Source organism: Dipodomys spectabilis, unplaced genomic scaffold (assembly GCF_019054845.1).
Source record: "Dipodomys spectabilis isolate Male_0828 unplaced genomic scaffold, ASM1905484v1 ptg000009l, whole genome shotgun sequence".
Lineage (NCBI taxonomy): Eukaryota > Metazoa > Chordata > Mammalia > Rodentia > Heteromyidae > Dipodomys > Dipodomys spectabilis.
In genome coordinates this window covers 21751584-21895762 of record NW_024870686.1, presented here as the reverse complement: position 1 = coordinate 21895762, position 144179 = coordinate 21751584, and positions in this window count along the sequence as shown.

The following is a 144179-nucleotide window of genomic DNA, read 5'->3' as shown; positions in this document are numbered from 1 at the left end:
ATCCTACACTCTCTTTATGACATTCCTTAATTGTTAGAGAATGAATTTGATTTTAAGTACTCCAGTTCTAAATTATTATACACAATTTTATCTTGTAGAAGATTGCTAGTCTTGCATTCAGCTTTTAAATGGAGATGTATAAAATCAAAATCCTCATGTAAATGAAATAGCACAGCCAATATTGTTTGCCTTTTAATTTCCAAATGTACAAATTATATTCCCTTCTTGCCACAGAAAATATTAATTAAGTCAATTACCAACAGATATTTGGCTCTATGCTGAGTCGAGACTTACTAATAGTAACTTACTTATTGCCCTTGTGAATACAGCTTTCTAATGCACCTCCAGGGAGTAAATTCAACTTCGTGATAATTTGGATTATTAGATATTTAAAAATAAAACCTCAGCTAGAATTGCACTTTTAATGCAAACAACATTCTATTATGCTGTCAGCTCCCTAAGGAGAGGTCCTCTTTCTTTACCCAAAGTACCTTTTTTTTTTTCATTTACACAACTGATGTTCACAAAAAGAATTTTAGACTAACTTTAATAACATTAATATCACAAAAGTAAATGCATACATACATATTTATATTTGAGTAGAAATATTTATATATACATATGTAATTATAGACATCTAAAATTGAGATGAGAGGCGTATAATTTGAGAATAAAAAAGACAAGCTCCATGATGTTTTTGAATAAAGTATATTTCACAATTTCCATTCACCTATAGTGTAACTTTAGTTTAGAATGACTTCTTCAGCAAGGCAGGCACATGAAGGTATTTATCAGTGAGATAAGGGTCTATTTAAATTGGAGGTTGAGTTGAATTTTAATATTTTCACATTGTAACCATTCAGTTAAGTGTCAGGTCAAGTGATAGAGAAAATGTAGTATCAAAGGAAATGTATCTATTCTCTTTTACTATTCTTACAATCATTTTATGCAAGCATACAGATAAAGCATTTTTCCTATAAGGAAAAAATTAGCATTTTCCTACTTTTAATTTATATGAAAAAATATATCAAATAGCATACTCTGGCTTATGTGCCTGATACTCACTTAAAAATCCTTCATTGGAAGGATTTTTTTTTAATGTTTGAACCTTTTACTAACAAAAACATAATATCTCACTTATGCTTACACACGGCTTGTTAAGGGCTTTATGTCCTTTGGTTTTTCTATAAGATAATATAAAAGAAGTACATAAATCAAACTATTATTTTTTATTAAAACTGACTATGATTTTATTTTCTTTCTTTAATTTAATTATATTGTCAAGGTGATGTACAGAGGAGTTACGGTTACATATGTAAGGTAATGAGTACATTTCTTGTGGAACATTATTAGCCCTCCCTCATTGATTTCCCACTTTCCCTTCCCCCCAATACCTTCCCCAAGATGGAAATTTCATTTCCAACATATTGTCATGAGTATCGCTGTTGCATTGGTTCACCCTTGGTCCTTCGTGCTACCATTCTTTTATTTTCTACAGTATTAAATTTGATACACAAAGATGATAATGATGCTAAAGGAGGAGGAGGAGGAAGAGGAGGAAGAAGAGGAAAAAGGGGAAGGTAAAGGGAGAGGGGGAGGAAGGGGGAGGAAGAAGAAGGCTTCAATAAGCACACTCTCAATACCTAAGGGAGAAGGAAAACTGATCTGTGTAAATCAAAGTGAATAAATCAGGAATTAGAATAATTTATAGCCATTCATTTAAGTAAGCTGCACTTTGTATTTGAGTCGGTTTTAAAAAATAAAAAATTTAAATAGGGAAACAGGTGGGCCCATTGCAACAATGAGATGTACAAGATGCTATGTCCAAAAACAAACTTTACAATTTAGGCAGCTGGCAGGGGAGGGGTGGGGAGGCAAGTGAAGTTGTGGAGATGGGAGGGGATGGTAAGGGAAAAACAAAGGAGGAGGCAACAATGCTTGAGAAGAAATGTACCCATTACCTTGCTCATGTAACTGTAACCCCTCTGTACAGTATTTTCACAACAAAAATATTCATTTAATAAGTATTTAATAAATTATTTAATAAAGTATTTAATAAATTTTCAGTGAATCTTCACATGCATTCTTCAAGGAAAAGAGAGAGTTTGGAATTGCCATTGCCATTGAAGGGCAATGAAACTCAGAACTCTTGAGATTAGGGCTGTTCAAGGTTGTACAGATGGTGTGTTACAAATTACTTAGGTCTTGTGCTTCCAAAAGATAGTATTCTTTTTATTAACCACAGCTGCCAGTTCCTCATCTACATCTGGGAGGATAATTGGAAGTAATTGGGTTTTACACACACACACACACACACACACACACACACACACATTGAGCTCTGATTCTTCATGTCCTTCCATTAAAGCCAAACAGCAAAATACATCTCTCCTTACCTGGGAATATTTTCTTTGAATAATTTTTAATAGACAATATATGTAAATGTGATGATAGTAAGGATTGTTTGTTAAGATGTATTCTTGACAGAGACAGGAGTTTGGCAGGTAGACCTAAGTCTTGATGAGATTGTCTTACTGAATTACAAGAGCAATTAGTTGACACACACACACATATATCTATATATCTATATCTATATATGTCTCTCTCTATATATATATTATATTGACCAGTACTGTACCTATGGCCAGTGTAATTTTTAATTGGATAATGATAGTTGAGAATGTGATAGAAAGCTGTACATTATAATTGTTCATAAGTGAGGCAAATAATTATAATAGACAAGAGCCACATAGAGGGACTATAGACCTCTTGTCCAAGTGATTTTGTTGACCAGACTTCATTCAATGAGATAGTTTAAAATAGTTCAAGTAAATGCTCAGATTTTTATTATCTTCACTGTGGTAGGACAAATAAAACATTTCTTACCCAAGAATGTTTGGAGATAAAAGTTCAGTAGTGGAATTACAGACCGTATTTTATGATCACTGAGAAAATAGACATTAAAAGATAAAGAAATCTGTTAACTCCCAATAAACAGACAAATTAAGCTTTAGTTTTAACAGTGGCTAGGGGATAGCAGTGCTTCAGTCTTCCTTTATTTTGTTTTCTGTTTTTTTGGTAAGAAGCCCAGATGGTTTTTCAAATATGATAAATGTTAAGAAGAGAGATTTCTTTTTTAAAATTGGTTCTTTAAAAAAGTAGATGGTATGTTATACTAGGTGAATTACTTTTTAAAAGCCTGTTCTCAGCATAAATCTGGGTGTCTTTCTGACCTTTTATAGTTTATATTTTATAAGAATACACATGTCATTCTTCAGGTGTCTTGTTCCAAGTCATATTGAATTAGTATTGTATGTGCTCTGTATATGTAAGAACTTGAGTAAGTGTAGAGTTGAGAAATGGGTTTCAAACTATAGCATGTACCAAAGTTACTTGATAGGGTATTTGCTACAAACTACCAGCTGGGTTGTGTACTGAGAATTTACATTTCTACCAAGTTCTTATATTGTGTTAAAGATGTTGGCCTGAGCTTCCTTCACTGAGAATCACTGATTAGAGTAAAAAGAGTTAACATGGTCCCTAGAAACAAATGGATAGAAATGTCTACATTCAGACTTCATTCTTCCAGTTAATATTCACTGCATGTCCTTTAGCTACCTTGTGCTTTGGGTTTTCTCATCTGTACACTGGGTTTCATTTTTCTTCATGGGTCTATTCTACAGAGAAAGCACTTAGCAGAAGTTAGCTATTTTAACCGTTTTATAAATCACCTACAAACATTTCTTCGATTATAATAAGACAGCTAACATAGATCTACTGTGTTTGTGTTCAGTACTCCATATTTCCCACACACAAAGTTCACAGGAGACGGGCTATGCCAAGTAGTGTGTTTATTATTACCATACATTTCAAGGAAAATTTTGACTAATAATCATGCCTTCATAATTCTGTTACAGAAGCGGTAGGTAGAAACATTCCTAGAGATCATATTCCACAATAGTGACACACTAATTGTATTTACATATGTAAACCACAATCACAGAGAACACAGATGCCCTATTTGTGTATTGCAAATGGCATTTACTTTAACATAAGGAACATTATGCCATAGTGTGCTGTAAAGTCCTTCTTTTGACTGTGCTGAGAAAACAGGTGACTTTTATACAATAACATTTTACTCATCCATTAAAAATAAAGATATTATGTTATTTGCAGAAAAATGGATGAATTGTGGTGGGGAATCATGTGTGTGTAGAATAAGCCAAACTCAGAGAGAAAATGGCACATGTCTTCTCTCATATGTGGAAGTGAGATCTAAAAGACAAATATTCACAGTACCATATAGGTCTCAATGAAACCAAAGGTGTAGCTACTCTGAACCACTAATGAATACAGGGGAATGGAAGCATGTTTGGGGAGGGGAGAAAAGTGGGTAGAGGAAATACAAGAGTGGCAGGATGAAGGATGAACAAATGTATGTTGTAGTCAATGTACATTATTTAAAAACTAAGCAGTGAGAGAAAGGGTGAACAAACACAGCAATGATACTCTCTGGACACTATGTTGAAAATGAACAATAGAAGTGGGGGGGTGGCGTTGGGAGGGAAAAACAGAGGAAATGAGGGAAGAGGTGACAAGATTCAAAATGGTGAGACAAAGGTTTACGTAACCAATGCAACATCAATGTTCACAAGACAGTATGTTGGAAATAATCTCTATGTACAACAGAGTGGGAGAGTTGGGGGAGGGAGGAAAATGAAGGAGGGAATAACAAGTTCAGCAAGAAATGTACTCACTACCTTACTCATGTAACTGTAACCCCTCTGTACATCATCTTTATAATAACAATAAAAACGGAACTATGTAACTGGAAGGTAGGATGGGAGCAGGAAAATAGAGGAGAACAATTATACTCGTAACCTGACTTATGGAATTGTAGTATTTTTGTACAATAACTTAATAATAATCATCATAATGAAGAAAAATGAGAACTTTTAATACAAAATGTGGAGAACAATGTCATATCTTATACAAGAGACCTGGTTAGGCAATCTTTTAGACATATTCCTGTATTCTAAGCAATGACTCATCAGTCCTAGAAACTTGCCTTTACCTTTGACCATTAGAGCTCATGTTTCCAAATGACAGACTATATTTGACGTTGAGGCAATTAGGATGAAATTAGAGATGACACAAAATTTGTTGATTTCATTCAGTAAATTCTGCCTACTTAGACCCACAATGAGTAGACTCTTGATTATGTCAGTCCTGCTGCTTAAATACCAGTCTGGGACAATTGTACCGAGCTGTGACAAATTGGACTGTCCATAATTTTCAATCATGCCTGATTCCACTATTGTTGTTGTGAACATGGATTGCATTATCTTAGTGCAACCACCTGGCTTGCCACAAAGCAAAGCTGCTGTTACAGCAAAGACAACAAGAAGGCCGGCTGGTGTATAGGCGTTTGAAAGAGACACTAAGTAAGGAAGCAAAGGGTGATGATTATGGAGGTGACAATCGTTGGGGTATAGTCCTTCACCAAGCATTGCCATTAAAAGTAAATTTTCCTTCTGGGAAACATCTATCTATGAATATTCGGTGCATAATTCCTTCTACATATTTCATACTTTTACCTAGGCATGCTCTCATGCATTTCTATTTTCCTCCAAATGAAATCTTATTTGTTAAATGGCAAAAAGTTTAGGTAATATGCAATATGGAGAGATACAAAGGAATAAAGCAAAGCAAGGCTGAAGATTGAAAAGGATCTTTAGCAAATAAACCGTTGTATGAAAAAAGGGTTGAAGTAAAGTATACCAGGTTAATGGCAGGTCTCCCACTAATACTTGTTTGAACAAAAGCAAATTTACATAAACCTTGGATTCTCATTCATGTAATGGTGGATAATTATATAATAATGCACTGAATTTATTGTTTGTTCATGAACCATGGGAAAAGATATCGATGGATTTAGAAAATGAAATCTCCCTTTTTATTGCTGGACTTTTAGTATCAAATAGAACATGACTTGGCAGATTATGAGAATAATCCAGCTGGGTGGCACAAGCTCATCTGTAATCCTATCTACTCAGGAGGCTGAGATCGGAGGATCTCAGTTCGAAGCCAGTCTGGTCGGAAAGGTCCAGGACACTCTTATCTCCAACTAATCACAGAAAAATCCAGAAGTGGCACTGTGACTCATGTGGTAAAGTGCTCACTTTGAGCAAAAAGGAGCTCAGGGACAGCAACCAGGCCCAGAGTTCAAGCCCAGAACTGGAAAAAAGAAGAAAAAAGGAAAAAAATGTAATCTAGTGTACATTCTACAAAATTAAAAAAAAAAAAAAAGGGTAAGAGGAGTGTGTAAGGAAGGGATGGGTGAAAATATTGAAAAAAGTGACATTGATCATGAGATATTGTATTCATAAACTGCTTTGTTAAAAGGCAACTCCTTTGTGCACTACTTAAAAGATAAAAAAAAGAATAAGGCTACATAATTTCCAGTTATTCAAGCCTTCCTTAAAACTTAACACAATGTACTGCACATACTAGAAACACATGTCTTTTAAAAGAATATTCAGTAAGCAAAGAACACTTGGAATGACTTACATCCAGGTATTATTTGGGAAGGAGAATGTGAAATTCAAAAAAAAAAAAAGAAAACAACTACTCTATTTCCATTTCAACACTATGCCTTTTGCAGAGACTTCATGTCAGCAAATGAGTTGGGCATACTAGGGACACAATTATAAATCTGACTATGTGGTAGATACAGATAGAAAGATCACCATCAAATATAATGAAAACAGGGTTTATGTTGTGGGGGAAGAATACATTTTTCTAATTTGGGGAGGCGAAGGGAAATAACAAATGCTGAAACAAGGATACAGGTTGACCCATTGTAACATTGAGATGTACAAGACACTATGTTGAAAATGAACTTTACCATTTCGGGGTGGGGGTTATGAGGGTGGGGGGTGGAGGGAGGTGTTGGGGAGGTGGGGAGGTGGAGAGGGAAGGGATGGTAGGGGAAAAACAAAGGAGAGGGTAACAATGCTCCAGAGGAAATGTACTCATTACCTTACTCATGTAACTGTAACTCCTCTGTACTGTATCTTTTATTTTATTTTTTATATTTTGGCGGTCATGGGGCTTGAACTCTGGGCCTGGCTGCTGTCCCTCAGCTCTTCAGCTCAAGGCTAGTGCTCTACCACTTGAGCCACTGCACCACTTTTGGTTTTCTGAGTGGTTTATTGGAGATAAGCATCTCATGGACTTTCCTGCCTGAGTTGGCTTTGAATTGTGATCTTCAGATCACAGCCTCCCGAGTAGCTAGGATTACAGGTGTGAGCCCAGTGCCCGACGTTCTGTACAGTATCTTAACAATAACACATATATATATTAAATTTTTTTAAAAAGAATATAGTGAGAAGACAGCTATCTTTACACCAGAAAAAGGAGCCTTATTTAAAAGCAAATCTACTGGAACCTAGATCATAGGACCTCCTACTCTCTAGAAGTAAAAGAAAAAGAAAAAAGAAAAAGAAAGAAAGATCATCATCCAAGGCTATCTGTAGCCCAAAGCATAAGAACCTATTTGAAAAATAACACAAAGCAAAAAGTGATTTTAGGCGTGGTTTAAATAGTAGAATGTTCGCCTAACAAGCATGAGTCCCTGAGATCAAACTCTAGCATCAAAAGGAGGGTGGGAGGGACAAAAGGAAGAAATGAAAAAAACTGAAATTTGTGGCTTTGGTTAAGGAAAGTTGTCTTGAGAGAATAATTTCCTCACAGTGTGCTATTAATGGATTTCTAAGCCTGAAAAGATGAGACCCAACACTTCTATAAATTCACCAGCATGCTATATTTTACTCTGGGACCTTTTGGAAGAAAACCTGTGTGTTTCTGAAACTCTTTAGAAGAAAATACCCGTGGGCACCAACTACGCTGCATATCGGAACGTTGAAACATCTTCATCTCCCCTGTTGTGCAGTTCTGAGAATTGAGGCCATGCCAGGCGAAGCAACTGCATCTTCACAGATGTCTTTACCAACTTAAATATAATGAAATATGGAATTCTATATTCAAAATAGGTATTCTCTGTGTGTTTCATTTAGGAGACCACACAATATTGGATAATGTGAGAGTGGTTATAAAAATGGCTTTTAAAATAGATTTGTTACATAGCAACTCTATGACAGTAAGGAAAAGAGTATGCTATATTTGTGTACTGAATCATGGGCAGGCACAATGCATTCATGTGACCACTGAATTAGTACTGTATATATGATCATTTAATCAACAAAACTACCTTCTGAAGTAAGTTATTTCAGTCTCTCCTTCAGAACACTGGATCATAGAGATCTTAAACAAAGGAGGAGGTAACAGTTACCTTACGCATGTAACTGTAACCCTTCTGTATAGTATCTTCACAATAAAAATATATACAAAAATATATCGCAGAAGTTCAGTAAGTTCAAATAACTCATTCACAGTTCCTAGATTTTTCCCAGAAGGGAGATGCTGTGCTGTAAATATTCTAGAACATTGTCACATTAGATGATATTTTCCCCCTAAATATCTGCCACATCCCTCTTTCATACCAAGAGGATATTTGCATTATTGACACTACAAATGCCCAGCTTAAAAACAGATAAACAAACCTCCAAATTTGTGATATTTCATTAAGTGCAAAGTTTTTCCAAAGATGTAATTAATTCAGATCGGGCCATAACAAAATTTGCTTGGCTGGAATTCAAAATGGTTCAGTAGAAGAGAGATGTGTAGTTTCTTGTAGAATTATATTCATGTTCTATATTGCTTTACATTGTTTTCCTTTTGTCTGCAATCCATGGATTACAAGGCTAGAGCTTGGGCAGATACTCTTTTTTTTTTTAACAATTTTTTTATTAGCTGGGCTTTGGTGGTTCATACCTGTAATCCTAGCTACTCAGGAGACTGAGATCTGAGGATTGAGGTTCAAAGCCAGTTCAGACAAGAAAGTCCATGAGATGCTTATCTCCAGTTAGCCACCAAAAAAGCAAAAGTGGAGCTGTGACCTTGAGCACAAAGAAGCTCAGAGACATCACATAGACCCAGAGTTTGCCCCAGGACTGGCAAAACAAACAAATAAACAAACAAATCAATGAAAAAGCAAATATTTATTATCCATAAGTAGCTATACCAAGAGGTTTCAATTCAACATGTCAGGTTGTGAATATAATGCATCTCAATCAATGTTACCCCCAAATCTACCAATGTATATTGACTATTTTTTTTATTGTGAAACTATTGTACAGAGGGTTTACAATTAATGGGCAAGATAATGAGTACATTTCTTATCAAGCATTGTAGCCTCCTCCATTGTTTCCCTTCCCATCCCATCCTTCCCCTGCCCCTCCCAACCCCCCTCCCCCCCCCCACCAAAGTTGTAAAGTTCATTTTCAACATAACGACTTGCACATCTCATTGTTGCAATGGGTCCACCTGACTATTATGACTACATTTACCCATCCTTCCTTTCTCTATTTGTTTGTTCCCTCCTCTGGACCTCATGTTACCACTGTAAGACATATTACAGCTTTTTGGTATTGACTTTGCTAAACTGTGAGTTACTTGTTCAAAGACACTCCACCATTGGAACCCTTCCCTACATATACCATCCTTCAACTAACATGTTTTTCTATATGTGCATATAAATGTCAAAATGTTTATGTATATATTTATAATTTAGAGAAAACTTCCACATATGAAAGAAAACATGCATCCTTTGTCTTTCTGAGCCTGACTTGGTTCAGTTAACATAATTTTTTGGGTCTATCCCTTTCTCTGTTAGTTTGAATCTCAAAGCAATCTCAAAGTGACTGGATGAAACGCAAACTGTGATGTCAAGACTGAGCCTTGAGGAAATCAGTACCAGTTTTTAATACAGTAATACTTTGTGAGTTTTATTCAGTTTTTTTTTAAATTTTCCATTATAAATAGTCAAGATACAACACTAACAGTTACTAAGAAGAGGGAGAGGAAGAGCAGATTTCAACCACATTTCCTTTAAAAAGTGAAACCAAGGTGCATCATGGTCATTGATCATCAACTCAACTCATCTTCCTCTTCCTTCATGAATTTTCCTCTTTTTATGAACTTGTGAATTTGGTCACATTTCAGTAGAGTTTCATGAAGGCAAAAGTCACCTGCTATGTAAAGTAACCATATAGCAAGCCTGGACTGGAAAACTTGTGAAAATTAAAGGAAGTGCTCTTATTAATAAGTATGCTTCTATAAAGTCTGTAAAGACACCTAAATGGCCTTGGATAAATCTGGATTAAGTTTACCAAAGTACAATTGATGACTGGAGAAAAAAACATGGAAAGACACTATAGTAGATATGTAGCTTTGGGCTGGGCAAATAGAAGCTGGTTGTTTTTCAGTACCTCTAATTTTCATTCCATAGCGTAGTACAATTATAGGTATCATACTTGAATAAAGATTAAATGCTAAGCTCACTATGGTTATTCTATTTCAATGATAATTTGATTAAGATATATGAATGATATTATTTCAAAGGGAACTGATGTAAAAACATGTACTAAAAGAAAATTTGGACTCTGCCAATCCTTTGCTGAACAATGCTTGCGGGGCAGATAGGAATGATATGCCTGCTAGCTATCATTTCTTTCCCCAAACAAACCATATGAGGTCTAGGTACTATTTAAATAGATGCAATTCTAGCTGAGGTTCAGATGTTTCACTACTGCAGAATTCTTTATTTCAGATTTTTATGGTTAAATATGGATTTTTCCCCCTCAATGGTATACAATATTGTGCATTCAAGCTGCACAGTGAAAAATAACTCTGGTTTTCTCTAAAATCTTCTAGATTAGTACCAAACAAAGACCACTAAAACAGAAAATTGGGGTAAATAGACATGAAGAAGATTCCTAGGATATAGTAAGAATCTGGTTACGCATTTCTTTACCAATGGCTTACTAAAGAGTGACAACTCAGGGGGAATGGGAGAAAAGAATGGCTGCTTGATAAAAAGTAAACTAAAGCAAAAGAAAAACAAATGCAAAACCCAAACACAGCCAATTATCAAAGGAAGGAGAGCAAGGAATGTGAGAGCAAGGAATGTGAATGGAATGAGAAACAAACAAGAATAAAACGTTTTCTCTCTCGTAGGAGCAAGGCCACAGTGAAGAAAGTCATTAATTTTTAAGATAGCATAACTGAGGATTTAAACCTTTTTTGAGTAGTTCTTGTCAAAACATGAAAAGTAGAAATAAACCTTCAACCTGATTTCCCATTTTTTTATTTTTAGCTTTTGAATCATTAAACTATACAATTTAAAATTAATAAGAAATAACACAATGTCAAAATACACTTATATAAAATGTTTTTCAAAATCATTTAGATGAGGAAACTAGAGTGAATTTATTCCTAATAATCATAGAAGTTTTTGTTCTTTATGTTACAGCAAATAAAACTCTCTATCAATTCCAAATATTCATTTCAATTTTTTTCTTCTTCAATATATTTGTTGCACAGAAAATATACTAGCTTATATATGTAATGGAACACATTTAAACATAAGCATAAACTATAACAGTACCCAGGACAGAAATATTGTGTATTCCTATGTGATCTTCATTTCGTTGTTCTCCATGAGACAATTACTACCCTAGTAGTGAAGTTTCTGAAAACATGTCATTGCATATGTATTAGTTTCATGAACAATATTAGTTTCATGCAAACTGATTCATAGTATGTGCTTTTGTAGGTTAGATATGTTTGCCTATATTCCATATGAGAAAGTGATGCACTTTCTATCTATAGTTGCAGAGAAGTCATTTCTCTACAGGAAATCTTGTCACATTTGTATAAATGATATTAATGTTACATTGAACGATTTTGTTCTTGATTTTGCCTGTTTTATCTTTTATAATGAACAACTTTAAAGTACATATCATTGTTCATATTCTCTATTTCAGGTATAAAACTGGACTTTCTATTTCTTGGGGGACAGATCTAGCTTTGGAAATTTATTGCAGTAAAGTATTTGAATATTCAACTTGAAATATTATTCCATGTTTTTTACAATATCATTGTATAAATTTATACAGTTGCTAATGGATTTATGAGTTTCACTTGGCCTATATCATTCTCACACATTTTCCGAGTTTTAAACTTTGTAATTGAATAAGCATCCATGTATAAATCAGCATCAATTTAATTTCCATTATTTGATTTATAATACAGTTGAGAAGATTTTATCTGTCTTCTTTGTGACTCTTAAATCATGGTATATGTCCTTTACATGTTTGCATGAGGTTGGTTTCTTATGTTTTCATACAGAATGGTTTGCTAGTCACATGTGAAGCAAATGGCTCTCAAGCATGTAAATTACCTTGAGAGAGGGGTAAGTGGAGCTGTATCAGGGCTTTCATGTTGAGCAGAGTGTAGTAGGGGTAAGGAGGTCATTGTGCAAGCTCAGAGTGTTGTATGTAAAGTTTCAGTTCCATGACACCAATGGAGTGATCACTTGATTAACTTTGGGCCATTTGTGGGGTGGAAGGAGAAAGGAGAGCGATGCAGCTGAACACTGTTCCCAGCAAAGATCAAAATTAAATTAGATCAATAAGAGGCTAGGAGGACAGGCAAAGATCTATAGATTTCATCAGGTGATATGTACTGGTGAGAGGGAATTGGCCTAACAGAGATGAGGAGAGTGAGTGTGATTGAAATAGACGGTTTGTGATTATGAAAATACAACAGAAAAGCATCAAATCGTTTAGGGATAGAGAGTGCAAGTGAAAAGAGTGCTAGAGAGGTTGATTTTCACACTATTTTTTAACATGTGGAAACATAGCAGATCTCCCTCTGTATAAATAATAAAGTTAAACCCTTTATTATATGTTGTGAAGTAGGATTCTAATTTCATGTTTTCCACATGGCTAACCAAATGTCTCAGTGCCATTCACTGAGTAAACATTTCTTTTCATGGGGTCTCTGGAACCATCTCTATGTAATGCCAAAAACAATCCATGAGCTTTTTGTTTGTTTTTGTTTTTTCGGTTGTGGGGCTGAACTCTGGGCCTGGGCGCTGTCCCTCAGCTCTTCAGATCAAGGCTCTACCACTTGAGCCACAGCGCCACTTCTGGCTTTTTTCTGCTTATGTGGTGCTGAGGAATCGAACCCAGGGCCTCATGCATGTGAGGCAAGCACTCTACCATTGAGCCACCTTCCCAGCCCCATATATGAGTTTTTATTGTATGTTTTTCTCAGTGGTAATTCTCTAAATACTAGGAAAAGTAGAACGTTTTTGGTACTGGAAAGTCATTAACTCTTTAAAGGAAGATTTGTTTGTTTGTTTGTTTTTTGTTGTTGGATGTAGAGCCTGAACTCTGGGCCTGCGTGCTGTCCCTGAGCTCTTCAGCTCAAGGCTAGTGCTCGACCACTTGAGCCACAGTGCCACTTCCATCTTTTTTTCTTCTTATGTGGTGCTGACAAATAGAACCCAGGGTCTCATGCATGCAAGGCAATCACTCTACCGCTGAGCCATCTTCCCAGCCCTCATTAACTCTTAGAAACATTTTTCTTTCTGTTGATGCCTTACAAAAGAGAAGTTGTATCTTCTGCTCAGATTGAAGAGTGCTACAGATGGGGAGAAAATCAAGTCCATTTTGTGGATAATGTCTTTTGTGAGAATTAAGTGGTGTGTGGCTTAGCTATCATAGGTTGTGGCTGGTTGTGGCTGTATCTCTTTTGAGCCTTCTGTGTTTCATACCAGCTCTGGTTCCATCTCTAAGTACAACCTGTTGATGATTTGAACAAATTTGTTCACTTATGTGTTTATGGCGTTTTTTTCTTTAGAGGATTTTCTCTCTTTTTCTTCACAAATAGATAAATAATTAGATATAGATCAACTAGATAAAAATTAAAGATTTGTGTAATCTAGTTCTTTTGTACTGTAGAGTGTCTTTGAGTATCTGGAACTCTATATTTCCAGAGGCATCTATCCTTGTCCGTGAAGGATTTTTGTACCAGGAAGACAAAAGTTTAATCTATTGTGTGCTGTTAGGAGCAATTTTAGATAGTTGACTAAAATTGCCTTTTTTGAGGAATGACATAAAGAGCAGGTATATATTATTCTATTTAGCTTATTCTTTTTTTTTTATCTAGACAAAAGCTTTCTAAAATATCCACTACTTTCCTTACTATCATTATGGTTTAAGTTGTTTCTTAGTCCAGGGGTCATCAAACTATATTCTGTGGGAAAAATCTAGCCTGTTCAATGGAAAATATTTTATTGTAACAGGGATGCGACATTTATTTTATATGATCTATATGCTCCTACTAAAGATTTAAGTCATTTAAATAGAAATCTTTTGACCACACAGAGGCTAATACATTTATTATTTCACCCATTAGAGAAATTTCCTTACCAGAAGCTAACAGTTCTATAAGACTCCAAGTCCATTTGCATTTGTTAACCTCTACTTGCCTAAGATTTACTACATCTTTGTAACAGTGAGCATGTTTTTAGTTACAAGTGACAAAGGTTCAATTGCCTGCATTTTCAGATGAGAAACTGGCCAATGTTCAATGTAACAACACCCTCAGAGTCAGAGGTTCTATTCTTCCACCATCCTTAGAGTGCTGGCTTTTTCTCTCAGGTTTATCTGGTCATGGCAGTAAAATCATTATTAGATTACCCTGAAAACGCAACAGGAGATCTTTCCCTGGTGTTAACCTTTACGTTTAGCACAAAGAAAAAAATTGAACCCATCCCTGAGCACACAGAATAGAGTTATGTTCATTCCTAGATGAGCCATTGACTGGGAGAGATAAAAAAAAAATGTCATGATCAATGTAGAATATAGAAATTTGCTTCAGCAATGGTGTGATATGAACGTTGCCAGTCTTTCAGTGATTGGTAGTGTGAAATCTCCCTCCTTCCCAGGTTTATAGATGATGTAGCTTTTGCTTCAGAATGCTGATTAGGTGAGTTCTTTTCTGCATTATCTTACCTTAGAACTAATGGCAGTAATAAGTAATAAATAATAAGGCCAGATGAAATCCTAAGCATGCAAATATACATTTAAAGCTCATGGTAGTACCTGGTTTATGTTATATCTGCATTCTTCCTTGGTCCAGGCAAGCCATATAGACAAGTTGCCTATTTGGGGGGATAAAAGGAGCCCTCTAGTCCATGAGGTAAACATGATCAAGTTTCGTAATAATGGGCAGGGTTGAGAATTCTATTATAGAGAATGGCAAAGAATTGGAAACCATAAACCAACCTTCACAATTAGCTCAGATGATTCAATCATTCCAAGTGGAAGGTCAAATTCCCCGAAGGGTTATCACTACTTCATATAAGCACAAAACTGGTACTTCTTATCAAGAAAGAAATAGAGAGGATGCCACTTTATTTTTACAGCTATAACTTTCCACCTGCTATTGCAATATTTCTGGCAAAGTGAGAACACTCACGGGAATAGCTTTAGTATGTTCCCAAATATAAATGACCTTACAATAGGAAAATAGATACAAAATAGTCAAAATATATTGACACTATATAACTCATTCTGATAACAAAACTCTCTTAACATATTAGGCTACTATTTTGCTCATAAACCTAAGAATTCTGTCATGTTGGTCTCATTCCTCAGCTTTTGTCATGTGGAGTTAAAAAATTTAATATTTTATTTTAACATAATCAAAGAAACTTCTCTTGCCTCTTAGTTTTGTTAGATTTCCTGTGAAAAGGATACGGTCTTTCTTTGTTGTTGTTGTTTTTTATGTACTATATATATTTTTGTTTGTTTCCTTTGTATGTTCTTTCCGGTATGGTATATCCCCTGTTGTCACTGTACTTAATTTTGATACTCTGCATGTTGTATATACCTTTATCTAATTTGGGGAAAAGAAGGGGAATAACAAAATGCTGAAACAGAGACACAGGATGACCCATTGATACTCGCAAGACGCTAGGTTGGAAATTAACTTTACAATTTTGGGAGTGGAGAAGGAATGAGAGAGGTGGGGGTGGGGAAGGATAGTGGGAATGACAAAGGAGGGGGTAACAATACTCAAAGGAAATGTGCTCATTACCTTACTCACGTAACTGCAAGCCCTCATACAGCAATAAAATAAAATTTTAAAAAGGATAAGATGTCTTATATTTTAACATACAATTACTGAATGCACTGAATTCTTCGATCATTATATAAACTGTACACTTTTATCAGTCATCCAGAATTGGATATCTTATTATCAGTTATTCTTATTGATAATTGTTTTCCTCATTTTCTTAAGTCAGAGGAAATTATTCTACATGAGATCTTGTATGACAGAGACTAGGAAACACCTCAATTGAGTATTTCCTTAGAACTAAGTTGATTTCCAATGGCTTTTCTGTATGCCAACAATGAGAAAAGTGTGGCTGAAATTAGGAAAGCAACTCCATTTGTAATAGCCCCACAAAAAATAAAATACCTAGGAATTAACTTAACTAAAGAAGTGAAGGACCTCTATGATGAAAACTTTAAAATCTTGAAAAAGGAAATCAACACAGAACTTAAAAAATGGCAAAACCTCCCATGCTCCTGGATTGGAAAGATTAACATCGTGAAAATGGCAATACTTCCCAAGGCTATCTACAAATTCAACGCAATACCTATCAAAATTCCACCCTCATTCTTCAAGGAAATAGAAGAGGCAATCCAAAAATTCATATGGAACAATAAAAGACCCCGAATAGCAAAAACGCTCCTGAATGGAAAGAACACTGCTGGAGGAATATCAATACCAAACTTCAAACTCTACTATAAAGCCATAGTAATCAAAACAGCTTGGTATTGGCATAAGAACAGACCTCAGGACCAATGGAATAGAATTGAAAACCCAGAAATGAACCCACAGACCTATAGCCATCTAATCTTCGATAAGGGAGCTAAAAAATTAGAATGGAAGAAAGACAACCTCTTCAGTAAATGGTGCTGGCAAAATTGGTTAACTACATGTAGAAAACTTAAGCTAGATCCTTATATATCACCCTGCACCAGAATCAACTCCAAATGGATCAAAGACCTTGAACTCAAAGCAGACACTCTGAAAACATTACAGGATGGAATAGGAGAAACCCTGGGTCTCCTTGGCTCAGGCCGAAATTTTCTGAATAGAGACCCGGAAACACAAGAAATCAAAGAAAGGTTGGACAAATGGGATTGCATAAAGTTGCAGAGCTTCTGCAGGGCAAATGACATAGCTAGCAAGATCAACAGAAAGACCACGGATTGGGAGAAGATCTTTACTAGCCATACAATGGACAAGGGTCTCATATCTAAAATATACTTGGAACTCAAAAAATTAAACCCCCCAACAACAAATCCTCAAAGAAACAACTGCCCAATAAATAAGTGGGCGAAAGACTTAAAGAGAAACTTCTCTGAAGAAGAAAGAAGGATGGCCAATAGACACATGAAGAAATGTTCAACATCCCTAGCCATAAAAGAAATGCAAATCAAAACAACATTGAGATATCACCTCACTCCAGTTAGAACGGCAAAAATCAAGAACTCTAACAACAGATGCTGGAGGGGATGTGGACAGAAAGGAACCTTACTTCATTGTTGGTGGGAATGTAAACTTGTTCAACCACTTTGGAAAGCAGTATGGAGGTTCCTCAAAAGACTCCACATAGAGTTCCCCTATGACCCAGCAATCCCACTTTTGGGCATTTACCCTAATGTTTACAAACAAGACCACACTAAAGCTACCAGCACAACTATGTTTATTGCAGCATTATTTACCATAGCTAAGATATGGAACCAACCCAGATGCCCCTCAGTAGATGAATGGATCAAGAAAATGTGGTATATATACACAATGGAATTCTATGCCTCCATCAGAAAGAATGACATTGCCCCATTTGTTAGGAAATGGAAAAACTTGGAAAAAATTATATTAAGTGAAGTAAGCCAGGCCCAAAGAAACGTAGGTCCCATGGTTTCCCTTATTTGTAATATCTAGTATATGTATGAGTCAAGCGGAAAAGGTCAGATAATGTGATGTCAGGAAAATGAACCCTTAGATGTGTATTTTAATGTTTTTTTCTTTCATGCATGTGTTTCTAACACATTTATAAGATTATCTATTTGTTGCTTTGTATGTCCCTCCCACACAGTATAACCCTTGCTTTCACTATATTTGATGTCAGTATAACTTGTAGAGGAGATGGGGAAAAACCAGTTGTTTAAGGATACAGGTGGACCTGTTGCAACAATGAGAAGTACAAGTTGTCATGTCCAAAACGAACTTTACAACGTTGGTGGGGGGGGGTCTGGGGGGGGGGTAGAAGGAGAAGGATTGGGATTAGGGGGGGAGGGGGGAGGCTGGGAAGGGATGTGAAGGGTAAACAAAGGAGGAGGCTGCAATGCTTGGTAAGAAATGTACACATTATCCTGCCCATGTAACTGTAACTCCTCTGTACAGTATGTTCACAAATTAAATTAAATTAAATTAAAAAAAAAAAGAACTAAGTTGATTTCATGCCTTAAATTTGTTTAATAAATTTTAAAGTGTCATTCAAATTCTTTTTTAAAAAGTAATTCATCTCTTCAATGAGATAGATATGGCAGGTATTTCAACTGCATCTTGCTGTGGAGAATATTGTGTGGTCATGTTTTTCTGATTATGTGTAGGCAATTGCCTCATGCCCAGTTTGGATGATGCACAGAGTGAGGTGCAAGCAAGATGTGAGGCAGGAAGCACAGGGCAGCTCAAAAGGAAGATGATCTTATGGAGCCTGCTGTAAGCCCAAGGGAACAATGACAAAGCTACAAATAGCCTTACAGGGCCATTTACAGAATTATTACCAGAGAAAGACAGATGGACAAAATGTCCAATAGCCAAGAAGAAATCTGTACAATTATGAGTGTGAGGAAATTGCAGGACAAAGTCCTCTAGGAAAAATAAAATAAATAATAAACTCTCTCTCTGTAGGGACTGAAGCCAGGCAACAGCTAACAACTGGAAACCATGGTGTTGAATGCTAAGTCCTGACACACTTGCTTAGTAGGATGATGCGGCCACAGAAGGTCAAACGAAAGAGAACTCTCAAACTGAGGTAATAGGAATTTAGAGCTCATGCTTTTGGTCACCATGACAATTTCAAAGTTTGGGAAACAGAGTATTTTTTCTATACTTATTAGCATATTATTTTCCAGCTTTGGTTAGATCACCCCAATGTTCAAATATCAACTAAAGAATATGCAGTGATGTACCTTGAAGGTGCAAAGTAATTTTATAAAACTATTTAAAAGCAGACTTATTAAAATGATTATTTTGGATTTATGTATCAGGTTGTTCACAATAACTTAAGAATACCTGTTTTCCTATAAATCCTTTGGCGGTTATAATGTAATTACAGATACAACAATGGCCAGAAAAGATGGGCTCAGAAATCATGATTGAAAATGTCCCAAGAATATAAAGGAAAACTGACAACTATAAAGCAAGTTGCAGGAGAAGGATTTAAAGTTTATCTTTTCCTCACTTCTAAGTCACCGGAATTACATTGTGGATTACCTACCTCAGAGTTTTCCAACGATTTATGGTGGGTATTTAATTTCTAAGCCTGTCATAGGGAAGTACCACAAGTGGGGAGACTTGTACAAAACTGTCTCACAGTTCTAGAGGCTGGAATTCCAAAATCTACTAAATCAGCAAAGGAAGCTCCATATGGGGTGGGGGGAGGTCTTTGAAGGAGAAACTCTTCTATTCTTCCCTAATCGCTTCTAAAACTTTGCTAGTAATCTTTCTTTAATGTTCTTCTGCCTGTGGCTGGGCCACTCCTTCATCTCTGTCTTCATCTTCACATCATATTAGAAACTGAATTTATCTCTGTAGGAAACACAATTCAAACCATAATGAGTGTAAGAGGCCAGGGAAGTCAAGTATGATTTATTGCATGTCTCTTATTAATCACCTTAGCTACCCATGTCTTACTGGTGAGAAAATTGAGGTCAAAAGAGCGAAATTACTTGCCCAAGAAGGGTCATTTGAATGGTAGTAGGTGGGTCTTGGTGACAAGCAAGTTTCTTGATCTCCAGTGAGATGCGGTGAAGCTTTCTTGTAAATGCCACTAAACATTATTTACCCTTTAGATTTGTGATACAAATTTATTCACATAATCCCTGTCAGGTGATCAAGAAATCTCAGAAGCCCCTGTCCACAAATTAACCGTGAACACAAAACAATCTCATGCTTCAAAATCAGAGTTCAATATGAATTTTAATTTCTAAATGTTTTTTTTAATTTCTTTGGTTTCTTATAAGATTGGTGTAAGAAAATGTCTTATATTTTGGAAGCTCAGAAAATGCCTATTCAGTTAGTAAAAACTCACCCCCCCCAAAAATGGATTTTTACTTTCAGTAATGTAGAAATTAATGTAGAAATACAGAAATGTAGGATATAGAAATGAAATGTAGAAAAGAAATATGGAAAGGTCATGTATGTTTAATGACATGGTTCCAGTCACTTCTCAGCTGCTTGAACTTTCTTTGGAAAAATTATGACAAGCATACTCATGTGATTTTGTAGTGATGTTGTGTAGGCATATTAACATCATTTACAATCCCATGGAAGAGTGTTTAAAATATTTTAAATTCGAAATAAATATCTTTCAATTTGTATTATACATGGCAGACTATTTTAATTTCCATTGCTCTTTAAATAAGATTTACCTTTATTTCAAATGGTTTAACACGATGAAAAACAATACTTCACTGGAAAATATAAAAAGTAACTATAGTCACTCAGATACGGGGGCATTGCATCTGGAATTTTATTAAAATTCAACATGTTTGGCAGTTAGAGGCTGCCTTTGAGCGTTGGCCCCATCCTGGTGTAATAGCTCTCATTTGACTTATTCCTCAGCAGGAACTTTCCTACTTAGGAAGCCTGGGGTTAAAAAAAAATCTAGAGCTTCTTGAAAGTGGTTTCCTGAGCTAGGATTCCTTCCAAGTCCTAGCATGTCAATTTTGCAAAGATTGCTATATCACAGCTTATGTTTTTATCATTTCAACAACAGTGATAGTTAAAACAGTGTTCTGAGCAAGGTTTGCTCTTTTCAACATTTTCCTCTTTCCAAATTACCTCTTCCAATTAACAAAAAAGAGTTGAAAACTCCATTCCCTGAAGCCACCTGTGCCCACCCTTTCTTTGGAATAAATTTCTTTCACACAATCAGTAGTGCTTGTGAGCTCCTGAGCTCTTTTTGAATGGAAATTAGGTAAAATGAATTGAGATTTGTTTTTTAGATCTGTTTTAGATCTGGGAGCGGAGATGTTGTATGAATGTGAAATTCTATGATTATATTTCAATCTTCATCTCATATCTTTTTATAACACAACCTCTGACACTTTTAAATTCAGAATATTGACATAATTTTGCGGTTGAAGTATATGCTGTAGGCAATGAATTTTGGAAGTATACCCCTTAGGTAACACTTTGAAATTGATTAGAGTTTAAATTTAAATACAAGTATTGGCAAGATGGCAATTATCATTTGAGCTGAGACAAGGAGGCTAATTTGATCACAGCATTGATACAAAAATTCTGTAAACAAATTTTAAAAGCTAGTATAAATATATAGGTCACATTCTTTAATTTATTTTTACAGCCTTTATAATTTGAACTACTCTGACTTTTCAGTTATATCTTCCACTCTAGAACTGCGTTTTCTAGAGGATATATATTTTGTACCGTAGACTTAACACTGAATATCCATATAGACAATGGCCAGATGACATGTAAAACTAGAATTCTAAGCCACATCCTCTAAAACAATTAGCCTGGAAGCCAACTCAAGTTTCTGTAGTAGCCGATCCAATATCTGACTCTGTATTTAAGTTCCTAATTTTAATTTAGGAACAATCAGGGATACTGTATTTGCATATTGCAAACTGGGAAATGGATATAATAAGGTTGAATACCTTCTTTCTGATGATTTCTACCTTAAAATTTATACTGTGATATACTACATTTATTTTGGGTCTAATAAATGTATGATTTGTGTGTGTTTGTGTGCTGTGTGTGTGTGTGTGTGTGTGTATACTAGTCCTGGGATTTGAACTCAGGCACTAGGCGCCATCTCTGTGTTTTATTCTCAAGACCAGCAGTCTAATACTTCAGCCCCAGCACCACTTATAGCTTTTTGTGGTTAATTTGAGGTAAGAATCTTACAGATTTTCCTGTCCTGGATGTCTCTGAACTGTCATCCTCAGATCTCAACCTCCTGAGTGGATACAATTGCCAGTACGAGTCACAGGGCACCTAGGGTTTGTACGTATTTTAATATGTGTATCTCCTTGGTTAGAGAGATTTTCTTAAGTTCAATTGATGTAGCTTTTATCTTCCTATATCTAGATGCTTATCAGCTCTTTTTTTCTGCCATCTTGACTTCTGCTGGAATTTCAAGTTTACAATCATCCTAATCTTTTGATATAGTATTCTGGCAAAGCATATGTTAAGTGTGTATCAGAATGGTTAGACCACAATGGAGAAAATTGAGGAATCTTGAATATAGAATAGAGCTTTGAACAGTGTGCTATGTAATTCTTAGAATCAAACATTTGTTGAAACCCATGAACTAGAAAAGCATATGTCTACCTAATGATGCTCTCTACTTTCAAAATTATTCAAGCAAACTCATCTTGCTGACCTAGCTGGATAAGTCTAACTCTGTCATATCTGTTATTAACACTTTGCCATTATATCACACACACACACACACACACACACACACACAGAATGGTATACAACTGTAGTATTTGTGTCATGACAGATTTTAGACTACTTAATTCTATTACCTTTAAATTCTTATGTCATTTCTTTTAAACTGTTACACAGCATGGGATATTGTTCTGCAAAACATACGGGGATCACTAAAAATGCCGAGGTACGACGAAGCCAATGTTAAAATTAGAAAGTCATAAGTCACATACTTTTGAAAGTGAGCATACTTTCTTTGTAAAACATTTTGAAATTGATTTGCTTATATGATTATATGATTTTAAATTTTAAAATAAACACAGTAGTATGAGAATATACAAAGCTAGGTCTACTTATGTTCATGGAATTTAAGGAACAATACTGCATTGAGCCATTAGATCTGAGAGAGTGTGGCACTAGATTTATGTGCAGCATGTGATGTTACTATAGGTATTTAATCCTCGGCTTCACATTGACAAGGTGTTTTTGTGGTTGCACATTTTAAAAGTAACTCTAGCTTTATTTTCTCCATGTAAGAGAAAAATAGAAATTACAGTAATTATAATATAAAATTATATTAACATTTTGATTATTGTTATCACATCTAAGATCACAATGAAATCAATATTCTATTAATAGCGCAAAAAACTTCGACTCAGTCTTTGCATAGGAATATTTTCAGTTGAAATTAGATTCTGACTTGGTTCTTTTGTTTCCAGGATTGATTTTTATTCATTCTGTGCCATCATTTTTACTGAATCTCTAATAATTTCAAATTAGAATTTCTAATATATTTATCATAGCCATGATATCTTTTAGGTAAATCTTTTGTCTAAGACATGTGGTAAAACAGGTGATAGTCATAATACCTAATCACTAGTAATGGAAAATTTAATTTTTATATTCCACATTTTTCAAGGGTCTTTTTATTATCTTTATTTTATTTTATTATGTTTGTCAGTCCTGGGGACTGAATGTAGGGCCTGTGCAATCTCCTTAAACACTTCTGCTCAAAGCTAGAGCTCTACCACTTTGAGCCAAAGTGACACTTCTGCTTTACTCATGGTTAATTGGAGATAAGAGTCGTAGGGACTTTTTTTGCCCTGGCTGGCTTAGAATGATGATCCTCAGATATCAGCCTTCTAAGTAGCTAAGATTACAGGTGTGAACCACTGACGCCTGGTTATGATGTTTTAAGGTTATATTTACTAGCTGGACCTGCGAGCCTATGTTCATAGCCCCAGTTATTCAATCTATAAATGCAAGACCCAAATGGGCCACATAGCAAGAGCTCTGTCTCAAAAGCAAACAGACAAAAATCCCACAAACAAACAAATGAACAAATTCCAATAAGGGCTAGGGACATAACTGCATGTCTCCATGTTTGTCAAGCATGTGCAATGATTTCCTTCCTACAGCTAGCACACCAAAATATACAAAATAAACCATAAACCTAAGCTAAACAAATTTTGATCTTTTATGTATGAACAACATTCATAAGTTATCAGTGCTCAAAATTCAAATATTTGTATTATTGACTCTAAATTCACCAGACAATATACATTTTACAGTTAAAAAGAAAGCAAAGACTGTGCATTTCCAAAAGAAGTAAATTACATTATGAGACTTTGGTATACCAGTAAAAGACTTTTTTGAGTAAAGAAGAATTCACTTTTATTAAGGACATGTTCATACTTTATTGATAAAGGAACAGAAATTTAGTTTTGTGAAAATTATATTTTTTAATCTCTTTTATTGTCAAGGTAATGTACATACGGTTTTTAGTTACACAACTAAGGCAATGAATATATTACCATGAGTAAGGTAATGAGTACATTATCATGAGTACATGGCAACAGAAATTTAGTTTTATGAAAATTAGATTTTAAAGAATTGAGCATTGAGTTATGATTATACAGAGGACACAAAAGCCATGGAAAGTATTTTGGACAAACTATCAACTAAATTATTTTCTAGTAGCTTAGTGGTATGCAATTGGATTAGGGTAAGTAGATAACTAATATATTCTCAATACATAGGAGTTTAAAAATGGATAATGCTATAATTATTAAAGCCACTCAAGCTAATCAGAACTTCAAAAAGTGAAAGACCCACTACCTGTGTACTTGAATAGTTTCCCTCCTATATTCTCTGCTCTCCTTCCTTACAAAGATTTGTTTTTCTTGGTCCTGGGCCTTGAACTGGGCCTGGGCACTGTCCCTGAGCTATTTTGCTCATGGCCATAGCTCTACTACTTGAGCTAGACCTTCAGTTTGGACTTTTGTTATGTACATAGGAGTCTCACAGACTTTCTTTCCTGGGCTGGCTTTGAATTGAGAATCTGAGATCTCAGCATCCTGAGTAGCTAAGATTGCAAACATGAACCACTGGCACCTTACTCAAAAATTTAATTCTTACTGTTTTGAAAACAGTGAAATCCCTATGCTTCTGGTGTTGGCCTCCATGACGGAAAAGGTTCCATTTTGAATCTTCCAGAGAAAAATGCACATTGAGGAGGAAGCATAAAAGAGAGACGAATTTGGAATATCCTTAATGCTTAAGAAAATTGTATTTTGTCTTGAATCTTTGTGCTGAGCTTTTCTCGATTGAAGGGATATACGTGTTTAATTATATGTTTCCAACAACCCATTCTCTTTTGAAGATGGTTCTTAATATCTATCTATGTACAAGGCCTATTTTCTGAAGCATAGTTTGTGTGTGTGTGTATATATATATATGTATATATATATATATATATATATATATATATATATACTTAGATATCTTTTTTAATCTGTGACTGTTTTAGTTTATTTTTTAGTTGTTATTGTAGAGTTGATACGTAGAGGCATTACAGTTGTATGAATCAGGTAATGAGTAATGAGCACAATTCTTTCTGAACCATATTACCACTTATGTTGCTCTTTCCCACTCTTTCCCTCCCATCCACGCCCATAAGATAGCCAGTTCATTTTCTACACTGTCTAGTGAGTATCACTGTTGTATTTGTTCATCCGTTTATTCTTCCCTGATCATGTAGTCATTTCAAGTTTAAAAATTCTTTCAGTGCCTTTCTCTATACTATGTCCTCACAGTGTTTTATTTCAATGTAATATGCAATTAGTGGGTTGGTCAATAAATTGTAGCATCATACTTTTTCTAATTATAAAAGAGTTGACTTTTTAGTGTCAGCATAATCTCTTGATTCCCATGCAAGGTCATTCTCACTCCATTGTCATTTCAGGAATGCATCTTTTCTGAACTCACTAATGCAATGTCCTACAACCATGATAACAGCGCCCCAGTTAACTTGTTTCCTCTATTTTTACCCTTCTCTAAAATTTTTTCTATACCATAACAAGGTATGATGATGATATTCTTCAGAAGGAAATTGCTTAATTTTGATTCTTCTTAATAATGCAGCATATTTACAAAATGTTTTTGATGAAGAATAGTTTTGCCATTGTGATAATTTTCATGGGGTTTCTCTTAACAACTCCATTAATTTGTAACAAAACTACTTATTAAGAAAGCACTATATGTCATTCAGAAGTATGTTAGCTTTTTATTGAGTACAAATTAATAAAATGGAACACCAAGACAATTATTTTTGTGAAGTTAATTGATAAATTTAGAAATGATTTGCAGCCTACATTTTCAAATGTAATCCTGTAATGAAAGGCATTGCATTCCATACACCATCCACTTGTTTATTAACAATTTATCACAGACATAGCCCAGAGGATGCCCTGGAATGGACCACTTACTGGGTAATTAAATGTTGTTCTCTCACATTACCCTTCAATAGCACAAAGGTGTGTTGTCCTGCAGTGAAAATATTTTTTTTCTTTACAGTAAATCCATTGGTAAACATTCTATATATTTCCAGAAAATGCATGATTAAAAAACTAGAAAATTATTCAGAATCAAACACCAATCCTTTTGCAGAACTCAATTCCTAGACTTTTTTGAAACTTAAATAAAGAAGTTATATAATCACTTTTATGCTATTGACAGAGTTAAATGTTTTTTTATAAGTTTTGTAGTTAATGAAAAAATGGTTCTAATCATAGAAGTTATCACAAATTAGTAAATGATATTGTTTTAGAAAACATTTTATAAATTTAATCAGTATATATACACAGCATCTGTAGGGTGCCAGGTACTGGTATATCAGTACTGGAGCATTATAGAATATTTCTGTTGCAATTATAAATACTTAAGCCTAGATGGAATATAAATAATTAGAGTGACTCTGACTCTTGGTTTACATAATTTGAAGACCTGAGTTATCATCTTCTGAGGTAAGAAGCTACAGATGAATGAATATATTTTCATTTCTCTGTCTTGGTTTAGTGGAGAGTTTCTCAGATAATCATACTGAGTAAAGTAAGCTGACTACAATAAATGTATTGTCAACTAGAGGCATGGCTTATTTCCAAGTTCAAATCCCATTACTAAAAATAAATAGAGTCAAGTGTTGCATTTTTGGTTTGTGTAGAATTAAGACCAAAAATAGTAATACTGATGTGATATGAATATAAAATAACCACTGTTTGGGGGTTTGCAGGTGAGCAGGAGGGGAAAGGTAGAATTACTGGGTGGTGAGCAATACCAAAGTATATTGAAGAAATGTGTTTAGTTCATTCTATAGGACCCATAGAGGAAGCTGTAGAATAGGACCTGTTTGCCTCCATCTAGGACTTAGGAATTGATTCTTCCAGCTGTGAGTCATGTTGGCTACTGAAAGGTTACAAATGGGCACCCATAAGCCTTGCTTTGTTTCCCACCTTTCTGTAGGTTTAAGGGAACACACTTATGGCCTCACTTAGGAACATTTGTAAAAGATTATGTTAGTCAGTCAGGTTATTAGCAGAGTCTTCTGTTGCAGCTCTATTTCTATTGATCCCTTCTACCTACTCTTCCTTCCATTATATCCTTATAACGTTTACTGAAAGCACAGCTCTGTAACCACCTGTACAGCACTAGCTCTGCCTCAAATTCTCTTTCCTTGGAAAATGACCCATAGTGACACTACCAAATTGAAAAGAAAGATAATTGCATATAATACTTCCAAGTAGTTGACCCCAATCAATATTATACTAAATGGCATTCAGCAACTGATTTAAGGGGAAAGGATTTGAAAAATATATTAAATGTCCAGACTAACAAAATATAGGACATGAGCCCCTGAGATAATCAGGTATAACCTGGGAAATACTCTGATGGAATAAGTAATAGCTCTAAAATTGACCTCGTGGAACTATTTAGAGTCCCAGAGGCATAGTTCAGCACATCTAGTAAATCCAATGGTATGGTTTGTCCCTCAGGCTACAGAAGATGATAAAGGTCAACAATTTAACTATCATAACAGGACACTCCACTACTAGAGAAGAAAGGGATCACTAACTCATTTTTCAGAAATCTTCTTTAGGCTGTTTATTACCTTTCAAGGTCATGATCCAATTCATGTCTATCGTTGGGGAAAAAAATAATGGCTTAATGTTAGTCTTTTCAAGTCTACAATTTGTAGTGCTAAATCACTACCTTGGATATGCTTAGTTTATAGTTAGTCATATATATATATATGTTTGTATTAAAAAAGAAATTGTTAATCATTTAGAAACAAATTTTAAAGATTTATGACTTCAGGCTCATTGAGCTTTACGTATTCCAGCCATTAAATACACAAAAAAAATGTCAAAGGGAAAGAGGAAAAGATGAAGGAATAATTGGACACAAGGGATTATTCTGTACTATTAATTTGAAATTAATCAAATACTAAATAAGTGGCTTGAAGGGAAGTCCTAATATAGAAACACATAAATAATTAAAAATATTAATTGAATATAGATACTGTCATATTAATCAGGAAATATTTTTATATCCTTCTTGATCTTAATTCATATATCTAATAGAATAAAAATAAACATTAGTACTATTACTTAAGTATTCATGTAAATAAAATCTGAAAATATAAATGACATTACAATACACAATTGCAACATCAAGAGGCATATATTAAATTAAAATTAAACTTGTATATTATTTATAATACACTATTGATAGTAAACTACATGTGAAATTTAATAAAACTTATGTTCAAACATTTGATGGAACAATAGAATTTGTTTCAGATGACTTAAACAGTGGTGATAGAGTATACGTTTTTGTATTTACCAGGGATGCTCTATAAAGTTCTTACAGCTTTCCAGCCCTGAGTACCTAGGAAAATACAATATTGCTTTAATACTTGATAGTATGAACTGTAGGTCCTACCATGTTTTTTGTTGTTGTTGTTGTTTGTTTGTTTTGTCAGTCATGGGGCTTGAACTCTGGCCCTGGGAGCTGTTCCTCAGCTTTTCAGCTCAAGGCTATCTCTCTACCACCTGAGCCACACTGCCACTCTGGCTTTTTCTGCTCATGTGGTGCTGAGAAATCATACCCAGAGCCTCATCCATGCAAGGCAAGTACCCTACCACTGAGCCACTTTCCCAGCCCATTTCTACCATGTTTTAAAATAGGAGATTCAAGCTTCTACAGTTCTCCATTTTGTGATCTATGGAATTTCTTTTTCAGCATTAAATCAGTTATTTAATAGAATTTGTAGTCTATGGATATGGTTGGGTTGTTCATATTTCATTTTTAAAAGACGCGTTATAGTATTCAGTAATCTTTATTCTCTTTCATGTGCACGATCAAAGAGTAGTTGTTTAAATGTCTTTAAAAATAGCCAGTGTGGGGCTGGGAAGATGGCTCAGTGGTAGAGTGCTGCAACATAGAGTGAATCTTCTCTTCAATTGTACAATATGCTTAGTTTTTTAAACTATTCTCCGTTCTTTGATTTATTTCAAGCGATTTTCTTGAGAAAGTAATTTGAATTTATTCTATATGAAATGGAATAATCTGTAGGAATTACTTGGATACTTTTCAGACTGGTATTTGGGATAAATTATCATTTTTAACTTATTTACCTATTTACTTATCAAATTGCAAAAGAGTTTGGATATGATCTTATCAGTAGTTAAAATTGTCTTCATAGAAAATCAGTGTCTATTATTTGATCTAGTTTAAGAGCAATTTGAAATGCTTGAAAATAGAGAACTATGTTTTTACTATGACAGTTAAGAATTGACTGCTCAATATAGATTCATATCGTAAAAAAATATTTAAAAATATTTACTTTGCAAAAAATTCAGAAATCAGCCATTTTATGCATATAGTTTTTCTGTGTTGACTTGCAATATTCATAAATAAAACATGGTTTTCCTTTATTATAGACAAAACAATGTTCCATATATCACTCTAGAGAAAGACCATTTAGACATAAACAAGCAACGCCTAAGGAAATGTGTAATTTAGCAAAAATAGCCACCCAAACTGAGTTATCTCTGGGGTAAAGGAAATAAGAGATAAACAACTATCCTGAAGGGAGTTGATCTGGAAATAAATTAAACATTTTCCCTTGGAATACACAGCTTTAGAGAGAGATCAAGTATCTGCTATTTGCAAGTGAATATCACCCAGCAGCCATTCACAACAAAAGAGAACACCCAAATGACATTTAAACAAATGTGTTTTCTTTGAATGTAGTCAATTTGTAAGTGTTCTAAATTACTCATCATCCATTTAAAATATCCCAGTGGTGTTTTGTTATAAATTTAGAAGTAGTCTTATGTTTTCATCATTTGAAAAACTATTTTTCACTTTCTGTATTATTTTTCTAAGTGTCTTCTTGAATCAATGTTTTCTACTTTTATTAGCTTCATTTTTTTTTCCTTAAAGGTTAAGCCAAATATCTTATCTAAAAAGATTTGCCATTTCAATGTTTTTAAATTAGTGTCTTAACATTCTTATGATACATTTCCTGATCCAGCCTCATAATTAGCTTAGTTTAGAAAGAAGCCAAAAATCATACCAAAACTTACTTTTCTTCATAAAACATTTAACTTCCAGCATTCAATATGAAATTATCATCAACTAATAAACCATTTTAAGCTTTAGTGAAATGTTATCACTAAAGTAAACATTTATCTATTTATCTTTCTATCTCTCTATCTAGTTATCTATGTATGTATGTATGTATGTACCTATTTTATTAGTTTATCTGGGCTAACTGGAACCATAATCCTCACATCTCAAGCTCTGGAATAGCTATAATTATTATTGTAAAGATGATATACATAGGGGTTACAGTTATATAAGAAAGGTAATGAGTGAATTTCTTTTTGAAAAGAGTGACCCCTTCCCCTGCTTCCTCTCAGTTTTTCATTCCAGGCCCCACTCACAAGTTATATACTTCTTTTTCAACATAATATGTAGTTAGTATTGCTGCTGCATTCGTTCACCCTTTCTCTCACCATTTCTCTTTTCCCCCAACCTTCCCTAAAACAAACTTACAAACAATAGAAAAGATACAGGGGAAAGAAAGCAACAGAGAAGAAAAAAAAATGAACACTATAAAAATCAAAGGAGCAAAAAACCTCTCATTTTCATTTCTTGTAGTTCATTTTGGTAAATATCACTTTAGATGATCAATATGCCTATCGCTATTGACCTGTTGTGATCCTTTCCTAAGAATATCCTTCTTTGGTCTCGCTGTGTGAATGTCTAAAGACCTTTGTAATTTACTATGTGCAAGTGTATGTTTTTGTCTTTTGTCATCCAGTGTGTTTATTTGCAGATTTGTAGGCACATTGTAATTACAGAAAATGAGGAAAACCATGCAACCCATGTTCCAAATAAACATTTAGATATACTTTTATAGTGATCTCTTGTTATCTCTTCTGCTTGAGATTTTCTGAAGCTAAAATAAAGATCCATATCCATAAATGTAATCCCACAGTGTTCTTCAAAGATATCCATTCTTATTTTGGTAGCCACCAATTCTGACTACAAGTTATCATATATAAATATATATATTTGTATGAATATAAAAATGTATATATATGTATATACACATATATCCGTATATATGTGTATATATATTATGTTTCTCATCTTCTTTAAGACTGTTAGAAACTTTTGGCTGGGAAGGTGGCTCAGTGATAGAGTGCTTGCCTTGCATTCATGAGGCCCTGCGTTCGATTCCTCAGTACCACATAAGCAAAAAAGAAAAAAGCTGGAAGTGGCACTGTGACTCAAGAGCACTAGAGCGCTAGCCTTCAGCTGAAGAGCTGAGGGACAGCGCCCACACCCAGAGTTCAGGCCCCACGACCGGACCCCCCCCCCAAAAAAAGAAGAGGTTAGAAACTTAATCATTTCATGAAGATGAACTGCAAGGTAATTTCTGAGGAAGTATTTCAGACTTTTAGTCTGAAATCCTTTAAGAGTCCTTCCTTTTAAAATATAAACAAAAGGACATATTCAGTCCTTTAGAGTTATCTTTGCTAATCTCAAGTTTGGCTGAAACTTTCAGCAATTTATTTTATAACTTTTTATTGTGGCTTTTTACAATTTAAATAAACTTTGTCTAGGACAAAGAGAAGATGCAACTTAGAACCATGGACCTTTTATTTGAAATCGCTATGGTTATGCCATAAAATTTGGAATTCACTGCAGATGATAATATTGTCAATAATTCTTCCCTGATATAAGATGAGGCTGATTTATCTCCCCTCCCACTAATATTTATCCTTCATTAAACCTTCAGTAACAGCCTCTTTGGACCCTTATAGCATCTAACTAACAATTTTTCTCCAGACAGTACCTTAGTCTATTTTTCTGGTTTCCACATCAATGAAAGAGATTTCAGTCACTTATTGATGGTATTGAATTATTTTCCAGTGTTTGTTTTCACATAAAAAATCACATCGATAGCCAAACAATAGAATCAGTCTAGATGCCCCTGAACCAAAGGGTGATAAAGAAAAATGGCATGTATACAGGGAAGATTATTATTCATGTATAAAAAGAATGGTATTAACTCATTTGCAAGAAAAGTGCATAGACTGGAGATGACACACTGAAGCAAGATAAGAAAAATTCAGAAGGAAAAAGATGACATTTATTTTTTTACTTATCGAATCTCAAACTAACACACCTACACACACACACACACAAAGATGCACACACACAAACACACAAATATCCAGTTTTAGAGACTGATGAGACTGATTTAAATATATTATTTATGAATAAACTTTAGTTGCTTTACTTTCATGAATGGTAGTTTGGCATGGATTGGCAGCTAAAGATTACTTAGTTCATTTCCTTTCTAGAGCAGTATCTCTGAAAGCTTCTTGTGTTTCCTGATGGTGTGGCTCCTGGTTGTATGATTCAATGTCCCAAGAGAATCAGGCAGGAGCTTTCTCTTAGTTTATGACTCACTTCCAAAGTGACAGAGAGTGATTTCATAAGCAAACATTATTCCACTGAGATACAAGATAGGCAGAGAAACATACAGCCTGCCCCTGGAGAATAAAATGATCAAAATATTGTTTTAAGGAGAGCATTTCAGATGGGAAATTTAGTATAGTCTGTCACACATCCTTTAGCCATTTCACTTTAAAGAAAGGACCTGTTTTTTCTTTATTCAGAACTAAATAATACTATACTTAGCATTTTATTGAGTGCTTTTTGAAGAACACCTATTAACATTTGTGCAGTCATCTAGAACTACTGGGTGTTAAACTGCTCATACAATTAGCATTAGAGTTTCTTCCAGTTTCACAACGAGATAAACCATCTTTTCACATTTCTATCAATAGTGTTGGTAAATATTTGCATTTTATGTAGGTTGATAACAGCTAAAACTTAACTCATTGTATTGCAAAAAGGGTGAATCTAGATCTCTTCAACTTGAATCAGCGATCAAATGAGGTTTTTGGACAGTAGACTGGAACAGAAAAGGAATTGTGAAATATTAGGGGTTAATAAGCAACAAAACATGAGATAACTTCTCTTTGTGTATCTTGAGCCCCTGCTTCCCCATTTAGATAAACTGTCTGACTACCTTAAGACAGCTGTGCTAAGAAAATCTGACTGACATTATTAGTAAATATCAGGTTCTAACAACTTTTATAGATGTCTATCACATCAGTGAATGCCTAATATTTTTACCAACTCAGTCACTTGTTTCCTACTAATGATTAACTTACAAGCTATAGCAGAAAAAAACACAATTGTAGGTCTGCTACATTATTCACTGGGATAATATGAGAGAAATCAGAAGACAGAAAATCACTGAGAAAGAAATAATGAGATAAAATTGTGTATTTTAAGTGTTGCTTAGGGGTAGAATATACAATATCCTTAGTTCAATCTCCATTACTACATACACACACACACACACACACACACACACACACACACACACACACACACACACACACACACACACACCTTACTACTACTACTATGAAATATAACACCTCAGAGATAGTTTTCTTTTTTTATTTCTTTCTTTCCTTCCTTCCTTCCTTCCTTCCTTCCTTTCTTTCTTTCTTTTTTTTGTTAAACCATTTTTTGGCTTGAATTCAGGGCCTGGGTGCTGTTACTGAGTGTTTATGTTCAAGGCTAGAACTCTGCCAATAAAGCCAGATCTCTACTTCTAGAGATTTGGTGGTTATTTTAAAATAAGAGTTTCATGGACTTTCCTGCTTGGGCTGGATTTGAACTATGATCCTCAGATCTCAGACCCTTGTGTAGCTAGGATTACAGGCATGAGCCACTGGGACCTGACAGAAGTAAGAGTTTTAGGCCAGTAAATTATAGATAGATAGATAGATAGATAATTGTAAAGATATTGGGCAGAGGGGTTACAGTTACATGAGCAAGGTAATGAGTCCATTTCCTACCGAGCATTGCTATCCCCTCCTTTGCTTTTCCTCTACCATCCATTTCCTCCACACCTCCCCATCTCCTCCCTCCCCCCAAAGTTGTCAAATTCTTTTTCAACATAGTGTCTTATACATCTCATTGTTACAATGGGTCATCCTGTATCCTTATTTCAGAGTTTTGTTATTTCCTTTCCCTACCCCAAATTAGAAAGATGTGTATACAAGATGCAGGGCAGCAGAATCAAATAGAGTGAAAACAGGGGCTATACCATGGGGGAAGAACATACATAATAAAAAACAAAATCGCATAGTACATTATAAGTATGTTAAAAGCAACAGTGACAAAGATAAAACCTCTTGTGTCCCTATCTTGAGGTTCATTGTGCTTAGCATCATCTTATATGGTCATATGTACACAGCTTTTGAACTTTTCTGCTTGTCCTAGACATATGCTAGTTATTGCAGATAAGGGCAACTATGAGACCTATGTTTCTTTGGTCCTGACTTAATTTACTTAATGTAATTTTTTCCAAGTCTTTCTATTTCCTAACAACTGGAGCAATGTCCTTCTTGGAGCAATATCATTATTTTATTTCATTATTTCTGATGGAGGCATAGAATTCTTATATATATATATATATATATATATATATATATATATTAGAATATTAGAGGAGCATCTGGTTTGGTTCCATATCTCAGCTATGGTAAATAATACTGCAAAAAACATAGTTGTGCTGGTAGCTTTAGTATGGCTTGTTGGTGATCATATGGGTAAATGCTCAAAAGTGGGATTGCTGGGTCATATGGGAGCTCTATGTGGGGTTTTTAGAGGAATCTCCATACTGCTTTCCGCAGTGGTTGAATAAGTTTACACTCCCACCAACAATGTGGTAGGGTTCTCTTTTGACCACATCCCCTGCAATATCTGTTGTTACTAGATTTCTTCATTATAGTCATTCTATCTGGAGTGATGTGGAATCTCAATGTTGTTTTGATTTGCATTTCTTTTATGGCTAGAGAAGTTGTAGAGAGAAGTTATATATTGGCCATTCTTTATTATTATTATTATTATTGTGAAAATACCATACAGAGGGGTTACAATTACATGGGCAAGATAGTGAGTACATTTCTTATCAAGCATTGTTGCCTCCTTCTTTGTTTCCCATACCATCCCTTCCCCTCTCCACCTCCCACCCCCACACCCCCCTACCACCACCACCCCTCCCACTTTCCTCTTCACAGAAGTCTCTCTTTAAGTCTTCAGCCCACTTATTAATCGGGCTAATCTTGAGGATTTGTTGTTGGTGGATTTAGTTTTTTACTTCTAAGTATATTTTAGATATGAGACCCTTGTCCATTGTATGGCTAGTGAAGACCATCTCCCAATCTGTGGGCTTTTCCAATCTGTGATCTTGCTAGCTATATCCTTTGCCATGCAGAAGCTCTGCAGGTTCATGAAATCCCATTTGTCCAGCCTTTCTTTGATTTGTTGTGCTTCTGGGTCTTTATTAAGAAATTTCGTTAAGCCAGTAATCTTTAGGGTGGTTAATTTTACTGAAATAGCTAGACAAATATTACATGTTTTCTTTCACGTTAGTCATTTTGGTATACATGCAACTCTATTGTATAGTGCATTTAATTTGCAGATCTCTGACAAATCTAGAATTGAGCAAGTTTCCATATATTTTAGTAAACTGTAATAATATATATAGAATTATTTCTTTTAACCCAATTTATTAAGATAGTTTTCTTTGAAGTTTCTGGATTTTTATGATAAATTAAGCCAAGATAAATTATTTAAAAAATTCTCCCTAGACAGAGCTTTATCATTGATTTCATTAAGATTTAATTTTATGGCATTTGCTGCATATTTTGGATTGTACCAGTTACCTTTTTCCACATCAACCATGAATAGTGAACAACACAAACAAGTGACTGAGAATTTTGGTTATACATCTTGGACAAATTCAGTTTGTTTAAGTCTAGATGGGAGACATTTGCCCATATATTTCCTTAGATATTTAGACAATTGTTTCTTGTAAATTGAGTGAGTGCATTGCACAATGCCTAAATTAATTCACGTCTATTACTACCACATTTTTCATTTGATATCTAATTTCATGCTACAATTTCTTTTGAGAATCTTACTAGCTGAGAAATTAACATAGCATTTTTATAACCAACAAATCAATCTTCCTTTTTCTGTGTTTTCTCTAAATTTGACTTTATTTATTTGTTTGTTTGACTCTTTATGTTTAGCTATTAACTCACCTATTAAACATTCATCACAAAAAACTTTATTTTTGTAGAACTATTAGGTAACAATTTTGTGTTTCCTTATTTAATACAAGTACTTGTTTTATGTTCGTTGTACCATTAGGAGATATATATTGCTTGATATATATTGCTTTTTTTCCAAGCCTCCTGTCATAATGTTCTTGTTATTTCCAGTGTTTGCTGTCAGTTTGGCTGCCATTGTTTGCAGCTTCTGTCCATGTTTAATTATATAGCCTTGTACATTTTATAAACTTTGTGAAAATGAGATTATCCTTATTTTTGAAATAAATGACTGAACTGTGCCTGCTTGGTTGGGATAACTAATCTCTTTTTCCAGGTCCTTATTCAGCCACATCTCTAAAATCTTCCAAGAAGGACAGGTGCTGTCTATTCCTATAACTATCACTGAAAAACAAGAGAAAAAATCCATAAATATTTCATCAAATTTTTGGTCTTATATTACAGTTTTTAATATTTTGGAACATAAATTGCAATACAAATAAGCCCAGTTAAACTAGGTTGGAAAATAAGCTCCATATTAGTAGTTGCATATACTTCAGAGACAAAGCAATACTTGTGAAGGAAGGGAGACGTGCTATATAGTTTACTAATGTATCTTTAAATTATATGTATCCCACATGAAAAAAATCCAAAGCTCTTTCTATAGAAATGGCTTTTTTCCTTAAATAATACTTCTAATATTACTATAGATATTTTGAATAATATTTTATATTATTTCTTTTTTTCTACCACTTGAAATCTGACTCCAAATACCTAACATTTCTGATGTTTCAACATATCATATTAGCACAGTGATAAGTAAGCATTGTACATGTTTGGGTAACTACTGTGTGATGGTTAATGAAAAGCATTATGGAGTCAACATTTGTACAAATTAGGGTAAGTAGTCATTATCTGTTTTAATTGGTTCAAATAAATTTCATATAAAATTTTTTATTTAAAAAGTCTTTTATATATGACTTGTAAAATAGTTTTCTTCTTCTTCTTCTTCTTCCTCCTCCTCCTGCTCCTCCTCCTCCTCCTCCCCCTCCCCCTCCCCCTCCCCCTCCCCTCCCCCTCCTCCTCCTCCCCCTTCTCCTCCTCCTCCTCCTCTTCCTTCTTCTCTTCTTCTTCTTCTTTTGTCGGTCATGGGGCACGAACTCTGGAACGCTGGGTCTCGAACTCTGGAACTCTGGGCCTGAGCACTGTCCTTCAGCTCTTCAACTCAAGGCAAGCGCTCTACCACTTGACTTGCAGCTTTTCAACTCAAGGCAAGCGCTCTACCTCTGAACTACAGCACCACATCCAGATTTCTGGTGGTTTATTGCAGATAAGAGTTTCATGGACTTTCCTGCCTGGGCTGGCTTTGAACCGCGATCCTCAGATCTCAGCCTCCTGAGTAGCTAGGATTATAGGCGTGAGCCACCGGCACCCGGCACTTGCTTTCTTCTTTTGGTATCATAATTGTCAATAATCTTTACCTGGTACCGTCCAAAGTAACATTTTGCCATCCAAAAATCTCTGCTTTCTTTTGTGTCTTCTATTACCTCCTACTCTCTCACTACCCATGATTACAGACATTTTCTCCAAATAGTCACTGAAAATATGTTTTTATAATTGGAATTGAACCTCAAATGACAAAACCCTCAAATGACATACTTGCAAAACAGTACTTCAGTAATCTGTCTTGTACTAGAAGGGCATCTACTTCCATATCACTCATTTTCTATTATGATAGCACAATAACCATTCTATATTTCAATAATATGTGGTCAATTTAAAGGACATGTTTAAATTTTGTTTTTATGAGTCATACTCTTATTTTCTAGTGACTTTCCTATTTGTGTAAGGGTGCATGTTTGTTAATATTCTGAATTAAGAAAAATCTGGGGTTCATTTCTTCTTACATCAACCAACATAGTTTTATTCTTTTTTTCTTTTTTTATTGTGAAAATACTGTACAGAGGAGTTACAATTACATGGGCAAGATAATGAGTACATTTCTTATCAAGCATTGTTGCCTCCTCCTTTGTTCTTAAGTTGTAATTGTTACTGTGTTTCAGTGAGTGTGTGTGTGTGTGTGTGGGGGGGGTCCTTTTCTAAAACTGATATAATTTGTGTTCTTCCTTCCATCTTAACAGAAGATTAGTTTCTGATTGAAAATTAAAAAAAATGAATAGCCATTCTAAGCAAAGGCTACAAAAATACAAAAGGAATATAGATTATTCTGATTTGTTAAGGAACTGAGGATGATTTTTTATGAAACAAGTTACTGACCAGATGAAGAGACGTCCTTCTAAGACAAGGTTGTAAAAATTGATGTCAAGAAAAAAAGAATTTAATTTACAAAAGCTGTTAATATCCATAGAAACTTTTTTTTCTGCAGACATAAATACATGACAAGTAGAGTTCATAAAACACTTATGTGAAGTTCCTTCTTGACTGCACAGTGCATTTGTAGAAACCTGAATGCAGAGCAGATTGTGATAAAATTTTATATTTCCTCCAAGGAACAATGTTACAATTTGATGTTATACAGTAGGCCAAGCATTAAATAAATCATAGACATGACTGAAAATATGTTATAAAATAATATATACAACCATAAATTTGGGCAATGATTCTAAATGATAAAATTATGCCCCATGTTTCATACAATGAGCATAAGTGGACCATTCACTTTGATCATCCATGGGGACCCATGAATCATAAAATGAAATTACCTTGGATTATAGGCATGACTTGTCTACCAAATTTACTTAATATTTTTCTATATCTTCAGACATTATCTCCATTTGTTAATCTAATTCTATTATTGTATCTTTAGATAACTGAAAGTTATCACATTAAAGGTAAAGTTTAGATCCATTCTACTAATAGTATAATTAAAGAGTGAAAGTAAGATTTATCATAGGTAAAACTAAGTTAAACCTGATACCACTACTTAAGACTGGTTCTTACACAGCTGTTTCTTGGTAATATATATTTAGAGAGTGGGTATTTTTTTTCTTTTTTTAAATTTTATTTTATTGTAAAGATGTGGTACAGAGGAGTTACAGTTACATGAGTTAGGTAATGAGTCCATTTTTTGTGGAGTACTGTTACCTCCTCCCTTGTTTTTCTCCTACTATCCCTTCCCTCCCCAGCTCCCCCATGAAGTTTCCAACACAGTGTCTTGTGAGTATTATTGTTGCCATGGGACATCCTGTGTCCTTGTTTCAGCATTTTGTTATTCCCCTTCTCCTCCCCAAATTAGATAAATGTATATGCAAGATGCAGGGTACCAAAATCAAGTACAGTGACAACAAGGGATATACTACAGAGGGAAGATGATACAAAAGAAACAAAAACGAATCACATAGTACATTAAAAATAACAACAAAAAAGACCTCCTGTGTCTATATCTTGGGGTTCATTTTGCTTAGCATCATATGTACATAGCTTTTGAGCTTTGTTGCTAGACATATACTCTTTATTGCAAATAAGGGAAATCATGCGACCTACATTTCTTTGGGTCTGGCTTAGTTTACTTAATATGATTTTTTCTAAGTCTTTCCATTTCCTAACAAATGAGGTGGTATCATTCTTTCTGATGAAAGCAGAGAATTCCATAAGTACATTATATATATATATATATATATATATATATATATATATATATATATATCACATTCTCTTGATCTACTCAACTGAGGGGCACCTGGGTTGATTCCTTATCTTAGCTGTGGTGAATAATGCTGTGATAAACATAGTTGGGCTGGTTACTTTAGTATGGCCTTGTTTGTGATCATTTGGGTAAATACCCGGAAGTGGGATCTTATGAACACTGATGTCACAGAAGAAAGATAAATTTCTCTTGCTTTTTTTTTTTGTCTGTCGTGGGTCTTGAACTCGGGCTGGGCATTAGCCATACACTCTTCAAGGTGAGCATTCTACCACTTGAGCAACAGCACAGCTTCCTATTTTCTAGTGGTTTTTATTGGAGATAAGAGTCTCAGGGACTTTCCTGCTCCGGCTGGCTTTGAACCGTGATCCTCAGATCTCAGCCTCCTGAGTAGCTAGCATCACATGCATAAGCCACCGGAGCCCAGCTATAAATTTCTCTTAAAATTATTAAACCTAGACTGACATGCATCTTTTCCTTCCTTTTTCCCCGAAAATGCTATCAGTTATTAGGTAGAACATGCAGGCTAAACATCAACAGATCTAAAGTATAGGAGATTGAAACAATCTCAATTTTAGTTGAGAAGCTTCCAACATGAGTACCTAAAATGAGTTATCAAAATCACACATACATACACACACACACACACACACACACACACACACACACACACATATCCTTGTTTGATAGTTCCAAAGGACATGTGCAATTTCAAGCTATAATAGACTTACTGTTTTCCTTCAGAGTAATAATCAAGGAGCCAACCCAATGAAGCACTGAGCTAAAGAAGATAAGATTGCCAAAACTCACAGTCCATAGTCCAGTCGATCTAATTTAGTCTTATGAGATCTTCAATTATGTTTTTAGTATCCTTAAATAGATGTAAAAATGAGTTACTGTTCCACCAATCAATCTATAATGAATCCACAATGCATCTTGTTCCTGGATTAGAATTACAATGGCTTCATTAAAAAGAAAAATCTAGACAGTCCAAGAAATTTGATACTCCTATTTTATCATAATTGATGAAAGTTAAAAGGTCAGAAAAGAACATCATATCCAAATATCAGAATAAGATGGCAATTTATTAATGAGGAAATGAAAACTATGATATATATTCATAGATAAATCCATACCCTCTTTTAGTAAATACTTTAGAGGTGGCTAGACCTAAGCATACTCAATTTATTATCATTTCATTGTTAAGTAATTCAATTTCACATTTCACTCCACAAGATTATTTCTGTAATGGGTTATTGTACATAACTAAAACCAATTGTCCTCAGATTGTGTGGTGTTCATCACCCATAGATTCTTTTAAGGGTTAAAAAAAAAAGTAACAATGTGATGTACAAGTCGTTATGTCGAAAAACGAACTTTACAACTTTGGTGCGGGGAGAGGATCAGGTAGGGGGTTGCAGGGGAAGGTAATGGGAAAGGATAGGAAGGGGAAACAAAGGAGGAGTCTTCAATGCTTGATAAGAAATGTACGCGTTATATGGCCCATGTAAATGTAACCCCTTTGTATGACATTTTCACAATAAAAAAAATAACAAATTGGTAACTCAGAACCTCCACATTTTCAAAAATAAAATTGACATGCCAAACCAGGGCTTCCATGTAAAAACAAAACAAAACAATAAAACACCATTTTAGTCTGATAGTATATCTCTTCATGGATCTTTTACCACATTGTATTCTTAATCCTTCCTATTGTACATTTTCTTTTTAAATTTAATTTATTTTTTCTAAACTTCAAATGTAAGTTCGAATTTATCATTTCTATCTAAGCATCCAGTTCTTCTTGGTCAGTCAAACTTGTCCATCATCTTTCACATCCTGTCCATCCCAACTCCCCCAAAACCATTCCACTCCTTTCACTTCCATTATCCTGTATGTATATTGATTAATTTTGCATTTGTTCTCTATTCTTCTTTCCATTCATCTACCCCTCCCACTTTTGTGTGCTCTTAAAATTTCATTTCAGCTTTCTGATCTTCATTTTGTTTAACTGACTGTTACATGAACAAAATCATTACCTATCTTAATGGTTAGAACTGATAGTTTACACAAAATATTAATTCAAATTTGAGGCCTCAGTCTGCCACTAAAAGGATGATTTGGAAGAAGAGGTGTGCTATATTATGCATTGTGTGATAAAATTTAGCTTCATAATAAAAATATATTCAGCTTTTGTTTGGGATGCTTACCAAACCCTATCGATATGAAAAGTAAAGAAATTATTTTGCTGTGTTTCTGGGTCTCTATTAAGAAAATTTCTGCCTGTGCCAATGAGACATAGGATTTCTCCTATTCTTCCTATAAAGTTTTCAGAGTGTCTGCTTTGACTCCGAGGTCTTTGGTCCATTTAGAGTTGATTCTGGTGCAGGGTGATATATAAGGATCTAGCTTTAGTTTTCTACAAGTAGTTAACCAATTTTGCCAGCACCATTTACTGAAGAGGCTGTCTTTCTTCCATTCTATTATTTTAGCTCCCTTATCGAAGATTAGATGGCTATAGGTCTGTAGGTTCATTTCTGGGTTTTCAATTCTATTCTATTGGTCCTGAGGTCTCTTTTTGTGCCAGTACCAAGCTGTTTTGATAACTATGGCTTTGTAGTAGAGTTTGAAATTTTGTATTGATAGTCCTCCAGCACTGTTTTTGTTGTTAAGGATCATTTTAGCAATTCAGGGTCTTTTATTGTTCCATCTGAATTTTTGGATTGCTTCTTCTATTTCCTTGAAGAATGAGGTGGGAATATTGATAGGTATCACATTGAATTTGTAGATAGCCTTGGGAAGTATTGCCATTTTCATGATGTTGATCCTTCCATTCCAGGAGCATGGGAGGTTTTTCCACTTTCTAAGTTCTGTTTTGATTTCTTTTTTCAAGTTTTTAAATTTTTCATCATAGAGATCCTTCACTTCTTTGGTTAAGTTAATTCCTAGGTATTTTATTTTTTGTGGGTCTATTATGAATGGAGTTGCTTTCCTGATTTCAGCCATGCTTTTCTCATTGTTGGCATACAGAATGTCCATTGATTTTTGAGGGTTAATTTTATACCTTGCTACTTTGCCAAAGTTTTGAATCAGCTTGAGCAATTTGGGAGTAGTTTCCGTGGGATTCTTAAAATACAAAATTATGTCTTCTGCAAAGAGGGAGAGTTTTACTTCATCTCTCCCTATGGGATTGCATGAAATTGCAGAGCTTCTGCATGGCAAAGGACAGAACTAGCAAGATCAATAGAAAGCCCATGGAACGGTAGAAGATCTTCACTAGTAATACAATGGACAAGGGTCTCATATCTAAAATATACCTGGAACTCAAAAAATTAAATCTCCTAACAACAAATCCTCAAAAAAAACAACTGGCCAAGAAATAAGTTGGCTAAAGGCTTAAAGAGAAACTTCTCTGAAGAGGAAAGAAGGATGGCCAATCCACACATGAAGAAATGCTCAACCTTCCTAGCCATAAAAGAAATGCAAATCAAAACAACATTGAGATGCTACTTCACCCCAGTTAGAATGGCTATAATCAAGAACTCTAATAACAACAGATGCTGGAGGGGTGTGGACAGAAGGGAACCCTACTGCATTGTTGGTGGGAGTGTAAACTTGTTCAACCACTTTGGAAAGCAGTATGGAAGTTCCTCAAAAGACTCCACATAAAGCTCCCCTATGACCCAGCAATCCCACTTTTGGGCATTTACCTGCATGATCACAAACAAGACCACACTAAAGCTACCAGCACAACTATGTTTATTGCAGCATTATTTACCATAGCTAAGATATGGAACCAACCCTAATTCCCTTCAGTGGATGAATGGATCAAGAAAATGTGGTATATATACACAATGGAATTCTATGCTTCCATCAGAAAGAATGTCATTGCCCCATTTGTTAGGAAATGGAAAGACTTGGAAAAAATGATATTAAGTGAAGTAAGCCAGGCCCAAAGAAACATAGATTCCATGGTTTCACTTGTTTTCAATAACTAGTATATGTCTGAGACAATCAGAAAAGGTCAGATAAGTTGATGTTAGGTGAAATGAACCTTAAGATAAGTATTCAAATGTTTTTTTCTTTCTTGCGATTGTTTCTAACATATTTATAATTTCTCTTTTGCTTTGTATTTCCCTCCCCCATGGTATAACCCCTGCTTACACTGTATTTGATGTTGGTATAATGTGTGGAGGGGAAGGGCAAAAACAAATCGTTTAAATAGAGATACCGGTGGACAACGGGATGTACACGTCGTTATGTCTAACATCAAACTTTACAACTTTGGCTGGGGGGAGGTGGGGTATATGGGGAGTGGCACATGGGAAGGGATAGGAAGGGAAACAAAGGAGGAGACAATAATGCTTGATAAGAAATGTACTCATTACCTTCTCCATGTAATTGTAACCCTTCCGTAAGGTATTTTCATAATAAAAAAATTATTTTGCCATGTTTATGCCCTTTCTCTGAAGAGGCACTGGCTGCTACTTACACACATTTATCTTTCTGAACTGGTTCTTTCTTTAATTCACTGATATGGAGATAGCAGACCTAATATGTGAAGAAGTGGACTGAAACCAGTATTTTTCAAGATATAACAAACTGCCTTTGTCAAGCAGCTTAAACTTAAAACAGATTAAAATTAGAAATAGATACCATGAAAGATTTTAGCTACTACCTGTATTGAATTGTTGACTAATCTGACTTAAAGGTCATACAAACTAGCTAATAACAAGTTAAAAGAATAACACGTGCAAAATGCAGATATAATTTTTAATAAAAATCAAAGCAAGATATTCTTTCATTATAAATTTTTTATTATATCCCAAGGAATTGAAAGACTCATGGAAATTGATAAGAGACTTTAGTAACCATTGAAACACCACACAGTACCCTTTCCCAATGCTTGAACTAACACATTACAGCAAGCATATATATCCATGATTTTTAGTAATATCTGTGCTGTACTTATTCTTCCTATATTTTGTTCTGTATAAAATATTCACAAGGTTGGACACTTTCATAAAAGTATATGTATTTTAATTATTCTCAGGTAAACAATAGAAAAAATGCAAAATATACCAACAAGAATTACATAAAGAATGTAAAAGTTGGCACTGCCAACTCTTCTGATAGGTCAATTTTATTTTTAATTTTTATTTCCTGATTTATTGGAAATGAATAATTTTCTTGGAAATCACAAACAAAGTATAATTTGGTAGAGATTCCTTTTGGCTCTGAGAGTTGATACATCTCAGGAAATGTGTAGAATTAAAGCAATTTCTAAAAGGAGATTGCAAAGCTTTAATGGTTTCAGGAAATGTTGATTCTTTATGAAGTCAAGCAGAAAATATTTTGTTCTCACTGTTCCTGTAACTAGATGAGTATCGTGTGAAACCGTGTATATAAAAAATCTTTTATCACCTCTATCCTTCTACAAAGAAATCACTGGCTTTGTAATTAGTTGCTATAACAGAAAGGGAATTAGAACATATTTTCAAGTTTCAAGGACTAACTAGAATGTCATGACCATAGAACAATGAATTATCCATTTTTCTTATGACTGAAATAATATCCAACTCCATCATTGATGCTTCTTTATTGTGCAGATACTTAGTGGATTCCAAATGTGTTCCAGAAATTATTCAGGAAGTTGGAAAAAACTTGTTAAAGATAAAAAAGAAACAAATTGTGAAAGAAACACTAGCTCAAAATCTGCATATTCCAAACAAGCTATGGGTTAAATGTCACCTTGTAAAATTTTTTGTTATACTATCAAGTTGTATATTTTTCACGATGAACAATGAATTCCTTTTTTTCAGCTCCTTTTCTGTTTTCATGCTTGTGAATAATTCAATTATCCTCAATGTAGAGAGCATTGACATAGATATGAATATATATGTTATTTATTCTCTGATTAAAAGAAATATCCACACTTGTTGTCCTTGTGAATTATCAGAATAGTTTGCTATTTCTCCAACTTTGTATTTGAAACATGAATTTTTATTTTTTGAAGTTGCTGATGCTGATTGTCAAAATATTTCAAGGATTCTGTTCTATAGTATTAGTTTATATTTAATAATGGACCAGGTTATTGAATAATCTATATAAATGTACTGATTCGGATGGTGTGCTTGAGGCCAAAAGTTATTCCTTTTTGAAAAAGTAGATCAAGAAATTTGTAATTGGTGAATTCCAAAACTTGTTTTGCATAATTTCTCTGAGAAGTAAAGGGAGCAATCACAGCTCTAGGAAGTTCGTATGGGGCTCATGTCTCTAGGGATCTCATAGGATGCTTCAGCAGAAGGAGCTTCAATTTAGTTATATTTATGAGGAACAATTAGTTTTCTGGCGTGTGACTCCCAAAGATCGACTTCTATGATTTAAAGCTCTGTTTCTGATGAAATCTGCAATGCGTCGATTCTTGCCATTCGCGTATGTTCTTCAAGTTGAACCTCCCTCAATTTTCTTCAAGGTTTTTTTGAGTTTTATCCTTATACATTTTCAAAACTGTTTAATTGGGCATCAGTTGTCATCCCTCCAAATACAGATACCTTGGGGAAATATTTTTTGAAAATAAAATAAGAATTGATATGATATCTTTTTCTCATTTTTCAAATGGATTGTTTTAAGGGGTGATGAAAATTTTTTAAGGTTTATAAAGTAGGGATAGAAGAGAGCACTATTAGAAAAAGCTGGAATTCAAAGAAGAAGTTCTGTTGGCATCAAATAAAAAAGAAAGCACTGATTCTTGCCAAAGTTAGAAAAGGACAAAGCCAATAAAATAAAATATCTTTTCATATGTGTAGCCCTTGGCATATTATAGTTGCTTAGGAGATGTTCATTTAGTTATAATTATAGTTATATGATAATTATAGATAATTATATAATGATAATATAATTTATTATGATAATGAAAATGCCTCCAGGCTGGTGAACAAGAAATCACTGGGATTAAGATCTTTCTGGAGGTGTATCCATTTTATTTTTATGCAATATTAATTATGCAAGGACATGTAATTAATATAAGCAAAGAGAAATAAAGAAAAGTAAAACTGTAGACTCATTTTCATATATATATATATATATATATTTGTTTTTTATGATGGAGGGTTATCACTTTAAACATTTTAAGGTTGCAATTCAGTGAATTCCACTTCTCTAGGTACTGTGAAATACTGATTTCTACTTTAAGAATTTGACTTCTCTAAGAGCCATTCTAGAAATAAATGTGTACAATATTATCATTTTCAGTCTGGCTTACTTCATTCAGCATAATGCCAATGTTTCACCTGATATAGCAGGTATAAAAATTCTTTTCTTTCTTAATACTGGATAATATTTAATTATATGTAATTAGACAGTGTCATTTACCTATTCATCTGTTGATAGATACTTGTTTTCCTTTCATCCTTCCTGCGTTGTGCACAATTCAACTATGAACATGCGTGTATTATATGTTAGCAGAATTGACAGTGGAATGGATAGTGTGGTTCTGATTCTGTTTTTATTGTTTTGAATGTTTTTCCCATAGTGACTCATACCTCTGAAGTGGGTTTGGATTTTTTAGTTTGCTAATGATCAGTGCTGTAATTATCTGTTTGGTTATGAGTGCTTTATAGTACTCTCATAACCCTCCTTTTTTGGTAAAATCTGTAACTGTTTTGTTTCTGAATTTATTTTAGTATTCTTTCTTTTGTCGGAAAATGTTTATAGTAGTTTATCTGTTTTATTGATCTTTTTGAAAGGAAAAAATCTTCTTGGCTTAATGGATCTTTTTCTATTGTTCTCTGTCATGTTTACTGCTGCTCTACACTTTATTATTTTCTTCCTAGGCTGTCTTCATATAGTACTTCTTTTTCTAACCTAAAGTACAAAGTAAGGATTTCAAATTCAACATTTTTTTTTTAGTGAAAAATAGGTACTTTCTAATGTGAGATACTTTATTGTTTGAACCATTGTTTGTTGAGGCCTGTGTTGTTTTATTTTCACATATGGAAGGAATTTTCTCTTTTCTTTCTGCTATTGATTTCTAGTATTTTTCCTGATTGTATAGAACAGAAAGTTTAAGATAATTTTCCATTGGATATGATCTATTAAAACTTATTAAGATGTATCCTGTGGCCCAGCATAAAGATTACTATAGATAGCGTTCATAGTTACTTTAAGGGATGAATATAACCAGGTTATTGTTAGATATAGTGTTCAGTAATATCTGTTAGGTCTGCTTTCTATATTCTATTCAGAATCTGTTCATCTTAAAGACAATTTATTTGCTTGTTCTACTAAAATCTGAGCAATAAATGTTTCTCCAGATACTGAATAATTTGCTTTATTCATTTAATTCGATATGTATTTTCTATATTAATAATGCTTGAACCATATATGTGAAGATACAAATGTATGCATCTTCTTGATGAATTTGCCATTCCATCTCTATAAAACTTTCCTCTGTTCATTGTGATAATTGACATTGATTTTCTCATTCTTACCCTTTTTGGAGCCTTACCGACTGTTCTATCTGTGATCCTCACATACCAGCCTACTGAGTAGCTAGGATTATTATTTAAGTATGATACAACAGTGTCTGGCAACTTTAATACTCTTCGAATACTGGTTATCATGGAATATTAAAATGAATATTTTATGAAAAATGTGTAGCTCGATTTTGCCTTTTCATTTGCTGCTGCTAATAAGTTATTTAAATTGATTTGCATTTTAGTAGTTAATAATAGTATGTGATTATTGTCATTTGTCCTTGTTTTTGATGAGTCTAATGCCTTCTTTGTCCATCATTTCTTCTCTGACTGCTAGTTAATTTTTTACATCCTGGTTAACATCTCATTTCCTACAGTGTGCTTTAAAGAATGTTTTTAATGTTACAATAGAGAATGGAGACTACAGCTATACACACACATACATTAACAAACAAACACGCATTCATAAGGTAAGGGCATTGGTGTAATATGATATAAATTGATATCAATTTGATTTCAATTACATTAAATGAAACTAATCCTTACATATTCCCATTCTTCCACTTGGATTTGATAGAGTAAATTGTATGCACATATATTATGTATCTGTGAAACTAATACATAAACGTCATTATGTTTTTATATTTTTAAACATATATAAAAATATATGTAGATATGATTTTCCACTCTGTTGTTTGTCTCTTCATTGTATTTGTTTCATTTACTATGCAAAAGCTTTGTGATTTGATGAAATTCCAGTTTTCAACTTTGCCATGATTTACTACATCATTAGAGCCTTACTAAGAAAGTCATTGCTCATGCTTATACCTTTAAGCATTTTATTCTGGGCTTTCCTCTGTTAGTTGCACATTTTCAGGTCGTACATTAAAATGTGTTTTTGAGGCTATTGTTAATGAGATTGTTTTCCTGATTTCTTTCTCTGTATTTCATTATTAGAATAGAAATAAATACTGCTTCTTGTACAGTGGTTATAATCTATTACTTTCTTTAAAATGAATGTAAATATTCATATATTTTAAAATACATTATCTATGTATCTATCTATTTATTTATCTATCTATCAAGTTCTATACGTCTTACTTAGCTCTTTATTCTATTCTCATGAATCAACTTACTCAACTTATTGAGATCATCATGGTAAACAAAACAATCTAGACTTAGAAAGATTAATATCACATGTTTAATACCTGTATCTGGATTTTACATGTTTCTAAAACTGGTTAAAAAAAAAAAAGGGTATATTGAATGGGAGAGGGAACTTGTAAACAGAGGCAGTATCTGGACAAACATTTATTGCTCAGATTTTAGTAGAACAAGCAAATAAATTGTCTTTAAGATGAGCAGATTCTGAATAGAATATAGAAAGCAGACCTAACAGATATTACTAAAAACTATATCTAACAATAACCTGGTTATATCCCTTAAAGTAACTATGAACGCTGTCTATACTAATCTTTATGCTGGGCCACAGGATACATCTTAATAAGTAGAAATGAGAGAATACAATAAAATATACTGTATTCATAGATGAAAATGTCACAATAAAACATTACTTTGTGTAATTAACATATACTAAAAGTGCATTTAAGAATGGAAATGCAAATTCTTCTTTCCATCAGTAATAAGAATTGTCCTTTTTCCTGAATATGACCTAACAGTAATTATTCTTGTTCAAGTTTTTATTGATTTGCAAACATCTGTAGTAGCTTTCATAGCAAATGAATAATGGTATCAACTTTTGTTATAACAAGTATCTTTCTGTGAAAAAAACTTTAAACTGAAGAAATAAGTATTAAGATTATTATGTTAATGATGGCCTTAAAAATTCAAAACAAAGTAACAGACTAAATAAAAATACTTCAGGTACCAAATGAAAACATAGAATGTAGAAACTAGCCAGATCACTTCTTTAAGAGTAATAGATCTTTGAGATAGATTGATTTTTGTGTGGTAAGAGTCAGAGGGAAGGAGGAAAAGATGCTCCAGAAGCTATATTGATTTTGGGCAAAGATAATGATTCTTGCTCCAATTTGTTGAATTGAAAATACAGAAATATATCTAAGTAAAAATACATGAAGTAGAAATCAACTAATAAAACAAGGATGGGTTGATGTTTTAAATCAAGAGCAAAGGATGCTTTAAATATCAAATGTCATAAATTATTCATTATTTACATTTTTAGATAGCAGTTGCGAATGGTGTTAAATTGGGATTTACACATATATAACAATATTAGAAGATAATATTTTGCCATCTTTAAAGTTTATTAAAAAATTGAATGAGTTTCTTCAAGCCTGTATTTAGATGGCAAGTCTGGATAAATAGTAAGACCCTTTCTTAACTACCTAATAATTATATACTATTATGTATTTGGCTTAATATCTGAAAATAATAATTAATTAACTAATAATTATCATACATTATTTTGAGCATTTGAAGATATTTAGTAAATATTAATTTAATTCTGATTTGCTTCATAATGAAAATTAACCTGCCCAAACCAGAAAAATTTTATCATCTCTCATATACTACTCAATCACTACTCATGCTATTTGTTTTCTAGTCCACCATACTCATGTTACTAGTCCTTGGTGGGGAAGGGGGAAATAATTTAATTTATGCCCATACTGTTTGAATTTTCCCTTTCACACTTGGCCATGTAAATGTTCTACCATTTGAGTCTTGCCCTCAGTATTTTTTGTGTTCCTGGGGCTAGAATCTCATCAACTTTTTTGCCAAGCCTGGTTTTGAAATGTGATATTTCTATCTTCACCTTTCAAGTATTAGAACAATTTTTGGCCTGTTTCATAAGCAGTATGATATGGATGTGTGGTTTTTCTCCTTTGCTTCTGCGGATGCATTGTTCATATCATCACAAGTCCGGAAGGATGTTACTTCTTCACTGAATCATCTTCATAACCTTGTCAACATTGAGTCCTCTATAGACCTGCTTCATTTTTCTAGTTGTGTCTAAGCACAATAGCTCCATTCTGTAGCTGTGTGGTTAAGTTGGAATTGAGAATTTTCCCTGTTTATTTTTCAATTTCAGGACATTCAATACTACTGTGGGCCAATTTCATGTCCATATAAATATTGGATTTACTTTTTGATTTCAGCTGCAAATAACAGTTGAGTTTGTTAGGAATTTCACTAAATCTGCAGCTTAATATGTTGTATATTTCCACAAGTACAATATTACCTCTTTCAGTCTAATAACCTAGGACATTTGGTCAGAATTTAGAAAGTGGAAAAACCTCTCATGCTCCTGGATTGAAAGGATCAACATTGTGAAAATGGCAATACTTCCCAAGGCTATCTACAAATTCGATGTGATACCTATAAATATTCCAACCTCATTCTTCAAGGAAATAGAAGAGGCAATCCAAAAATTCATATGGAACAATAAAAGACCTCAAATAGCAAAAATGATCCTGATCAGAAAGAACAGTGCTGAAGGAATATCAATACTAAGTTTCAAACTCTACTACAAAGCCATAATAATTAAAACAGCTTAGTACTGGCACAAGAAGAGACCTCAGGACCAATGGAATAGAATTGAAAACCCAGAAATGAATCCACAGACTTATCTGATCTTTGATAAGGGAGCTAAAAAAAATAGAATGGAAGAAAGACAGCCTCTTCAGTAAGTGGTGCTTGCAAAATTAGGTTAATCACTTGTAGAAAAGTAAAGCTAGATCCTTATATATCACACTGCATGAACTTTACAAAATTGGAAGGGCAGGAATGGTAAGGGGAAACAAAGGAGGAGGTAACAATGCTTGATAAGAAATGTACTCATTATCTTGCTCATGTAACTGTAACCCCTCTGTACAGTATTTTCATAATAAAAAATTAATTAAAAAAAGTAAATTTGTTTTAGTTATATTTGAATTTTTGAAAGTGTTTTTACTACCATTGGTTTCTTAATTTCTGTATCAATCAATTGGTTATAATGAATTCACACTATTTTTTTTCTTATAAGATCCAGTTGTTTGTATTTTCTAGTAATTTGTTCAGTTGTCTACATAATCTATTTGGATACAGTTGTTTATAAAAATTTTTTTCTTTTCGTTCATGGGGCTTACCTCTTGGCCTGGGCACTGTCCCTGAGCTCTTCAGCTGAAGGCTGGCACTCAGTGCCACTTCCGGTTTTCTGGTGGTAACTTGGAGATTAGAGTGTCACAGACATTCCTGCCCTGACTGGATTTGAACTGCGATCCTCAGATCTCAGCCTTCTGAGAATCTAGGATTACAGGCATGAGCCAGTGGTGCCCGGCTATGCAATTTTTAAAAATAATCTTTACTTCCTTTCATTCCTTAACTTGAGAGATTGAGTCATTCCTTGCTCAGTGTAGATGAAGATTGTCAAATCTATTCTTCCCTTTAAATAACCAACTTTGGTTTCATTGTTTTCCTCTACTGTTCTTCTGTATTTAATTTAATTCCATTTTAAACTTAAATATTTGGTTCTTTCTTCTTAATTTATGTTTAGTTTGCTCTTGTTATCTACCATTTAACAAAAAAAAAATTAGAGTAAATAATATTGAGCAACTAGTTATGCTGGAATGTGATGCTTAATTTCAATGTATTTATAGATCTTCTTGTATTAATATTTAATTTTTCATATCTCATTGGAAACTATATTGGATGATTTCAAACTTTGAAGTTTTATTCTGACTTGTTTTATGCTTATCATTTAGTCTGTCCTGACAAATGTTCCAAATTCATTGAGAGAAATGAATACTGGTCACAGTATTCATATACAGTTGTTATGTCTAGTTGGATTGGGATTTTGTTCTTTTTTATGATATTCTGTCTAGTTATTTTGTTCATTGTTGAAAGTAGATTACTCAGGGGTCAATTCTTCTTATATGAACATGAATTTTTATTCTTTATTTCTTGTAACAATTTAGTCTATGTGGTATATTAGTCTATGTGCTGTAATTGTCGACGTGATGCATTATCAATATTAGTCTATGTGGTGAATTGTTGTGCTTTTATTTTAATTTTCTTGGGTCTTGAATCTGGAAAGTGGTGTAGACATCATAATGTAGAATCACACTCTGCAAGTCTATCTTTTGACTGAGATTGTTAGTGAATCTGTAGCTAATATTATCACTGAAATGTTAGAATTCACATCTTTCATTTTGCTATTTGTATGTTATATTTTATGTCTTTTTTCTCCTTTACTCTTTTATTTGTCCTCCTCTGTTATTATCTTCTTTTGTGTTAAAGTGTTATTTTATAATACAAACTTTTATTCCCTTATTACATTTTTGCTTATTTTCTCGGTGGCTTCTCTGTATATTCTAACGATTTATAAATTGTTTTACTATATATTTCAGGTTAATATCAGTGTAACAATTTATAGTTTTACATGAGTATATTCCATTTTTATATCCAGTCATCATGATTTTGATTTTAAAGTTGCATTTTATGATTATCTAACCTTAAACACAATGAAATAGGAGTGGTTGGTTTAGCTATCTTTAGTCTATTGGAAAAAAGAAATAATGTTTTTCAAATTTACATTTAGTGATATTGGCTATTCAAGTACTTAGTATAACATTTCTTCTTTAATTTCCTCTATTTTCTAAGTCTGCTGACACACACACACATACACACACACACACACAAACACACACATACACACACACACTTGGTGGTTTGCCACAGTGCTCTCCATATCTGTTCACAGAAGGTGATTTGTAGTAAATAGGCCTTTCCTTGTGTAAAACAAATAAACTAAGCTGTTGGTCTTTCATGAACCTGCAGAGAGTTCAGGTGACCATGATGCACTGTAAGTGGGAATTGTGTGAATCTCTCATGTGACTTCTAGATGGTTGGTTTCCATGTCTATGATCATCTCAATGTTACCAGGGATCCTGGGAGAACTGGATGAGAGAATATGACACATTAAAATCCCATTATATTATATTCATTTTAAGCCATTTTAAGTACTTATTGGTGATTTTACTGAAAGCCTTTGTTAATTTTAATGCTAGAGTAAAATTGATTTTGACAAGCAAAGCTCCACTCTTGTCTTATGGAGTGGCATTTAAAAAAAATTAACGTAGATGGCCCAATCCTCATGACATCAATCTTAGATCTTTTTGAAAATGATTTAGCTGGCACACAAGCCTTGTGAAGCTTTAGGATCAAAAATTCCAATTTATTTTTAAAATACTGTCTAAGTTTGTTGGGGTTTTTGAAAGATTATATAAAGCAAGATTTCCTATGGAAGCTCCTCTGGTATGTAAACAAACAAAAGAAGAGTTTTATTAAAGTTCATGGCAAAACTAATTATCATATAGACATATTCAGGTATTATCTGTCTTTAAAAAGTTATTATTTCTTTTCATTATTAAAACTGACTATAACAATGGCTGGTTTATATTTACATAAACAGGAAGTTTTTAATCTTGTGCTATTATATTTTAGCAAATAGAAGCAGTGCAAGTTTATATTACTGGGTGAGGATTTTCAGCACTGGTAATAACAAGCATATTATAAGCATTGTTGCACTCAAAGTGTTTTTTGCAAAGATAGTCTGGGGACTAAAACTGGAAATATTAAAGTACTTTAGGTAATTTAATTTAAAAAGTATTTATAGCAGTATTATATCAAACGGATTGTTTTCTCAGCACACTGCTAAGGTTTTTCTCTTGCTGCAAATACAAAATATTTACTCACAGTTAAGGCCTACAGTCGCTGAAACAGAAAAACACATATACAACACACAAAAACAATTAAGAAAAAGAATAACTCAGAAAATATCTTCATTGTCTGGATATAAGAACCAAAATTGAATTTGTTTAGCTACCATGCCTAATTTTCTGATAAGTTTCTGCTTTCTTACACATATTATTTTATCTTGAGTGAAAATGAAAAATAGAGACAGTTTAAGAATACCTCAGCATTCATTGCTGCCTCTTGTAACAGGTGGAAAGAGGATAGACATTGTAGAATAGAGGTGAGAGCAGACCATGTTAAAACAAATTCACTGGACATAAATCAAAAGGCTCCCTTCCTTGCAATAACTAGCTGTGGGATTATATGAATAATAGGTATTTTTATTGATTTTTGTGAGAACCAAAGGTTTCAGCTCTCTAACTTGGATAACAATAATAAAATAGCTATTATGCAAATGAGCTGAGGGAGTTGAAATATTTTATGTCTTTCTAAATGTGGTAGGTGAAGCATTCTTGTCATTCCAAATAATATTTTCTCAAGGAAGCTTCTATCGAACAACTGTATGTTTGATTTTGCTCTGCCGCTCTTGTCAACCTGTGGGTGATTATTATATATTCCTAAATTTGCATACACAGGAAATTCCGATTATCATAACAATTCAACACATTAATATGTATGTCTTCCTATGTCTTAGAATACTAACTTGCCAAACAAATACAGATCAGAAAGTCTTCTAAGCAGGATAGTGCCTGGGTAGGATATTTTGGATGTTGCAGATGTAATCAGACACTTTTGAAAGAACTCGGGTGCTGTTTTTTTTTTTTTTTTTCTTCACTATGAAGAAAATATTCTTTCTCAGTTTCATACGTTGCCTGTGTGTAGCTTGGCAGGAAGAAAGAGGATGTTAGGAAAGATGGCAATAACTTAACTTGCAACCTGCTGTTTTAGACCTGACAGCTGAATAGATGCTTTTTCTCTGTGGGGTACTGTTAACCTGTTACGAGCTAGTCTGATTCTTGCTGCTCCTTATATTAATGGAAAACCATGAGAAGAAGAAGATAAGTGCATCCCAGACCTTGCAAAGCCGTGGCCACTCTAGTTTATCACTTGCTCGTTCTTGTTAGAAGTCTTAATTTCCAGCCTCTTGGAATTAAACAAAATTGAATATGTTCAGAATTGAGTAAAGAGAAACCCTTCACACCTTGAAATTAAGATGGTGTGGACTCCCCTAGAGAGTTATCCATTCAGCTTCAAAACTTATTAGAAAATTTGGATAGAAAGTTCCAACAAGCGATTGAGAATGAGGTCTCATAGACGGAAAGACTTTGTAGATGGAAGTATTTCTTTCACTGACAATGATTGTCTGCGGAGGAACACATTTTAAGATACAATTTCAAATTGTAAATTTATTGAAACTATGACTAGATTTTAAAACTTACTTTGATTTTGAAACTTTCTTGTGTTAAAATCTATAAACTTTAACCCGTGAATTATAATACGTCTCTCCCAAGAGAGGCTTGCTTTCGCTATTTCTTTCCCTGCCTTGTCTTGTTAAGACATTCACTCATTTCTTTCACAGAGGTGAGGCAGTGGCCCACAGCTGCAAACGCAGTAACAATAAAATATGGCCCCTGTTCTCCTGAAGCTTATTAATACATGTTAGAGCAGTCAGGCATGAATTCATCAGACCATATAATCTAAAATTTTAACAGTGACCATTGCAACCAAAGGAATAGTTTTGTCAATAGGCTGTGGATGTAATATGAATAACAAGATTTGCTCTTTGCAACATGACTGTCAATTCAAGCTGTCAATCATAAAACCACTAACATTATGGCCAAATGTTTTCACATCACACTTGATCACTTGCTCTCAAACAGAAAGGAGTAGAAGACGAGATATAGGTCTTTTGAAACTTCATAATGGGCATACTAATACTTAGATATCCTTTCTTTTAAATTGTCAGCGGAACAGTCCATATTTTAAATTTCTATCAATGGTTTCTTGAGTAGGTCATTGTTCATAATAGCTTGGAAAAGTTGATAAAGTTTTAATATAAACTACTGGCACAGTCATGATCCATGGTATCTTTGAAGTTTAAGGCACACAAGAAAACCACATGGTAGACTTGCTAGACCAACCAAATTCCAATTTTACATTGCACATTTTTTTTTAAATTTACAGATGCACAACTAAATAGGACAGTTTGTTTAAGAAGCATTTTCCATTTGAAAATGTTCTGATTTGAGAATGAGCTACAACAGGAAATTGTAGCAGGCTTTCACTAAATTGGGAATTAAAATGTACAAATATCTTATTGACCTTGAGATAGAAAGTTAAACATATTTTTAATATAATTTTGGTTCACAGAAACTTTTAGATTCTCTGTGATGAGGACTGTCTTATAGTTTGCTTCAAATAATTAAAATTGTGGTAAACAAATATAAATGCTTCTATGCATCCCAAGTATTCAAGCGGTATTCAATTTGCATATTTTATTTGGCTTTGAATGTTCAAGTAATTAAAAGGTATCATTTTTATCTTATTCATTAATGTGTCTGCCACAAAGGGCCAGGGTCACTTTGTGTGGCATGCTTTGTTGATGATGTATATATTAAAGCCTGTCATATAAATATATAGGCATAAGGATATTTTCTTAATATTGAGAACTATATATGACATATCATATGGTATGTTTGTATGAATAAGGATCATGAAGTAAAAAAAAATCACAATATATAAACTAAAAAACTATGCAATTGTTTATAATAGTTGTTTTAAGTCTAATTTATAACTTAATTATCACTTATTTTAACATATTTCATTCTGTATATAAAAAATAATAAATAGCATTTCTTTTTGAGGTTATTCAGAGAATGTATTGACATAATTGGTTAAAATTTTATTCTAGATTGCTTCTCACAAATTAGTTCAACTCCTTATATATATTTGAGTACCAAAAATGTTTGAATCTTCTTGAATGAAACTTATATCACGATCATTCTTGGTGGTGAGCCAAACAATTCTATTTAATAATAACTTATTTGGCCTCTATTTGCTAATTTTTTTTCAAACATTATTAAAACTTTCAGATAATATTTCCTATTTTCTACTTACATTTTCTCTCATTTGTTATTGGAATCATATCTTAGATCTCTAAAGGATGTAGTTTGACAAAACCTACTGTGCACTAATTCAGACAGTTTAGCTCTGTTGTATAGATATGCATATTTTTTCATTGTTTTCTGATGATATTTCTGAAAAGCTAAGGAAACTATAAGTGTGTCCTCCATAGAATGAATACTTGACCAACAGATAAATATTTCATTTTTGAGGGATGAATTATACTTATGATACGTTATATAAATGGACATAGGAACTTCTGGCTCATTTCAGAAAATATTCACAGTATATAGTCCCATTTTAAGTAATAGGGGATTCATAAATATTGAATTAACAGAATATTTCAACAAAATTATCCAGGGATTTTGGAGAAGATGACATGTAGCTGAGAAGTAGTATGAAATGTATCTGAGGAAGATGGCTGTTGGAAGTTAAGTTGGTATAAAACAATATATATATATATATATATATATATATATATATATGTATATCTGATACCAGGTTATGTTTAACGAATGTAATATTCTTGTGACAAAATCAACAGTACTACATATGTCTGTGTTATTCTAGGCAAACTTCTGAATTCTCTAGAGGATGAATTTCAGATTTGCTAAGATTTGATGACTGAAATTCTATATTTGCTTCCAGAAATACTGGATTTCATTTGGAAAGTTATTTCTCCAAAAAGGAAGTCATGGACTAATTTCTACCTGGTTCACATTAAGTACATTTACTGAAAATTTCACTAGTTGTTTTGTTTTGTTTTTACCTCTAAGTAAATACAGTGTTTTCATTCTTTTTATTTCCAAGGTATGTGTCTTAGAAGCAAATAATTATTTCTTAGAAGTCTACGGATCAATATAATACAGTTGCTAAATTTAAATCCTAAATAATTAGTGGAAATGTCAGTAAATGTTTAATAGTTTCATTACTAGGAAATGTCTTTCAAGTTTTAAAAACGCATTGAAATTTCTATTGCAAGTCTGTTAAAGAATTTGCCACTAGGACAGAGACTCATTTAGTTTTTCCAAATCCCTTTAAATTCTTTCATTGGCAAATCTATAATTAGATTTCATTACTACCCTTTAATAGCTGCCTTGACCAATTTGGCTGCTTAAGATCCATTACTAGAAGATTCAGAATATAGCTCTTGATAAATTCTAATCATTAATCTTAAGAACTATTAAACAAACTAGGCGTAGATAATACATTTGTATCTATTTTATAATCTAAATGAGTTTTAACTTATTAATATGAAAATTTAAATTAAAATGTAGGAGGATAAAACAACAGCCCTTATATATCCATCACTGACCTGTAAAAATTACTAAAACTTTGACCATATTTGGTACTTTTTTGTTGAATAACTTTATGGTTTTTTTTTTTTTTTGGTTTGCTTTCTTTCTTCTCTCCTTCCTTCCCTTTCTATCTCCTCCCCTTCCCTCTCTTTTCCTCTCCCCTCCTCTAGCCTCCTCTCTCTTCCCTTCTTCCCCTCTCCTGTTCCCCCTTGTCTTTATTAATTTTTGAAGCATTTTTCTTTAAAAAATTAGCTCCTTGTTTATAATTAGATAATGCTGTACTGTCATTTAGTACGACGTTGGTACTACTCTGTCTGCCTATTATAGTTTTGTTTGGTATTTCTTGTAGGGTGTTTAAATTATTAATTGTATTTTTCTTGCTTTCTGTGCTACTCAGATGTAGTAAAGTTTTACTTCTCTCTCACTTTTAAATTTTAAAATTTCAAAGAATGTGTTTAGACATTAGAGAAGGTTCTAGAATTAGATAATAGATTAGAGCTTTCTTCCTCAAATGTCCATGACCAATAACAGAGAGAGTAACATAGTGAAGACTATTCAGTGGAGAGAATCAGAGGCACAGGATCATGAGTCAGAGAATATGGAAGACAGGTAACAGAAAAACACAGAGAGTGTGAGTACCTTCTGTGGCATCAATCTCAGTTATCCATAATGGATGGAAATTCAGAGCTAGCACCACAAGGTAAGACAGGTCTTGGAGATGATAGACTGGCAGTTTTAGCTTCTAGATAAGCTCGTGTTTCATTTGACACTGAGATCTCTGAGTCCAGGTCTCACAGACTAATTCTTGCTCTTGCAGTATGGTGCACTACCAGAAAGAATGACAGGAACACATGAAAAGCAGGTTCCCTTGATTCTACCCTGCAGTGGATAACAAGATACTCTGCTTGATTCCCTCACTCTGAGATACCTGGGAGACAGACTTCTGCTTGCATATTGGGTTTCACTGGGTGCATCCACATGGAAGCTTCTACGAAAAATCTTTCCAGTACACTAGCCACAACGTTTGTTTTGTGGTAGACAGAAGTTACTCCAGTATATCAAGAAGAGACAGTGAGCATAATCCTGATCCTTGCAACAGTACCTTACTGGCCTCAACGTTAGCCCAGTTCACATATAATATCAGCCTTTACAGTGGGAACAGAGGGAAACTACAGTCACCTCCAGCTAAGATACTCTACCCCCACTAGCCTAGGAGATCGCAACATTACAGAATGCACAGTATTAGATTTCTCTCTTAAAATGTATTGACCAATATTGATTTTCATATTTAGATGAAAAATACATTTAAAAGCTTTTTGGGTTATAAGCAACAAATACCCTCTCCTACTTGTCGCAATGTACACTTCTGGATGGAAAGCAATTTAAGTGTATATATCCCATTAGTGCCTTGAATTCGTTTTGTAGTAGTAAAAGCTAGTAGAAAATAGATAAAAGCTGCTTTGGTCTGAAGTTATTAACTAAAAGCTGCTCCAAATTTGGGTTTAAAACCATATATTGTCTGAAGCTACTGTTCAGTTAAAAACCCTCAATTACTTTAAGAGCTTGCCTTCACCATACTTTTATATTTACAGAGTATTCTCCTTTTACAAAATTTTACTTCCACAATGCTGAGATGATTTAAGCAATTATTTATGATGGCATTACCTCATACTCATTTTTTTCCTCAGTAAAGTTGTCTCTGGGATGACCAAGTAATAATAGACAATTGAACAGGATCCCTAACCTTTGCTATAATCAATAAAACCCATTCCCTTGAGATAACACACTTTGGTTAGAAGTAACATTCTTTTACCTTTTACTTTTAAAAATAAAAAGAATGAAAGAAAGAAAGAAAGGAAGAAAGGAAGGAAGGAAGGAAGGAAGAAAGGAAGGAAGAAAGGAAGAAAGAAAGAAAGAAAGAAAGAAAGAAAGAAAGAAAGAAAGAAAGAAAGAAAGAAAGAAAGAAAGAAAGAAAGAAAGAGATGGAGAAAGAGAGATGGAGAAAGAAAGAAACAAATAGAGAGAGAAGGAAGGAATGAAGGAAGGGAAAAAGGATGGAAGGAAGGAAGGGAAAAAGGAAGGAAGGAAGGGTGGGAGGGAGGGAAGGAAGAAAGGAAAGAAAGAAAAGAGAAAAAGAAAGGAAAAAAGAAAAAGAAAGAAAGAAAGGAAAAAAGAAAGAAAAGAAAGAAAGGAAGGAAGGAAGGAACAAAGGAAGGGAGAGAAGGAAATGAAGAAAGAAGGAAGGAAAGAAGGAAGGAAGGAAGGAAGAGAGAAAAAAGGAAAACCTAAATAGCATTCTAGTTTTCTGACTCCATGATACTGAATTTAGAATTGCTAGACCTAGATACTTTTACTAAGTGGAATGAAAACCACACAAATATTAGGAAATGAGTCAGTTGGTTTGATAATGGGATTATGAAAGCATAAATATGAATTCTATAGTAGAGGAAGATAATATGTAAAATATCCCACATATTTTTTTTTACTTTGACTCCCCACTTTTATTATTTGCAAAGAGGTTACCAGTTACTCATTTTGTAATATATCTACTCATGGGATCCCACATTAATTTTCTTTAGATGAAAAACATAGTATGTGAACCCCAAACTAAAATACAAGCTTATCCTACTATGTTTTGAAATCCTATGGCCTTTGGATAAAAAGTGTAGTAATGCAGGTTAAATCCATTTACCTTTAGAAAGTTTGTAGGAATTAAAATTTAGAGGGCAATTTAATAACATTCATTACTGCTATTATATTCTAATGGAATCTTGCAGCTGAGAAATGTTTCAAGTGTTAACATTCATAGTAGGTAATGATAGGTTTTAATTTTATTTTGATTTTTATTAAAATTATAGCTATAAATAACCTTGATTTCCAAATGAACAACAACAACAAAAAAGCCTGAATGAAAGTAATCTTATGTAAAATTTATCTACTTCAATGTATTCTTGCTACTGGAAAATTGTGTTAAAAGTTTAGAAGTGGTCCAAAAGTAGTTCAGATTATTTAAACCAACAGTCTAAGTTTCATATAAGTTCTAAATCTTGTTGTCTCTATGATTTGGTAAGGCACATTGACTACGCTTGACTAGAATGCTTTTTAAATGTTAATTCCACAGAAATTTTGAATGATATTCTCAATATGAAAAATGATTAAGTGACTACACTCTTGAAACTCCCTGAAGAAAGTATGGAGGAGATTACAAATTAAGTCTACATACATTATAAAGACAATTTAAAAAGGTGGAGTCAAAGTCTCCCTTGAATTCTAGGATTGTGAAATTGAATACCTATCTCTTGTCCTTTGATCATATGAGAAAGCTAGAAATCTTGGAGTTGGATCATTATTAAAGTAACTACCTTAGAAATTGAAATGGTGACTATATACTTGGTGTATTCCTATATGATTGTCAAATAAATAGCAGAAAATGTGAGATTGCAAATAGAAGTTAGATGACTTTTCTCTGATATAATGATTTTCAAAGACTATATTAATATAATTTAAAGATATCAAGGTAAATACACCATCAAAGATATAGATTGCTAGGCATAAATTAATTTACCAGAAAACTTCGCAATTTTCTACATACCATCGTTGTTACAGATTGTTGGACATAAATGAATTTGAAAGAAAAGTTTGCAACTTTCTAGGTTGCATTTCTTTATCAAGGTAATGAATTGTCTTTTTTAAATTATATTTTTATTATCTTAAAGAAGTTATAAGCAAGAGTTACCTTTCAACAAATCAGTTTATGAATACAGGGCATCTTGATTGATTTTGTTTCCTTTATTACTCTCCGTCATCCATCCCATCCCAACTTCTCGCCTCAATTTTCTTAATTTCATATTTTTATACTTTAAATATTATGATTACATTTTAACCCAGTCCTCTGTATTCACATTGTCTGCTTGAATCTTCAATTTATTACACTTGACTATATATCATTTATCAATTCATCAGTTTTCCAAAACTGAGACTAGATATTTTTTCTACATGGAATACTTGAAAGTAACCCCTATGCCAACTTATTTTTCTTTTGCATGTTAGAAAAAATGTTATAAGATTTTCTTTTACATTTTTCAGGTAGCAATTTTTGAAAAGGAGAGTTTCTTCATATTGGATGTTCAACTAGACCTTTACCACCTGAGCTGCAACTCCAGCTCAGTTTTTCTGGATATGGGATTCCTGAGTTACTAGGATAAAAGGTAGGAAACATAGCACATAGTGAGATTTTGCTTTTGAAATTTTTGGCTTTTCCTTCTTTTCTTTTTCTTGTAAGTTGTTGGAGTAAGTAAATTATGAGTATTGTTATTTTCCTACACATTACAGAAGAGACTTTAGCAGCAAGATATTTCATTCTTAATATAAAAATACAATAAAAATGAGAGTGTCAAGAATCTTTTGCCTGGGAGGACTCTTTATTTGCTTATCTTACTTTGTTCAGCTCATACTTTTCTCTACTCTTCTTTCTTATTTCTCTCTCTTTTTTGCCTTCTTTCCATTTTTCTTTTTTCTGAACATTTTCTTCCATTTCATATACTTAAATTATCTTTCTCTAGTATACTGGGCTACGATTCTATAGGAATTGATGGAATTAATGAATCTGTAACTTTCTAGACACTTTGTTTTCCTTTTCATAGCATGGTCTCCACTCGAGTAAGCAGATTAATCACTGCTTGATTAATCTTTCTTAGCAGTATGTATGAGGAAAAGAGTCGATAAACAACCAGTCCATTTTGCCTCCAGGTAGATAAGAAGTCAATGAGTACATTCAGAAAGAACTAAGCATAGAATTCACAATCATTCTTTGCAGTGCTTGCTGAAACAGAAGGTGTAGTGAGGAAATTTTCTCCTGGTAATCGTATTTTCTAATTGATGTCAGTACCCTCAGTGTTTGGACGAAATTAATTTCTTGGTTGGGTATAGAGTGATTACTAGAAAGGTATGCTTTTTCAGCTCTATTCTCTGATGTCATTATTACAGTAGTGAATCCTTCAAATAGAATTATTTGATCCTTGAATAAATACTGAGCAATATTCATGTGATTATTTTGTCTCCAATATCTCTGTTGTGCATTCTAGCATCTTTCTGGGAGTTTTGAGTATCAAATTTCTTCCTTAACACCTCATCTTCTGCCCAACTGTTTATAACCAATTGGTTTAGTGATAAACTAGTATCTGAGAATAGTCAACTGTGGATTTATTGTAGAATTTTCCTCAGTTACTAGCAATGGAATTGTATTTAGCTCGAATGAAAATAAAACATTCATAATTCCCTTCCTCTGTTACACTGATTGGGTATCAAGTATGCCAAATAAGAGCCATTATTGTGTGAGTGTGTGAGTGTGCACACACACTTGTACACTTGTCCCTGAGCTTCTTTGGTTTAAGGAAAGTGCTCCATCACTTGAGCCACAGCTTCATTTCAGTCTTTTTTGGAAGGGTTTCACAGACTTCGTGCTGAAGCTGGCTTTGACTTGCCATCTTCAGGTTTTAGCCTCCTGAGTAGCTAGGATTACAGGCATGAGCCACTGGTATCTGGCTTTCCACTATCTTCTTAACTCCTTTTCTTACTATGCATGAATTCCTTTTCAGGGAACATTATTAAAAAATTAAGACAAAGTTGCTATAGATATATTCAATCTGATTTCATTGATCAATTTAAAGCAATGAACACAAATCAATGAGAATAATTAATCTATTACAAGTGTGCTTTGCTTTTATAAAATCTAGTGTTACAAGTTCAACAAGAAATGTACTCACTACCTTATGTATGCAACTATAACCCCTCTGTAAGTCACCTTGACAATAAAATTGAATTTAAAAAAATCTAGTGAACCATTTATCTAACTTTTTAAAAAAGTCTTGCTATATGGTACACCCTTTTGCTTTTATAAGGTCTTACTCAACCTTGGATCTTTAAAGTATTCAAAAATTGGAGCTATAGTTTGTATTAATAAGGAAATGTGCATGATTTTCTACTTATATATGTGTCAAAAGGTTTTCTTTGGCCCTCTTACATAAATGTGAATTTTCTGAAATGTATACTTCCTTCATTAATTAAAATAGCTCTGTTTTATAATGAGAAAATGAGCTTATACCTTTTTCCATGAAGTTTCATTAAAAGTATTTTAAAAAGTGCTTTCAATTGTTAACACAGGCTTACTTAAAGGCCAGGGGATAAACTAGAGGTGAAACAATGTCTCACAGCCTGCAAAATTTCCAGTTAGCTCATTTATAATATAAACCAAAATAAATTGAAATATACATTTTGTTCTGTATTTCTAAATATTTCTAATAACATTTATATGTTTAGAATTACTGCATATATAGCCAAAGTAGTTATGTTTTACTGGTGTTAGAAGGTTCTTGATCAACCATCTTTATGCTATGTTTCCCTAGAAATATTGTCCAGTCCTCCGTTTTGTCTTGTGTGTTAATATTCTCTAAGGGTACCAGCTGTAGTATCCAACTGAAAAATCACTTTTGTTAAATCTGTTTAGTAGTGAGGATGAGGATAATTTCACTCCAGAGGATTCTCTCCACTTGGCTAATAGAGCCTTGGATTTCAAACTGAGCTTTCAAAAAGAAGGCAGTCTAAGCCAGCAAAATGATAGAATAATTTGCTATGTAGTGGCAAAAAATGGGGAACATGTATCTCACAGCACAATATGCATGCTACATGAAAATAAATGACTTATTAGAATGATAATGTACTAAGCAAGATTATATCAGGGCCTCAGTGGATTATTTCTATCATGCATCTGCTAAAAATGAAACATTGGAATGCAAGTTCTTCAAAACCAAATATTCCAGGCTTTTATTCTTCAAAATTCATCCTATCTCTTCTTTGTAATATTCTAAGGTCAAATATAATGACAATTACTGAGAAGAAATGAATGACAGTGAAGAAAGTACAGAAAATATAAATATTTGCTTTATTCCATAAGGATTCATAGCATGATAGCAGCACAGGAAAGCTACAGCTACTGTATGAAGAATCAGTGGCAACGCCTCACTCTCTTTACCCAGAATGACCTTTTCTAGGCAACCCTCAGCATTGGGTGAGTTCTATGTATTTACCAGCTCTCTTGTTTGTGGATTATCTTCTTTTAGTAGGATGCTTGCCCTCGAAAGCCTGATTTCATCATTCTATGCACAGTCCCGAAAAGATATCTGAGATTTTGTGGGCACTCAGGAAAACATTTGCTGAGTACATAAGACATATAGAAGTCACTAGAACAAAAGGAGATGCAGATAACGGGGCTTGGTTCAGGAGAATTACAAAAATCTTGATTCTCTTTCAGAACTTCCATAAGTTATAACAATATTGTAAACAACCAAGGCTTTAGAAATACATGTTATGTATTTTATTTATAGTGAGCAACTTTCCAAAGAAAATGGCATTTTCCTATAAGGAAGCCAGCTTCTGCCCTGTATTTCTGTGTAGTTTACAAGAAACATATTGGATAACTCTTGCTTTATCTCCATATTGTGTTGAACATGTATCTACACATTGTATACAATGATTTAAAGAGAAGTCCATGCTTTAAAAGAGGTGTGAAAAGTAAAACTGAGTTTTATACTGTTGGGTCTACTTGTAAGTCTAAAAAGAGCAAGAGTTAACAGTATATTTTTGAAGCAAGAATAATCCTTATATTTACTTTCACATTCCTAAGATTTGCAATTTCAGAATGGATCAGCTGGAGTTTATGGAGGGCCAATTAATATATAAGGCTATTAAAAAGGCATTTTCTCCACAATGCTTAACCTTATTTCATTAGAGCATTTTAATCTCATTTTCTATGCTGAGATAAGGCAATATGAATATGCTATAAATTAGATATTAAGACCCAAACGTTACACTGATTAACCTAAAGGCATCCAATAGTTTGTTAATGTAATGTAGAATGTATTTATGTCAGAGCATTTCTTTGTTTACTTTTACTTGAAATTGAAAGCTTGGGGACAATGTTTCTAAAAGAATAAAAATGGGTTTTTAAGTCTTTTTCATAGTCACCAAACTCTTTCTACTCGTTTGGCAAAATCAACAGACTTTAATTTCACAGTTGGCACAGGCTATGCTGAATGTTTACCAAATGCATTTCATTTAAATGAGGTTCTTTTGGCCTTGATGCTTAAGTGCCAGAGGGTATATCTATGCAGTGGATTTAGCAGTGTCTGACACTGACAAGGATGCAGTTAGGACAACTTGGCCATGCAGAAATTTTGGCTTAAATTAGTGCCTAATGCCCATCTGAAATCATGGAGTGATTGCACATTTGAAAATTAACTTTGCTATAATGCACTTTATTTAAAATGTAGTTGAGACTCCTTTCTTAACAACAAGAACAACATACAGTGTAGAATTCATCTGGACTAAATTATATCCAGGTCGAATTTGGAATAATCCAAAACAGATGGTGCAATCTGTTTTTGTGGTAGAGTTTACACTTTTGGATCCCATTAGGCTTTACTGGCAGTTTGATTTAAAATTGAATCACAATAAAATTATTAATGATAACTGTATTTTAAATGAATCGAATTCTGTTATTATCATGTAGCATCACAGATATTTTGAAATGTATTATCTTTTCTTGTATACTTTTGCTAAATCCCTTCCACAATCAGAAGCACAGATAGTTTTTTAAATAAAATGATGGGAATTGGTTGAGAAATCTGAGGTTCCAAAAAGGTGGGTGTGCTGCTTAGACCTGGGGTTGATCCTGCTGATAAACCTAGCTACAATGAAGGTTCAGATCTGTGTATTGTGATTCAAAGCCAGCCCAAGCAGGAAAATATATTATACTCAACTCCAATTAAAATCCAGAATGAAGGTGTGGCTGAGATAACAGCAAGATAGTCTTGAGTCCAAATACACAGCAACAGTGCCCTGGCCCTGAGTTCAAGCCCTAGGACTGGCAAAAAAAATGGGGAGGTTGAGAGAAGGATGAAGCAAGGCGTTTTTTGTCTCAGATTAAAATTAAAATATGAATATCTTTTATACAAGAGTTTCAAAGAGTTTTAAACCACTGGTGAAAAAATATGAGGTAAAAAGAGAAATTCTAATGCTAAGATTTGTGTGAAAACATGCAAGAGTTATTTCTCTTTCATTCTTTCTGTGCACTTGCACTGGAAAGTTTAATATGACATCGTGAGAGTTAATGACAAATGGAAATGATTTACAGGAGATAAGACTACTTGGGATTTAGGATCATTCTTTGATTCTATCTTGTGATGTTTAGCCAAGGTCCAGCAGTTACCCTTATTCATTTCATCTTCTACTACTGATTACATTCAGTAAGTGGTTTTACTAGAACTCAAGATATAGTCCAAACATCTGGAAATTTGATAATTTGTCGTTTGATAGTGAACATATTCATGTGCATGTAAAAAAGCATGGAGTTTATGTTCTTGCGTCTTGTAAACCAAAATTGTATCATCCCGTATCTTATTATATGTCATGTAAAATAAAGTTAATATATTCAGTGTATGATTTTCTTTTCTTAAATTTTTAATGAAATTATACACCTGTTGAAGACTAACCTGGTCTCTACTTATTAGAAAATATCTTGCACTTAACTGGATTATATGTAAACATTTAAATGGTGTGCGAGTAAATATAAACAATAGATTTAGGATTATAATTATAAAAATGTCTTCACATGGAAATGATATATGCCTTGGCATCAGTCTGTGTTAGAATTCTAAGGAGAATTGGAGTCAGGTTAGAACTAGAAGGTACTTTGTGGTTGTATAGTCCAGGCGTAAACACTAAATACAGTCATTTGGAATAGAACCTTACTTTGTGAGTATCTATTTTGCACTCAGAAACCAAATAAAAATATTACTACCCCATAAGAAATTGACAAACAAGTTTTATTTTTTATCATGACACATACAAGCAACAATGGGAAATATGAGATCTGATATAGGTCTTAGGACCAAACCAAACCAAACCAAAACAAGTTGTCAGCATTGTTTTTCAAAATCAATGGAATAAAAATAAAATAGAAGAAATTCTCTTTAAAATTTCTGTTGCCATTTTAACAAATTATCTCCTGTAACATACTAGTTTTGATTGTAAAATATAGCATATTTCATCAAAATACACCTATACATCTTTCTGAGAGTTACAATTACAGAGATATTAAAGATTACACTTATTCTTTAAATTGTTACATTGTAAACTTTACCCCATATTTCTTCTAGAACTAAAATTAAATGAATAGGTAACTTTCCAAAAATAATAAGAAAAAATAAAGAAAAATTTAATTTATACTAAAGATAAAATGATAGATATCTTACATCTAAAATATTCTCTAGAATTATAGATACCTAGGTACTATCAGAAATGCGCACTTTGGGTGATCAAACAGAAATTATACTAATAAACATGATTATCTTCTTTCAATTGGCATGTGTGCATATTTTATTTATTGAATGATTATATCTACATCTACCTCTAATTTTTATGCTATACCAAAGCAATATGGACAGTATAATCAATGATATGCTAGTGCCATATTCTAAGCAAAATATACATTAGTGTTCAGAGCATTTCTAGAAAATTTCCAAAATTATAGTACAAGATACTTTCACTAAATTGCCATTTACTAATTTGGAATACTTTCCTTTGACAAGGGATACAAACCTTCCATGTAAAAAGGGTGGTTTTACTTCTTACAACTTTTATTTTAAGGTGTTGAGATCATTATATCCTCAGATGTAGAAATGATTTTAACTCCTTTAGATGTCTCTCAATGTAAAGCACTCATATGAATGTGAAATTCATTTAATTACACTGTTGATATAGAGTTTCCTTGAATGATGTTGTGACCAATCTGACCTAAACACATAATTCACAATTTTGTGCATCTTTTTATACAACTGCCTCCTAAATTAATTGGTAAGCTTTGAAAATCTTCCACATTCAAGGATATTTGATAAGAAGGTAAAGTTAATTTTTTCAAATCTTAACTTACAAAATCAATCACTTTCCCTCTGTGTGTATAAAGAAGTAGAGTACATTAAAAAAATCTTAGAAATGTACTCACATGATAAACATTTCACCAATAACCTTTATGTAAAATGACCTATTGTTGTATTTAGGATTTTGACACTTATTTTACTCTTAGATAAAATGTCCGTTTTTTTCCAGACTCAGAAGGACATATTTAAAGGCTGATGTTTTTCAAGAGCTCTACCACAGAAATGCGAATGTAAAATATCATGGTGCTTGGAAATGAACTCATTATAGAATACATAATGACATCTTCAGTTCCCAGCAGAACTCACAACATTTTCCTTTACATTTCTATTTAATACTTTATACAGACTACAAGTTGGCTTTGTCAGAGTGCAAAGCAAAGATGTCTTGAGTCTGATTCTTGTGTAAATCTACCTGAACAGTGACTTGGACAATCTCCAACAAATATAACAATCTGAAGACTTTAAACTTGTTACTGATGCCAAAGAGTTTATGAAATGAAAATAGTTCCCTGAATCTTCTCTTTCCCTTATTTTCAGGATCAATGAACATATTCTTTGAAACATATTTTTACTTTATATGTTGTCAGTGATGTACTTTCAAGTAAGTTAAATGGAATAATCTAATAACACTGAATAGAGAAAACACCAGGACAAAATACACTGCTGCTGAAGTTTATTTTTCATACTGGCTTTTTAAAATAATTTACTCTTAAGTTTACTTAGCAGGACTCAATAAAACAAAATAAGAAAAGGTATTTTTCATTTAAAAAAATCTTCCTTGGTGCTGGGGACTCAAGCCTGTAATCTTAGCTACTCAGAAGGCTGAGATCTGAGGATCACTGTTCAAAGCCAGCCTGAGCAGGAAAGCCTATGAGACTCTTATCTCCATTTAACCACCAGAAAACCAGAAGTTGTCACTGTGGCTTACATGGTAGATCTAGCTCCTTGAGCTGAAAAGCTGAGGGACAGTGCCCAGGTCCAGTGTTCAAGACCCACCAATGACAAAACAAACAAAGAAAAAAAAGAGAAAAGACCTTCCTTGTTATTCATTTACATTAAGACATATTTACTTATCCAGGTGCTGGTTGCTCAGGCCTATAATCCTAGCTTCTCTGGAGGCTGAGAAATGAAGATCCTGGTTTGATGCCAGCCTGGGCAGAAAAGTCCATGAGACTCTTATCTCCAATTAACCAAAGAAAACTGGAGTGGAGCTGTGGCTGAACGTGGTAAAATGCTAGCTTCGAGCAAACAAGCTCAGGAACAGAGTTCAGATCCTGAGTTCCATCTCCATGATTGGTGTGTATGTATATATATGTGTGTGTGTGTGTGTGTGTGTGTGTGTGTGTGTGTGTGTGTGTGTGTGTGTGTGTGTGTGTGTGTGTGTACGCATATATATGAGAAATTAGTTATTCATTATATATATGGAATTTGTGAAATTCATCATATACAAATAGTTCATCATTTTTCCACATTGTTTTCTCTTTAAAAATATGTCCTTTATTTTATACTTTTTATCTATCTATCAGTCTATCTATCTTATAGTTTGTCAAAGACTATTTTTATTTGGGGGCCAGTTCTGGGACTTCAGCTTAGGGCCAGGGTGTTATCTCCGAGATTTTTCTTTTTTCTTTTTTTTCTTTTCTTTCCTTTTTCTACAACTTAAACCACCGATCTACTTCTGGCTTTTTATTATTACACTGGAGATAAGAATCTCAAGGACTTTCCTGTCCAGGCTGGCTTCAAACTTTCAAATATAATCTATGTATTTCAGCCTCCTGAAAGATTCTGAGCAAAGACTTCATTTTTAATGTGAGGAGTAAAAGAAGAATAGGGAAACAAAGAGAAATTTTTGTGTGTGTATTGTATAACAGAATAAAATGCTTTAATTTCCAAAGTAAGCATGAAAAAGTTTTGTGTTAAAGGTTAAGTAGTCCCTAATCCATAATGCTACAAAATTTATACAGATGAGGTCTTTATATTTTTGTGTGATGCATGACCAATCAACAGATTAATACCACTGACACTAAATAATTATTTTTTTGTATCTTCAGAACAGTATTTGGACACCGCTTACATCTGAGGCAGATTCTCTTAGAAATTATAAACATATTTCTTTCTGAGGATCAGAAGCACGCACATCCAAACAAAAGCTGAAGTATGGAATCTGAATTCGCAGCTGTGGTGTGCAATCTGGAGAGTGGGCAGCCTATCTCATTTTAGTTCACGTTTTAGAGCTTCGTAGATGGAAGCCTAAAATGAAAGATTTGACTTTTTTTTATGTTCTTCTTGCCTGGCTGTGTAAATGATTGTAATCAATCAGAATTTCTTTGTTCAGGAAGAAGCATAAAATTACAATATGAAATTTTCACATGCAATTTTAGTTCCATAGTGGGCAATGATTGACAGCTTAACAATATAGCACTGTAGCAAGAGTCTGATGGTATTTTTGAACAATTATTTTTACTTAAGGAAACTTTACTTACAATAAGCTGATTTTTTAAGTCTCCTTAGGAAAATAATTTTGAGGGACACAAAGCTATATTTGAAGTTTAAAGTTTTGGTTTTTATAATCTATTCAAATTATTATAGTACTCTAAAATTTATTAAAACATCTTCAATAATATAACACAAATGTAGCACAAATTTAACTAGTTCATAGGTTATTAACCTTTAAATACTGACAATATAATTTTGTTTTGTAAAGAAACTTTAATGGTTGTGTGGATTATAATTAAATTGCGACACATTTACTGCATTTATAAAGAAACTAATTTTAATTAGTTTGTAAATATATTTTTCTATAAGTTCTATTTAGTATATTATGTTTCTGCTTAGAGTCAGAAATTGATTCAATTTAAAACTATATATAATATTCGGTATATTTTCCTACTTAATATTTCAGCTACATTGAAATATTTATCCTTGATAAAAAAAATGCTGTAAACGTTATTGTGATATCGTTTTAGAAAAAGGTTAAGATTTTCTTTCCTGCTTCTCTCTCCATCTTTTTTCTTTTTTAATCAGTCATGGGTCTTGAACTCGGGGGCTGGGTGCTGTCCCTCAGCTCTTCAGCTCAAGGGTAGTGCTCTATTACTTGATCCAAAGTGCCACTTCCAGTTTTCTGGTGGTTAATTGGAGACCAGAGTCTCATATTGACGTTCCTGCCTGGGCTGGCTTTGAACAGGTATCCTCAGATCTCAGCCTCTTGAACAGCTAGCATTATAGGCCTGAACCACCAGCACCTGGCTCTCTCAATCTTTTAATTTGAATTGTTTCCTGTATTAATCATGAGAGGAAAAGAAGTTTGTCAAAGATAAAGTAAAATGTAAACACAAAATGATACATTAGGAACAGTTACAAAGTTTTTGGGCCTATTTCTATCAGTCAAAACATCTATTTAATATGATTTAGAAAGAGTGCCAGCATTTTATATACTCTTTCATTGGAAATATATTTTTGTCTACTATGTATCATGTATGAGTTATATAAATGGAAACCATAACTTACTGTCTGGCCCATAATTTCTTCATGACCCTCAGAAGGTTGTAAATCTGTACATACTTGCTAGCTTCTGTAAGTCCACCGTCATTAATAAGGTTTACTTACATTGGCCATTATTTCAATGATTCTGTATGTAACTCTCCAAAAGTCTATCTGGATACTCTTTGACATTCTGAACTCTAGTAATTTATCTATACTTCACCAATGAACATACTCTCCACATTAATAGTATCAATAATGATTCTAAATTATATGCTATTATTTACCAGCTAATGTTCTATTTGTTTTATCTAATTTGAATTCTTACTGAATATTTAGTGGGGGGTTATCTAAATATAAATATAAAATATAAATATAAGTTTATATAAATTTATGTAAGTATAAATTTATATAAATATAAATAAGGGAACAGGGAATTACATATTTAAATGACATACTTAAGCTCATCCAGCTCTTAAATGAGTCTTTCTTCTTTCCTAGATACTTTTTTTTTCAGTTGAACTCAAGGCCTGGGCTCTGTCCCTGAGCTTTCTTGCTCAGGGCTAATGCTCTACCACTTGGAGCCACAGCTCTGCTTCCAGTTTTTCGGTGGTTAATTGGAGATAAGAGTCTCACAGACTTTTCTGCTTGGTCTTGTTTTGAATTTCAATCCTCAGATTTCAGCCTCCAGAACAGCTAAGACTACAAGCATGAACTACCAGTGCCTGGCTTCCTAGAATGTTTTACCTCACAGAATCAAAAATCTTGAAATTTGCTTTCACCTTCAATCATGTTTCTTCTTTTCACATGCCATATATTGTAGTAAAACAAAGCAAAACACAACAACAAACCCCACACATTAATATATGATGTATTGTATATTCTGCATACTATACTGAATTCTCAGAAATTATTTTCCTTTGTTGATCACTTTCTCATTCTGCTCTGCCATGATTCAAAAAACTTTCCTGCTTTCTTCAAATCCTTTGTCCAAATTTTCTATCATAAGCAGCTTTCTCAACAGGCAAATTTATCCCCCCTTATGTGACAGAGATTACTGGCACCAGCAGACTTATTAAAAAAATAACTATCTCTATAAGTAAATGTGCTTACTAGGTACATCCATTTTTCATTCCTCTGCTACAGGCTCAAAGAGAAAACATCCATTTAGAGTTTAAAATTGTTCTTTTTCCATGATTTCTGTTTGAAATCTACTTCTTTGGAGCCATTTTTCATTGAACAGCTACAATTTGTGATTCAAGAACCTTGCTTATTTTTTCCTTTTGTGAAATATTTTCTGACACCAGGATCTCTGCATGGCTTCCAAACCCAGTGAGTCATTTCTTTCTGTGGTGTTGAGACTATAGTTTAGATACATATTTATCCTCCACATTACTGGATGTCCTGGGAAATAATTTGGAAACATGGATGAATTTCTGTAACCACAATTCCCTAAACTTTTCCAAAATGCTTTCCTATTATAGGACACGAGTAGAACTTTAAAAATCCATGTTTCTTTGGTATTGCTATGGAATTAAATGAATCATCTCTGTTTAGATACTATTGATTAATAAAAGAACTTGAGGATGAAAAGAAATAGTTGGTATCAATTTGGAAACAGAAAATTTTCACAAATTTTCCAAATTATTTATCCAGTAGTAAATCTTATCTTTGTCTTATACATAGATTCCTATTATCTCACTATGACCTTTCTCTATGCCTGTTATAAGCTCTTCACTATACTTGTGATTGACACTTGCTTCTTGTGTTTTACTGCTTCCACTAGAACCCAGAACTCCTTTATGGACAAGTAATACAATTCTATTTTTCCCTGTGTAATTCTTGGCCTCATGAATGCTGATAAGAGTATATTCTCACAGTATTAACAACATTAATAATGGTTTCTAGTTCTAGATCATTATACATTTATCAGAAGATAATTTATATATTTTATGTAATATTTATCTGGTGGGACTTTACTGGCTCACATTTGTAATACTAGCTGTTCAGAAGGATGAGAACTTGGGGAGCAGAGCCTTTGACTTCAAACCATAGAACTTCCAATAAAAAGGAAAGAAAAGAAAGGACAACAAATGATATTGATCTGCCGACAAACATACTAAAACATTAAAAGGTCAAAGTCTAAATTCAAATTCCTTCTGCTCATATAGTGCCTTCCTCTGACCTGGAGAACAAAATCCAAGTTCTTCACAATAGCCTCTGCTTGATACTTGAATTGGGTGCTAAACAAACAAACAAACATATAGATAGACAGGTAGGTAGGTAGGTAGGTAGGTAGATAGATAGATAGATAGATAGATAGATAGATAGATAGATAGATAGATAGAGCTTATTACCTCTTTGAAATATTATTCTTGATCTTTTATTATTGTCTTCTCCACTGAATTGCATTAGGTTTAAAGGATCCCTTAAAGGCACTAAAAACGGTTGTGTCTTGCATTTACCTTGCTGTCTGTTGTCCATTTGAAATTTCCCAAGGGCTCTGTTGTTCTCTTATTTGCATTTTTAAATCAAAATTATTTCTTCTGAAAATAAGCAATGATAAATACATAAACACACATCTGTTCTGGATCTACTCATCCATTGTAGTGTGTGTTGATTGTTTCCATAACTTGGCTAAAATAAATAGTATAGGCATGAGTCAGGGAATTAAGAGAAAGTGGTATGTACATACCAGTAAGTTCTACTCATTTATGAGGAAAAATAATAGTGAGTCGTTTGCTGGGTAATTGACGGGCCTGGAAAAATATACATTAAGGGAAAAAAGTAAATCTCAGAGAGACAGAGAGCACATGTTTTCCCTTATAATATGTAAGTTTAGAAATAAATTATAAACATATATGAACATATGTACAGGGTCATATGCAGAAATACACAGGTAAATTGAGGAGCCTATCATTTTCACAAGGGAAGAATTAGTGATGTAACTCCTCTGAGCAATTAACTCATAGTCTAACAAAATGAATACCAGGAAGTGAGAATAAGTGTAACTGAAAGATTGTCACCATGATGGGGACAGGTAAATGGGGACAGGTGAACCATGAATAATATTCAATAAACATACATGAAAATGGAACTCTTCAACACCGGGGGCTAGAGAGGGTTGAGACAGATGGGAGAATGACGGATGCAGTGATATCCAGATACATTGTACTCATAAACAGACACGTTGAATGCAAATCCCTTCGTAAAACTTGAGAAGAATTAGTTTATACACATTATCCTCATACTTAATAAGCTGTACCTCCTGTGCTATATAACTTCTTTAAATTTGATTCATTTTGTCCACTTTCTTAACAGAATGGACAAAGAAATACAATAAAATGCAAGGGGTCAGGGATTTCTGGGGCCAAGGGTTCATGAATGAGTGTCACAGTGGGAAAACCAAGATGTTGTGGCTTGTCCAAGAAATCATGCTTAGCCCTGCTGTGACCTTAGCAAATGCCAAAAATGCATTTGTATTTCCCCATTCTAGCCAAAGCTGGCATGGCAGAAGAACCGATGTGATCTTCTCAATTAAAGGAAATTAAATGTTTGCTCTTTCCTAATTGTATTTGTGAAATGTTCAATATGAGTTTTGTCAATTGTAGACAAACCTTATTAGAAATTAAACAGAAAACTTGACCACAATGTTTTTATCTATATGTTTTGATTTCTTACCTATTAATAGATGCCACAACTAAATGAAACTCATTTTGTTTAGTGTGACTTGATCTGTATTTTACCAACAATAGTTCGGCAAAAAGTTATGGCAGAGTTCCTCAACTGGATCTCTATTCTCAAACCATTTGTTGCTGGTATGGTTTGTTTGAATGACAGAAATTAAATGTTTAAGAGCCTAATACCAGTTAAGGCTAAAGGAGTAATACTAATTGTTTTGATAAAAAGAAAAGGTCCCTGATCATTTTCTTCATTTGATTGTATCAGTTATAGGATTACTAAATATCTATTATGTTTTATCCCAAATAACAATGGGCTTGTTGAAAGCAGTAAAAGGAAAAAAAATGTGTGGGTTAAAGTCTTTGTAAAATGTCTCTTGGTTAATTAGAATTTATATCCATTTATAAATATTTCTCAGGAAATGTGTTTAATAAGCCTTAAGCTTGTCACAGAGGTGAATGGTGATTGTCTAACTTCAGCCTGTAATTTTGCCTTGTAACAATGCCTTTGTCTGGTGACACAGTTTTGTATAAGCTTAATGAGAGCGAGGTGAGAGTATTGTTTTCTTTGTTGTGTTTCTGACGTTTTATATACAATTATTTTCTCTTTAATTTTATTACTTACTACATATTATCTGTACTGTGCATAAAATGACTTGTTCATTAATTTACACAGTGGCCTATTGTACACTGAAGTGCTTTTTATTCTAAAAATGTAGGTCATTCTGTGTTATTGTGTATTTATTGGCCATTCATGTGTTTTCAGTGTAGCATATTTAAGTGAGGTTTACAGGAACTAGAGAAGTTACCAGTAGCTCAAAAGAAAAGAGCATCATAAATGCGTCAAAAAGCATTGTTACAAGAAAATAAACTCTGAAAATGTAGTGTGCCCTATATTCACTCCTGGATTATAGTATGCTTTATATCCCTTGTTTTCAAATATTTTATTGAAATAAAAGCACTTTTTTTCTTTCTATACAAACTATAGTACTCAGCACAATGTTTAAGTAATAGAAAAATCCATTTAGGCAACCAAATTATTCTGAATTATTTTAAATGATGGCTTAAAATGACTATCAGTAGGACTTTATTAAAGTCAGTTTAACTCAAAAGGTTGGGTTCAGTGTTCATTTCTACAGAAGCAGACATTGCTTGTTTAAAGTTCTTTAATTTTATATAAAATTTTATGTGTCCGGCATGAAGAGTAATTGAATTGCCCATAGAATGTTTTAAATAAAAAGTTTAAAAGCTATTAAAATACAGCTTCATATACTGTTTATATTTATTCTATTCTTATTGAGGAAATTATATTGTTTACATACACAATACTTGAATCTTTTATTCACATACATTGGTAACTAGAAGACTATATAGTACCATTATTGGATAGGATACATAATTTATCCTACCTAGCCTCAATGTCTGAATAATTTACACAAGAAAATTATCTGTCTGTCTGTCTGTATGTCTATCTATCTATCTATCTCAACCTATTTGCCTACCTACCTACCTACCTACTGACCGACCGACCTACCTACCTACCTACCTACCAATCTAGTGTCAGTATTGGGGTTTGAATTCAAGGCCTCAAACTCTTCCTTAGCTTTTTCACTTGAAGAAGACACTCTATCACTTGGGCCACACCCATGCTTCTGCCTTTCTGCTTGTTAATTGGAACTAAGAATCCCCATATTTTTGCCCAGGCTGGCTTTCAGCCATGATACTCAGATCTTAGTCTCCTAAGAGGACAGGCATGAGCCACCAACACTGGGTGGAAGTATCTATTTAGTATTAAGAAAAATGTATTTAAGGTTTCTCCCTACTTGTTCATTTGTGACTGAATGTTTCTATGTTGCAGGGTGGTTTCTAAAACTGATTGAATCTTCCAAGTATTTGAGACTACAAAGTCCATGCCACTGGACGCAGCTTCCTCCCTGAATTAATTTATTCAACAAAAATATAATCTTTTAAACTATTTCCCATTAACTTTTTAAACTTTCTTACCTAGATGGAAAAAACCTACCAATATTTAGTACTTTCATGCTCTCAATGGAAAGTAAATCAAACTAATATGCTTTATTACTAGAACCTTACTTCTTTTTACTTTCCTTGAGTATTTTCATTCTAATTTATAGGACATTTATCACTATAATAATAGAAATGAATATGTCCTCAAGAGTTGTTGACAATTTTATGAGGAATCCTGACAATCTCTCCATGTGTTTCCAATGAAGAAAATCTCCATTCATGCCAAGTATTGTTACAGTGTACATTTAGTTTCCTTTAGAGTACCACAGGATAGATAACATGCCGATTTAAAAGTCCTGATTATTAGCAAAGTGCTTTTCTAGCTAAATCAAAGGAATAGGAAGCCATCTTATCTCATAGTATTACAGGGACCTTTCATATTTAGTGGGGTAAAATATTGTAATAAAATATTGGGTCATAGATGCATGTAAAAGAAACAAAATTTCTCTAGTAGGGTGTCTTTTATGATATGATAACATTTTAGTAACTCAGGTATGGTAGAAGATCCTTGACCTTGCTACAAGGATCAGCACCATTTCCCTACTCTTTGCAGGATCTTATAAACCCAGTGTTAAATAAAGGTAAAGTCCAATTTTAAAATTTAATTGCTGGGTAATTAATATAGAAAAACTGCATGCATTAAATTTGGTTATACGCAAATACTCCTATCATCTTTGCAATAAAAAAATACATTGTTATCATACATACCATAAGGCTTTCTCTTTGTTGAGTGATTTTTTTCTAGTTTCCTAACGGAATCAAGGTCTAATACTTCATGAATGTATCAGCACATTCCATACGCTATTTATCAAGAGGCAGCGTGTTGAGTCAAAGTACCATGACATTTTAAAATGTTGAGTTAAAAATATGTTAGAATTTGGTTGGAGATCAAGATGTTCGTATTTGATCCAATTTTAGTTTTATTACAGTTTTTTTTCTCGGTAGTAGAGGAGAAGGGCAATTTTATTGCTTGGTACTTTTACCTATGTAAGTACCCAACGCATGGGCAGTGGTGCCTGAATCTAGTGAGCAGAAGCCAAGAAATGATAGCACATTATGAAAGCTAGACACACAGAAAAGTATAATCTGGCTTCAAATGTCAGTATTGCCAAGGTACAAAAACCCTGCTTTGCACTCATCACGGCAGTCAGAAGTAGTCATCAAAATCTGTTGTTTGCCTTGTAAAACTTAGAAGAAAAAAAGAAGTAAACTCTGTCCAACCATTTTACATTTCTGACATCTGTGCTGCGTGTGATTGGAGATTCTCTTTCTTTTAAATATCTATTGTGTGCTTCAATGGCTGTTGGAATAAGAGCCACTTGTTTCTACAGTAATTGTCATAGGATAACTGCCAGATGGTGATACTGAGAAGGGCAGCATGAAAAAAAAATGAAGACAAAATCTGTGTTTTCTTCCTCATTTAACTGTGTCTGTGTAGGATAAATAAGTTGCTCTAATGTTTGAAATGTGTTCTATCCAATTTGAGGAAAGAAAGCTGATGCATCATGTAAATGGTACCTAGATTTAGACAGACATCATTTGTGTGACTCTTTTTATATATTTGTCCATTGTTTGTCAGAGCTATGCTTTTAATACTAGTGAGAGAGGATAGAGATTTCTTAAGTCTTTAAAAGAAAAGCTGAATGGTCTCCATGATCCTTTTGTTCATTTTTTAGTAATGGCTGTGATAACTCTACAGGATAAGCCTAACCTGATGCCAGCAATTAGAATATCTGCACTTTATCATATCCATAACTATGAATTTACTCTAAACCTCTATGTGACTGATTTCAGGCAGTTGATCTGTAGTCTGGAAACAGGTCTGAGTAGCTATGTATCTCTCTTTTTTCCATTTAATGTATCCCCAAATCCCCCAATAATGAGTTGATAAATGTTATAGTGAAGTAGGTAGATATTTATACAAAAATTTGGTATAGCCTCAAAATAATTTTGTATTCTCTATGTCTGATACAATGCTAGGAGAGCTAGTAGGCAAACTAGTATAAAAATACCATTTAGGTTCCTGTAACTGGAACCTCTGCTGTGACATGGAGCAAGTGTCATTCACCTGAGTAATACTTCTCATCCTCCCCTGTTTGTAAAAGGTTCCCTCTCCGGAGGAATTTCTTGCTTGGAACTTGTTATAGACACGAACAATGTGCTTAAGTAGGAATCATATTGAATCCAGGAGCACAATCTCTATTACTGCTTACTTCGACAGAGTTCAGCACTGAAAGGTACCTTCATGGCCAAGAAACTTCCATGAATCTCTCTTACCTTCTTATTTATCTATTTATATTTACTTATTTAATAGTATTTATTGTAAAGATGCTTTAATGAGGGGTTACAGTTACGTGAGTGAGTTAATGAGTACATTCCCTATTGAGCATTGTTACCTGGTCCTTTGTTTTTCCCATACCATCCCTTCCTTCCCCCATTTCCATCCTCCCTCCCCCGCCAAAGTTGTAAATTTCATTTTCAAAATAGTGTCTTGTGCATCTCATTGTTACAATGGATCAACTTGTATCCTTGTTTCACCTTTTGTTATTTCCCTTCCCCTCCCCAAATTAGAAAAATGATTTATACTAGTATGCTTCTAGGATATTCTTACTAGACAAGCAGAAAAGGTCAAAAACTATGTACAAATGACCATATAAGATAATGCTAAGCAAAATGAACCTCAAGATAGTGACCCAAGAGCTTTTATCTTTGTCGCTGTTGTTTTGAATGTACTATGTGATTTTTTTTTTTGTTTCTTTTGAGTGTTCTTCTCTTACCTTCTTGATTTATGGAAGGGGAATCAAAATAAGATTGTGTTTATTATCTTCTAAATATCTTCTAAGACTTCAAGTTGGACCTTTTGAATCACCTTTCTCTCTAGGTAAAATCTCCCTTGTCCACACTTGCAGGTAATATTATTATTCAGTTCAGAACCGAGTCTCTAGTTCTTGAATTTCTTCATTCCTTTACTTACTGAGAAAGCCAGTAAATTAAAACCTCTGGATTTTGTGAGCTTGAAATTTACTTGATTAACTGGAATTCAGTGTCAGCTGGAGTCCAAATCTAAATTTCCAAATTAAGATTCTGATTACCAAAAGAATTCAAATCACAAATCACAACTTGCTTATGATCTCAAGTTTTATATTATTTGGAAAGATAATAACATGGAATCATACTGATTCTGTTACCTTCATGCATTTTCCCATTTGCTACACTATAAACAATGTCCAAGTAACTCAAAGAATACTGAAAACTTGTTTACATCTTGGGCTACATTTTTCCCAGTATGATGCTTGAAATAAAACAAACAAATGGGCAGGAGTCTACATTTTGACACCATAATACACAAAACAAAATAGGGATTTTTAAAATTTCTACTATGATTTCATATTAATATATCCAGTTGAGATTTTTAATAGTGACATTGATATGGAATATTAAGTAACTAGTGTTAAGATAAAGAAATCCAAGACAGATATTATAAAAAGTAATATTTTGACAATGTAAAGCTAGCTAGCAGTATTGCTCAGACAATGCACAGCTGGTTCTATTCATATTTATCCTGCTGGTCGGGAAGATAAAACTGATACTTCACTGCAGGAGCTGCACTTGCTGGAATGAGACATTGTGTTTGTAGGACCTGTGATCTTCTTTACCTAGGAAAAACAATTCATAAAGTTAGAGAAGGGCTACTTGAATAAAAGCCACCTCAAAGCTGGGAAAATAATAGGAAGTTTTCAGAGAGCAGAAAGCAAGACTAACAACAACCACCAAGCAAAAGCATCAACAAATTCTGTCTTTTCACTAAGTTGTTTTTCAGACTTTTGAAATAGAGAAAAACATTTACTAAGGTAAATTAGATCTGAATTTTCATTAAGTGCTATGGGCTTGTACACATGCTATTAATTTTTTTTGGATGCTGAGTTTCCCTTTGGCCTTATCTGCTTCAACCCATACCTGCAATTATAATTATAAGGAAATGTGTGTTTCAATTTCCCTGTATATCATAAAGTTCTTCAAGAGCCTTTTCTTTTTGACTCTCAGCATCATGTGATCTCCCTCTCTTCCTCCCTCCCTTCCTTCTCATCTCTTAATCTTTCAAACATATACTTTATAATAAATTTTTTTGAATTTTGGTTGTATTTAGCATGGAAATTTTCTTTTAAACATACTAATGATTCTTCAAAAATGTTACTCAAAAATCCAAAAAAGTAATCGTTTATGGTATATTTTGAGTAAACTGAGTATTTCAAGGACGGTTATACTTCTAAGCCACAAAATGAAAACACTTTCTCTTCTAGCCTAGAGTTCAGTGGTACTATTTTATTTTTTGAAATTTTCATTCTTATTCTTCACTGACTTTCTAAATAAGGAGGAAAATATTATTATGTCGGTTATATAGTTCATGTGTTGCTTTACCTCAGGAAGAGGTTTAGCAGTTCTGAATTGAAAAAGAAAATCCAAAAATGTGTGCCTGTGTCATCACTCACTTGTCTTTTATTGGAGAAGTTAAAGCTCATCTAATTCTTGATAGATTCTGAAAGCATCCTGGAAATTAATAGATAGATAGATAGATAGATAGATAGATAGATGATAGATAGAGATAGAGAGATAGAGAGATAGATCTCTCTATATATAACATTTTTTCAATGATATTCCAAATTGTCCTTCCTCTTTTATTTTATTTTTTGTCTTAAAATTAGTGGTGGTGCAATGTTTACTATGTCAGTTAAATTTTGTGAATAACACATTTGACACCAGATTATACAGTAATTCTAATAATGAAACTTTCAAGATTTACTAAATCACATCATTTTAAGTAGACATATCAATGTGACCATTAGTGGCATGCTTGTAGATTCACCAAAAATAGATTCATAAAATGAAGAATTCTTGAGTACAGGCCAAAATGCCCATCCAAACACACACAGACACTGGACAGAGTTAGGAGAAAGATGCATAGTTCTCTTCCATTGAAGTCAGAACAGTTACATTATGCTGTTTGTTATTCATCAAAGTAGATAGGATACACCTTTAGGGATATAATGCATCTCTAATAGAGAAAGCAAGACATTTGACTTTCTTCTTAGATGAGGAAAAGCAAGATCAGCTAGAATGACAGATTTTCGTCACAAGGGCACAGAAAAGTTTGAGGACAAGTCAATGTGAATTTTCCAGAATCGAGAGAATGTGTCTGATTTTGCAGTTTTGTTATCATTTATGTTATTTGTTGCTGCTGCTCTTTGTTGTCACTACTGTGGCTTCCATGAGGGCCTCGGCCTCTGGCCTTATTCTGTGGACAAATCTACTACTTGAAAAACACCTCTAGTCTGGTAGTTGGTGTTTAGTTGGAGATGGGTTCTAATAGGTTTCTCTCCTTGAGCTTACTTTAAAACTTTGAATCTCAGCCTCCTTTGTAGCTAGCTAGGATTGCAGTCATGAGCTACCTGTACCTGGTTAAAATATTGTTTTCCATATAAATATGTGGTACAAATATATATTGCTATGGACCTAACATTAAGATTTTAACATGTTATATTTTTCCTACATACTAGGTAATTTGACATATGATTTAAAATGTTGTGTCTTGATTCTCACAACAAATCTTTGTTTAATGTTATTAAAAACATGTTTCAGCCAGGATCCAGTGGCTCATACCTTTAAGTCTTGTCTGTTCAGGAGGCTGAGAACGGAGGATTGTGGTTCGAACAGGAAAATCTGAGAGTCTCATTTTCAATTAGCCATGAGCATAAAGTCTTATTTCCAATCTAGCCTTTAGCATAAAAGCTCAGGGACAGCACCCAAGTCCTGAATTTAAGGCCCAGGATTGGTACCAAAAAAACAAATATGTTTTATTTCAATATGATAAACTGAACCTGGACAAATCAAAGAACCTAAGAATTTTTAAAATCTGTGTTTATATAAAAGGAAGTTATTTCAAATAAAATGTGACTAAGCAAAGAAAAAATGAACAAAAGGCAGGACTCATGAAATTTTTTTTCTATATTCAGAAAGAACATATTGTTTTTTACACATTTAGCAAGATCTATACTAAATGATGATGACAATTATGATGATACCATTACAATACTACAAAGGATACATGACTACAAAATAGGGCCTGTTTTGGAGGAAGTACCAGCATGAGGTGGGAGAGGGGAAAAAATAAACAAAAAAAACAATGTGTACTGCAGCATTATTTACCATAGCTAAGATATCGAACCAACCCAGATGCTCCTCAGTAGATGAATGGATCAAGAAAATGTGGTATATATACACAATGGAATTCTATGCCTCCATGAGAAAGAATGACATTGCCCATTTGTTAGGAAATGGAAAGACTTGGAAAAAATTATATTAAGTGAAGTAAGCCAAGCCCAAAGAAACAAAGGTCCCATGGTTTCCCTTATTTGCAATATCTAGTATATGTATGAGTCATGCAGAAAAGGTCAGATAAGGTGATGTTAGGAAAATGAACCCTAAGATATGTATTTTAAATGTTTTTTTTCTTTCATGTATTTGTTTCTAACGCAATTATAAGATTATTTCTTTGTTGCTTTGTATGTCCCTCTCCCACAGTATAACTCCTGCTTTCACTGTATTTGATGTCGGTATAATTTGTGGAGGGGAAAGGGAAAAACAAGTCGTTTAAATAAGGTTACAGGTGGACCTGTTGCAACAATGAGAAGTACAAGTTGTCATGTCGAAAACGAACTTTACAACTTGGGGGAAGGGGGCGAGGATTGGGGGGGGGGGGAGGGAGGATGGGAAGAGATGGGAAGGGTAAACAAAGGAGGAGGCTACAATGCTTGATAAGAAATGTAATCACTATCTTGCCCATGTAATTGTAACCCCTCTGTACATTATTTTCACAATAAAAAAATAAAAATTAAATAAAAAGAAATGTACTCGTTATCTTACCCATGTAATTGTAACTCCTCTGTATGGTATTCTCACAATAAACAAAACAAAACAAAACAAATAAACAATGTTGCAGGTGAGTATGGCAGACATACACAATAATAGATATATATGAAGACAAAGTAATGATACTGACTAAATCCTGCTAAAAAGAAGAAAGAGAGTCAAAAAAGCAATTGAGATGGCAAATCAAAATACATTATATGCAAATCTGAACATATCATACCTCTTTGCACAACTAATTCACACTAGTTAATCTATATTCATATGCCTGTAAACATTTCATCTTCCTCTGCTTGGGCACTAGAAGCTGTACTTATGAATGGTTTAGAAAAACATGCCCCTGCCAAGGCCTTTTACCAGGTGGTAAAGATGTAAATTGCTTCTCCAAAACTGACATAGCACAACATTATTAACAGAGCCACCACAGCCATTTCAACTCCGCTGTACAAGCACTAGCAGTAGAAGGCATCCAGAACGTTAAGTTGTCAAATTTTTAATATGTTTAATTTGGCACACTTGGAACTGTTCTTCGAGACCTGTTCATCTTTTCAACCAATACAGAAAAATGTCAGTATCCTCATTTGCAGAGTATAATGGGCTTATATGCTAAAACAATAAAGTTATAATAGCTTGTCTACTGCTTGGTGGTGCTGTACAAATTCAACAAGCACAAGCTGTTGTCTGCCCGACTTTCGCTCAAGGATCTCTGCACACGTGTCCTTCCAACGCACATTTGTAATATTTTGCTACAAAACGGACTCCTTTGTTCAGATTAACATTCCACAGTAGCGTTATTCACTCTGATTTTCCATTACTCATATAGGTAGCACATAAGAATATCTATATTTCTGATGTAAAGTGAATTTTAGCCTGAATTTTGATACCACGATCAGAGGCAATTGTTTTTGTAAATGCAAAAGAAAATTTTGGAAAATGTCCATAATTTCAGTTCAAACATGAAATATTCAGATACATTTTAAAATATAGATTCCTCTTTTTGCAAATAGATTTTAAGTTCATTCTTATATATATATTTATTATAAGAAATATTGTGCAAAGAGGTTACAGTTACATGAGTAGGGAAATGAGTACCTTTCTTTTTTGGGGGGTCCGGTCATGGGGCCTGAACTCTGGGCCTGGGCGATGTCCCTCAGCTCTTCAGCTCAAGGCTAGCGCTCTACCACTTGAGCCACAGCGCCACTTCCGGCTTTTTTCTTTTTGCTTATGTGGTGCTGAGGAATCGAACCCAGGGCCTCTGGCATGCAAGACATGCGCTCTACCACTGAGCCACTTCCCCAGCCCCATGAGTACCTTTCATAGCGAGCATTGTTACCTCCTCCGTTATTTCTCCCCCCCCCCCCCACCATCACTTCCCTCCCCACCTCCCCAGCTCCTCCTGCCTTCCCCTCACCCCGACATTGTAAAGTTTGTTTTCAACATAGTGTCGTGTACATCTTGTTGTCACAATGGGTCAGTCTGCATAACCATTTAAGAATTCTGTTATATCCCTTCCCCTTCCCAAATTACAAAAATGTATATCCAAGATGCAGAACACCAGCATCAAATCCAGTGAAAACAGGGGTTATATCTTGGGGAAAGAACATACTAAAGAAACAAAGGAATCACATAGTGCATTATAAGTACATTAAAAACAACAGCAAAAAAGCAACAAAAAAACACTTGTGTCACGTTTTGGGGTACATTATCTCATGTGGTCATATGTACGTAGCCTTTGACCTTCGCTGCTTGTCCTAGACATCTACTAATTATTGCGAACAAGGGAAACCATGGGACTTATGATTCTTTGGGCCTGGCTTACTTCACTTAATATAATTTTTTTCCAAGTCTTTTCGTTTCCTAACAAATGGTGCAATGTCATTCTTTCTGACAGAGGCATAGAATTCCTATATATATATATATATTTCTTGATCCATTCATCTACCATATCTTAGCTATAGTAAATAATGCTGTGATAAACATGGTCATGAGGGTAGCTTTGATATTACCTTGTTTGTGATCGTTTGGATAAATGTGCAAAAGTGGGATTGCTGGGTCATAGGGGAGCTCTATGTGGAGTCTTTTGAGGAACCTCCATACTGCTTTACAGAATGGTTGAACAAGTTTACACTCTCACCAGCAATGCAGTAGGGTTTTAACTTCACTCTTTAGTGAGAAATGACACATTTACTGTACTGAACTCCTTTCTTTGCTGATTAATTTCATTTCCACAATAGGTTAGGGATCAAAAACATAGGATATCTAAAGCATGAAATTAAATGAAATATTTGCAAGTAACTTAATGAAATATTTCCCTTATGAAGATTGTACAATGTTGTGATAATTCCCAAGCCTCGTGTACTTTGTTTAGGATGCTTGTCATTGTTATTATATGTCATATTGAAATAACTAAAGTACAATTACATTAGTGAAAGGTTTTTCTTCTCCAATCAAGTATTGCTATCTAGTGCTGAAAACTTATTGAAAAGCTGTGGGTATTGTGCTGACCTGTTGTACCTCATTTAAAGCATCTCTACTTCATTACTCAGAAGATTCAATTTTTATATTTTATTCGTGTCAATCACTAATCACTCCCTTCAAATAAGCACTTGGAGATTAAAGAAAGGCCCACATGGAGGGAATTATTGAGCCAAATTAAAAAGAAGTATTTAACTTGTTTTATAGCCACATAAACTTGTTATATGAATGAGAATGACGATTCCAGTTATTTCCAAGTGGATGTGACTTTATCCTACGTTCCTCTTTACCTAAGACTAAATTAGCATTTCTAAAAAGTTTTTAAACCAACTACATTGTCATCACATGTCAAACAGATTTTCTAGGAGATTATTTTACATTTTATTTTCTGAAATTCTATAGGTCTAACTTCTACTTCTGTTCCTTTTTAATTTTTTATACTTACACATAAAATGTGTACAAATGCAGGCAGAATCACTACATGTTCACATACCTATATAAAATCTTTAGTATTCAAACAAGCAAATACATTTATGTTTTTAAACGATTGCCACTACTTCATTTGAGAATATTCAAGATTTTTTCTAGTCCTTTAAAAATATACACTGTACCTACCCTTACTGTGCAATACAATAACAGAACCTCCTACTTACTCGCTGTGTTTTGTTCATTTTCTCAGTTTTGACTTTTGTTTTAATGCTTGTTTAGTTTTTTTGCTTTAGTGTCTCTGAATTGAAACAGGGCTGTGATAGAAATGCATGAACATGTAAGACTAACACATTACCTCTGTTTAAGCTAAAACGTACCATTGTAAAATCTTTGCAAGATGCCCAAAGTATAATAGCTCAATCCATTTGATTGTTATATTAACTACAGATAATTAAATGTTTTAGTACTTCCTGTAATAAATGATTTAAGCTTACCAGGTTATATCATTCAAACCTTATTAAAATAGTATAAAGTTTTTTTTCCAACTCTAGGAATATCTTTCAGAAAAGATAGATGCTTGCTACACCCTATGAAAGAGATTGATATTTTCCGTGATATTAAAAATCAAATTTATAATACTCATCCTTAGCGTTAATTTTTAAATAATTCACTATTTTGACTTATTTTGCTTTGAATTCTAAGTAGAATGTACTGCTAAATTTTATAGAAGAAAGTAAAGCATGAAATTTCTCATTTTGGATAATCTGTTATTACCTTTATTCTGAGTTGGAATATATTCAATGAAATGATACCATGAAATAAACAATAACATTTTACCATAAAAAGTCCACAATTGTTGAAAGTGCTTTGTAAAATTGAAAAAAAATACTTTGAACACTAAGATTTCCAAGAGTTTCATATTGGACATAATTAGTGACTCAGGACAAGGGTGGTAGATGGTGAGAATTTGTAACCAGTCTTACCTTAATTTGAAGTACAAATTTCTCTCTAACATTCAAATGATTTTACTTAACTTACAAACTGGGAGTTAAAATGCCTGACTTCTTTCACAATCATGTCATACAGTACATGCTTAAAATGATACTTTTCATTAATATTCCCAATAAAGAAGAAATTGATAATGATGCAATTTTGCAGCCCCAACTTTTTTTCCTAGTTCTTAGATAATACCTCTTTTCAAGTCTGTTAACTTTCTGAGCTGCAGGTTCTAATGTGAAATAGCTATCATCCTTTCCTCATAGCTATTAGGAATATATGTGAATGTGTGTTTGTGTGTTCATGTATGTAAATTATAAAATATGTATGTATACATGCTAAAAAGTCTTGACTTTCCACGGATGGGAAGAAGATCTTCACTAGCCATACAACAGACAAGGGTCTCATATCTAAAACATACCTGGAACTCAAAAAATTAAATCCCCCAACAACAAATCCTCAAAGAAACAACTGCCCAATAAAAAAGTGGGCTAAAGACTTAAAGGGAAACTTCTCTGAAGAGAAAATAAGAATGTCCAATAGACACATGAAGAAATGCTCAACCTCCCTAGCCATAAAAGAAATGCAAATCAAAACAACATTGAGATACCACCTCATCCCAGTTAGAATTGCTATAATCAAGAACTCTAATAACAACAGATGCTGGAGGGGATGTGGACAGAAGGAAACCCTACTGCATTGTTGGTGGGAGTGTAAACTTGTTCAACCACTTTGGAAAGCAGTATGGAGGTTCCTCAAAAGACTCCACATGGGGTTCCTCTATGACCCAGCAAACCCACTTTTGGGCATTTACCCAAACGATCACAAACAAGGCCATACTAAAGCTACCAGCACAAGTATGTTTATTGCAGCATTATTTACCATAGCTAAGATATGGAACCAACCCAGATGCCCCTCAGTAGATGAACGGATCAAGAAAATGTGGTATATATACACAATGGAATTCGATGTCTCCATCAGAAAGAATGACATTGCCCCATTTGTTAGGAAATGGAAAGACTTGGAAAAAATTATATTAAGTGAAGTAAGCCAGGCCCAAATAAATATAGGCTAAATGAACACAGGACAAGGACACAAGTGTTTTTTTCTTTCTTGCTTGCTATTGTTTCTAACATATTTATAGTGTGTTGTTTTGTTGCTTTATATGCCCCTCTCCCATGGTATAACCCCTGTTTTCACCGTATTTGATGTTGGTATAATTTGAGGCGGGGAAGGGAAAAAATAAGGTGTTTAGATAGGGATACAGGTGGACCCATTGCAACAATGAGATGTACAAGATGCTATCTCGTAAAACGAACTTTACAACTTCGGTTGGGGGCGGGGGCAGGCGGGGCATGAGAGTAGTTGTGGAGATGGGAGGGCAGGGATGGTAGGGGACAAACAAAGGAGGAGGCAACAATGCTTGATAAGAAATGTACTCATAATCTTGCTCATGTAATTGTAACTCCTCCTCGGTATGGTATTTTCACAATAAAAATTATTAAAAATTTAAAAAATGTTCCTCTTATTTTTCTTTTGTCTTACATAGGATTTGAGAGAGTATGTTTTAGGATAAAATAGCAAGAGAATACAGAAGAACTAAGAAATAGATAAAAAGTACATAATTACATAAGTATTATAAGTGTTATAACTTTATTTTGGCAAGTATTAATCATTTTAATATTGAAGGAGCTGCAGGAATGAGCCAACACTTACAAGGAGGTCTAACTGCACTTTAGTTCAATTTCATTGTTACATGTTGGAATTTCCTTCCCATTTAGGATTAAATGGTGTTCTCTTACTCTGCATTATTACTCTGTATTATACAAAATCATATTAGATTTATTGATCCATGGGTAAAACCAGTTTGCTTCCATTATTTCCTACTATGAATAATTCTCCCCTGAACATGTGTCTACAAACAACTTCTCAAATCCTTGCTTATAATTTTTTATACTCAGGAGTGAGATTGCTAGATTCGTGTTTATTTCTATATCTAATGTTTTGAGGAACAACTGTACTGTTTTCCACAATGACTACATCATTTTCTATTTTTACCAGTAAAAGACAATTTCTAGTTACTCCATACCTTTACCAATGCTTGCAATTTTGTTTTGTTTTCAATCTTCTCAACCAAATCTTCTCTAGAGAATATAGACCTCTATCGCTTTTTGGTTTCGAGTCTCATTTCCCTACTGCCTATCTATGAGCCTTTTTCTTGTCTCTATTGACAATTCATATTTACTTTTAGGGAAATACTTATTCAAATCCGTATGTAGTTAGGGTTTATTATTATCATTATAGCTCTTATTTAGAGTTCTTGTAGATTGGGATATTAAACACTTATTATATATAAATTTTGTACATAATTTCTCTAAGTCTAAGGATTGATTCTTCTTTTAATGCACAAAGGTTTTATTACAATCCAGCTTTTCATTTTTGTCCTTTAATTTCTATATTTGCTACCATAATGTAGTGATTGGTGGAAAATAATGTCATGAAGATTTCAACTATGCTTTCTCCTATGATTCATTTATACCTCTTACATTAAGTTCCTTTGTCTGTTTTGAACTAAATTTTGCATTTATTGCAAAATATACAACTTCCTTCTCATGCATGTGGATATATTCACTTTCCCTTTTTTTCCTTTGGAGGAAAAAAAATCCTGTTTCCTATTGAAAGAAACAATTTGACTAAAAATAAATTATGTATTTAGGGATTTTTATTCGTCTCCATTGGTTGTCATGTCTCCATTTACTGCACATTTTTATTATTATAGCTTTGGAGTAAGACTGACAGTTCTAAAGTATGAATCTTCTCACAGGCATTTATCTCTTCACCTGAGATTCAATGTTTTTTTGTTTTTTTCCTGTGGCCAAAATCTAGTGAACATCTTGCATAAAATTTCTCTGGTAAGAATTCATATATGTTTGTATGTATGTATGTATTATGTATGTATGTATGTAGTCATTCAAATATCTCATGATTTCTCTCCTGTTTAATAAATTTTATACCAATATCAATGATGATTATTTTTAACATATTATTTTTATCTTAAATAATTTGTACAAATAGGTTGCTGTTCAATGACACATTGATGATGTTTATTTTCATCTCAAAATCTAAGTACAAGTAATGTCTTTATCTTTCTCCTGACCCTTCTCCATTATTTTCTTTGTTATAAACTCCTAACTCTCAGTTTTAAATTATTATCTTGTGTTTCATTTGTTCATCATTAGTCATAACTTTTTTCAAAGTTTTCTAAGTTCTACTTGGTGGATTCTGTGATAGACACCCATCTGGATACATTTCTCTGATTTTTCCCACTGATTTTCATTTGCGGATCTGATACACACATGCATATTCTAATTTTAGTTATATATTTAGTAAGAAGAATTTGATGTCTGAATTTTCACAAGGTAAAAATCCAACAGGAAAAAAAATGACCCAGTCCTTTAATGAATTTTAACTTCTTTTTCTGAGTGTGTTAAAGAGACGTCATTGTCATCTCTCTCAATTCACCTTAATTTCTTTCCTTCCTTCTTTCTCTCTTTCTTTCTTTCTTTCTTTCTTTCTTTCTTTCTTTCTTTCTTTCTTTCTTTCTTTCTTTTTTCTTTCTTTCTTTCTTTCTTTCTTTCTGTCTGTCTGTCTGTCTTTCTGTCTTTCTGTCTGTCTTTGTCTTTCTTTCTCTCTTTCCTTTCTCTCTTTCTTTCTCTCTCTCTTTCTCTCTCTCTCTTTCTTTCTTTCTTTCTTTCTTTCTTTCTTTCTTTCTTTCTTTCTTTCTTTCTTTCTTTCTTTCTTTCTTTCTTTCTGTCTGTCTTTCTGTCTGTCTTTCTTTCTTTCTCTTTCTATTTATTTTGGTCATTTGTGGGGCTTGAACTCGGCCTGGGTGCTGTCCCTCAGCCCTTCAGCTCAAGGCAGCACTCTATCGCTTGAGCCACAGCGCCACTTCCAGTTTCCTAGTGGTTTATTGGAGGTAAGAGTTTCATGGACTTTCCTGTCTGGGCTGGCTTTGAACAGTGATCCTCAGATCTCAGTCTCCTGAGTAGGTAAGATTAGTGGCTTGAGTCACTGGCGCCCAGCGTCACCTTAATTTCTGACATGCCAAATATGTTTTGCTTTGTTTTCATTTATAGTTTCAGAAAATTGATTCATTTTCTTTGTTTCTTACTGCTTATGTCTTACTGACTTACCAAATTGAAAGTGTTTTCATTTAAAACCTTATTTAATATCCCCAATAATGCATATACAACAACCTAAATTTCTTATGATAAATATATTTTTGTCATTTCAGTGGTGTTGAATTATAATCCATTCTAATGTTTTATTGTTTTAGCTTGTTATTATTGGGAAACAAATAATATTGCTTTTAAATGTTAGAAAATACCTTTTGAGGGGCTGGGAAGGTGGCTCAGTGGTAGAGTGCTTGCCTTGCATGCATGAGGCCCTGGGTTCAATTCCTCAGCACCACATAAGCAAAGAGAAAAAAGCTAGAAGTGGCGCTGTGGCTCAAGTGGTAGAGTGCTAGCCTTGAGCTGAAGAGCTGAGGGACAGCACCCAGGCCCAGAGTTCAGGCCCCACGACCAGACCCCCCCCCCACACACACACACAAAAAAGAAAATATCTTTTGAACTAAATGTGCCATGTACTTTTTTTCCCCTTATCACTACCATTATTTAGATTAAATGTAACAAAAATGGAAGTCATAATACTTTCCCTTTGTTATTCTGTACTTTGAAATGTAGTTCCTAGATCAACTTCCGAGACTGTAAGTTGCAAAGTAGTTAAGGGGAATTTCAGGCCCTGAGAGAGGCAGAACAAGGGTATGAAGAATGTCTCTAAGGATTAGAAGGTCTCTATTTCCCTAATTCTTGACAAGAACTTACTCAGGATTGCTTGCTAATCTATTGCTATGCTCTACATTTCATGATTTCATGCTAATTCTGAATTTGGAATGATCTCTCTCCATTGCTTTAAAAACCAAATTTATGTCACTGCTACCATGAAATGTTTTCTTATATTCCCAATGAAATAAAACAGCTTCTTAACTCTAGCTTCTTTAATTGTGGCCATTTAAATCCTTATTTTACAATCTGAAATGTCCTTTTCAAAGTTTTTTTTAATTTAATTTAAATTTATTGTAAAGGTGATGCACAGAGGTGTTTCAGTAAGGTGCATTTAAGAAATGTTACGACCTTTCTTTCTTTTTTCTTTTCTTTTTTTTTTTTTTTTTTTTGGTCAGTCGTGGGGCTTGAACTCTGGAGCTGGGTGCTGTCCCTCAGCTCTTCAGATCAAGGATAGCACTCTACCATTTGAGCCAAAGTGCCATTTCTGGTTTTCTGGTGGTTTATTGGAGATAAGAGACTCATGCACTTTCCTGTCTCAGCTGGCTTTGAACCGTGATCCTCAGATCTCAGCCTCCTGAGTAGCTAGGATCACAAGCATGAACCACTGGTGCCTGGCAAAATGAGTTTATTTCTTACAAGCAGTATTACCCTTTCCCTTGTTTTTGACCACTTTCCCTCTCTGACCCCCACCTCCCACCTCCCCAAGTTGTAAAGCTCATTTCCAGCATAGTGTGTTGTGAGTATCTTTGTTGCATTGGTTCACCCTTTGTCCTTTGTCTCACCATTTTGCTATTCCCCTTCCCTTACTCAAATCAGATAAACATATATCCAAGACACAGGGTACCAAAATCAAAAACAGTGACAACAGGGGATAAACCAAAGGGAAAAAAATGAACCAAAAACAATTCACATAGTACATTACAAAACAAAAAAACCTACCCTTATTCCCACTTCTTGTCAAACTCCTTGAGAAAAATGATTGCTTTATTTTAATCTCTTCATATAGTTTCTTGACAATAACTGGAGCTCATAATTAGTTGTTGACTTTACTATATAAAATCCTCAAAGTTTCTTTTTCCTTTTCTTTCTTTTTTCTTTTGTCAGTTGTGGGGTTTGAACTCTTGGCCTGGGCGCTGTCCCTCTGCACTTCAGCTCAAGGTTAGTGCTCTACCACTTGAGTCACAGCACCACTTTGGGGTTTTTCTGTTTATGGGGTGATGAGGAATTGAATCCAGGACCTCATGAACGTGAGGCTAGCACTACCACTGAGCCACTTTCCCAGCCCCTAAAGTTTCTATTTTAATAGATATTTATATTTTGCTTAACTTTAGGAGAAGAGTGCAGAAACTATGATATGCTCTGTTATTCAAAAAAGGGAGATGAAATCTTTTAAATGTTCACATAAATGACAAGCCATATAATATTATGATGGCAGTACAGGAAATAGGTAGGGAAGTTGCATACTGTAATTGTTAATAAAGCTCTGTGGTATTATAGCTATTGGCTTTATGTCAAATAAATAGAATTAGGAGTCTTATCTGGGTTCAGAGGTATATTTAAAATTTTAGTTTTTAATGTGCTATGAGCCTTTTACCTTGAAGGTCCTTTCCAGTGGAATTTTGCAAATATTAATTATTCTGAACTTATTCTTCTAATTTGTATTTTTACATCTGCTATAGCCTTTTGATTCATTGCTTTGATCTTATTTTAGGTTGAGCAATCAATTTTGGTTGAGGTCCTGATCATTCCAGTTAATTTAGTGAACTACAAGATATAAAATTATTGTTAGTAAAATCTCCTCACATTTTCACAGTGGTAGGGGTCAGAGAGAGTTCCTACATGAAATATTTAAGAAACATCTGACTATAACCCAACCAGCATGTGGGGAAATTACATTATTTCTTAGACTATTTTAACATCAAAGGTAGCTCTGAAGTGAAGGATAGTCATTAAAAGCTGAATTACTGAAAGTATATCTGGTTAGTGCACTTAAACACATTTCAGCAGACTCAAATAATTTTCAATCTGAAGTGTGATCCAGAATCACATACGTCAATTATTATGTTGTCTGTGGTATTAAAAATGCATGGAGCTGAAGGCTTTAATTATCTGAGATTTTTTTCTGACTTAAAATGCCTTGGCTTTTATTTTTTCAAAGTGTCACCTTTTTAGAAATCTCAGGGAAAGCATTTGTAAAATGCACAGTGCCTTCTCCAATTACCTGTTAATGAAAGAGTGAACAATAGTAGAGAGTTATAAAAGTGAATTGAAATGATAGTTTTTGCATGAAACTTGATAAATGTTTATGAAAACTGATTATTATTTTGGAAATAGTAAACATTTTCTCTAGGGCTTTGTTTCCACACATTCTTACTGAATTCAAAAATGTAATTTGATACGTTTGGTTTGGTTCCCCAATCATAAATCGAGTGTTTTTATTAAAATTTTCAATATATTTTGGATCTGTGATATATATTAATGTTAAACACTGAATATATTATCATTAATAATAATTATAATGAATGGCCAGCAAAAATTAATGTGATATATCTTTATATAAACATATATAGTAATATTTAAGAGTTTTATTGTACATTTCATATTTGTCTCATGATAATTTAATTCAAATGATATTTTTGTTATCTATAAATGTATGAGTTGTCTCTGTCACTAATAAATTTTCTATTGCAGTACCAGCACTTCAATGATTTGAATGTGTCCCACTGCTCCTCAGTCAACAAATGGATCAAGAAATTATTGTAAATATACACAATGAATTTCTACACATCTGTCAGAAAGAATGATATTGTTCCATTCCTAAGAAAATGGAAAGATTTGGTAAAAATTACATTAAATAGAGTAAGCCACACTCAAAGAAACGTAAGATGCATGGTTTCCCTCATTTCTAGTAATTCGAATTTGCCTATAAATCTACAAACACAATGGATTGTAAAATACAAAAAAATACATTTGGACATGATAAATTAATTCTTGGCATTAACACAGAGTGAGACGAAATGAGGGGAGGATTACAAAAACATAATAGAGATGTGCATCTGATCATATAAAATAATACTTAAAAGGAACTCCAGTAAATGGAAACCAGAGCTTCCTTTTTCTTTGTTGATGTTTTTGTTTTCTTCTATGTTTGTCGTGATTTCTTGTTGTTTGTCTATCTTTGGAAGGGGAAGAGGTGCACAGAAATGATTCAAAACTGAACAAATTTAGCTGTGATACGTATTAGACACTGAGTTGAAAATGAACTACACAACTTGTAGGTGGGGACAGGAGGAGAAAAATTAGGGAAAGGGAGGCATCGTTCAAAAAAAATGTTTTCATTACCTGACTGATGTAACTGTAACCCTCCTGTACATCACCTTTACAATAAAATAAGAAAATATTTTAAAAAGAATAAAAAAGAAACGTACTCATTATCCAACTTAGGTCACTGTAAACTCTCTCACATCACCGTTACAAAAGCAGTAAAGAAATAAAATATATTACATGCTGAAACTTAATAGCCATTTCCATGGCACCAGGCTGGTGATCAATTAAAGGTAGGGTCTTAATGAATGCTATTCAGTGTCTTTATAAAATGGATCGATTGAAGAAGTTCACTCCCTTTTGCTCTTCTTTCATGATCCTGGTGTCTCCTCTGGAAGGTGAGTATTGCCTTCTTCTTTCAGAGGAAACAGTTTGCCTAAATGTGCTTTTCAAAGCTCTATCCTGGCATCAAAGATGGTCACCACACAAGAAACCCTACTAGTGCTTTCACCTTGGGTTTTCCAATACTTAGTATTTAGTGCTATTAGTAATCTGTCAGCTTTACAAATTATACCATTTGTAATATTTTGATACAATAGTACACACCAGACTAAAGCATAGACCTTGAAAATCATTAAATCCAATAAAATTATTTCTTTCAGTTCCTACAGGACACATGAAATTTATGACACTCATTTTGTCTTTAGGTTTCTATAGGTCTCAGATACAGATAATGTATACAATATTTCTGAATTGCATAGTTTGATAAAATCTCTGATTCCTGGAATAGGTCAAACTCCTTTAATCCCAATTTGTCTGCATTTCCTCCACTGGCTTTCAGTTCTAATTTACTACAATCTCCAGTTATTTTGTTAAAAGAAAAAAAGGCAAGCAAAACAAAACGAAAAACAATTCTTATCTTTTGGTATGCTATCTACTACTTACTCTTTACTATACCAGTAGTGTCTCCTCAAAACTGATAAAAAAAACATACAAATATTTTAAGGGGTTCTACTGAACCTAACAGTTTTGTCTTTTTGTTTTAGTTTTTGTCAGTTTTGGGGCCTGCACTCTGGGCTTGGAGGCTGTCTCTCAGCTCTTCAGCTCCAGGATAGCATTCTACCACTTGAGCCATAGCAGCACTTCTGGCTTTTTCTGGTTATGTAGTGCTGAGGAATCAAACCCAGGGCCTCATGCATGCAAGGCAAACACTCTACCACTGAGCCACCTTCCTAGCCGCTAAACCCAATAGACATTTATCACTAGGATCAGGAAAAACAGCAGCAGCAACAACAACAACAACATGACACTTGAAGGAGAATTTCTACTTCCTAATAAACCCGGCCCTCGATATTGCAATGCCATGCCTCTGAATTTATATTGTGTATTTTTATCATGTCCTAAAAGGATATATTTTATAACTGGCCCATATTCTTTCAGGTTATAATTGCTTTACAAGTTGATTTGTCAAATGTATATACAGATTATTTTTTTATCAGGCTATACTCTGGAAATGCATTTGATATAAGTAATCTATTCATCATCTAAGTTTAGCAACATGGTGAAATAGAGCATGTGTCATTCATTCTAATGATCATGTAGAAAATGTGCTTTACTCTTAAAGACCACCACTACAATAAAATACTGTGCTTCATTTTGCTAACCACTGAAATGATAAAGAAAATAAATACATGACTTCTCTTGGATTCATGTAAAATTGTGTCACTATAAAGCTGAAAACATTGTTGACTAGGTATATGTAACTGTATATCTATATACATGTATAGTCTGAATAATGAATGGGTAGGTAAGCACATTATTTGCTTCCCATGCATTCATTGTTTAGAAACTTTCACATGTATCTGCCTTTCCGCAAGAGCATGTTACACCATACATTTGTGGATCAGAAAATCAGCATTCATATGTTTCATGAAGTTGGTGGCAAACCAATACATTTCACAAGGTTCACATATACCTTTGGCAGTGTTAAAGAGACATGGTTAGGCACAAGGGCATTCAAGTATACATACATTCACCCTGTTGGGCCTTGAAAATGTTTCTGATGGAAGCCACAGAGTTACACAGTACAGCTCAATACATGAGAGTCAGACAAAAAGCTATATTTAACCAATAAACTAGAAACATAAAAGTTACTATTATCTTTAGATGGTATCTTGAGTTATTATCTTTAGATAGTAACTTATTTTTATTACACATACCTATTACTACTTGACATTTCTTCACTAGTTTCCTTAATGTTCAGTTTCTAAAATTTAAGTGTCTTGAGAATATGGATATTTTATGCCCTATGCTCTATCTGAATGCCTAGTATACAAAGTTAAGGAAAATTTTAAGTCACGAAGTCAAACCATAACAGATAAAAATAAAGTTTCCAGGCGCTGGAGGCTTACACTTGTAATCCTTGCTACTCAGGAAGCTGTGATCTGAGGCTCACAGTTCAAAGCTAAAGGGGCAAGAGAGTCAGTGAGATACTTATCTACAATTTACCACCAGAAAAACCAAAGTGGTGCTGTAGCTCAAAGTGGTAGAGTGCTAGCCTTGAGCAAAAGAGCTCAGAGACACAGCTTAGGTCTTGAGATCAAAGCCCCATGGCTGACCAAAAAATGAAATACAATAAAAATAAAGTGAAATGAAGAAGGAAAGATTTATTTGGCTTGCAATATCAGTCCACTCGAAGGAGCAGAAATTTTAATTCTTGGCAGCAAGCCAGTAGAGAAAATTTGAACTCTGTGAATCATCTGGTTTCTCTTTTTCCTCTTTTATCTGGTCTCTGGTTATAGTCAGGCTTGGTGTAACTCACTAACTACGTTTAGGATGAGTTTCCCAATATCAGTGTGTCATTTCTTGAAATACCTTTAAAAGCATACATTAAAAGATTATAAAATATAATTGTCCTGTACAACCGATAATTCCCTTCATGAGTATAGAAATTCAGTAGTATTTCATATGTTCAAACTTGTGAAAATCTAATATGTGCTTTCTTTTACTTTCTCCTAGTAAATACACTCATTTTTGGAGGAGAGATGGTTAGGCAAATCTGATGTGAATAATGACCAGCTCAACATTTATTGCCCTGCATGTTTGATAATGATCTGCTGGATTTGAGAATATGTGTAGAATGAGAAATTTAATGAGCATAGTGCTTGTCATATAGTTATCACACAAGAGATGTGACTCTTTTTTTCTGATTAGGGCAATATTCTTTGCAGTTTTGTATGGTTTTACTAAGTAGCAAGATTGATTTGAATAAATGTCAGTTGAATTCCGCTTCTTTTGTGTGTGCAAATCTGTGACAATATGTTTCCCACTTAGCAAAATTAATTGTTGTTAATTAGTGAGTTATACTTTTTGATGTAATGAAAAAGAAGTAAGTTAATACTGTATGGAGAAGGAAGACATGACAGGAAATATGATTGTGAATGAGAAAAGAAACCTTGATGAAATGATGTGATGATTTACAAGGAAATTCAAAACCTGAGTAGCTTGCAGAAAATCAACAGTGGATGAGGACAGACAGCTCTTTCCTTGTGAGGAAACACTGGTATGAAATAAATATCAGAACTACAAAAGTATATTGCATCAATAGTGGTAGGGCTTGCATGGCTAGACATCAGTTTAGGAAGAGATACAGTAAGAAATAAAGTTTACACTTGAGACAAACTTTATGTATATATATATATATGCATATATGTACATATATATACTATATATATATATATATATATATATATATATAGTAATGATACTGTACAGAGTGGTTACAGTTACATGAGTAAGGTAATGAGTACATTTCCTATTGCGCATTGTTACTTCCTCCTTTGCTTTTCCTTCTACAATCCCTTCCTTCCCCACTCCCCAACTCCTCCCCCCCTCAGAAGTTGTAAATTTCATTTTCAAAATAGTGTCTTGTACATCTATCTCATTGTTACAATGAGTCAACCTGTATCCTTTTTTCAGCATTGTGTTATTTCCCTTCCCCTCCCCAAATTAAAAAAAAATGTATATACAAGATGCAGGGCACCAGAATCAAATACAATGACAGCAGGGGTTATACCATTAAGGGGAAGAACATACAAAAAAAATCACATTGTACATTAAAAGCAACAGAGTGTCCCTATCTTGGGGTTCATTTCGCTTAGCATCATCTTATATGGTCATCTATACATAACTTTTGACCTTTTCTCTTTTTCTGGTAAGATTATCCTAGAAGTATACTAGTTATTGCAAAGAAAGGAAACCATGGGACCTGTGTGGAAAGACTTGGAAAAAAATATCAAGTGAAGTAAGCCAGACCGTGAGACAAACTTTTTACACACTGAACATTTATGCCTTTTAGACCAAAATTCCACATACATGGAGAGCTCTTTAAAAATATTTTGATCTGATTTAGACCTTAGGAAAAATCTCCAACTTTTCCTGGATGAAACTTTATATAAGTATTTGTTCCCAAAAGAAGGCTACTAAGATTCAGATCATTGAAATTTTGTGAGCATAATGTGAAATAAATATGAAATGTGCTTTATGACAGAACACTACTGTATCTTAACAGAAAGAAGTAATATTTGACTCTAGTAATGTAGAACTCATGAAAATAGAAAAATCACTTCTTGAGTGGTCAAAACATTCTAGTATTGCAAGTTAATTATGATTTCTATGAATAATACTTTATAATTACCAGGGCATGTGAAATATTAATATGAATTTAAAATAGTAAGAGTAAGATTAAAGGAATATAATTTAGTTCAAATTTGATATTTTGACAACCTGCAAAAAATATTTTCATATATGTCTCTTCTTATTGAAAAAAATATGAGAATTAGTTGATTATTAAATAATTTTGAGAATTGGTTTTAGAGTTATGATATTCTGGATAAATGTTATATTGTGTACTTATATTACAGAATAAGAAATTTAACACTTCGAGGGAAAAATGTAATTTTTGTTCTATTTATATGGAAAAAACTCCTTTCTTTTTGTTATGAAGGATGTAAAACAGAATATAGGAAAAATTAGAAGGAATAGTACCTATATTTCATGGGATTCTCAGGTTTAAAGGAGTCACATTACAAAGCCCTTGCTATTTAAATTGATCAATCCCACTGATTTTCTTTGAGTTTTAAAGCCTAAAGGATTATTTAATCCTATACCAGACTTTTAAAATTGAAACGAAAAGCATCTCTAAAGAAGTATTTTTTATGACTTGAAGCCTTATAAACAAATATCTCAACTTAGATAGAAAGGATGAAAGTAATACTTATGCAATTATTTCCCATGCAGTATATTTCTTAGTTACCTTTTCCTGGAATAAAATTGTAAAGCATTTTTTATTCAATAAAGGAAAATCTTGTTTATATAGTTTTTGATTAGGTTCCATCTCATAGAAGTTGATCCCTGACTTGAAAGCTTAAAATATCATAAAAAGAATTAAATAAACTGTACTTTTATAAGAAAATAATGCATGTTGAGATTGCTATGTTTGGAAACAGGGTTAATGAATGTAAATGAGTAAGAAAGTATAAGTCAATTTACTTTTGTGTCTAAGAATTTATTCAACATTTATCCACATTGTGCTATTTTAGGGCAATATTGAATTAGTCACAGAAATATGACAAATAAAACTAGAAAGGCCATAAGCATAACTTGAACATTCAGTGATATAAAAATGTAACTTAATATCCAAACAGATTTTTGTGATTTGTTACTGTGATTATCAATTTTATGTGTTCCTGAATAATATGAAACTATAGAATTTTTTAAGATGGTCAAGGTAATTTGTTTCATTCAAACATGTAACAATTCTGGAATGATAATGACAGTAAAATATTTCCATATTTAAGCAAAAACAAAGAAACAAAGACATCCTGGAGGGACAAGAGATAGATGAAGCATATAAAAATATCTGTGCTAAATTTACTTTTGTTTATTCTTACATTTGCAAATAGTTTGGTGAGTTTCTTTAATTCCATATTTTCATTTTTTAATTTATTTTATTATCTTTAGATGTACAAAGGAGTTGTCATTTAACAAAGATTATCTTGATCAATGTCACTTAATAACTTCTTCACTAATACTTACTTCCTACCTATCCCTTCCCTCACTCTTTTTAGTTTTGTATACATTAGATGATCAAATTCATTCTTTCATAATTTTAATTTTTGTCAGTGAACAGAGGTTAATACTTGACATTTCTGTGTTTATAAAATCCTGTGCTGGTGTGTGTATGTGTGTTTGAGTGTGTGTGTGTGTGTGTGATCACATATGAACTGTATCAGAGTAGCTATCAAATTTTTTCACACAATGAATGAATATGAAAATAATGTTCAATTAAAGATGAAATAATGTAGCTAACATATATTATATCATATGTAAAATAGCATGTCATACATAAATATAGTATATACGATATAATTACAAAGAGCTTTTCTTAATTATATATTCCTCATTACATAAAATTATTATATTTTTTCCATTTGAAAAATTAAACTACTACATAAATCAGAAGAGCAGAAAGCCTACTTGTTTGGATAAACATTATGTAAGAACAGTTCCCTGATCTCCATAAATTTTGATTGATTGGAGGAAATATAAATGATTCTGAAGATTCTTGGACCTATCAATATTTGAGTTCAAATGAACATTTTTTCCATATCAGCACAAACTATGCCTTTCTTCCTATGAACATTAGCATATGCGATGTGATGTTTATACATTTAAATATAATTCAGTAGATTGGCAACTTTTTATGAGTAAAATAGGGCAACAGTTGGAAAAGAATATTATTCAAAATGGGAAAAGCATTTGAACTTGGAAAATAATTGTATCAAGATGGAAACCAAGCTACAGTTAGTGAAGACAGAAACCTTATCATTGAATAAAATGATGGAAAACTTAATTGTATTGGATATTTAAAGTAATTACGCAATAATAATTGATATATACAATTATTCCACTTACAGTTTGAACATAGATCATTAATTTTTCTAGAATAATCTTTAATTTTATGCAATGTAAACTCTACCATTTTTGAGTAGTTATTGAAACAGTGCTTGTGTGGATCCTTGGGTAAAATAAGTATACACTGAAATCATTTTCAGCTAAAATTTTTACTGTGGAAAAATCCATCAAATATATAATGAGAGAAATTTGGACTGTGTCTTTGTGTGATAGCTGTGGTTTAGGCCTATATTCAACTTTGCTGGGTGCATTAGCAGAGTCCTGTCATCTAGTTATCTAGTCTCAGGAAAAAATGGGAGATAATGGGACAAAAGAAAAAAAAGCAAAAAAAAAAAAAGTTAAAGCAAAAACAGGAATGATATTGTAGTTCACATGAGAGAAGGCCTGTCTATCAAGAGAGATGCCTTGAGTTAAACTCCAATACTAACAAATCAAAAACCCACCAGAATGCAAAAGAGATTCTGAGGTAGCAATAAATTCTCTATTAGCTAATAAAGTGCCTTTTCCATATTCTCTTCTAAAATTAGTTGTTCTTAAAGAAATGAATATCTCTATGACTAATATAGAGAGATTGTTATATGAACCTGATGAAAAAACACTGAAGATTCAAGAGGACATATCAAAGCAGAGTTCAATTTAAAGGGTTTTCACTGGCCATATTAGGGACATTTTTGAGTATGAAGTGCAATAAGTATGCTTTTCTTATTGGCTGCATTAGACAAACAATTTTGAGCTCTATAATAGCACTCACAAAAAAGGAAGAGGTCAAAAAATTGCAGTTTTCTTTGTATTCAAATGTATCAGCTTTATCAGAAAAAAGATGAGAAAACTTAGCAAATTAACAATGTATTGTTTCATTGACTTTCAGTTTGCAGTGAGTAAAAGGATCCTTATGCAATCAGGGAGAAAGATCACAGGTTGTTCAGAGAAAGGGCATTCATCTTCACAAACGTCACATAATAATAATAAATATGAATAACATTGCACCCATATCAGCTTAAAATATTTAGCCTGAATTATTTATGAGAAAAAATACCCATATTGTCAGTAAACCATATCGCATATTTAAACTTAATCAATTTCAATTCTATAAAAGAAAAATGCAATGAGATCACAAGGGATTTTTAAACAAATATCCTGGGAACAATATGAGATCAACAGATTTAATATATATCCCAATATAATTGTATGACTTTCAACTGGAATCTGAAGTGAGAAATAAAAAGCAATAGGAAGCAGCTTTGGAAAATGTGGGAACATTTGGATACAGAACTATGTTTGATACCTCTAATAAAATGATGTATGTGGTTTTATATTGTAGTGTGAGAGCACTATATTTGTTTCTCAGAGATAAATATATTAAAGTGCAGACTTGATAGGTTAGTATCTCTTCACTTTTAAATCATTCAACAAACATTTTTTTGCAGCGAGAAGTATAAAATAAACATGTAAAATATTAAAGAAAAACTTGTGAATGCAGGTGAATGATTTAGAGGTGTCATTGAGTTTTATTCCAAATTTTATGTCTGTTTATTAGTTTAAAAATAAAAAAATGGAAACCCATTCACTATGTATAATTTAAGAGATCTATTTTTTAAAGCCGTTCTTTTTCAATGATAAAAGTCTGTGTGAGTTTTTCATTTCAGTAGCAGTTACATTGTAATGTACTGTTGCAGAGTAAGGTGATTATGGATGATGACAATATAGTGTATAGTTCAAAAAGTTGGAAGAAACAATAGTGGATGTTTCTGAAAGGGTAGATTGGTTCGCAGCGCCCCAGGACATCATCTTGTCTAGGCAAGCCAAAAGCAGATGTGAAAGAGACAACATTATTTCAAAAGATGGTCCACTAGGGCAAAAGAGATGCTGCCTTTTCCTAGCCCCTTTTATTTCTCAAGTGTCATACTCTCCCATTGCCCTGAAGAAGAGGAATTTGCCGAGGGGCCTTTATTGTGAATTAATAGCTAGTCAAGGTATCACAGGACCTGAACAATAAAGCAAGACTTTCTAAACACCTAATTATACAGAGGTAACCAACCACCGTTAGTCTCACCAGTGTAGACAGCCCAGCAGAAGCCTAGGAAGATTCTTTTTCCTAAGTAAAGCTGGCCCTTCATTGTCTGCCAACTTCATGACTCCAAAATACCTGAGAAGTCTGAGAAGTCACAGCAGGAGTGGCAAGAAGCAACATTTGCAGGCATTGCCTGCAATAGAGTTGCAAACCTAGAGGCCTCAGTCAGCTTTAAGCCTGAAGAAACCTCACAGGAAAGCATTTTGTCTACTGCCTGGAACAGCAGGAGAAATCTGTATTATTTTCATTATAGTAAATGATGAATCTATGAATCACTAGAACTTCCTACTCTGATGTGAATGTTACACAATGTACACATTTATATATACATTGTATACATAATGCACACATTATGTCATCCATAAATATGTGCAAATTTGTATATGTTGAAAAAATAGTTTGAATTAAATATAAATAATTTCCTAGCTCATACTGGTTTGCACTAATATTTCATGTCCATTGCCCTGCTCATCTGTCTGTGGATTGTTTGTTGTGGGGTTTTATTTGAGTGTTAAAAATGGTGAGGTTGTGTGAATTTCACATGTCTTTTATGTCCCATAAACAAATTGATGTTGATATACACCAGAATTCAGAATTGTTGGAATATAAGGTATTAAAAGGGCTCTGTACTAGCAGAGCCTTTGTTCTGATAGCAACAATGTTTTGAACCATTTAGAGTTCTCTCATCAGCTCATGAAGTTGTAGCTGGTGTCAATATTTTTTCCACTTTTAATTTCAGCCTTGAGTAGTGTGAAATGTAGTAGTATTGACTTCTAGGAAAATTTACCATTTGCCATGAGACAGGTTTGAGAATATTTTATAAGATTATTGTAATCTATTTTATATTTGATTTAGGCTTTCCATAACATAAAATTTGGACGTTTGCTATCTGATTGAGAAAAATGGCATTAAAGGCCTTTATCTATGCAGCTTACCTATCCCTGAATTTCATTCTTGCATTATTTCCAGTAAGTCTTGTTACTGTCAATTGTTCATCTTTTTTTAATATTTATAATGCATTAGCTAATGTAAAACTAATATAGTTTAGCACCTTTATTTGTGTCTTTTTGGCCATTTGGTTGTATTATTTAGATAAGTTATTATCAAATGTTTCATTAGCTTTTAATAATAATGTGTAATGTCTATTGGTAAGTGACTTTCTATTTTAATAATTTAATTTTGGAGCAGTTTGCATAAAAATTGAGCTGAAATTACAGCAAGTTCCCATATTTTCCGATCTCCAACAAAACAAACATCAGCAATATCATATGCTAGACTGATAACACTTTTTCCAATCAATGAACAAAAATTGAGAAATCATTACCATGGAGTGTATATGGTTTCCATTAGAGGACAGTCTTGGTGGTGTACATTCTAAAGCTTAACACAGTACAGTGATATTCATTCATTATTATAGCATCTCTGTGTCTGTGTCCTAAACCCCTCTGAATATCTCTTTTAATCCCCAATTCCCTAGACAAAACTGTTTCCATATTTTCACCTTCTCAGAATAGAATTACACTATATGAAAACCTTCTCCCATAGGTTTCTGACATTTATTTGTGAGTATGCATTTTTAATATACATTTGCAGTATAACTTTGTGGTACACATATTCTTGATCTAACTCCATGGCCTGATAGCTAAATTTTTTATCTTGAGTAATATCTCATTATGTGGATGTACCAGTTAAATTCATTCACCTACTGAAATTTTGTTGTTATCGAATTTTAGCTATTGCAATCATGGCTGTGGCAAATATTCTTATTTATTTGTGTGGGGGGGGGGGCGGTAATCGACATCTCCGAGAAAATTTTAAACAATATGCTTTTGGGATCTTACAGTTAGTGCACATTTAGTTTGATCATAGCTACTACATGATTGTCTCAAATCAACAATCCTGTAGTTTAGTCATTACTTTCAAGAAGAAGTTTTGAAGACTTTTCTATCAAGGCTGTTTTTGAACTATGAGGCTCCAAATCTTATTCTCCTGAGTAGCTAGGATTACATGTGTAAACCAACACTGACCAAGCCTTTTAAATGTTAGTTTGGATTAGAAGAATTTTCAAATATTTCATGTCCCCTTGTGCTTTAATACATTCATGTAAATGTATATGTTTCACTCTAAATATTTTAAATATGTGAGAAATATTAGAAATTTATTTTTCATATAAATATTTTCTAGTTTAGATTAGGTTTTTGGTTGAAGATGTTTCTGAAGTTAGTGGTTGGATATACTTGCACTGTGGGTATTCTACTCATTGTTAGTTATAGATACCTTGATTAAGTATAATTCACCAGAAAATAAATACAGTTCAATATTTCAAATATTTTGATGATTCTCTGTGGCTTAGCTGTAAAATACAGCAAATGTTTTATCATAGATAAAAATAAAAGATTACTTTTTGTTTATTTTGTGGTGCCAGGTTCTTTATAAAGGAATGAAGTATGTTTTACATTATATTTTAAAAGCATTTGATGCCCTCCTTTAATATGCATTTTATACATAGAAGGTTTTAGGCCATAAAATATTGATAATTAATCATAAGACATGTTCATTTTCACATTTGGTAATATTAATTACCTTAAATCTATTTTAAGTATGTAATATTTTAGCAAATAATTATTTAAAGTGTTCTTTTTCCTCTTTTGTGATTTTTATCTTGAAGTCAACTTTTCCATGAAGAGTACTGGTTTGGCTTAAACTCAAACCCAATCATATACAACTTCCCCCCTTAATTTATTCTTTTTTATAAATATTTTAAAGCAGTATATACATGTTTAATATTATTTTTATTTAAATAATTTAATAATTTACAACAGAATAGTAGATTAACACCTGCAACATTTTTGTTTTTATGCATCTTGATAATAACGAGCATGCATTTTTTTTCAAATATGTTTTCAACTTTGGGAGAGATTTCTGTCATTGTTGTAAGCAACAATGCTTATACTTACAACGTTAACTATCTTTATGATGGTCACTGTTTCATGTTGCATTTTCCATATCTATCTGTGATCATTTTAATTCTGCCTGAATTATTTTCTCTGATTCCTTACATTCAGTATTGCAGTGGGAAATTTCTTCAGCTTTTCTTTAACTATTTGTTTTTGCTCTATTTTCATAGAATAAATATCTTACATAAGTAATTTAAAATCATTGATATATTACATAATTTATATTTGTAAGCTTTTTAATATTTTTTCAAAGTCCATCTTAGATCCAGGTCAAAATATAAATATTAAATCTGTTAAAGTAGTAAAGGATCAGAGATTCAGGATTCTGTCAATATCTTAATTTATGTGACAAAGCTTAAATATCTTCAGTGTTGATAACAACCAGAAATAACTATAAAATGTTGAAAAAAACACAATAACTGTCAAATAAAATAAACTCCTAATATGAAAAGTCTTATAATGTACATTGAAAGTCATTATAATGTACATTGAAAGTCCTAATATGAAAAGTCTTATAATGTACATTGAAAGTCATTATAATGTACATTGAAAGTCCTAATATGAAAAGTCTTATAATGTACATTGAAAGTCAATATAGCTGTTGTATCCCAATATTCTCTTAGAATTTAAAACTTACTTCTAAACATTTAATTGAATCAATATTCTATCTTGATTTTATTAGTGATAAAACTGAAGAATAGAGGTTGTGTCAGTCACCTTTGCATTACTGAACCAAAATAACTGAGGAGATTATCAACATAACAAATGGAAAGTAGTCTACTACTACTCCGGTACATTTAAAGCTAATATCACATTTTCTTTTCTTTCCTTTTTTAATTGTGAAAATACCATACAGAGGGGTTACAATTACATGGGCAAGGTAATGTTGCCTCCTCCATTGTTTCCCCTTACCAACCCTTCCTATCTCCCCTCCCCACAACCCCACACCCTCCCCCGCCTCCAGCCCTCTGAGCCAAAGTTTTAAAGTTCGTTTTTCAACATGACCTCTTGTATATTTCATTGATTCAGTGGGTCCACCTGTATCCCTATTTAAACATTTCCTTTTCCCTTTCCCTCCACAAATTATACCAACATCAAATACAGTGAAAACAGGAGTTATACCGTGGGGTAGGGACATACAAAGCAACAAAGAAATCATCTTATAAATATGTTAGAAACAATTGCATAAAAGAAAATAAACATTTGAGTCCTTATCTTGGGGTTCATTTCACCTAACATCAACTTATCTGAGCGTTTCTCCTTGTCTCAGACATATACTAGTTATTGCAAATAAGGGAAACCTTGGGACCTATATTTATTTGGGCCTGGATTACTTCACTTAATATCATTTTTTCCAAGTCTTTCCATTTCCTAACAATGGGGCAATGTCATTCTTTCTGATGGAGGCAGAGAATTCCATTGTGTATATATACATTTTCTTGATCCATTCATCTACTGAGGGGCATCTGGGTTGCTTCCATATCTTAGCTATGGTAAATAATGCTGCAATAAACATAGTTGTGCTGGTAGCTTTAATATGGTCTTGTTTGTGATCATTTGGGTAAATGCCCAAAAGTGAGATTGCTGGGTCATAGGGGAGCTCTATGTGGAGTCTTTTGAGGAACCTTCATATTACTTTCCAAAGTGGTCGAACAAGTTTACCCTTCCACCAGTAATGCACTAGGGTTTCCTTCTGTCCACATCCCCTCTATCATCTGTTGTTATTAGAGTTCTTGATTATAGCCATTCTAACTGGGGTGAGGTGGAATCTCAATGTTGTTTTGATTTGCATTTCTTTTATGGCTAGGGAGGTTGAGCATTTCTTCATGTGTCTATTGGCCATCCTTCTTTCCTCTTCAGAGAAGTTTCTCTTTAAACCTTTAGCCAACTTATTTCTTGGCCAGTTGTTTTTTTGAGGATTTGTTGTTGGGGGATTTAACTTTTTGAGTTCCAGGTATATTTTAAATATGAGACCCTTGAAGCATTCAACTATTGATCTTAGTTATGGTAAATAATGCTACAATGAGCATAATTGTACTAGTAGCAAATGTGGTGTATATACACAATGAAATTCTAGATTTCCATCAGAAAGAATGACCTTGCTGTGTTTGTAAGGAAAAAAAGAAATATATATTATATATATATATATATATATATATGTGTGTGTGTGTGTGGGTGTGTGTGTATATTATATAAATAAATAAATACATATATATTCAGTGGAAGTAAGTCAAACCCAAAGAAACACAGGCTTCCTGGTTTTCCTCATTTGTAATAACTAGAATATGTCTAGGATAGTCTTAGCAGAGGATCACAATAGCTCAATAGCTATGTGTATATGACTGCATAAAATGATGCTTATTGAAATGAACTCTAAGAAATGGAAATGAGTTGATTTAGTGTACTGTTTGCAATTATTTCTTTTGGTCTTTCTTTCTTTTTTCCTTCGGTTTGTTTTCTGTTGATAGTTATTTTTTGTACCTTTTCTCTTGTATATAAGTTTATCTGATTAGGAGACTAGAGGGGAATCACTGAAACAGGGGAGCAAAGGCTGAACAAATGCAAAGTGATACTAACTAGACATTATTTTGGAAATGAATTTTAAATCTTGGGGGGGAAGACAATTGGGAGAGAAGTGGGAGGAAATGTTCAAAAAAGGTGGCTCACATCTGTAGCCCTAGCTACTCAGTAGGCTGAGATCTGAGGATCATGGTCCAAAGTCAGCCAGAGCAGGAAAGTCCTTGAGACTCTTATCTCCAATAAACCACTAGACCAGAAGTAGCACTGTGGCTCAAAGCGTAGAACACTCCCCTTGAGCTAAAGTGCACAGGGAGAGTGCCCAAGCCTAGAGTTCAAGACACATGACCAACAAAAAGAAGAGAAAGAGAAATGTACTCAGTATCTTACTCATGTAACTGTAAACCCTCTGTATATCACCTTGACAATAATTTTTAAAGCATATTATAGAATGATGAATTATATAAATAATTGAAAATGTTTGGATTATGCCTGATTTTTCTATCAACGAGCTTTCCCAAAGGCAAGTAAATTGTCCATTGCCCACATGTCTTTAGCAAAATATAAATAATTAGTAAATATCACAATGATAATCCCTTCTGAATACTGGTGATATTAAATATGGACTCAGAATCCAAAATCTGATCTAAAATTTTCTTTTTAAAATACTTAAAAATTAAATATATAAAATACTGAGAATAGATTCCTATATTTATATACAGAGAAAAATAAAAGGCAAACATTGTAAATGATTGTAAATTGTAAATGACTCTGCCATATGTACAGGATGAATTTCATAGAATAGTCCTTCCTTGGCTAAAGACCACTGATTCCAAATATGACTGCTACTTTATACCAATAATTATACTTTTTTAAATCAAAGGGAATTTTATAATGTAGGAAAGGGATAGAATTGAGCCCTGAGCAATTAATTAAAATGACAAATGTGTGTAAATGATGAATATAGACCACTGTAATTAGATACTCACTGGGTATAGCAAATAATGTATTATTTTTCCATTTTCAAAATTGCTTGTTGCCTAATGGTAAGATGACTTTCCTGGACTTAATTTGATTAGTGTTTCTCCTGCAAGCATAAGTATATATCAAAGACATCCAGAGTTGATAAAAACAAATGTTTGCAGTAGTTCCTAAGATTGAGGATTCTGTGGTATGTGGATAAGAGAATGGCATGGGTAACTACTATTTAAGAAGAGAAGAAATTCATAGTTTGTATAAAGAACATGTACAGCTAAAATATATTTGTGACCTAATTTTAAGAGATGGCTGAAAGTCAATTCAATCTCTTCCTTTTTAATAATTTGAGATTCTTCCAAGTGTGATTAGTTTCATAATTTGTTCTCCTTTTTTTTGGTAAAAAAGGAATTCAAGGATGTTGTTAATTACAAGTTGACCTAACATAAACTAGCAAAAGTATGAACAAGCATGTTTGTAATAATTTTACTTGTAATAGCTAAAATTGGGAAACAATGTACAAATTAAGATGCTCTGGTGTGAATTAACAAATGATATTTTTGTAAATCTGATCCTTTATAGAATTCCTTTGATATAGTTATTTTATTTTTTTCAAACGGTGTTTTTAAAACAATTGATGTTTAGAGAGTTTTAGAGAGCAGAAAATCAGGTAGCTTAGAGGTTACATCGTTGATATTGAAGAGAAAGAAAGTAAACCAAAAAATTCTTAAAAGCATCTGACTTATCCTTGAAGTATTTCAGAACCTATGTGGGTACATTTTCAGCAACTATGGACTGACTGAAAAGGCGCTACATAGAAGGCTTGTAGTTAGTTTTGAAATAGTCTTAAAAGCTACCTTCAGCAGGTCATAAGCTTTCAAGGATAGGGGACATGACTTATTTATTTTAATAACTCCCAAGCCTGTCATAATTACTGTCAGAGTTAAAATTTGAAATGTTCAACTATGCAGTGACACATTAACTCAGAACCCCTTGCTGTGAAATCTTTTCTTTACATCAGCTCAGTTTAATGATTGAATGAGATTGAAATTAAAGGCGGATGAAAGGTCACCAAAGGAGGAGATCTTAAAAGCATCATGTTCCTAGTTCTCAGGCAGAAGGACTTTGGATCCTTAAATATGCTAAGACTGTACCATACCAACAGGGGAATGTTTAAGGCAGAAAGAACACATGAAATAACCTAGCCTCCTTGAGTAACTCCTTTGCAACTATTTTCTTTGGTGAATAATGTTTGCAGATACCTTATCTGAAATGCTTGTGATGAAAATTGTTTTAGAATATAAATGGATTTTTTAATTGATATATAATGAAATATCTTGGGGCTAGGGTTTAAGGGCAAAGATGAAGTTTGTTTCACTTATACCCTATACAGATAATCTGATTGTAATTTCTACATAATTTTAAATAAGGTTATACATGAAGGAAGGGTTATAGTGTTGATGATGTTCAAAATGTTGCACATTTTGGATTTTTAATTTAGGAATACTCTTGAAACACATTTTCAATTTCTGGTCTCCATTTTATCTAAACAGAAGTCATGTGCAATTGTTTCAATTGCTTAAAAGCAATAGATTTTTTTATATGACTTCATATTTTTTCTTTAACATTTATACATACTGTACCTCATATAAATCTTAAACTTCTCTATTTATACTTCACCTGCATTACATAGAAGCATTTCTAGTTAGTTACTCTATTATGTTAATGTGTTGTATGTTTTAAATATTCATTTTATAGCGCCCCAAATGATATTACATAAATGTGAAACAGTTGTACGATGCATAACATAGATGGACATATCACTTATATATAAGTATGTATGAACGTATTCCTATAAAGTTATATGCTGTTAGTATGGCCCCATTTTATTAACAAAGCCATTTTAACTTCTTTAATCTCCTTGGTATTTCTCACATTTTTATGCAAGAAACTGGTATTTTCTTTTTTTTTTTTTTTGGTCTGGTCATGGGGCCTGAACTCTGGGCCTGGGCACTGTCCCTCAGCTCTTCAGCTCAAGGCTAGCGCTCTACCACTTGAGCCACAGCGCCACTTCTGGCTTTTTTCTTTTTGCTTATGTGGTGCTGAGGAATTGAACCCAGGGCCTCTGGCATGCAAGGCATGCGCTCTACCACTGAGCCACCTTCCCAGCCCCCGAGAAACTGGCATTTTCATGTCAGTCACTCTACCTTTCACTTTTCCCTTTGCAAATCATATCGAGAAGCTGCATTGCTCCAGTTTTATTCTTACACAGATTATTTTGACAATATTCAACCTCCTATCTCTCCATTTGTCCTCTCCCCTCTCACCAGTTTCAGCATCCTGAAGAGTATAAATATTTTTCCTTGCATTTTGTTCATTTGAGTATGCTTATAAGGAAAGCAAACTTCTCCAAGTAGTCTTATCCATGAAGAAGAAATAAAGTTTAACAGTTTCAAATTATCTTCCACCCTTATCAAAATATTTGATCCTTCATTCTTTGCAAATGTTTGCTCTACCTTGAGACCTGCTGTCCTGTCTGTTTCTTTGAAACTCTAATATATGAATTACTTTGCTTAAGTACATTTTTATTTGACTATTTACATGGTTTTCTCTTCATTGTGAAAACTATAAAAGAACTTTTCAAGGACAACCATGAGGTGATTGAAAGCAGAGGAATATGTGCCATGAATTTGTATGATGTAATTTATATGTATATATAAAATGAATTGATGAAATCTTTCAAAATTATAAAACTCTAGGTAGGTATTGGGGAGATTGCATGATAGAGAGGTTGTGGTTGTGACCAATGGACATATCACAGTGAAACTGATTGTACAGTTAATACATACTAATAAAAAGTTGGAGAATTAAATTTATTTTTATTGTATGAATGATAAAGAGATAATGCCATAAAGATATAAATTCCTGTGGGAAACTGGCTAAATGAGGTGACCTGATAAATATCACTTTAAATCAACAAATTCTAAGATTCAGCGAAGAACTATCCGTCAAAAGCACAGGCTCAGGTGGCTTTAATACATTTCTGATCATGAAATTGAAAGTAATGAAGAAGAGTGTACTCTCAAATGACAAAGATGAAGAGGACTTCTCAGTGAGATTATTCTATACAAGAAATGAGTCAAAGGGAAAGGTAACACTATGATATAGGCCTTTTGTCCAAACAGGTCTTAGAAACTACAGAAAAGAACAAAATTTTATTTTTTATATTTTACCCATATATTAGTACAATCACTATTAAACTAATGAATATTAATATTTAGCTTAATAATGAGTTTTTTCTACAGCATGAAACATCATAGATCTTGGCATATTATTTTTGCTATATTTTTCTTGTTTTCTGATAGTGTACATGAGTATAATTCAATAAATAACATATATATATATATATATATATACTCAAGAATGCTAAGTGCTTTGGAAATTTATATGCCATGGTGTTCTGTCATGTACACTTTATCTTAAGTAAATCGATGCATTATTATTCATGCATCTCTGTTACATTTCCTCTTTATGATTCAACCTAAATCTCTTGTTAATTTTTACAACTGCAATGTTTTTATGTTCTATGCCCAAGAGTCAAGCAAGAAGAACATCAATTAAAGAAAATGATTTTACTTTTTATACATTTTCCTCATGTTGAATTTCTTGTCTATAAAAGAAAACTTGATGTAAATTCTAATTGCTTGATTTTACTCCTTTTTTATGAGATGGGAAGATCATAGTTTTGGCTATGAATCAAGGATAATAATAAAGGTTAGGTTTGTAATGAGACATTACATAGAAATCAGATTTTTCTTAAAAGGAGTTTCAGATTTTAACAAAACCAAAACCATGAAAACTTTGAAGCCAGAGATACTAATGCTTTTTTTCATTCTGTGTGCTTAAATATATCTTGGATTCTATGAACATACAGAGATGTTGGAAAGTGGGAGGAGAACTCAGGATCAATAACCAATTCCTTTTCATATCAATAGAAGCAGAATATGTCCTGTGGAAGGCTTTTAGAATATATCTAGGCTAATGTTGCATAATGCTTACTCATGGATAGTTGAGCTCAAAGATTTTCAGCTCTTAGTACCCAAACAGAATTTGACTTGGATTGGAGATACATTGAGATATTGTTTGTACACTTTCATTACTCCTTTCTTAACTTCAACAAAACCAAGAAAATCAAGGATAAGACAACAGCCCTTTATTCATCAAATAGAGTACATAGGGAAATTTAAATGAGAACACATCAAGGATTAATAACATTATTATCTTAATATCAAAAATGGATCATCTTCCAATACTAAACTAAATGTCTAGTGAACTCATATGCAATTATAGGTTGAGTTTACCCAGTGATACATCAAATAAAATTTACGGTCTACACAGATTCAGGCTTGACAGATAAACTAAATCTAAATTGAAAATCTTCCACAAAAACCTAGCTGGTTACAACTGACATGATAGAAAAAGAAATTTCTCCACCACAGATCAGTAGGAATATTTAGAAGATGGAACTCTATTGACACTGTCTCACTGGACAATAGACCTTAGAGGAAGTTTGTGTGGTGTAAGTCACCCAGTGAGTGTCTGTTGTTGGTGTGAGAACCTCCTGATATTCTGCCAATGGAGCATCTTCAAACAAACCTGCCTGAAGTCTATGAAGTGTGCCAGAGATTACCAATGCCTAAAACAAAAAAAAAAAAAACAGAACAAAAAGACTACTCTTAATTTATATCTCCTTAAAGTTACACTCATTTTTTTTTTCTGAATAGAGCTGTCTGGCAGTCATAAAAAGCAGTTTTTAAACTTACGGAGATAGGTCTCTTCATTGACAGATTTGTGGGGAAAGGGTATTGAGATGGTTTGTGGAATTTTTGGCTCTTCAGTCAAGATGTTTGCCTGGCAAGCAGAGGCGTGTTTATGCAGTAAGGCTGCACCTAATCCTTTACTTTCTGAGAAATGGTATGATGCTCATGTGGCTTATGATAGTATTTCATGGAGTTAAATTGACAGTGATCCTCTGAACACATATTGGCAATTTCTGGTATGTTTTACCACCATCACAGCATGACTCATCATGTACATGTGAGAAAACCTTTTTTTCTAAAGACATACTAGTATCTTAAATTTGTGTGATGGAGCTGTTGTTTGTTATTCATTTTTAGGCCTCAGAGAATGTGGGCAAAACTGTCACCCGTGGTCTGGTTAAAATTTTTGAATTGAATGATTGCAATTGTATGATTGTAACATATACTATTTGTCACTCAGTACTGAGTAGTACTGATGTTTTCTCATTTTGAGTACTTAAATATGTCTCAGGTTCTATGAATGAGCTGAAATGCTGGGGTGAGAGAAAGGATTTTAAGTAATCAGCATCAAATTCTATTTGTGAATCAATAGAACAGAGCATGCCCTCTGGAAGGTTTTACAATATATCTAGGATGAAGTTGGATAATGCTTATTTATCGAGTAGATACAGCCACAGATGCTGATTATAAAATAAAAATTCTAGTGGACAATATCTGACTTATGTACGTAAGTTCTCCAAATACTGCAGTTTCCCTTTCCCTGAATGTGGCTATTTGTCATTAACACTGGTCTGAAAATATAGCGTAGAACATTTCAGAAATAAATGATTCATAGACTAGGTTGCTCTCTACATGCCATCATGAAATCTTGACATGACCTACTTTGTGCCACTTTGTGCTATTTTTTTAATTTAATTTAATTTTTTTGTGAACATATTGTACAGAGGGGTTACAATTACATGGGCAGGATAACCAGTGCACTTAGACTGCAAATGATCCTCATCCATTATCAGGTTCTCTTCATCAAAATACTGATTTGTGCTATAGCAGTACTTGTACTGTGATATGTTATATACAGAATTCAGTATTATTCATGATTTCTGACATACTCAAAGGGTCTTAAAGTATATCTCACGTGGATAGGGTAGTCTATTGTAAGAAAAAATTGATATTTTGATAGGTATGTCCATGACTTTTGATTTTTCAATATGGATTGATTTTGCTGTCAGTTTTTATGAAATCACTATTCCTTTCATCTCACGAGTTCACTGTATTTATGGAAAAGAAATATTACCTTCCATAATCAAATATCACTGATAAGAAAGGAAAATAGCACACAAATCTCAAATAATCATCAATAGTCTTAAGTCTATTTCTTGCATTAATCCGTAAGTCTCACAAATATTAGCTTGCATACTTTACTTAAATGCATTCCGTGTTTATTCCACACATCTGTAACAATGTTTTCATTCCTTTCTGGTTTATTTTGGGCTGAATCTTTCTAAGCTAATTTTATTTTGTTCCTTGAATTAACACATTCAAATTTGTCTGCTTGTTTTCTCTATATTGATCACTGGCTGAGTATAATAATTTCTGGATTCATTTCTTTTTGCAGGGTATCATACACTTTGAAAATACTCCTTCAGTTTTTAATGTTTCTCTTGAGAAGACCAAGGCTCTGCTGTACAATTAATAGAGACATAGTCATTCACTCCAAAGTTGAGATGAACAGGAAATGTCTCTGGCCTATCATCCAGACCCACTGAGTCTACTTCATGTTATGTCTATCACTGCAGCATTCTAGGACTTTTTTAAGCTACTTTCTCCAAAATTTTCTAAATTGCTCCCATAAATCAATTCGATTTCAGTTGATCTTTCAAAACTGTATTGTCTTCATGTCTATAATACTTACAAAATTCCAACCCAATCTTGTTTTAATCAAGAATATATGCACATGATTGTTTAATTGGTATTCATTTAAAATAAGTGCACTTTTAAAATAAATTTGTTTTTCTAATAGTTTCTAAATTTTTCTAAAATTATGTATGCACTATTTAGACATCATAGTGTTTTGTGGAAAGTACATTTTTGTATATTTTTAAATATTTTCAAACTATATTGACCTTTTCTAATGTTTAAGGATTTGATTTTTAAAAATATGCTTGCTAGGGCTGGGAAGGTGGCTCAGTGGTAGAGCGCTTGCCTTGCATGCATGAGGCCCTGGATTCGATTTCTCAGCACCACATAAGAAGAAAAACCTGGAAGTGATACAGTGGCTCAAGTGGTAGAGCGCTAGTCTTGAGCTGACCTGCTGGGGGATAGTGCCCAGGCCCAGAGTTCAGGCCCCACAACCAACAAAAATAAAATAAATAAAAAATAATATACATATGCTTTCTAGTGGTAAGTTATTGATTTCTGCCTATTAATTTGTATCTAGAAATCTTATCAAGTGGTTTTCATAATTTTAATAGATTAGTAGATGATTTATTTTTGTTTTTCAGGTGAATAATGTTATCCAAATATAATGAACATCATGTCCACCTTTCATTTATTGATTATGTCATTTTCTCACTTGGCAAAGACCATGTAAAACACTGCACACTGAAACAATGAGTTGGGACCATATGCTTATCCTTGAATTTAAAATAATACAGTTGGTGTTAAATTCTTTAGCAATTTCTCTGCTTTTTATAAATATTCTTATAAAATTAAAATTGTGCATTTCTTACTATTTTTAAAAATATTTTTCAAAACACTGATAGATACTAATCCTTTTAATGCCTTTGGCATTTAGGAAAATGAGAATAAGCTCTTCTTTTGCTTTAATGTAATTAATTAAGTTATTTTATTTACTACTTGATGTCAAGTCATTCCTATATTACTAGAATGTTAATTTACAGTTAATTATTGTCAATATTGTAATTTTATTTTTAAATAGTCATTTCAATACTCACACACATATATGCACAAATAGGATTAGTTTTTGTTTTGCTTTTACAAAGCTATTGTCGAGGATTATTCTTAAGGAGCAAATTATGTATAATATTTTATCCTTAATTAATTCTAATGGAATTACTGTAATGGCTAGAGATTATGGGTCTTCCTATTTTTTGATCCCTCTTATTTATAAAGCACTCTAAGTAAAAGGTAGTTATTATAGATGGATGTAGACTGATTTTCTACCAAATATTTCAAATCTTTAAATTTTTTTTGTTTTATCTTTAGTATTCAACAATCCTCCCACCAATTACAATGAATTTTCCTGTGATTTTTTTTTTACTTTCCATTTGCTTATCTCTCTTTAAAAGTTACAACCTTAACTCAGAATCATAGCTGGTATTAATTTATGGCATGAGTTCCATCAACCACTAGTTTAATGCATAGCAAAAGAAACCAATGGATGATGAATGAAGATATTTTCTCAATATGATTTCTTCTGTATATATAAAGAGAAGAATATAAAATAGTGAGTTCAAATTACATCTCAAAACCAGAGCTGATTTTTTAAAAAAAGCTCTGTCCTACATGGCTTTTGTGTCTGCTAAGCTTATGTATGGGAGGTCTTACAGTATCTACTCAAATAGTATTTACTGGCATCAGCATCCACAGTTGGGAAAGCTGAGCTCTGTAACCTTTCTACATCTTTCATTTTATCTCAGAGTGTCGCAGTTCTGGCAGCTGTTGTCTCCTTGACATTGTGCAGTCTTTTCAGCAAGAACAATTTCCAAGTCAGAGAGGGAAGCTCTTTTTATCCAATTTCACCTGTTGTAAATCCACACGAAATCCATTGAAGCTTCCAAAAGATAACTGATGTGTGGCTTTAATTTTTGTCACTGGTACACAGTTTGGTATTTTGAAAGTTTTGTGACAGTTTAATTGCAATTTGGATTCGGATATTTAGGTGCTTGCTTATTTTCATACTATATTGCTATGGATTCTGTGAATCCTAATAGCAGACATATGGTCAAAGATTCCAGAAAACTCAAAAGAAAGTAGCAGTTTTAAAAGTCTGCAAAAAGTGTGGAAAATTAGGGTAGAAATTTAGTTGTTTTAAAAAGTTGAAAGTATAGGTTTTTAAATAAGTTTTTTATTGTGAAAATACTGTACAGAGTTTACAGTTACATGAACAAGGTAATGAGTGCATTTCTTATCAAGCATTGTTGCCTCCTCCTTTGTTTTTCTCCTACCATCCATTTCTTCCCACCTCCTCCTCAACTACAGTCCCCGGTACCTGCACCCCCCCCAAACCCCCCTCGCCTAAATTGTAAAGGTCGTTTTTCAATGTAGTGTATTGTACATTTCATTGTTACAATGGGTCAACCTGAATCTCTATTTAAACATTTTGTTTTTTTCCCTTCCCAACCCCAAATTATACCAACATCAAATACAGTGAAAATAGGGGTTATACCGTGAGGGAGGAACATACAAAGCAACAAATATAACCACATGATACCTTATAAATATGTTAGAAACAATAGCAAGACAGAAAAAAAGAAAAAAAAAAAACACTTGTGTCCCTATCTTGGGGTTCATTTCACTTCATCTTATCTGGTCATAAGGGCTGGGGAGGTGGTTCAGTGGTAGAGTGCTTGCCCCTCATACATGAGGTCCTGGGTTTGATTCCTCAGCACCACATAAGCAGAAAAAGCTGGAAGTGGCACTGTGGCTCAAGTAGTAGAGCACTACTCTTAAGTTGAAGAACTGAGAGACAGCACCCAGGCCTAGAGTTCAGTCCCCAAAATCAACAGAAAATATAATTTTAAATATATTCATATATAAAATCTCTTTTTTTCCTCTTGGAAAGTTTGCTGTAGTAAACTTTCAGTTTGATGAAAGGGTAAAAAGAAGTCTCGTAATTGTAATTTTGTAATGGAATTTGTTTCATCTTTGATATAGTGATTTCTCTATTACTAAAATATTTCTAACAGCTATCGAATGACTACCTGTCAGAAGTAAGATTTCTGTATGAGGAAGTATTCCCAATGTCCCTTTACTAATTTATGGTTCAATTTTCAAATTATAGACCTATAAAGTGTGTGATTCTTTCTTTTATTTATTTTTGTAAATATCCAGATAAGATCTTTCACTTTGTATTTACTTTCACTCTTTTATTTTGTTTGGAGAAAGGTTAAAACTGTGAGTGTTACTGTAGTTGAATCTGTGTACTTACATTATTATTGACCTGTCTCACTGTGATAATGATTATGTTTCTTTACATTTTATACCCAACTGTCTAGATTTTTTTTCTTGTGGAAAGAAAGTGGCAGTATGTGGTGAAGAACGTGCTCTATCTCCTGAGCTGGAAGAGCAGATTAAAAATCTAAAGAGATATGTTGACTTTTATTTATCTTTTAAAATTTAGACAGCTGGGTCTACAAATGAGAAAGGCTGAGGTCCATTAATTATTCACCACATATTAATGAAGTATCCAAAATGGCAAATGTGTTATTTGGTTGTGAATACAATACAGTATCCAAACTGCAAAATCTTTCCTCTAGTGGTATTGATTTCTAATTGGAAAGTGACATTGATAACCTAATAAGCAAACCAGAAGATAATGAGAGACAGAGAGACAGAGAGACAGAGAGACAGAGAGACAGAGAGACAGAGAGAGAGAAAGAGAGAGAGAGAGAGAGAGAGAGAGAGAGAGAGAGAGAGTGTTAAGGCACAGTACTAGGAAATAACACTGTGAATGTGGGGAATATAAAAATAGAAGCCAATACTGAATGAAATAAAGAAGGAAATTATAATACCTACTGTAGTAAAGAGTTAAGTATTTCACAGCCATGGTGTTCAATATATTCAAATGACAAAGGACAATGCAGGAAGGGGAAAGTGAGGGAGATAGTATCTGAGAGGTATTGTTGGGCAGCTCCATTCAGCATGATAAGCTTTTCTAATACCGCCATTTGCTGATAGAAATACCAAGGTTTATAGATATATTGCTAGAAAAATGCAAGAACACTTTAGCGTCATAATTCAGAAGATAAAACAGACTCACAGAAGGTTAAGTACTGGCTCAAACCTCTACAGCCCAGTGTTCAGTCCTCCAGGTCAGAGACCATGGTGATTGGACATGAGTGCTCCTGAAAGAAAAGAGGATAAAATAAAAATTCTGATGTGGAGGAAGAAATTTATCTAATAATTTGTATTACTATACAATTCTCTTGCGCTGCTCTTTTTTGCCTGTATGGAAGGAAGAAGAATAGTTAGATAAGTAGATTTTCTCTCCAAAGCTCAGTAACAAAACTGGATTTTAAATACAGGTGGGTATTACAGAGCGAGCAGAGAGGGGGGAAGAAAAATCCTGGAGTTGATGGACTAGGGGAAGCTATAATCCATACTGTGTCCATTGGTTTATTATTCAGTTTGTCAAAGAGACTTTGCAACATTAAAAAAAAAACTATGCTCGTAATATTGCTTGGAGCCAAGTACTACACATTGATAAATTATTACATTTTCATGTTTTAATACAAAGATAGATGATTTTCATTATGAAATATAATTGAAAGTAGGATGCATGACATGTTCTATAGACAATACACATCAAATAAAAAAATACAAGAAACATACCAATACTATTTTCAATTTTGTTCAAGGAAAAATGTTTAATTGATGAGCATATTAATTAATAGAAAAAGATTACATATCACCCCAGATTTGTAATGATATGATGCTATTTTTTACCATTATACTACAATAAAACCAATGGACAGCTTTAGAAATTTATTTAACTTTGAATTCCTCATTCTCCAACAAAGAGGATGGAATCAAATGATCATGAGGTAGCACACACATCAAGTTTCAGATGACATGAAAGTTTAATATGGCTACTAAAGTATGCTACTTTTCCAAAGAGATTGATTAGCTCTAGCAGCTTGGGAATGGAATATTTTGACGTTTTCTCAAATATTTCTTAGTAGTATATTCTTTGTTATTAAATAAACATTTAAATTTAAGTTAACTTAAATAGTAGTCATTAAGAAAACTATATTTCTTGGGTCTTGTTCATAAGCTCATTTTAATTTTTCTCATTTATAACATATACAATAGTCTATGTCTGTCTTCTTTATGTAATCAGATATTAATAATGAAACATTATATAATCCATATCACATAATAACATATTAATAATGAAACAAATATATAAACACATTATATCATACATACAAGAAATATAGCATGATATATTATATTACAGTACATACATGGATATTGTGTGCTTTTCTCATTTATTTTATATTCAGTGTAGGGGAAAACAGTTATGTGGATCAGATGCACTCAGAACTAGCACCATGGTAATTTGTGAAGTTATTCACCAACAGTCAAAGTGTTTATTCAGCACACAGGATGTTCATTTAGAGAAGGTTATTTCACATTTAGGCATATGTCATTTTTACTCAAAGGACATCTGTGACTTCAGCTTCAGAGCAGTAAATGTTTGATAGATTCTAATCTTCTGAAGCATATTGGTAATTTAAGATTACCTTACCTGATGCCCGAGAAAACCAATAGAAGCCAATAGGCTCTCAATTTAAGAAATTAATAGTGATGTATTCTGTATCTTCGTCTTCTCATTAACTAAATTTCATATGTCCACTCATAGCATTATTTTATGTATTTATTGAACACAGTGCATAATGGTTAAAACAACAATATGTATACGGTGAGCAACTTTGGGAACTTTAGTAAGGAAAACCAAAGCAAACTGTCAGACATTTCAGTAATTGAATTTCTTGAAGAACTGTTTTGGCTTGTCAGCTCTGACTTTACTGTCAAAAGAAGAGAAAATAACACGGGAACTCATCGTAGATAACGCTAGAGGTATTTTGATAATGGCAAGACAAGAACACTAAGTGCTTTCTCAGAAGCTCTTTGCACTAGGTGACTCCCACTTCAGTGTGTGTAAGTTCATTTTAGCCTTGGTTCTCTATGATCAGATGCTGAGTTCTGAGATGGACTAATGTCCTGTCAAATGGTAGAACATAAACTTTGCTTCCGGTATGAGGATGCGATGAATGCCCTCATCACTTAAAATGCCCCATATCCCTGATGTCAATTACTTCATAAGTGCAATTCATCTTTTACTGCTTCCCCACTTGGATTGCTTGTAAAATGTTTAGTGGTTAATTAGCCTGGAAGGAAGTCCAAGTTATGAAAAAACAGGTAGAAGAAAAAATGCCATAAAATTAATGACTTATTCTCCCTTTATTACTGGATTGCTATAGAAATTTACCTTTGACTATCATTCCGTCTTTTCCATGACTCACTTCAGAAAATTTCCACTCTGGGTTTTCTTTTTGGGCTGTGCATTTTTTTCAAACCAGAATTATTGATAGCATTTCTAAAAACTTCAGATTGTGGGTATATATATATATGTGTGTGTGTGTGTGTGTGTGTGTGTGTGTGTGTGTGTCTGCATATGGATATATATGTGTATGCACATTTATATGCATATGACTATATTAACACATCCTAGAGAGTGTATAAGTAGTTACATACATATGTGCCCTATAGTGTGCATATATGTATATATACATATATATCAAAACATATATATTTATATTTTTATATCTTAAAACATTTTGGTAGTGAGAACTGTAATATAAAACATGAACACTTGCCTAAAAGTAAAACCAATGCTTGGTGGTACATAAGAATAGATCAACCCTAAGTTCCATTTACCAATAAAAGAAAAAATAGCAAATGCAAAAAATTAAATACACAGAAACAATTTTTAAAGATAGGTCAATTAAAACAACACTATCAAATAATACATTGACATAAGACTACTGACTAACCTTAATGTAAAATAAATGTATTAGGAAAATCTTTAAGTTGACAAAAATATAAACCTTTACTTACAAGCGATGAATGTCTTCTTTGCATTATGCATATTGATAAAATCAAATATTTAATATGTGTTTGCATAATCAAAACTGGGTGCTGGCCATCTGATCTTCAGCTCAAGACTAGTGCTCTAGCCCTTGGCTATTTTCTATGTATGTGGTTCTGAGGAATCAAACCCAGGGCCTTATGCATGCAAGGCAAGCACTCTACCATAAGCACCTTCCCAGCACTCCCCCCCAAAAAACAACAACAACTAAATTCTTAAGAGGTGATGTCTAGCACATATTTAGATATCCCATTGAAGTTTTTTTCTACTAAAAATTTAGAATGATATATATTTGAGGTCCATTCAGATAAATACTTTTCAAGTTGTGTTTCTGATTTTTTTTCTGCCTTATTTCAGTTAGCCATTGATACTGAGTAACTTGGAAGTTGAGAGTGGAATTTTATTTGGGGGGCAATGTTTTAAAAACCTTAGTTTATGGTATATATTCTTATTCTATTTATTAGACACAAATAGGATAATGTACTCCAATAGTCTGCATGTGTTCAAAGAGCCTGTATATGTTTCTCCAAAAGTTCACAAGAAGGCATATTTTTCAAGGTGTGAAAATATCAATCTAGAACCATTTTATTGGGATAATAGTCTTTTAGGAAGTAACTTACTCCTTTTGCATAGCAATTTTTATTGTGATTAAGTGATTACATAAATTTCACAAATTTCATAGTATTGTGAGATGGTGATACTTAGTTAATGTCAAAAGCACATTCTACCTTTCATGGGGCAAATTGTTTTTGTCATGGTCTGTAAAGTTTATGGGTTCTATGAGCTTTGAAAATACAGTTATTTCTTCCAGATCGGGTAATATGTACATTTCTTTCCTTTTGCTTAGTGTCAGCTGTTCCCTACTGGTTAGCATTAAACCACCACTGTGTTATGTCACCTACCTGTTCAATGTCTTAAATATTGCATAGGTATCTTATTGCTGAATGCTAGGTTACTGTTGAGTGTACCTATGTCAAATAACTTACAAGTTTTATCAAGTACCAGGTAGGAGATAGATTTATCAAACTTTACTTTTGATAATTAATATGAAAATATTTTACATTGCTGGTATGATTTATGTTCTTAAATTCAAATAAAGGTGTTTCTGATTAAAGTATCTGTTCCTCTATGAAGAAATAGTGAATGGGTATTAGAGTACATGTATGCGTTACTAGTCTACTGTAAACTTTAAAAAAGTAAGTAATAAAAACATAGTGTCAGATTAAGTTGAGATTAAAATTAGATTTTTAAAGTGTGGTTTAACTTTTTTAACCTAGCAAGGCAATTTGTAAAATTTAAGGTCATTATTTCAAAAAGGTCAAACCTCTACATGGATATGTACTAACGATGATAGTACGATTTTATGATTTGTGGTGATCTTTTATGTTAAAACCTATGATTTCTTGTCTTTTTACATTAAATATTAGCAAAGTAAGTTAGAAAATCAGTCTACAAGGTCCAAGGTCAAAGAGATTGTTTTGGGCCTCTGTGTATAATTTTAAATTCAATAGAATATCAGTAACCCTTTTTCTCTTCTTACATCTGGAGGTTTTTGTTGTTGTTGTTCAGATTTTAAGAGAAATTTTAAAAACTTATTACTAGATTCTTTGATGTGGGTTCAGTTTCAACTCCTTTGAGGATTAAAGTAGCATAATAGTCCTGTCTGGATATAGCTCCAAGACTCATGAAAGTTTAGTGACTAACTGGTGAGTCTGTTTGGCTATTTAGGCTAATCCCCAGTGGAAATCTCAGTTCATACTTATGAGCTGCCATACACTAGGGACTTGCTTCTGAGCTCAATGACCTGAGCCTTAAGGTTGTTTAGGTCTTGGCTCTCTACCTGGTGTCCACTTCAGGTTCTTCAAAGAGCTCTTTAGTGATCCCTCAGACTGGAGATGTAGCTTTACAAAGTACTTCACTTTTTACAACACCTTAACTCAGAAATCATTTGTTGCTCTTTTGTGTAAAGTTTAGCTGTTGGATTTATATTGCTTGCCACTGAGGTCTTGTTATTTTATCTGCATCTAGTGCTTTTTTTTTTTTTTTTTTTTTTTTTAGCAAATACTCAGTTCTAACATGGATAGGAGGAATGCAGAATCAACCACGTTGCTCTTCCAGGAAAGGAGAATCACACACACACAAACACACACACACACACACACACACACACACACACACACACACACACACCCTCTCTACAGGTATACAATACAGTCGTTCTGCTTTTATTGTATGTGAAGGTTTTCAATGAAAGCAGCTTTATTGAAATTTTTCATATCTGAATACATAATTCAATAAAGTATGACTGAAAAATCCATGCTGAGTACCATCAAAAGAGAAAAAAAGGTGGAAAAAAATCAAAGCACTTTATAGGAATGTTCACTCTGACATTATTGTGTATTTGTTATCACTGTTCTCATCTAACGGGTTGTAAAAATGAAGCTTAGATCATCACAGTGTGAAAAGTAAGTCCAATACTAAACGGGAGTCCTTACCTGACATAAATAATCCAGTTTATAGTCACTGAAATATGATAACTACTTTACCCTTGTCCATAGCAGTCCCATTATGAAAATGCATTCTCATTTTGTGACAATTTAAAAAAAAAACAGCCCAAGACTCATCAGGGGAAAAAAAACAAAAATGTTCTATTTAAACCATGGCACCTAACTTTCACAAATAAACTATTCATTTTGATTGTTCCAGTTCCTTTTGGGAGGCAAAAATCAGTCTCCTAACTTTTTGCCTAGAATCCTTTCTTGCTGTCATGAAATAAGGTTGTTTTCAAGCTGAGTTATCTGATGGACAAGTGGAAAGAGATTAGACTTTAGAATCAATGTGAAGTGTGTTTTAACCTAGCCCAGGTCTTATTGTTTACATAAAATGAGGAAGTTCATGTCTCTGAGTGATTTAGGCTTCTGTATGTAAAATTGAACTGATCCTTCATACTTGCAAAGAATAAAAACAAGCCACAGGTGGGTATTCAATAACTTATATCATTAATACTGATATAAGTAAGGTTATTATTATTATTAGTTCCCTGAATTAAGCCATATGAACTATAATGTTACTTATTATATTTTGCTTAAAACCTGTAAGAAAAATTTGGCAAAAATATGAATTATTTTCAATATATATTTTAGAAATTTATCTATATGTTTACATGCATAGACGTACATATGCACATGAATATATTCATGACACTGATATGGCATTCTTTGTATAAATATCTTTGATATATTTATGTATACAATAGTCCTCAGTTTCCTGTTTTAGTGGTAAATTCTTATTTTCAAGTCACCTCATTTAAGTAACACCAGTGAAATTAAGAAATGACTAGTGATCCATGGACCTAGAAGTGCTTGCAAGGATGTTTGAAAAGGCAGATAATGGGTACTTGGATATAATCAGTGGTTTAATCCACTGATACATTAAACAGTTCATAAACACTTGGGAAGTGGTGCTGTCTAGAATGCAGGCACAAACAGGAATAAGTAGATCACAGGGACAAAGCCTTTCAAAGTCAATCTTGACTCAACTAAAGCTTGTCTTTCTTTGCTCTTTGGCTGCCAGGAATCACACATTACTGGCACAATGGTGTTCTGACTTAGCTTAAGCCCTAAGTCCTGGACCCAGTGAGCCTTCAACTTAAAACCTGTAAAGTATGAGCCAAAACAATGTTTTCCTTGTTGTAATTATCTCTTAATTATGTCAGAGTGACAGAAAGCTAGCAACACACTTAGGACTATGCTTCTTCAGCTTCACAACAGCACCTTGATTTAAATGATTATTTCAAGATTTCATCTGTACTAAATACACAGATTTTTTTCCATGAGTTTTTAAACCTACCTCACAAATATTTCCATGGTATTTACCCTATAATAGTTTTTATAAATAGGCTGTCTGATTTGTGTATTAAAGAGGATTTGATATGTAAACATGCCATTTTATGTAAAAGACTTGAGCACCTGCTTCTTTATGTGTGTTAATCTTGGATCCTGTGCCCTGGAGGTACTAAAGGCAATACATTTTAATCCATCTTATATTTTTATAAATATCTTTATCAAATATATATTCATATATTTTTCTTCTTTTATTCAAAAGAAGAAATGACCTGATTCTCCTTATTATATTTTGCTGCAACATCCACAAGAAACTTTTAGATCATGGAAAAGTAATTTACAGATTTACACTGTACTACACACATCTAAAGAATGAATGTGAAACTGATAAACAAATTACAATCACTCAATAATGGTGACAAACATGTTATGGGCAGAGGGCACTCTATTTTTCTACTTACTTTAATTCTGTTGCTTTTAGTTGAAGTTTCACAAGGCCTTAGTCCTTAATAATTTTAGCCACTTTCTAAATAGAAGAGCATATTATTGCAAATGACATATCAGCACTTTGGACAAGGCCCTAGAGATTTTATACTTTTAATAGCCTTATTTCTGTTCTCTCTCAGCCATCAGAATCTATCATTTTAAATAATTTTGCTCAATGTACGTTCTGTCCAGTTCCCACTTATACTGTCTGATATGTACATTGTTGCCATTATCTTACTAACACCAGTCCCACTGCATACCAAATAGTTATACTGCACATCTCTGCTCAAATGTGAGTCTCTTCCTCTTCACATGATCATCCTCATCTTTCTTCCAAAGTCATCATCAAACTATTTCACCTAGCTATACAAATCCTATGCAGTATCACTGACACTCTAGCCAAGTAGCAATTGACTGAGATCTTTTGAAAAACTTTAGATTTGCAGAATAATTTTTTAAAAATTCAAGGAAGTATGTACACTGAATAGAAGGGGCATTGGTAGAGCATGAGCCTTGTACAAAAGAGCTTAGGGCAACACTCAGGCCCAGAATTCAAGCCCCACAACCAGGAAAGGAAGAAAGAAAAGAAAAGGTAAGAAGGAAGGAAGGAAGGAAGGAAGGAAGGAAGGAAGGAAGGAAGGAAGGAAGGAAATAAGGAAAGAAGGAAGGAAAGAAGGAAAGAAGGAAGGAAGGAAGGAAGGAAGGAAGGAAGGAAGGAAGGAAGGAAGGAAGGAAGAGCTCTGGCAAGAAACAATTCTACATCAATTCTACATTTCTTCATTTGTTGGCATTGGAAATTATGAGTGGATAAGAGTTAAAAGATTTGGAACTACAGACATTAAATGCCAGAAGTATTTTGTAGGTCATGCTAAAACATTCTACCATTTTCTAGTAGGCAAAAAGAAAAGATTGTACCAATATGTATATTTTAATAAGGATAAATAAATAATTTGTCATATAGAGTTCTCATATTAGGATAGAGGCTAGATTGAAATGGCATGAACAGAAAATATAACCAGTCTAGGTTAATTAAAATTGAATGTGTACAAATTGAGGAAAGAGGGAAATCATAATAATGTTTTTGGAGACAAGTTTAATGGAGTTTAGGTATTTATTTGAGATACATAATAAAGAGTAGAAAAATCGAGTCTAAATTATGTTTATCAAGATGATTCTAACAAATGTCAAAGAATTGGAGGGATAATGAAGTGTAAAGATAGATGATATGTTTTATAAAATTCATACCAATGCTCTCAAATTGTTTAAATATTTGACTGAAAAATTTGCAGATGTGACAATCAGTTGGGTAATTTTCAGATCTAAAACAGATTTATATATTTCTGGTCCTCTTCTCTCCAGTCTGTTTATGTGGGATGAAAGCATTTCCTCTCAATCACTCTTAAAATGTTTATGCACCTATTTTGAGGCTCTGGAATCTCTGTGCTCCTGGTCCATGTCAAAGTTTAAACTTGAAGCCATTTTTCTTTGTACAAATGAGAAAACTACTGTTGAAGAAATAATACCCAAGTACAAGATCTCCCCTATCTGTCAAATCTAAATTAGTACAAATGTGACCTGTTTATCAAGTTAAATTATGAAAATGGTTACCTGAGTGTATCAGATCTCTGCAGAAATTTCTTCAGAAATGCCTTCATTGAACTACTTTTAATGTTGTGCCCTGGGGTTATTTGTTGAGTTTGGATTTCATCAGTGGACTTCAATGGATGCTTTCAGCTGATAAGTTGCTATTGCAACATACTCTATTATTCTGTTCTTTGTCATTCATAGGAGTGCTAAAGGAAAAGACTAGTTTTAGAATTTACTATTGGAAGATGTAGACGATCTTATAAACATTCTTGCTGGTTTTATTGTAGCATAAGAAAGTTCATAACTCAAATTGGATTTGTTCTGATTGTCAAAGCAGATTTTTCCAGACTTTGTGGCCAAAGCAATAAGGACAATTTTTTTATTTTTTTTAATTTTATTTTCAAGGTTTTGTACAGAGGGGTTACAATTATGTAAGTAAGGTAGTGATTAGATTTCTTGTCTTACTTGTTACCCCTTCCCTCATTTTTCTCCCTCTTTCCCTTCACCCATCTCCCCCAAGTTGTACAGATCATTTCCAACATATTATCTTATGAGTATCACTGTTGCATAGGTTCCCCTTTGTCCTTTGTCTGACTATTTTGTTGTTCTCTTTCCTTCCCTAGTTCAGATAAACCTATATACAATACCCAGGGTACCAAAATAGAACACAGTGACAACAGGGGATAAACAGAGGGGGAAAAACACAGAAGAAAAAAGAAATCACATAGTACATTAAAAACAGCAACAACAAAGAAAAGCATCTGTGTCCACGTCTAGGAGTTTGTTTCTCTTATCATCATTTTATATGGTGAGATGGACATAGTTATTGAGCTATTCTGCTCATCTGCCTATTGTCCTAGATGAATACTAGTTATTACAAATAAGGGAAACCATCAAGCCTATGTTTCTTTGAGTCTAGCTTATTTGATTTACTATTATTTTTTCCCAAGTCATTCCATTTCCTTACAAATGGGGTGGCTTTATTCTTTCTGATGGAAGCACAGAATACCATATATCACATTTTCTTGATCCATACATCTACTGAGGGGCATCTGGGTTGCTTCCACATCTTAGCTATGGTGAATAATGCTGCAATAACCATAGTTATGCTGGTATCTTAAAGTGTGGCCTTGTTTGTGGTCATTTGGGTAAATGTTCTGAAGTGGGATTGCTGGGTCATAGGGGAGCTCTATGTGGAGTCATTTGAGGAACCTCCATACTGCTTTCCAGAGTGGCTGAATGAATTTACACTCCCACCAACAGTACAGTACCATTCTCTTATGGCCACAGCCCCTCCAGCATCTGTTGTTATTAGATTTCTTGACTATAACCATTCTAACTGGGGTAGAATCTCAATGTTGTTTTGCTTTTCTTTTATGTTCAGAGATGTTGAACATTTCTTCATATGTCTATTAGTAATAAAAAAAAAACCCAAGTAACAATCACCACATTTACACTGTTACACTTAATAAAAGCTCTAAACTATACATTGATTGCATCATATAATTACCATAATTCCTGATATAAAAACCATTCAAACCTTTATAGTACAATATTTTTAAATGTTTAATAATCAATAAATTAATTATCAGAAATTAAACAACCTTAGATCCCACATACAATGTTGTTTCAATATTTCCTTCCTCAAATTTGAGAATTCAGGACAAAACATGTTAAAATTTGTTGGAGAGATTTTATTTTGACTGTATCATGATTATAACAATAGCTATCTCAAAAAATAGGTATCTCTTCTTAAAATTTTACTTTTTAATTGGTCTTTATGTAATAATAGAAGAATATGCCTTTGTGAAAATAAATGAATGATGGTATAATAGGCTTAATACTACTAATATAACCGTATGATTTTATTTGTTTCTTCTTAGAATACTTAAATAATTTTGTTTTCATTTTAATATTCTATTTTCTTTTATTTATATGCAGGAAGAGTATTCCAGAGCCATGAAGAATAGAAAAGTTCCAAGCAAAAATATTGGGATTTGAGTATGTTCTAAGAACTGTGGTGTGGGGGAAATCTGTGGGGAACACAGGTAGCAAAGATGGCCCTGAGAGGAAGTTGAGTGGGCAGAGCTAGATTTGTTTAGGTTCAGTGTGTAAACATCTCATGGAAGCTTGGGTGCATGATAAGGTATGGCTTTTCAGTGATTGATTGATCCCATTTCCTCTCCTCCCACGCAGTCTTTTGCTTTAAAAAGGGGATGCTCCCTGTTAATAAACGAGTTCCTGCTTGACTTGACTCCTTGCTGCGTCTGATTGTCTCCTGGGCTAAGGGTGGCCGCACTTCACTTAGCACTTACCTCTCCTCAACCCCTCCATCCCAACACTGTGGCACTAAGAATCAAAATGAGGACTCTCACCTAGAACAAGAGCCTATTCATGATTTTAGAATTTAGTATAATTTAACATGTAATTTAGAAAAATCTTGAAATCATGTATTAGACTATTAGAGCTACCACAACAAAACATTACTTAGTAGAAAGTCTAAGTGATAGAAAGTTATGTGTTCAGAGGTCTAGTGGCTAGAAGTCCAAGTTCAAGGTTTCAACAGGGTTAGTTCTTTGTAAAAACTCTTCTTGAACAATGACAGAATCTCCTGAATATAGCCTTCTCTAGGAGTTTAAATTACTAAAAGGTGTGTGGGGGGGGGGGGGGGGGAGAAAGACAGAGAGAGAGAGAGAGAAAGAGAGAGAGAAAATGAGACAGTGTTTTCTTCCTATAAGGAAAATAGTCCTACTGAATTACAGTTCCATCTTTTACTGACATTGTTTATCTTTAATTATTCCATACAGACCCTACTTCTGAATGTCATTTCATTGGGGCTTAGAACATTCACATATGAATTTTAGGGGTAACTAGTTCACTTCATAACAAGGAATAAGATGAAGAAACATAGTAAATATAACATAATCCTGTTATCTTGAGAGTTGTGCCAGTTTGTGCTTTCAGTTGTTCACTTCTTGCATCACTGAATAAAGAATAAAAAATACTGCCCAGAAATATGTTTTTTTCTTTTCTGGTTGTCAAGTCTGAATTTGGAATGCCTCATTTTACCTGTGTTTTCATTTTGATGATAAAAATTTTTTGTGGGGCTTATTATCAATATAAAAATTAAGTGAAATTTATTCCCAAATATGGTACTGCTTTTTACCAAAAGTTTGCATTTCTCATTAAAGCCCAATTAAATACTTTTTGTTTTAATATTACTTATTCATTTTAATTTTTATATATTTATGTATTTATTTATATTTTTACGATATTAAAGCTTGAGTTTAGAGCATAATGCTTAAAAATATGTGCCAGCCTTTCCTTATTTATAAAAAAATCCATTTTCTTTTTTTTTTTTGGGGGGGGGGTCCGGTTGTGGGGCTTGAACTCTGGGCCTGGGCGCTGTCCCTCAGCTCTTCAGCTTAAGGCTAGCACTCTACCACTCAAGCCACAGCGCCACTTCCAGCTTTTTCCTTTTTGCTTATGTGGTGCTGAGGAATCGAACCCAGGGCCTCCGGCTTGCAAGGCAAGCACTCTACCACTGAGCCACCTTCCCAGCCCAAAAAATCCATTTTCTTCATTGAGATGTGATCTTGTTGACTTTTTGCTGGGGATGGTACTGGCCAATCTGTCTCCAGAGTAGCTAGGATTTGAGCCATGCCAAAATATCATTTAAAAATCCCTATGTCTTTCATGATGATTTAATCAGAAGTATTTCCTTATGAGTATCATTGTTGCCATGTGTCATCCTGTGTCCTTGTTACAGCATTTTGTTATTCCCCTTCCCCTCCCCAAATTAGATAAATGTATATACAAGATGCAAGATACCAAAATCAAATACAGTGACAACAGGGGGAAGAACATACAAAAGAAACAGAGAAAATCTCATATGGTACATTAAACAACCACAGAGAGAAACCTCTTGTGTGCATATCTTGGGGTTAATTGTGCTTAGCATCATCTTATATGGTCATATGATACAAGACACTATGTTGGAAGTGAACTTTACAACTTTGGAGCGGGGAGGAGTGGGAGAGGTTGGGGAGGGAAGGGATTGTGGGAGGAAAACAAAGGAGGGAGCAATAATGCCAGACAAGAAATGTACTCGTTACCTTACTGATGTCACTGTAGCCTCTCTGTAGAGCATCTTTAAAAGAATGCATAATTAAAAAAAAATCTCCCAACTAAAACAAAAAAAAAGTATTTCCTTCAGTGAATTATAGTTATGAAAACTTCAATTTGCAGGTTTGTTACTTATTTTTTTTCAGAAAATGTGTTCAAACAATTATCATTATAAGTTTCTTTGGAATTATTATTTACATCAGTTACATTTGTGTGGATTAAAATGCTTTACTTCACCTATTCAATGTTTAATGATTTTACTATATTTTAGTCTTTTAAAATTTTAATTGCTTTCCTTTTGATTTTCTGAATTCTACTAAATCTACTTTCACCTAATTTTTTTTGGGGGGGGGTCAGTCGTGGGGCTTGAACTTTTGGGCCTGGGTGCCGTCCCTCAGCTCTTCAGCTCAAGGCTAGGGCTCTACCACTTGAGCCACAGAGCTACTTCTGGTTTTCTAGTGGTTTATTGGAGATAAGAGTCCCACGGACTTTCCTGCCTGGCTGGCTATGAACAGCGATCCTCAGATCTCAGCCTCCTGAGTGGCTAGGATTACAGGCATAAGCCACCAACACCCAGCTAGTTAAATCTAATTTTAAATCTGCATATTGCAGTGTTATTAAAATCATAAACCTCAATTAGTTGTTTTGTTTGTACGATTTATGTACTTATTTATTTATTCATTCACTAATTTTTGTTTGTCTTGTGCTTGAACTCAAGGCCTGGGCACTACTCCTGAGCTTTTCCCTCAAAGCTAGCCCACTACCACTTTGAACCACAGAACCATTTCCGGCTTTTTGTGGTTAATTGGAAATTAGAATCTTATAGTCTGTTCTGGTTTTGAACATGGATCCTAGCCTCCTGAGTAGCTAGGGTTACAGGCATGATCCAATGGTGCCTGCCTCTTTAGGATTATTAATAATTGAGAGGACTAGTTGTGTTAATTTCAACACAATTGCAATGGTTGGCCACTTCAAAATATTAAGATGAATAATAATTAGGCAAGAATTTCCATAATTAAAATGAATGGGACTTTGTGACTATTTTACATTTCATGGACAAACTACATGGCCAAGGGTATGGAAACTAATTTGTCTGTGTGGATTTAGAAATGAGACTACTAATGATAAGTTGTCGATGCAACCAGGTGCCAGTGGCCTCATGTCTGTAATCCTAGCTACTCAGGAGGCTGAGATCATGGTTAAAAGCCAGCCTGGGCAGGAAAGTCAATGAGACTCTGATCTCCAATTAATCACCAGAAAACTGGAAGTGGTGTTGTGGCTCAAGTGGTAGAGCACTTGCCTTGAGCTGAAAAGCTCAGGGATAGCACCTCAGGCCCAGAGTTCAAGCTTCATGACTGACATAAAGAAAAAGAAAAGAAAAGAAAAAAATTGTGGATTCAGAACATGTAGATAATATTATAAAAGGAAAAAGAGAGTGTCTGACCTATGTTTATTCACTATATATACACAGTACTTCAGAGTGCCAAATCATTTATAGAAATATGTATAACTAAGACCAGTTTTTCAGAAGATAGTATGTGTTATAATAAATGCACATAATGAAAGTTATTTTATTATTGAAAATATGATACTAATCCAAAATGTAGCAAAAAATTATCCAATATACCATTGGCATATAGAGTCTAGACAGGAAGTCACATTGCTCTTAATGTGACAAATCATAAGCATGAAAAATATCCATTAAAGGAAATAATGCAATGTAATCAAATTAGGACACTGTTCATTTTTATACCCATCAACTTCTACTTCCTTTTTTAAAAAACTCATTATAACTATATTATTGATCCATTAAAATTTTTGTTACATTTGTTTTCCAAAAAGTTCTAGGAATGTTTTGGGGGACTAATAATGTGATAATTTTATTACTGTTGAAAATTTTATAATTCACTATCAAACAGTTTAAAAAATTATGCTCTGATGGACTTAGATTCTAAATCACAAGTAAGAAATATAAGATTTATATTAAAAATAATGTACCTCAAAATGTATTTTTCCCTTATATATTCCTATAATCTACTATTAGTCGATTAACAAGGTATTTTCTCAAATATAGGGGGAAGTTTCTTGCACAATAGAACAGTGATTTATGACCTAGCAGACATTTTGATGAACATGATAATTTTTTAGGCTTGTGTATTTTGATTCCCTTCCAATATCTAAAGCTATATTCTGGGCTTGGAGTTTGGTGGCTTCAAATAGAGATCCTCAGCTCTCAGCATGCTGAGTAGCTAAATTTATCGATGTGAACCACTGGAGCCTGGAGAGTAACCCATTTCTTAACTGAAATAAATCTTTTTGTAAAAACTTTATTTTCTTTTTGATTTTTCAGACAATTTTTGAGAAATCTTATTCTGATAAAATTATACATAATTTTCATTTTCTTTCATGCAAAGTGATATTCTATTTTGTGTATGTAAAAATGAACTAATAGTGACCTTCTTTTCCTTTCTAAATGACTTAGTGCTTTTGTAATCACACTGGGCATGATTAGTTTAATGTCATCTTTTTTAGTGTTTAGCACATTGATGTTTTTATGGCACTCATTTATTTCTAAAACAGCTATAAAGTGTTAACTAATGGGTGCAAATTTTGCACACTTAATTAATATTGAATCTCTAAATCACCTTTGATGGACTAACATTTTCAGAAGTTGCTACCAGGTGGCATGCTAATTTGAAAATATCCATACTAGCTAATTATGGTTTTTAAATGTCATAGAGTAGAAAATCATTATGATAACATACACTTTGTTAAATATAACAAAAATTAATCATTTGCTTTTTGTTAGAGGCATGCAAACTTTAAACATACAAAAACAGTTCAAAAATTGAGTTGGGCACCAGTAGCTCATACCTGTAATCCTAGCAACTCAGGAGGCTGAGAACTGAGAATTACAGTTCAAAGTCAGGACCTGAGGATGATGGTTCTGGGCAACAAAGTCTATGAGAATCTTATCTTCAATTAACCACCAAAGAGCTAAAAGTTTAAGCTGTGGCTCAAGAGATAGAGGACATGAATGGAGATACATTTGATACATTTTTTATGTTAGTTTTCAAAACAAAGTTGTTTAGGGACTTCTATGTTGATAATTAAGTGAATAAAATTAGAAAGCCAGAAAAATATATTAGTTATGAGTCTAAAACATAAGGAACATGAAGTGAGTGCTGCTCTTATATTTTTCTTATATTTGGATAATCAAAAATAACTCTAAAAGAGCTACTTTTGGGGGCCGGGAGGTAGCTCAGTGGTAGAGTGCTTGCCTTGCATGCATGAGGCTCTAAGTTTGATTCTTAAGCACCACATAAGCAAAGAAAAGCGAATTTGGGGTTGGGGTAGGCTGGGAAGGGATGGGAAGGGGAAACAAAGGAGGAGGAGGCTACAATGCTTGATAAGAAATGTACTCACTCATTATCTTGCCCATGTAATTGTAACCCCTCTGTACAGTATTTTCATAATAAAATATAAATAAAATAAAAAAAACAAAAAAATGGTGAAAGTGGTGCTGTGGTTCAAGTGGTAGAGTACTAGCCTTGAGCTGAAGAGCTGATGGACAGTGCCCAGGCCCAGCGTTCAGGCCCCAAGACTGGCCAAAAAAAAAAAGTAAAAGAACTACTTTTTGCTTGTGTTAGAATGGTTTTACTTGTAGCTATTTTAAACAAAAATAAAAGATGGGTGTGAATTAGATCATAACAGGTAAATGATTTTATCTGAGAGTTTTTCAAGGGTTTCTCATGAATTATTCTTAAAATTGTTTTCTGAAGTCTGAGGCCTTTGCTTTATCTTATATTAATTTCTAGATACTTGGTGTTTGATCAATTACTTTTATGGATTAGGGTATTATCTTAGAAACATTCAATAGTTTCTCAGAGAGGGGAAATTCTTGATTACAAAGCCATCAGAGTGTCAACTCTGCAACCCATGTTTATAGTATATGACTATCCCCAGAGATGAATTCCAAGAGTTGTTGAAACTGGCTGTCAGCTGCATCTTTTTATGCCAACATTCACCTTCATTGACCGTTCCCCTGTTCTTAAAGGAGTCTAAGCACTCACTACAGGAGGGGTTAACACAAGAGTAGTAATTTTTTTCACAAGGAAATTATAGCTGTGTTCTATCAGAATTTCAAGTTATACTTCTCCACAAATGGCAAAATGCTGTCTATAGTCTGTCATCTCAAAGATTCAATGATCCACCTTTTGTCCCATTGAGACATCTGTCTATAAAAACTCCTTCAGTTCCTCTTTGAAGCCCTTCTTCCATTACTCTTAGAAGCTAGGACATAATTAGATTAGTCAAAGTCATTTAGTGTTTTCTTCTATATCTGCCTATTATCTGTAAGCAACATGAATTTCTACAAAACAGACTTTTTATCACTCCCAAACTAAAAAAAAAAAAAAACGTTTACAAACAAACTAATGCAAATTGATCAATCAAATACACTTACCACATCTCATCAAGTTGATAAGCAACATGTGAGCACGTACAAACTTGCACCATATATCTGTCTTAGAATGTACAAATGTTAGCTTTCCTTGTGGCTTATTGGGAATGTTCTTAAAATTATGTTTTCCAGGGCTGGGAAGGTGGCTCAGTGGTAGAGCGCTTGCCTTGCATGCATGAGTCCCTGATTCCACATAAGCAAAAAGAATAAAGCCAGAAGTGGCGCTGTGGCTCAAGTGGTAGAGCTCGAGCCTTGAGGTGAAGAGCTGAGGGACAGTGCCCAGGCCCAGAGTTCAGGCCCCACGACAGGACCATCCCCCCCAAAAAAATTATGTTTTCCAACACACCAGCAGTTTTAATCTTTATCTCCCTTTTATTTTGACTTCACATGTATTGACATCTCTCAATTGTGAACCTTGTACTATAAAGGAGATTCTGTTTCTAATGTTATTCTCAAGACAGTTTGGTCTAAAACGTCTCTTGACTCAGCTACAGAACTCTTAAAACTACAGAAAGTAATTTGGTAATCTTAGTTCCTTTTCCAGGCCAAATTCTTTTCTAGCTATTTTGAAAGAGTGCATTATACATTGGGGGAGAAAAAGTGTTTACATATCGATTCATAATGCCTTCCATATGAGAACAGAACTGTCATTGTCAAAAGTTTCTTTCCCTGGGTGCAGGTGGTCACACCTGTAATCTTAACTACTCAGGAAGCTGAGATCAGAGGATCTTGATTTGAAGCCAGCCTGGGCAGGAAAGAGATTCTTATCTCCAATTAACCTCAGAAAAAGCCTGCTGTGGATCAAGTAGCCTTGAACAAAAGAAACTCAGGGGCAGTGTCCAGGCCCTGAGTTCAAGCCTCAGGACCAGAAAAAAAAAAGTTCCTTACGTCATTGCCCATAGTTTTCAATACAACATGCATATTCACAGCAGGCATGTGGGTTAATGGAAGTGAATTCATGTAAAAGTTACCTTTTTTTTTGGCAGTCGAGCCCCCACTAATATGTTGTGCCCAGGTCGCAGGACCCCCACCAAGAAGACCACCGGGAGTCAGCTGCTTTAAGGTTTTATTTAGATGGGCTGCAGCTCAGGCCTGGTCCTACACTCAGACACAGGGGAGCCCAGGAGAGCCCCGAGCTAAAGATTTGCAGGGCTATAAAGGCACACAACCAACCAGGTGTTTGGACCACCACGTGTTGCTCGGCTAGACAGAATTTAGCTGATCTTAGGTTTAAACAAGCAACAAGTGGTCACTGCCTCAAGTACTTTAACCCTTC